Raw genomic sequence first — 133,539 nt, 5'->3', positions numbered from 1 at the left:
AAGTTTCAAAAATTGAACAGTTTCCCTCTCTTCCCTAGGAGTGGCAGCTTCCTGCATGATATCTCAGTGTTTTCCTTTTGCCTCATTTAGTTCTTCCATACCCACTTAACAATTCATAGTATTTAATTTTCTTTGTTAAAATAAGGGTGACTTTTAATCTCCTGACTAGATTTTAACTGTTACCAACATCCTAAAGCAATAATATCTGAAATCATGGGTTTGCTAAGCTTAAAATGCTTATTTTTCTAATCTGCATTCAAGTATATAATGATTAAAGTTGAAATGTTTATCTGTCTACAACTTCCTGGAAGTTATCTCACGAATCCAGGAATTAGTATGCACTTTTTAAAAAACACTGCCTCGATATTTTAATGCCCTTTGACTCAGTTGGCAAGTCATCCTGTTCATCCCCTTAGTTGCCAAGTTACTGTCCTCTAGGGTAGGGCCCGTATCTTGTTTCATTTGACCCGTGCCTAGCAAGGAATATGGCCTATATTGAAGCTTTCAGTAAACATTTCTTCTGTAAGTGAATAAATGGCAGAATGATTTAGAAACCAACTGGCTCACAAAGACTATTTAAACCATAGTACTGAACAAAGACCAAAGGAGAAAAGCAAAGGCTATCGATTCTGAGCTTGCTATAGCAAAGGAGTCCGCCACCATCACTAGCATTTGCGCAGAGACTCAAAGGCAAGCAGAGGAATGCAAAAGATTTAAGACCCGCGAAGAGAAGGCTCAGGTGTGCTCTGATTGGACGGTTGGCATGAAGACGCTAGAGATAAGGTATCTACATGCGGGGCACCCTGTGTGATAGGTAAGAGGTACATGTTTGACTTTCTCTAGTTAGTCCTAAGTTGAAAGCAAGGGCAAAATTAGGGAAGCTGTCAGTTAATTAAGTCCTGGCCATCTGGGGCCAATTATTACAGAAATTATTTACCTTCCAAGGTAGCAATCCGGCTTCCCGCAAGTGTGGTTTGTATAGCAATCTGGCTTCCTGCAAGTGTGGTTTGTATAGCAATCCGGCTTCCCACAAGTGTGGTTTGTATAGCAATCTGGCTTCCTGCAAGTGTGATTTGTATAGCAATCCGGCTTCCCGCAAGTGTGGTTTATGTAGCAGGCTGGATTCCTGGGTTGCTTACTGTAAATAGGAGTTGGTTTCTTGGGCAGGTTGCTACAGGTTATGGGTCAACATTCTATTTTTATATATGGTCCGGTCATTGTATATTCAGTTTCTCAGTCCTCAGGTTTATTTCTAATCATAATATGCAATGTTTGATCGTGTCTATGAAAATGTGCACCCAACTTAATAGGAAAACGCCACCAATGGGATCAGGAATGTTTGTGGCTCTAGCCACGAGCAGAAGTGCCTATTCTGGAGGCAAGCACTGCAGCCGTTAGCACCACAGAGACAAAGCCCACAAATCAAGGGAACTTTCACTATCCCAGATCTTGGGGGGAAAAACTGAATAACACATGGATATAAAATCCAGTTTAACAGATAACCATTGTTTCACGCCAATATACTTATCCAGTCACTGACATTCCCATTGGTTGATGAACTTAGAATCTAAGTGGGCTTTTGGGGGGAAAGAGAGATGATGTAGCTATAATGGTAGTTTCAAGAAAATCCCTAGAGAACTCTCGCTTTTTAATATGTCTTTTATAAAGGTATCAGTTTCCTCCCCTTGCCTGCTGAGACACATTTTCCCAGTCTTGGCCTCAGAGAATACACAGATGCCTTATCATCTGAGTCCAGGGTGTCTTGGCAGCCTCTTAAAGAGAGACTGGAGTCTGACCTCCCTATAGAAATATCCTTGCATAAGCAGTTTATTAAAATTATTTGATGATTCTGTAAGTTCCCGTAGAGCTATAAGCTCTACTACACCAGGTTTACATTTTAATTTTAATCGTTATGAAAGCCAGAATCTTACCTTGTTCAGCTCTGTTTGGAAAAAAAATCATTTGCACAGAGAGGTCACTGCTTTTCAAACCAACAGCTCAATATTATATACCAGAGTTTCCTTCTAATATATTTTGCTTGTTTTTTGGGGTGGCTGTGTGTTTTCATTTTCCCCAGGGAAAAGATGCGCTGGGTTTCAGGATACTCATGATGTAAGAGTTCCTGGACTCATTCATGAAAGTTGCACTGATCTCTGTAAGATATGTTTGATCTGGATGGTATCTCTTGCTAATATCTCTTTCATCAGCATTGTCTGGATGGAAGAAAACTCTGCCTGCACATGAGAGCAGGGGTGACCCTACATAACTGCAAAATTGTGGCAGGATCTAACAGGACCATTGAGGTCATGGAGATGACAATCTGCCAAATATTAGCAGACTGCATGTTCCTGTGACATCCCTCCCTCCTCTCCCGATCATGGCAGGTTCTCACCTCCACCACTCTGACCTCCGCTCTGATCCCTGTACCTGGTGGATAGTTCATCATGTGTAACACCTGTGTCAAACAAACACTCTCCCTGAACCGAATCCTTCCTGCTTTCACCTCAGAGTCTCATTTAACCTCACGGGGATGGCCACAAGTCAAACATAGAGAATGACGCAGGAACAGGTCTGCAGTTCAAACCCTAGAGCAGTTGGTAGAGTCCATGAGAACAGAAAACGAGCTATGTCAGGAGGGTGAGGCACAAAGCCACACTTGGCTATCTGAGCTCCTATCAGGCATTCGGTCAACAAGTTAGCAGATAATGACGGGAACAGGACATTACCTGCAGGAAAATAAAGCAAGGTGGAAGCAGCTGCTCCGATGGATGCTCCCCAAAAGAGTAACCATTGTGACGGCCATGCAGTAGAGACCTGTCTTTAAATGCCAAGAACATTTGGGACATCATTCACTGTAATGATGACAATAATAACAACTCAATAATAAATATTGAGTTTTGACACTGGGCCAGGCACTGAATTATGGGTGAGGGATGTAAAGTATTACCCTCATTTTACCCGTGAAGAAACAGAGGCACAGAGACATTTGGTACACCCAATGTCACACAGCTTTTAAGTAATAGAATCAGGATTTGAACCCAGATCGGCTGACTACAAAGCCTGTGCTCTCTCTGCCATGCTGTTCCCGGACCAAACCAAGGGTCGGGCTACTTATTCTCGCAGCCCTATAACGACATGCAGATGAACTGGGAGAGAATCGAGTTTTTATTTCTGTAACCAGTTACAGGGAGAAGGCCTGGAAATTATCCCCAGACCAACTCAAAACTGCAAAGTTTTCCAGAGCTTATATACCTTCTAAGCTATATGTCTACATGTAAGTGTTCATTCATCTAAAGATGTAAGTGATTAACTTCTTTTAATCTATAACTAAGATCTGAGTCCTAAAGCTTTACCTCTGGAACCTCAGTAAATTTACTTAATCCACATGGGTCCAGGTGCTGGGGTGAATACCCTTGTCTTGCCTCCTGCTAAATCATGGAGGTTTGGGGAGTTTCTTTAGTCCCCAATAAAGCTTGTTTGTGGAGGCCTGGAGAGTTTCTTTGGACCCCCCAATAAAACTTACTTACACTTAAACGGGTCCCGTTGGCCGGGCGCGGTGGCTCAAGCCTGTAATCCCAGCCCTTTGGGAGGCCGAGACGGGTGGATCACGAGGTCAGGAGATCGAGACCATCCCAACATGGGCTAACATGGTGAAACCCCGTCTCCACTAAAAAATACAGAAAACTAGCTGGGCGAGGTGGCGGGCACCCGTAGTCCCAGCTACTCGGGAGGCTGAGGCAGGAGAATGGCATAAACCCGGGAGGCAGAGCTTGCAGTGAGCTGAGATCCGGCCACTGCACTCCAGCCTGGGCGACAGAGCGAGACTCCCTCTCAAAAAAAAAAAAAAAAAAAAAGAATTCCTTCATTATCCTGTCATGCTTCAAGGCCCAGGAAAGGCCCAGGCAAAGCTCTTGATGGGCTTTTGTGACAGTCCAGCCTTTGCAGAAGGGCACGGGCTCTCTCAGCTTTTAATATTTAATGGAACCACTCGGTCAGTGCTGAAACCGTTGTTATGGAGGCCTGCGTTAGTAAGACCTGGCCTGCCACAATGTGGTGAAGAAAGCAAAAGAAAATAACTGGAAAACAGGTATAAAACCTGGCCCCGTAAAACTGTTTTGTTTTTGTTTGTTTGTTTGTTTGTTGTTTGTTTTCTCCAAACAGAATCTTTCAGAATCCTATTGTTCTGGCAGGTATTTTTTAATATTTCCTTCTTATAAATTTCCTTTTTATAGATGATATGCATTAAATTGACATTAACAATCAATCTTAGACACAAGAGATTGTTTTTATAAATAGGATCTCCTCAATATTAGTGATCCCATATTAAGGAAGATTGCACACATGAACCAACGGTAACCAAAAATAATTTGAAAAGCAATTATTTAGTGAGAGCTCACTTGGAATATAACTGTATGTCATCATGTATTTATTTAAGTCATATTCTATGAAATATCCTATTTGAAAGCAAGGACACCCTTTGGTTCCAACCCCAAGTTACTCATGCAGTACTTTGTAAAAAGGAGGTGTTGGCTGGGCGCGGCGCCTGTAATCCCAACACTTTGGGAGGCCAAGGTGGGCAGATCACTTGAGGTCAGGAGTTCAAGATCAGCCTGGCCAACATGGCAAAACCCCGTCTCTACTAAAAGTACAAAAGTTAGCCAGAGCAAGATTCCATCACACACAGACACACACAAAGTATGTGTTTGATAGATAATAGTGAATTGAATGAAAATATCTTTCTATTTACCCAACCTCACATAAATGTTTTCAGTGAGTCTTTTCTGTGAATTCATTTAACAAATATTGAACTCCTCAGAAGTTTTTCATGTTTCACTGTTTTCCAAGGTAATCCTGTCTGACAGCATATATCCACAAACTCAACCTCTTTAGTTGTTCAAGGCTCAAGAGTAATGGAGTAGAATTTCAGTATTTCCCCCAGAGACCAGCTTTATGAAATTCGTAGTTTGGTATGTACTGCTCCCCTCTGGTTGAATCCTGGCACCAGACTCGATTCCCTTCTGTCACACAGAAGGTGCGAGGCAGTTGAGGTGGTTTCTTCCCAGAAATTAACTCTAGAGTTCATTTCATCTGGTAAGGTCTAGCTAGGGAGATTTCCAGGCAGAATGTTAAACATGACAGATAGCTTTCTCTGGCTTCCTATGGTAAAATGCAAGATAGAAAGGAACTATTTCATTTTTCAGCAGAATTTCAAGAAATGTTGAGGCCCCAAGGTGGTCTTTCTATACTAGCAATCAGAAAGTTTTCAAAGTCAGAAAATTCCAAGACCGAATCCAGCATATTGTCAGCAAAATTTGGTCTAAGGATAAATATTGAGGTAAATCCTCAAATGAAGATGCAACTGTTAAACCATTTTTTGAGATGTCAGAGAGATTTAAGAATGTGCTTCCTAGACCCTTCTTGCTAAAAGAGATTTCATGAATCTTAAGGGCATTGTCATTAATTTGGGGGATAGTTTGTTATGCAGCGATACATAACTAAAACACCAACTTTTAAATGTTTGCCAATCTTACGTGTACAACGTGTAGCATCTCAGTGTTACTTCATTTGCATTTATCTGACACTAATACGCTTGAGAAGCTTTACATTAATCCCTGTGAATTCCCCCCACACCCAGCATTGAATGACAAAGTTTGAAGGGGAAAAAAAGTTTCTCTGAATTAGCCAGGATAATTCAGAGAAATAATAATAAATCAACAACAGGAGATAAACTATAGTGCAGATACTGCTGGAGAGAAATTTCAAGGGAAGAAAATAATTCCAGAATGTTAGGTTGCCCGCCTGGCACTGGTGCACCTTATAGAAGATAGTGGCAACATTGTACCTGCTTTCAAGAGAACCCTTGTTCAACGGATTATGGCCTCTATGCCCTTGATTCTAGGAAAATTGGTCTCTGGATTGTTTGAAAGTACAGCTCAAAATGGCCAAATGCACAAGTCTGAGGTTGCTTCTCTCACCACCAGCAAAAGTGGCAGCAGTACCTGAGAGGCTCCAACAGAAATCTAACAGGAAACCACAGGATCTTAAGTTTCACTGGTGAAAGGAAGTGAGGTTGAAATCTAGCCTTATGATGAGAGAGGGGTATTAAGGCTGGGGATGGCAGAGGGCCTAAAACACCTGGGCAACATGGTGAAACCCCATCTCTACAAAAAATACCAAAAAGTTAGCTAGGCATAGTGGTGCGCACCTGTAGTCCCAGCTACCCAGGAGGCTGAGGTGAGCCTGGGGAGGTCGAGGCTACAGTGAGCCATGATTGAGCCACTGCACTCCAACCTGGGCCAGAGTAAGACCCTGTCTCAAAACAAAAAAAACAAAAAACCAAAAAAAAACATAATATAACAAACAAACAAATAAAAAACATCCTCCAGCACTCATGGATTAACAGCCAATCATTTTTAAATCTGAAATTGGATATTTCCAATATTTATGCCTTGGAGCAGTAGAGCTAAACTAAGAAATGCCTGTGCTTACTTCGCTTCACAGATAAACAGATTACAAAGAAAAAAGAGAAAGCCACTACATATATACCAATAATTTCAAATGTAGGAGGAAGTAATAATTATGAAACTAGTAAGAGCTCTCTCTCAAATATGAATTATGCATTTTGGAAACTCATTGGTTTTAATACATAAAGTGCTAGAATTAGTAGTCTTATTCCAAAAATTCTAATTCATGTTAAATTAATTCTTAGAATAAAAATTCAAATACAAACTAACTCATTTTCCATTTCCTTGATGAAGAGTATTTTTATTCTTATAAAGAAAAAAGAGAAGAAGAGAAAGAAAAGGAAGAGACGAGGAAGGATGGAAAGTTTTTTCTTCATTGAAAAGGAGCCAAGGAAGAGATGGGCTTCAAGTTGAAGATTTTAACAGTAACACTTTTAAAATATCGGAAGCCGGGCGCAGTGGCTCACGCCTGTAATCCCAGCACTTTGGGAGGCCGAGGCAGGTGGATTGCCTGAGGTTGGGAGTTTGAGACCAGCCTGACCAACATGGAGAAACCCCATCTCTACTAAAAATACAAAATTAGCCAGGCGTGGTGGTGCATGCCTGTAATCCCAGCTACTTGGGAAGCTGAGGCAGGAGAATCGCTTGAACCTGGGAGGCAGAGATTGTGGGGAACTGAGATTGCGCCATTGCACTATAGCCTGGGCAACAAGAGTGAAACTCCATCTCAAAAAAGAAATAAAAATAAATAATAAATAATAAAATAAAAATATCAGGACCAAATCTTTACCTTATAGGTCTCTTTTATGTTAAAGCTCTGTCAACTGGCAAAACAAATTAATGTTGTTTTTTGTCAGCATTTAAGTATTTATTTGCATGCCATAAGATACACCCATTTTAAGTCCAAGGTTTAATGAGTTTTGACAAATGCATTCACCTGTGTAGCTATTCCCATAATCAAGACATAGAATGTTCCCATAATCCCTGGATTTCCCTCTTGCCTCTCTGTTGCCAATTGCAGACCCTCTATCCTAGGCACCCACTGATCTGCTTCTATCATATTATATTAGCTTTGCCTATTCTAAAATTTCATATAAATGAAATCTTACAGTATATTGTTTTTCTAACTGACTTCTTTTACTCAGCACGATGTTTTCCTATTTATCTATGTTGTTGCATATTTCCGGAGTTTTACTCCTTTTATTGCTGATGAGTGTTCTATACCACCATTGTACAAAATGTATTTTGTCCATTTATCAGTTGATAGTAATTTGGTTGTTTCCAGTTTCCCTCTATTAAAAATAAAATGGTATAGACATCTGTATATAAGTGCTTATGAAAACCTATTTTCATTTATCTTGGATTAGTATCTAGAAGTGCAATTGTTGGATCTTACGATGTGTACTTATTTGTATAAGAAACAAACTTTTCCAAAGCGAGTATGCCCTCCTAGACTCCCATCCTCAACATATGAGAGTTCTGCTTGCTCCTCATCCTCGTCAGCATTTGGTGTTGTCAGTTATAATTGATGCTAGCTATTGCAGTTTTACTTCATAGTGGTTTAATTTGCATTTCCCTTTTGAACAATACTGTTGAATGAACATCTTATCCTACACTTGTTGGCTATTCTGTATCTTCTATTGTAAAGGGTTCGTTCAAATATTTGCCAATTTAAAAAAATCCAATTGTCTGCCTTCTTGTTAATTTTCAAGTATTATTTAAATATTTTGGACAGTTAAGTTTTGTCAGACATGTATTTCCAAAAATTTTTTCCCTAGATCATAGCTTGCCTTTTCGTAATCTCAATGTTATCTCTCCAAAGGCAGAAAGTTTTAATTTGATGAAGCCTGATTTGTCAGGATTTTTTATGATGTATATTTTGTTTCTTAACTTTGCCCACCTCAAGGTTATGACAGTTTTCTTCTAAAAAGTGTGTAGGTTTAACTTTTACGTTTATGTCTATAATTTATTTAGAGTTTATTTATGTTTATGGTATAAGTAAAGGGCTGAGATTCCTGGTTTGGTTTTGTTTTGTTTTCATACAAATGTTCCGTTGCTCTAGTGCTACTGGTTAAAACACCATACTTTTCCCTACTGATTATCCTTGGTACTGATTATACTGCTGTGGATTTATTTCTGGACACTCTATTCTGCTCTATTTATCTGTATGTCCATTCTTACACTAATATTTACCTATCTTGATGACTGCAGCTTTATATTAAGTCTTGAACTACAGTAGTGTATTTATCCAACTTTGTCCTTTCCTTTCAAATTTGTTTTGAGTGCTCTAGGTAATTTACAATTTCGTGTGTGTGTGTATACACACACATATATATACACAGCTGTATATATACACACATACATACACAGAGTGATAACTTCTCATTATCACAAGGACAGCACCAAGCTATTCTTGACAGAATCCACCTCCATGACCCAAACACCCCCCACCAGGCCCAATCTCAAACATAGGAAATTACATGTCAACATGAGATTTGGAGGGACAAACATCCAAACTGTGTCAGTGGCTGGCATCTAGAAAAGCGTTAATCAATGCAGTATGGCTTTTTCCCCTTGATTCAGGGAAATTGACACCTAGATTTTTAGAAATTATGAAATTTACAAGGTTACTTCTATCTAATGTGACCCTGGCACCTGAGAATCTTTGGCACTGAAATCACAAGTATTGTTGGTTAGAAGTGAGGTTGAAATCTTCTGCTGTGATGGTGGAGGCCACAGGGATCAATAACAAGAATGGTATCAGTCTGGGATTGGATAGGCAATTGCTGGGCAGATGTCCTCACAGAAGTATTTTTGTGTAAGATTGTGATGGCCTCTGTGCAAGGTCGTGGTTTTTGCAGAGTGTTTGTGATAGTTTTGTTTTGTTTTGTTTTAATCAGGCAAGAGTGTTTGTGATAGTTTTTTCAGGGCACTTAGTCAATAAAAACCCTCCCTTCTTGACCTTTCCCAGTTCTGTCAGGATTTTCTTTTTTTTTTTTTTATTTTTTGAGACAGAGTCTTGCTCTGTTGCCCAGACTGGAGTGTAGTGGCACAATCTCGGCTCACTGCAACCTCCGCCTCCTGGGTTCAAGCAATTCTCCTGCCTCAGCCTCCGGAGCAGCTGGGATTACAGGTGCACGCCACCAGGCCCGGCTAATTTTTGTATTTTTAGTAGAGAGGGAGTTTCACCATATTGGTCAGGCTGGGCTTGAACTCCTGACCTCCTGAGCCGCCTGCCTAGGCCTCCCAAAATGCTGGGAATACAGCGTGAGCCACCACACCCGGCAGGATTTTCTTAACTGAAGTGACTCCAATGATTCTGACAACTTTCACATTCCGCCCTTTTTATCAAGATACTTCTTTAAAAGCATCACTGATCAATCATGTGTAGTTAGATTTTGATTGTCTCTTGGTGCTGGGATGGACCTCTCCTGGGTTGTTGGTATGGTTCCCCATTGGAAGGAGTGATTGGCAGTTAGGGGTCAGTGTCAAAACCCTTCAGCCACATTTGAGCAACAGGAAAGGTTTGAAGGAAGTAATTCTCAGACTAAGTCTATCTGGAGCCCACTATTAAGTTTAATGTTCTCTGTACCATAGTCTTTTGCTATCACCTCAAAGTGCTGGGCCAGCAGTATTTTTTAAAGGAGGTGTACTTCTGCAAAAGTTTAACACGTAACAAATGCAAAGTTTAAAAAGAGAAAATGCAAAATTAATAGTAATATGAACATGTTGGAGTGCAGTGGCATGATCACAGCTCACTGCAGCCTCCACCTTTCCGGTCTCACCTCAGCCTCCCAGGTAGTTGGGACTACAGGTGAACACCACCACACCCAGTTAACTTTTTTGTATTTTTTGTAGAGACAGGGTTTCACCATGTTGTTCAGGCTAGAGAAGGGTGTTTTTAAGTGCTCTGCCACCCCCAGCCTTAATACCCCAGCTTTCTCTGCCTCATCATGAGGCTAGAAGATTTCAACCTCACTTTCTTTCACCAGTAAGACTTAAGATCCAGTGGTTTCCTGTTAGATTCCTGCTGGATACTCTCAGGTACTGCTGCCACTTTTGCTGGTGGTGACAGAAGCAATCTCAGACTTGTGCATTTGGCCATTCTGAGCTGTACTTTCAAAAAATCCAGAGGCCAAGTTTTCTAGAATTAAGGGGATAGAGGCCATAATCCGTTAAACAAGTCTTCTCGTGAAAGCAAGTACAATGTTGCCACTATCTTCTATAAGGTGCACCAGTGCCAGCAGGCAACCTAACATTCTGGGATTATTTTTTTCCCTTGAAATTTCTTTCCAGCAGTATCTGCACTATAGTTTATCCCCTGTTGCTGATTTCCTATTATTTCCCTGAATTATCCTAGCTAATTCAGAGAAACATTCCCCTCCAAACTTTGTCATTCAATTATGGGAGGTGGGGAAAATTCACAGGGATTCATGTAAAGCTTCTCAAATTCATTAGTAGTCAGATAAAAGGAATGAAGGAACACTGAGATCCTATACCTCATACACATAAAATTGGCAAACATTTAGAAATTGGTATTTTAGTTATGTATTGCTGCATAACAAACTATCCCCCAAATTAATGACAACATCAGGTATTCACCTAAGTAAATACTTTAAAATTAAATATATGGGTATTTTATCAATAACTCAGAAGACTTATTCAGCCAAAAATATTAAATTAGCCCTATGTATAAGTTACACAAATAAATACCATTCTATCTTTCAGAGGGGCTTATAGTTTTATTTTATTTTATTTTTATTATTTTATTTTATTTTTTGAGATGGAGTCTCTCTCTGTCACCCAGGCTGGAGTGCAGTGACTTGACCTTGGCTCACTGCAGCCTCTGCCTCCTGGGTTTAAGTGATTCTCCTGCCTCAGCCTCCTGAATAACTGGGATTACAGGCATACACTACCACACCCGGCTAATTTTTGTATTTTGGGGAGGGACGGGGTTTCACCATGTTGGCCAGGCTGGTTTCAAACTCCTGACCTCAGGTGATCTGCCCACCTTGGCCTCCCAAAGTGCTGGGATTACAGGCATGAGCCACTGCATCCAGCCAGGGGCTTATAGTTTTATAATCTTAAGACAGCCAGCAGAGACAAATATAAAACTATCTGACCAGCAAATCCAGGCAAAAATGTATGTGGACAATTTTAAAGACATTTCTATTTTTTTAATCAATAATTTAAAAACCAGCTTATTCATTAAAGATTTACTTCAGCCACATGAACTGAAAGCTATGTGGGTTAATTGCTATATATTTTTAAAATTTTTAGGAAGACTCGTTTATTTGAACCTATCTGAATAGAATTCCTTAAGGGATTTCTGGCCAACTACACCAAATTTTACCGTGTAGACACACATACAGCATAATAAATGTACATATGCATAAACATACCTAAGTGTATGTAGGTACACACACACACACACAAGGATCTTAGAGCTCTTTAATTTTAGAATTTTAGTCATGAAATAGTAATATAAACTCACTAGTTTGTAAAAGATAATTGAATCAAAATTTATTTCTGACAAAATGGGACAAGTTCATATGGCCAAATTTTAATTGCCCTGATAGGTAATCTAATGAAGACTGTGAATCAAATTTTTGATTAAAGCAGCTTCCATAGCAGTTTGACCTCTTAAAAAGACATTTTTTTACCCTTTTATTCCTTCTCAGTTTCAAATGAGTTTATAGTTAAATTATTAATGTTTGTATTAATATTTTAACTAGGACTGCCTGAATTCTATAAAAAATAAAATTTCCCTGTGGCCTTGAATTTTTAGTAACAAATCTATCTTGTTAGCGCCTCTGGTTTTTTTGATCAGTCAGTGCAGGTGGGGATGCAATTAAGCAGCAGGATTTTTTGCTTTTTCTGGCTCCTGTACAGCACCCAAAGTAACTTTTATATCGAACAGCAGTGCCATGTATTATTACTCTGAGCTCAAGCTTTTGACCAGTCAGATCTGAGAGCCTTTTATGAGCATTTATCCGGTTCTTTTTCTCTTAGACTATCAATCCTTCAATTAACAGTTCCATCACCCTAAGCAATTGTTAGTGAGGCAAACCCACATTTACATTTCCAAAAGGTATCTAGGTTGTTGGTTGCCATGGAGCTGTTAGAATTTGCAAAGACATTAATTTGGAATCCCTTTAAGACTTTTTAACAAAAATCGTGGCTGAAGTGAAATAAGCAGTGAGTTTTATCTCAACACCAGCAGAAAAGTCAACAGTTTCAAAGTAGGAGTGGGGAAAAAAAGAAAGAACTTGGGAGGCTGAGGCAAGTAGATGGTTTGAGCTCAGGAGTTCGAGACAAGACAGGGAATATGGTGAAATCCCATCTCCACAAAAAAATACGAAAATTAGCCAGGCATGGCTGCACACACCTGCAGTCCCATCTACTGAGGAGACTGAGGTGGGAGGATTGCCTGAGCCTGGGAGGTCAAGGCTGCAGTGATGTATGTTCATCACACCACTGTACTCCAATCTGGGTGACAAAGTGAGACCTTGTCTCAAAAAAACAAACAAACAAACAAACAAAAACTTAGAAGGTTCTACATGTTAAATGTGTAGTCAGTTTCTTTTTCCTCAGAGTTTCCGATTTGTGTGTGAGGGGGGTAACATAATAGGCATATATATTTATAGGCTACATAAGATATTTTGATACAGACATACAATGCATGGTAATCACATCAGGGTAGATAGAGTATCCAACACCTCAAATATTTATCCTTTCTTTGTGTTACAAACAATCCAATTACATTCTTTTAGTTATTTTTAAATGTATAATAAATTATTCTTGACTGTAGATTGTCCTGTTCTTTTCTTGACTATAGATTATTCTTGGCTACAGATTGCCCTGTTCATTGCCCTGAGTCTTTTGTGGTTCCATATACATTTTAGGATTTTTTTTTGTTTCTGTGAAGAATGTCATTGCCCTGTTGTACCATCAAATACTAGATCTCATTCATTCAAACCATATTCTTGCAGGCATTGACTATCCCCCTCCCACCGCCACATTAAACTTACCAGACTCTGATAACCATCTTTGTATTCTCTATCTCCATGGGTTCGATTGTTTTAATTTGTTTAGCAGTCACCAATAAGTGAGAACATGTGAAGTCTGCTTTTCTGTGCCTGGCTTATTTCACCTAACATAATGACCTTCCAATTCCATCCATGTTGTTGCAAATGACAGAATCTGATTCTTTTCTATGGCTGAATATTACTCCATTGTGTACATGTATCATATTTTCTTTACCCATTTGCCTGTTGATGGACACTTAGGTTGCTTCCAAATCTTAGCTATTCTGACTAGTGCTTTAATAGATATGGGAGTGCAGATACCTTTTTGATATACTGATTTCATTTCTTTTGCATATATACCTGGAAGTGGGATTGGTGAATCATATAGTAGCTCTATTTTTAGTTTTTTTTGAGGAATCTCCAAACTGTTCTCCATAGCAGTTGTATTAATTTACATTCCCACCAACAGTGTATGATGATTCCCTTTTCTCCGTATCCTCACCAACATTTGTTATTGCCTGTCTTTCGGATAAAAATAATTTTAACTGGGATGAAATGATACCTCAATGTAGTTTTTATTTGCATTTCTCTGATGATCAATGAGGTTGAGTGCCTTTTATATGCCTGGTTGCCATTTCTATAACTTCTTTTGAGAAATTTCTATTCAGATATTTTCCCCATTTTAATCAAATTATCAGATTTTTTTCTACTGAGTTGTTTGAGCTCCTTATAAATTCTGGTTGTTAATTCCTTGTCAAATGCATAGTTTGCAAATATTTTTTTCATTCTGTGGGTTGTCTTTTCACTTGTTGATTGTATTCTTTGCTATGCAGAAGCTTTTTCAATTAACGTGATTTGTCCATTTTTCTTTGATTTCCTGTGCTTATGGGATGTTGCTCAAGAAATCTTTGCACAGTCCAATGTCTTGAAGGGTTTTTGTAAAGTTTTCTTGTAGTAGTTTTATAGTTTGAAGTCATGGTTTTAAGTCTTTAATCCATTTTTATTTGATTTTTGTATATGTGGGAGACAGGAGACTAGTTTCATTCTTTTGCGTATAGATATCCAGCTTTCCTGGCACCGTTTATTGAAGAGATTGTTTTTTCCCCAATGTATATTCTTGGCATCATTGTCAAAAATGAGCTCACTGTAAATGTACAGATTTATTTCTGGTTTCTCTAACCTGTTCCACTGGTCTGTGTGTCTGTTTTTATGCCAGTACCATGTTGTTTTGTTTACTGTAGCTCTGTAGTATAATTTGAAGTGAGATAATATGATTACTCCAGTTTGGTTCTTTTTGCTCAGGATAACTTTGGCTATTCTGAGTCTTTTGTAGTTCCATATACATTTTAGGATTTTTTTTCTGTTTCTGTGAAGAATGTCACTGGTATTTTGAGAGATATTGCATTGAATCTGTAGATTGCTCTGAGTAGTATGGACTTTTTAACAATATTTATTCTTGCACGCCGTGAACATGGAATAACTTTCTTTTTTAATCCTCTTCAATTTCTTTCATCAATGTTTTATAATTTTAATTGTAGATATTTTTCACTTCTTTGATTAAGTTTTTTCCTATTTAATTTTATTTGTAGCTATTGTAAATGAGATTACTTTCTTGATTTGCTTTTCAGATTATTTGCTTTTCACATGTAGAAATACTACTAATTTTTTATGTGAATTTTGCATCCCGTACTTCTACTGAATTTATCACTTCCAATAGTTTTTTTGTGAAATATTTAGGTTTTTCCAAACACAAAATCATATCATCTGTAAACAAGAATTTTTTTTCCAATTTGGATCCCGTTTATTTCTTTCTCCTGTCTGATTGCTGCAGCTGAAACTTCCAGTATTATGGTGAACAACAGTGATGAACATAGGCATCCTTGCCTTGTTCCAGATCCTAGAGGAAAAGCTTTCAGTTTTTCCCCATTCAGTATGATACTAGCTGTGGGTCTATGGTATATGGTTTTTATTGAGCTGAGGTATGTTTCTTCTGTACCCAGTTTTTTTGAGGGTTTTTATCAGAAAGAATGTTGAATTTTATCAAGTACTTTTTCAGTATGAATTGTAATAGTCATATGGTTTTTGTCCTTCATTCTGTTGACATAATGTATCATATTGATTGATTTGCATATGTTGAACAATCCTTGCTTCCCTGAGAAAAATCCCACTTGGTCATGATGAATGATCTTTTTAATGTGTTGTTGAATTTGGTTTGCTAATAGTTAGTTTAGAATCTTTGCATCAATATTCATCAGGAATATATTAGCCTGTAGTTTCTTTCTTTCTTTCTTTCTTTCTTTCTTTCTTTCTTTCTTTCTTTCTTTCTTTCTTTCTTTTTCTTTCTTTCTTTCTTTCCTTCTTTCTTTTTTTTTTTTTTTTGATATGTCTTTGTCTGGTTTTGGTATTACGGTAATACTGGCCTCACAGAAGGAGTTTGGAAGCATTCCCTGCTCCTCTATTTTTCACAATAATTTGCGTGAGATTGGTAATCGTTCTTCTTTACATATTTGGTAAAATTCAGCAGTGAAGCCATCGGTTTCTGGGCTTTTTTTTGCTGAGAGGCTTTGTATTACATCTTCAATCTCATTACTTGTTATTGGTTTGTTCAGATTAAGGATTTATTCATGGTTCAATCTCAGTAGGTCGTATGTGTCTAGGAATTTATCCATCTCTTCTAGGTTTTCTAATTTATTGACATACAATTGCTCACAGTAGCCTTTAATGTTGCTTTGAATTTCTGTGGTATCAGTTATAACATCTCCATTTTCATCTCTGATTTTATTTATTTGGGTCTTCTCTCTTTTTCCTTAGGTAATCTGGATAAAGTTTCATCTATTTTGTTTATCTTTTCCAAAAACCAACTTTTTGTTTCATTGATATTTTGTAGTTTTTTTTTTCCTGTTTCAATTTTGTTTATTTCTACTCTGATCTTTATTATTTCTTTTCTTCTACCAATTTTGGGTTTAATTTGCTCTTGCTTTTCTAATTTTTTAAGAGGTGGTTTATTTGAAGTTTTTCTACTTTTTTGATGTAGGCACTTATCAAAAGAAGCTATCACCTTCCCACTTAGTACTGCTTTCGCTGTATCTGATAGGTTTTGGCATGTTGTGTTTCTGTTTTAATTTGTTTCACCTTAGGCCTCTTACTAGCAATGGCACTCAACCTTAAAACCAATAACCTTAAACTAAAGTACCCATTACAGACATTCAACTTCTCCAATATACTAGGTTTTTATTCAATCACAATTCACCATACAATTCACCTACTCAAGCCTATTCACAAGCCAAAATATGACCTCACTTCTAGACCTAATTTGACAGAAAAGTCTATACCAAAGACCCTTTCACAAACCCAAGTTTCAGCCTCCATTACTGTATCTACTCAAAAAGGCCTAATTAAACTCTTTCTCTCTTTTTTATCCCATCCCTTTTAACCTACTCTTAATCTATTACCCCAAGTAATTTCAATTGCAACATAAACACTAACAAATATTGATCAACCAGCAACTTCCACCAATGAGCATCCATAACTGTACAAGGCAGCCATACCCACAGAATCCTCATGCAACAACCCCGCTCCCTCACCCTCAAAAATCATTCAACTCTCTATACTATTGAAATCTATCATAATTACCACCCCATCGTACTCAACTATTCACCAAACCAATACCAACTCTATTAATAACACTAATAATAAAGTCCCTCAAATGTCAATATTTAACTCTCATGTTTCAGGTTATTCTTCAATAGCCATCATCACAGTACAACCAAAAACAACCATCATACTGCCCAAATAAATAATTTAAAAAAAAACTATTAACCCCACGAAAGCTCTGCCAAAATTCAACACAATACCACAACCCACAGCACCACTAATAATTAACCCTAGACCTCCATAAATAGGAGAAGGTTTTAAAGAAAAACCTACAAACCGTGTAACCAAAACCACACTCAATAAAAATCATGCATATGCCATTATTCCCACATGGACTATAACTATGACTAATGATATGAATAATCATCATTGTACTTCAACTACAAGAACACTAATGACCAATACCAGCAAAACACACCTGCTAACAAAAATTATTAATTACTCATTTATTGATCTTCCCACACCATCTAACATTTCTCCATGATGAAACTTTGGCTCACTTCTTGGTGCCTGCCTAATTCTCTAGATCATCACGGGATTATTTTTGGCCATGCATTATACATCAGATACCTCAACTGCCTTCTCTTCAGTTGCCGATATCAGCCCAGATGTAAACTACGGCTGAATGGTCCGCTATTTTCATGCTAACGGCTCTTCGATATTTTTATCTGCCTCTTCTTAACACATTGGCCGAGGCCAATTCCTAGAATTATATTGGCCGAGGCCAATTCCTAGGTTTATATTCCTAGAAACCTGAAATATTGGCATTATCTTCCTATTCACAACTAGAGCAACAGCATATATGGGCTATGTGCTCCCATGAGGCCAAATATTATTCTGAGGCACTGCAGTAATTACAAATCTACCATCAGCCATCCCATATATTGGAACTGACCTTATACAATGAATCTGAGGTGGATTCTCAGTTGATGAAGCCATGCTTACACGATTTTTTGCCTTCCATTTCATCTTACCCTTCATCATTATAGCTCTAGCAACTATTCGCCTTTTATTTTTACGTAAAACAGGATCTAATAATCCTTCGGGGTATCATCAGACCCCGACAAAATCACTTTCCATCCCTACTATACAACCAAAAATATTCTAGGTTTCATTTTTCTCCTCCTCCTTCTAATAACTCTAGTACTATTTTCGCCTGACCTTCTGAGCGTCCAGATATTTACACTTTAGCCAACCCCCTCAACACCCCACCCCACATTAAGCCAGAGTGATACTTGGTGTTTGCCTATGCAATCTTATGATCCATCCCTAACAAACTAGGAGATGCACTGGCCCTTGTATTCTCCATTCTCATTCTAGCAGTTATTCCCATACTTCACATGTCTAAACAACCAAGCATAATATTCCGGCCAGTAAGTCAATGCCAATTCTGAATGTTACTGGCTGACCTGTTTACACTCACATGAATCGGAGGGCAGCCAGTCAAATGCCCTTTTATTGCCATCGGAAACACAGCATCTGTTATGTACTTCTCAACCATCCTCACCTTCATACCACTAATTGAAAATAAACTACTTAAATGAAAATGCCCTTGTAGTATAATTCAACACTCTGGTCTTGTAAACCAGAAGTGGAGAATTCCCTCCCCAGGACAACTCAGGGAAAAAGCATTCCCGCTTCACTGTCCACACCCAAAGCTGAAATTCTAATTAAACTATTCCCTGAATTTTCTCAGCACACACTTCAACTACCATTCCAGTGCTAATTAACTAGCACTAATACATTAGTGCTTTTACGTACTTCGTGCATTGCTGTTAGTCCCCATGGATAATATATAGTACTATAATGGCTTATTCATACGTAGTACATTCATATATGAGAGTACATTATAATCTAGTGCACATACATATAAGCACATATTAACAATCCCTTAGCCAATTATTGCACATCTACTGTTTTGAACCATACCTAAAACCTCACCCATCTGAATACTGACCCGTACTAAAAATCCTTAATATTACATAGTACATACATTTGTTCATCAGACATAGCACAACTCAGTCAAGAAATCCCACACCAACATGGATATCCCTTACCAAATTTTGGTCTTTTAATCTACCAACCTCTGAGAAATCATCATCTTGCTCAGCAATACTACCCTCCTCGCTCCAGGCCCGTAACACTTGGGGGTGACTATCCTGAAACTACACCTGGCATCTGGTTCTTACTTCAGAGCCATAACATTAAGATTGCCCACGTGTTCCCCTTAAATAAGACAGCTCGATGGACTAGTGACTACCACCCTCTTAACCAGTCACAGGAGCACTGTCATGCATTTGGTATTTTTAACTTTGGGGGATGCTCTCACTCACCATCGCGGAAGGCCTGGTCCCTTCTGAATCCACTGTAGATGAACCAGATTTGATTCCTGCTGAATCATTGTAGAAGCTGTTCCCCTAGTCCTGGGTGGGTCCAGAAATTCTGTGCAAGAGTCAGGGCCTGGAGTCAAGAACCTTAGCAATCTACCTGGTGCTCTATTCTAGTGTAGCTGAGCTGTCACCCAAGCTTCAAGACAAAGCCCTTCCCACTCTTCCCTCCCCTTTCCTTAAGCAGAGGGAGTGCCTCCCCATTGCCAGCACTACCCCAGGCCTGCAGCAAGTACTTACTGGCTATGGCTGATGTTCACTCAAGGCCCAAGCACTCTTCAGAAACATAAAAGAACCAAAAGTAAATTTGCCAGAGAAGACATGCCTTGCAGACAGACATAAATTCTATAGAAATGAGAGTACTCAAACCAGAAAGACACTTATCTTTATGCCAGAAAAGACAAAAAGTCTTTTATTATCCCAGGAGTGTTGTGAGGTCCTTTATTAAGACAGCCTTATAACCAAAGCAAATCCAAAATGAAGCCAAACACCTCTACCAAAAAGAGGGTGGCTTGGCATGAAAGAAGACTCACCAGGGCAGAAAAGGCCAGCTATGAAAGGCAAACCATGGAAGTGGAGCTCCAAGGACTCAAGTGACTACTGAACACTAACTCCACGAAATGCCAGTTCCTCCTGATAGTGATATTTCTTCAGGTCCCCCTTCCAACACCATTTATGTCAAACTAAATCACTAACAGAGACAACCTCTCTAAAAGAAAATTGTATTTATTTGGAAACAGGGCATTGCAATGGGAATATGTATGCCATAGTAAACTATTAAGTTGGTGCAAAACTAATTAAAAGTAGTGGCAAAAACCACGAATACTTTTGCACCAATGTGCACTATTATGTGCATATTCAGGGAGGAAAAGAAAGACAGACGTTTTTAAAGGAAAAATCAAGAGGATTACATAATTCTTTTGAGATAATTATCCTTGGCTAAAAGGATCAATAATGAGGGTAGTGCCAGTTCAGGACTGGACAGGCAGTTGCTGGGCAGATGTCCTCACAGCAGGTTTTGTTTGTTTGTTTTGTTTTGTTGTTTGTTGTTGTTGTAAGGTTGCAATGGCCTTTGTGCAAGATTGTGGCTTTTGCAAAGTGTTTTGTGATTGTTTTTATCAGGCATTTATCCATGAGAACCTCCCTTCGTGGCCTTTTAAGACTCCATTTGTCAGTTTTTTTGTTTTTTAACACAAATGACTTTATATTTATCAATTTATTTTGTTTTGTTTTATTTTTCGAGACAGAGTCTTGCTCTGTTGCCCAGGCTGGAGTTCAGTGTTGCCATCTCAACTCACTGCAACCTCCACCTCCCCAGTTCAAGTGATTCTCCTGCCTTAGCCTCCAGAGTAGCTAGGATTACAGGCACGTGCCACCACGCCCAGATAAGTTTTGTATTTTTAGTAGAGATAGGGTTTCGCCATATTGACCAGGCTGGTCTGGAACTCCTGAGCTCAAGCGATCCTCCCACCTCACCCTCCCAAAGTGCTAGGATTCCAGGTGTTAGCGTCAGCACCTGGCCATGTGACTTTATTTTTATACAGACAACTTTAACATTACTATCTTTATTGTAAAATTCTAATTTATCTATCCTCAATTACTCTTAAAGAATCCATTGTTACCTAGTTTACTCTTTATTTTCTTGCTGAAGACCAAACAGAAAAATAAAGAAATGAATGGAAAGGGAAGAAGACAGGAAGAAAGAAAAGAAGAAAGGGAGGGGGAGAGAGGTAATAAGAGAAATAAACAGAAAGAAAGAAAGAAGGAAGGAGTCATCAGAAGGAACAAAGAGGTTCTCATCCCTATCGTACCCTCTCTAAATATCTCTTAGGTGGCCAGAGACTTAACTTTTTCTGGGCATAACCCTCAAGCAATTACCAACCCAACTGATATCAAGACATCCCATCAGGTAGAGAAATTCAGAGATGTGTGTTTAACACCATTTCATAGGACTTTCCTAGCAATTAAGCTGCAATTGCTCTCAATGCCAGCCTGCTTGATAAGGCAGCTCATCAGATTGCTTTCTCTTCTCTTTACTCCCCTCCAAACTTTTCCTTCACCTCCAAATGAACTGCTGGCACATGAATCCTCATCTCAAGGTCTGCTTCTGGGGGATCTCAAATCAAGACAGCAACTCTGAACCAGACGTTTGAATAATAGCTATTGGTAATGTACGAATGACAGACAGATTAACAGATAGATAAAAGCTTGGACAGATGGATGAAATAAATGGATGGATAGATATACACATCCATTGTGATGGGGTGTGTGTATAGATGGGGATGGATGATTAATATATGAAATCAAGAAGAGAATCATTGGAAAGGAGAAATATTACAGACATTTTTATCTGGAAGTTCATATTAATTAAATTCAAGTTTTCTTACTGAATGCATTAAAATTGCTTTGCATTTTTTTAAAATTATCATTGAAAATTTTAACCCTATACAATAGTAGAAAAACTACTAGTATCATAAATTTCCATATATCCATCTTTTAGGTTTCAAAAATTATCTACTCATAGTCATCTTGTTATATTTCTACCTCCACCCACATATCCCACTCTATATTATTTTAAATAAAATCCCAGATGTCATACAGTTTTATCTGAAAATATTTCACTATATATGTATAAAAGATAAGGACCCTTAAATAATAATCACAGTATTATTATCACATCTAAAGTAATTAACAATTTCTTAATATCATAAAATATCCAATAAGGCTTCAATTTTCAAATTGTCTAATTTATTTATCTAATTTTTTTACAGTTTTTAAAAGTCATGATCCAAACAAGGTCTCTACATTGTGACTGGTTGATGTTTCTTTTAATCCTCTTTTAATCTGTGTATCTCTGCTCCATCTCTCTTTTTTTTCTTCTCATGCATTTCTTGAATAATTACTTGATACATTTTAATTTAACAAAAACTTGGCCAAATCGAATGCAAATTACATTTTTGCTTCCTATGAGTCATGCAATTTATAACTCAGGGTGAAGCCAGTGCTTTGACTTTATTTCTTACTGTCTGAAGACTAATAGTGGAAACTGTTATTTATATTGTGAAAAGCATTCTTGAAACGTAAGTGCTTGGAGGCTGTGGAAACAGACATATGTATATGAAAGTAAAATTAGGAATTCTCAGAAGTTGGATAATTAAAGTGAATGAGAAAGCCAGCAGTAAACGCCAAATTACTGTGCTTTATAAATCTGGAAATTGATCATGCCATTTCCCTGCTTAAAATATTTCTATGCATTTCCATTACACAGAGAAGACACTCCAAACTCCTTATCCCGACCCTGTGTGATCCTGGCCTGTCTCCCCAACTATAAGCTCTCCCTCTCCCTCACTACACTACAATCATATGGCCTTCTCTCTAAACCTTTGATCGCGTTATGCACTTGTTGTATTCTCAGTCTGGATAGCATTGTTTCTCATTCTAAAAATGCCTGCTCACAATGGAGAACTAAGAAAGTGCTGAGTACTTCTCCAGTTTAAAAACGGATAGCCAAATCTGAAAGCAACAGACAAGCGGCCATGGGGGATTTTAGCCATAGTAGTAAGCAGAAATAAAAATCTTGTGGCCCATGTGGGTATCTAGACAAGCAAATTCTTTAGGAACTGGACCTTGAACCCATGCTTTGAAATGGAATGACCCTTGGTGATGGTTCATTTGGGTATAGAATTCTGGGTTGAAATTTGTTTTCACAAACACATAGACCAAGACCTATGACTCCTCGCAGACCTTTTCTGTAAGCAGTATTAAAGAATGAGCTTAGGAAAACAAAGACAGTTGTGTCGTGCAAGAAGCATTAGTGAGGACAGAAATCAGCAAGTATTAGTTGGAAAATCTAAATATACAACTATTGTAAATTGTATAATTATTTGGTTTTAAAAATAATACCAGACAAAAATAACATGGAAGACAGGAGGGGAGCATTTTAAGGGGTTAAACTGTGCTTACGTCCTCGATTTATTTAAAAGGAGACCTAAAATACAAGTTTATGTAGATACGATTTTTAAAAATATAACATTTAAGTGTACATGTTAAAGTTCTGAGTAAGCACTAAAGGAACTGAAATAGATTATGGTTAAGTTAAAAATAGAAGGTCAAAGAAAACTTAATTCATCGAATACAAGACAGAAAAAGAGGAAAAATATATAAACAACAGCATATAGCATGGCATAGAATAGACAAATAAATGAATGGAATATAAGAAGTACAGAAATACACCCACATCTATATGGTCAGTAATATATTTTTTTAAAGGCATCACAGCAATTTGGTGGCTAAGTCTTTTTAACAAATGGGGCAGGAACAACTGAATATCCTTATTTTTAAAAAAAAGTGAACCTTGACCCCCCTATTCTCTCTTGTGTGGGCCAAGCAGGTGTAAGAATTTCTCAAAACTCGTGGAGCTATATACTTAAGATGTGTGTGTGTGTGTGTGTGTGTATTGTATCTAAAATATTACTTAATTTTCAAAATCTTTATTAGAAATGATTACATCTGATTGCTTATCAACCTTTGTTCTCAGCCTAGATGTCACTTCCTCAAAGAGGTCCTCCATAACCATTCATTGTAGGTTAAATTTAATCCTCAGTTCTTTACCTGCTCCCTGCCTCCACACCCTTTCTATGGGTGGAACTTACTTTCCCATCTCTGGATTGGGGATTGGCCATGTGACATGCTTTGGCTAATGGAATCTAGGTGGAAGTGACAGTATGTAGGTTCTGACTTTAAGTCTTAGGAGGCATCACGTGTTTTCACTTTCCTTTTGTACTTACGCTCTTCCCATGAGAAGAGCTTCTGCTGGGTAGCCACTATGCCTTCAGCCTACTCCCCAGAAGGAATCCAAGTTGAGGGAAGCCATCCTAAACCAACTGAGCCCAATCCACAGCTTAAAGCAGAACTGCCAGGCTGCACGCATCCTCAACAACAGACCCCCGGTTGATGTGAGAATAAATGGTTGTTGTTGAAGCTATTAAATTTTGGAATGGTTTGTTACACAGCATTTTAAAGGTCGTAGCTACTCAACACTCTACTCTACACAAGTAAGCCTTTTTTGATTCTCAAGTTTCCTGGTTTATTTCTTTGCCAGCAATTACTGAAATGGGTATATACATATTAGTGTATTTGTTTGCTGTTTCATTGATTATTTCCCCACTAGCTTGTGGGCTCAAAAAGGGCAGAGACCTAATCATTTTTATTCATTGTTTTATCATTCATGTAGAGCCTAGGTCCTGGCATATAGTAGTTTCTCAGTGAACATTTATTAAGCTGAATTGAACACTGCTCTTTCTAGGCTGGTGGAGGGAATGGCATCAAAGGAAGTTTGTTTTAGAGGGGGAGACCTGATCCTGTTTCGAGGTTGAGAGACAGAATCCTATGATAAGGGAAAGACTGAAAAGTTAGTGAGAGCTAAAGATAGAGATAGAGATGGAGATAGAGATGAAAACAGAGACACAGAGCTAGAAAGAGATAGAGATAGATAGGGAGAGAGATACAGTCATGTACAGCATAATAATATTTTTGGTGAATAATGAACCACATATATGAGAGTGGTCCCATAAGATCATAATGGAGCTGAAAAATTCCTACTGCCTAATGATGTCATAGCCCTCATAAAGTCATAGCATATTACCTTTTCTATGTTTAGATGCACAAATACTGACCATTGTATTACAATCGCCCACAGTATTCAGTATAGTAACATGCTATACAGGTTTGTAGCCTAGCAGCAATCAGCTATAACACACAGCCTAGGGATATAGTTGGCTGTCTCACCAAGGCTTTGGTAAGGGCACTCTGTAATGTTTGCACAACAAAATTCCCTAACGATGCATTTTTCAGAACATATCCCTGTCATTAAGGGACACAAGACTGTATGTCAATAGCTGGCTGAATATTATCTCAGTGTCAGGAATTTCCTCTCCTTTTTCTGGGTGTTCCATGACACTGTGTTCCTTCCTACAGCTTCAATATTCAAAGCTGTCAGGGTTAAGCCTAACTCCCTAACATGGGTTTCAAGCCTTTCATGGTATGACCCTTGCCAATCTCACAGTTACATTCCAAGTTCCGCCAAGCAATGTGTGGCTTACAACACACCAAAGTTTGTATCTGAGGCTTTGCACAAATGCTGTCCCCTCTGCTTCCCTCTTCACTTGCCCAGTAGCCTTCTTGTAGCTGTCACCTGTTCTTGCTTCAAGTGTCCCTCTATACGTCACCTCCAGGAAGCCATCTCTGACTCACTGGTTGGATTAGATGGCCTATCACTCGCCACACCTTGGCACTGATTGCATTCTTAATAATAACTGCCATGTACACGAGGCAGGCTCTAAAAATTTTATATGCACGCACTCATTTCAGATTTATAACAGCTCTCACTATAAGGCAGGTATATTGTTGTTCAGTTCTTCAGATAAGAACAATGAAGCACAGAGAGAAAGAGTAACTTGTCTGAGATCCCACAGCCAGCAAGCGGTGCAACCGAGACTTAAAGCTTGTTTCTGAGGCAGTCTGGATTCAGAGCGTGGGCTTTTCACTGCTACACTTAACTGCCATACTACGTTGTAGAAGGTGTAGTACATTGCTATTCACTAGACATATACTGTGAGCCACGTATGTCATTTTAAATTTTCTAGCAGCCACAGATTTAAAAAGTAAAAAGGAACAAGTGAAATTAATTTTGATAATATGTTTTGTTTAGCCCAATATATCCAAAATGCTAGCATTTCAATGTACATGTGACAATAATTGGCATGACTATCGTTATACTGAATTTTCAGTAAAAAAGTTATTGAGCATTTTACATTCTTCTTTATTTTTGTACTAAGGCAACAAAATCTAGGGTATATTTTACACTTTACAGCATATCTCATTCGGCACCAGCCACATTTGAAGTGCCTCACAGCTACACGCAGCTGAGTGTTACTTTATAATCCCTGAGAGTACTCTATAATCCCTGATTATAATGCTACAATCCCTGAAAGCAAGGGCTACATCTAGTTAATTGTTGTAACCATCCCCCCCCACCTTCCCAGCATAGTAACCAGCACATAGTGGGTTCTTTAAAATTTCAAAACAAATAAGTCGTTGTATGAAAAAGATACTTGCACACGCATGTTTATAGTAGCACAAATTCACAATTACAAAAATATGGAACCAGCCCGGAAGAAAATGTGGTGTGTGTGTGTGTGTGTGTATAGTGTGTATATATGTACGTATGTGTATATATATGCACATTATGTGATATATACACACTATATATATACACACACACACACACACATATATATACACCCACACGATAGAATACTACTCAGCCATAAAAAGAAACAAAGTAATGGCATTCACAGCAACCTGGATGTAGCTGGAGACCATTATTCTAAGTGAAGTAACTCAGGAATGGAAAACCAAACATCGTTATGTTCTCACTTACAAGTGGGAGCTAAGCTTTGAGGACACAAAGGCATAAGAATGATACACCCATTACCCAATGTGTAATATTTTATTCCTCACCCTCCTCCCATCTTTCCCCCAACTTTGGGGACTCAAGGGGGAAGGTGGGAGAGGGATTAGAAAGAGAATATTACACGTTGGGTAATGGGTGCACCACAATCTCAGAAATCAGCACTGGAGAACTTATCCGTGTAACCAAACACCACCTGTTCCCCAAAAACTATTAAAATGAAAAATAAAATAAAATTTCAAATCAACTTATTGGTCACGTGGGCCTCCTCATTGGCAGATGCTTGGACTACTAACTAATTTCCACACCTTCAACTCTACAATACCATCAAGTCTTCACTTTCCTTTATTTCATTCTCATTCAGGCCCAGTAAACTTAGCCTGGGGCCACATGTAGGATGACCTCCCATACTAACTGGGTCTTGGGAAACATGGAAGGGCTTACAGAAAGAGCCCTTGATTCCCTAAACCTAGGTACTATCTCCAAGGAGGTTACTGTCATAATGTCAAGAACCTATGGGATGATGTGGTCACTCACTTGGCAAACTGTCCATTCAGAAATTTCATCCTCTAAGCCATAGGAATGTCAACCCACTAAAGAATCTGCAGGCATGGTAGACTGCATTAGTGGCCCCAGTTATTCATCTTTCCCTGCATACATGCCTTTTGCCATGTGACTTTGCAGCACCTGTCACTGAAGAGGCAGAGTGTCTCTTGACTTGCTTTGGACAATAGAATATGATCATAGCGGAGTGCCAACTCTATGCCTAGACCCGAAGGGGCTTTGCATGCATCCCACTTGTTCTCCCTCATGCCTCTGCCATTGCTATGACATAATGGCCAGGCTGGACCTCTGGAGAATAAGAGCTATGAGAAGCAGAGCTGAGTCATCCCAGTTGTTCCTGCTGGGGCCAAGCTGCCTCAGCCAACAACCTGTCTATCCCAGATATGCAAGTGAGCCCAGTCAAGATCAACAGAGCCCCCTGGCCACCTAACCCCACAGACCTGTGAGGAGACAAGGCTTATTGTCGTGTGTTTGTTAGGAAGTAATAGTGTGTCAATTGACAACCTAGTCAGCAGCAGAAGAAAATAACATTAATTAAGTGCCTGTTATGTACTAGGCACTCTGAATGGGTGCTTTCAATATATTTTCTCACTCAGTCCTCTGTCTTTTGTAGATGAAGAGGTTTTGCAAACATTATTTGCCCCCAACCCACAGTAAGTTAATAAGTAGCCTAATACATAGTGATCTGAACCTAAATCTATCACCAAAGCCCAGACTTGTTTCTCTGTTTAGGAAGATCTGCTGAGCACTGATCAGAAGTACTCTCTTAAGATGAAGTTGTTTGGTGTTTGAGGAAGTGTCCCCACACAAATGCACATGGACCCAGATACTGTGGGTGTGACCTTATTTGGAAATAGAGTTTTTGCCGATATAATTAAGTTAAAACGAGGGCATACTGGAGTAGGGTGGGTAGTGATCCAGTGACTGGACACAGAAAGGGGAAATCTGGACATGAAGACACACAGACACAGAGGGAAGGATAGGATGTGAAAGCAGAGGTGGAGGCCTGGTGCAGAGGCTCACTCCTGTGATCCCGGGACTTTGGGAGGCTGAGGCCAGTGGATCACCTGAGGCCAGGAGTTGAAGACCAGCCTGGCCAACACAACAAAACTCCATCTCTACTAAAAGTACAAAAATTAGCTGAGCGTCGTGGCACATGCTTGTAACCCCAGCTACTCGGGAGTCTGAGGCAGAGAATCACTTGAACCCGGGAGGCGGAGGCTGCAGAGGGCTGAGATTGTGCCACTGCACTCCAGCCTGGGAGACAGAGTGAGACTCCATCAGAAAGAAAGAAGAGAGAAAAAAGAAAGAGAGAAAGGAAGGAAGGAAGAAAGGAAGGAAGAAGGGAGGGAGGGAGGGAGGGAGGAAGGAAGGAAGGAAGGAAGGAAGGAAGGAAGGAAGGAAGGAAGGAAGGAAGGAAGGAAGGAAGGAAGGAAGGGCAGGTGGAGATTGGAGTGAAGCCACCACAAGTCCGGGAACGTCAAGGATGGCTGGCATCCACTGCAGCTGGATGGCAAGGAAGGATCCCGCCGTAGAGACTTTAGATGACATGGCCCTACAGACACCTTGATTTCAGATTTCTAACCTCCAGAAATAAATTTCTGTTGTTTTAAACCACCAAGTTTGTGGTGCTTTATTACAGCAGCCCCAGGACATTAACAGAGTGTTTTCAAAACTGGTAGCTTTAACACTTCTTTTGTTTTTGCGTTTCTTTTTCTGACAGTTACCAATAGGAAGACATATAAACCGTTGCAAAGAAGCAGAATAACAGAGTTGCTAAGAGCATAATTCAGGCTCCAGAGATCTCTTAGGCTCAAATTTCAACTTCCGCACTTGCTAATTATGTGATCTAAGGCAAGATACACAATCTCTTTGTGCCTCGATTTTCCTCTCCATAAAACGGGACTGATGCAACAAATTAGATGCATCTCTAAGGAATCATGCTGAGTGAAAAATGCCAGTCCCATAAGCTCACATGCTCAATCGATTCTATTAAAATCATGTTCCAAAATTGACACAATTCGAAAACTGAAGGACAGATTAGTGGTTGCCAGGGCTAGGGACACAGAAATGTGGTTGATGTGACTATAAAAGGGCACGGTGAGGGATCCCTGTGGTGATGGAAAGGTTCTGCACCTTGAATATCAGTGGCAATTTCCTGGATGTGAGACTGTGCTAGAGTTTTGCAAGATACATCAGGGGAAACTGCATCATGGGCTCAAGGGATCTCTCTGTATTACATTTCATAACTGCATGCGATCTGCACTGATTTCAAAATAAATACTTTAACTTTTAGAAATGGAGCTAATAAGAGTATCCACTTTATAATTTGTGTTAGTTTGTATCCCGATGAGTGAATGAGTGAATACATGAAAAACAGGTTGGACAGGGCCCAGCAGAAGTGCTCATGAGTCTTTATCATGATCAGTTATTGCTCAGTGCTACATCCTGTTTCAGAACCGTTTTCAGTCTTGCATCTTGAAAGGTACCTGTACATGTGACACCCGGGCTCAGTCTCTACTTTCTCATTGCCATGAGGCAATCTGAGTAGATGGCCATTCATACAGGTGAGTCAGACGTTATGACAATTTTCTACAGTGCACAGAGCCTTTCCAGTATCACTTCATCCATGCAACTCTGGAAAGAAGGCGCTTTCACATAGTGAGGGATCCAGCAGCCGTGAGTGGATGCTTGCAGCAACCAGTCCGGGGCATGTCAGCATGGGTTTGAGCACACTTGGTTCTCTTGGTGTGAGAGGCAGTCCTTTACTCTCAGGGATTATAGCATTATAATCAGGGATTATAGAGTACTCTCAGGGATTATAAAGTAACCATCAGCTGCATGTAGCCATGAGGCACTTCAAATGTGGCTGGTGCTGAATGACATATGCTGTAAAGTGTATAAAATATACCCTAGGTTTGGTTGACTTAGTACAAAAATAAAGAGGAATGTAAAATGGTCAATAACTTTTTGGAAGACACTGCCTACCTCCCAGAGCAGCCCATGGGACTACTGAGCCCAGAGCTTTGCAGGCAGCACATGGCTGCGCCCTGTAAATGGTATTAGGAGTACTTAAGAAAATCTTCCAAAGATGGAAACACAGTTGTAGTTTGAGACGTTCCTTTTCTGTATTCACACAACCGTGTACACCCTTCTCTCTTCCCTTCCCCATTCCCAACCCCAGTGTCTGAGAAGTCTTTATAATTTAGGAGTACCCACGTTACTGGCTGGCCAAACCCGAGGGGGTTGATGTTATCTGAACTCAGCACTTGTTTATAATAGAGAACTAAGTAAAAATCTCCATTGGAGACACAGACCTTATAATATTACTATCATGTCAGCACAGAGACCTGGAAGTTTTAAATTCCATGAAATTCTATGCTCAATGATTCCCTCCTTTATAAACTTTTTATTGAAGCACAAATCATAGTGTAAGCCTCAATGAATTTTCACAAAGCGAGGGTGCTTGTGTAACCAATGTTTGTACTTAAAACAAAAACAGAACATAGCCAGCCTTCCTGAGGCCCCCTCATGTCTGCTTCTAGTGAAGAGCCCCCTCCACCCAAAGTAACTACCATCCTGACATGTATTTATTTATTTATTTATTTATTTATTTATTTATTTGAGATAGAGTCTTGCTCTGTCGCCCAGGCTGGAGTTCAGTGGCACAGTCTCGGCTCACTGCAACGTCCACCTCCTGAGTTCAAGCAATTCTCCTGCCTCAGCATCCCATGTAGCTGGGATTACAGGCGCCTGCCACCACGCCCAGCTAATTTTAGTATTTTTAGTAGAGACGGGGTTTCGCCATGTTCGTCAGGCTGGCCTCAAACTCCTGGCCCCAAGTGATCCACCCACCTCGGCCTCCCAAAGTGGTGGGATTACAGGTATGAACATGAATTAGGTTTTTCTTTTTTTGAAATGTATATAAATGCTTGGGGTTGAAGCAGAATCCCTTCTTTTATGTAACAGTGTGGGCCAAGTGGGCAGAGGGGACCACTAGGATTTGGTTTGGCCTTTGTGTCCCAGATCACATCAGAGAAGGCCGAGCAGCCAGGAGTCACAGGGCAGAAACACTGGAGCTCTTGCTCCAGTAGGTGGGATGTATCACATACGAAATAGTGAAGTTATGAAATGCTTCATCCCTTAGCGTCTATTTTGGCTGGTATGAGTCTAGCTACACCAACTTTAAAAAAAAATAGTCTTAGCATGGTATATCTTTTTAAAAATCTTTTTACCTTCAGTCTTGGGATGTTTCTCTTGTGGACACTCACTTGTTTTCACTGTCGTGGTGGACATTAACCCTCAGGAGTTTGAGGAAAGTGTATTACTGTTCACTACAAAGTGAGTTTGGGGAAGGAAAGTGGTGTTGTGTCTGTTCTGAACCCACTCTGACCTTCTCCAGCTTCTCACCCAGTGCTGCTGCTTTATGATTTACCAAAGTGGGGCTGTCTCCCATCTTTCATCAAGCCAGGAATCTCACTCTCAATTACAATGAAGCAGAAGTCACAGGATACAATGATATAGAGATAGGTCAGGATGTTGCACTCTCCTTTTACTTCACAGCAATTATGGTGCCAGGTGTTACTGGCTCTGCCTCCTTGTGCTTTTCTTGTGCTTTTCTTCAACCACCCATTCACAGCTGTCCTGAGAGGGAGAATGTTCTGTCCCTTTTATCATTTCATTCAGGTTAGAAAGAAAAGATTCATGATGACACTGAATTAGTGTGCTTTTACTTTATTTGAAACACTAATGAGGCATCTTTTCTCCAATTTTTCAAAAACATATAAATGCTGACAGTAATTTTCAAACAGGAAAATTTGACAATTTCAGCATTGCATTATTATAAGAAATAACACCTCAACAAAAGGCATTTACACACCACTTACGTCTTCTACCTTCCTGCAGATGAACATGCCATTATTGGAAGGGGCACACAGACTTTGGAAATTTAAGAAATTTCCTGACTTAGGAAATTTGTTACACATAGCACCAGGAGGTGTCATGATCCTTCTCAGGAGGAAAGACTTTCTGACACTTCCCAATAGATTTCAGTAAAGCTTGGCACATAGTAGTTGCCAAGGGATGCCTTGGAATGAATGGAGGATTATTTCCTCGCCTCCTGAGTCCTAATCTTCCCATTTTTCTTGAATAACAGTCCCATTTACTAGGTGAACAGACCATACATCTCTACAAGGTCACTAGCAGCACCCAATGTAACTAAGAATAAATCTGGCATCGCCTGATATGGTTTGGCTGTGTCCCCACCCAAATCTCATCTTGAATTGTAGCTCCCATAATTCCCACATGTTGTGGGAAGGACCCAGTGGGGCATAATTGAGTCATAGTGGTAGTTTCCCTCATACTGTTCTCATGGTAGTGAATAAGCTTCATGAGATCTGATGGTTTTATCAGGGGTTTCCCTTTTTGCTTGGATTTCATTCTCTCTTCTTGCCCGTTGCCTTGTAAGACGTCCCTTTGCTCTTCCTTCATCTTCTGCCATGATTGTGAGGCCTCCCCAGCCATGTGGAACTGTGAGTTCATTAACCCTTTTTACTTTATAAATTACTCAGTCTCGGGTACGTTTTTATTAACAGCATGACTAATACACCTTCCCAGCTCCTCACCCATTTAACATCAACCCTTACACCTTAATTAAAATAACCCATCAGCATGTGAGATAAAAGGCTCTGAAATCATGCAGTTTATATATGAAATCCTGACTTAGAAAGAGAAGGTGAACTTCCATCTAGGAAAGGAAAGAGAGAGCTTCCTTTGACCTTTCGCCACTCTTCAATGAGAACTGATGCTTCTCTTGGTCTTTCCTGATAGCTAAGTTGGAGCTCTGACCGAGTCATCAGAAATAGCCTCAGCCAGCCATGGAAGAAGCTGTCTGGAACATCTAAACCACTGCCCTGTTGTCATCAAGAGTTGAATGGCAAATCAGTTTCCTTTCTCACACAAACTGTCATCAACTGGGGGTGGCTGTGTGCTGCACAATGCTGAAAGAGAGTCTGAGGCCATATCTAGCCTTAGTGGAAAAGAGTTTCCTGGTCGCTTAGCAATCTCTGCCCTGGTAATTGTTACCAAAAAAATCAACCAAAATTTGGAACCAAGACAAAAAATACGTGTGTAGTGTTTTTAGTATCATGTAAACAATGCCAGAACATCGTCTAAAAGCCCACGCAAGGACAACCTGACTTTTTGAGGAAATGTGACTTTGTTCGCTGTACAACTTGTATATTGTCCCAGTTCGGTAAAGGTAGATATTAAATTGGAGAAAACGAATAGAGTGCCAATTACTTTTCAGTGTTTTTTAATTTTTATTTTTTTTAAATAAAATTATTTTTAAAAAATAATACATGTGCAGGATGCATGTGCAGGATGTGCAGGTTTGTTACATAGGTAAACGTGTGCCATGGTGGTTTGCTGCACCTATCAACCCATCACCTAGGTATTAAGCCCAGCATGCATTAACTCTTTTTCCTATTCCTCTCCCTCCCCCAACCCTGCCTCCCGACAGGCCCCAGTGTGTGTTGTTACCTCCCTGTGTCCATGTGTTCTCATTGTTCAGCTCCCACTCATAAGTGAAAACATGTAGTGTTTGGTTATCTGTTTCTTTTAGTTTGCTGAGGGTAATGGAGTGCCTGTTACTTTTATACCATAGTGATGCAAATAATTTCTGACCAGGATAGAGCCTAACCCCAGATGATGAGTACATTGCTCCAAAGAACCTTAATCTGTTCTGTAGTTTTATATGTAATTTAGCAATCTAATTCTACCACCATTTTTTAAAGGACACTGTATGTTGTATACCAGCTTCTTATCTCCTCTCATCTCCTCTCTGAGATTATTTATCTCATTAGTGAGTTAAATAAAACTTTGTTGTATGCTCATTGTATATTTGTATGAGATTTTAACATTTTCTGAAAATTATTTCTTGACCCTGTGGAAAGAGGAAGGAGGTAGCATGAAAACCATGAGTTTTCCCTTCCTGGCCTGGGGTCTGGTGGAGGAGAGGGGCCTGAGGATGTGGCCAACACAGGCTTGCACTGTGCACCTCATCCCAGGCCCTCCATGCCAGGGAGCCAACCATGTAGAATGAAATGCACATGCATGATCAGTGCCTGATTGGTAGATCTGATTGATCTACCAATCAGAAAGATCATGTTGCCTTTCAAAATCATTTAGTGACCTGATGAAACCCTACCACCATTGTATAAGGAAATGATGTATTGCTTCAAGCCAGCTCAAAGAAGTAAGCTTAAATAAAACTTTACATAGCCCAAAGCCTTCTCTGCATTGCAGCATCTTTCCTAATGCGCTCATGTTTTAGTTTTTCTCCTATCATCACTATAGCACCCTATAATTAGCCATGTGAATAACAACTTATTGTATGCCTTCTAGAGCCAAGTAAGTTCTAAGTACTTATTACAAGTTAACTTATTTAATATTGTAACGGCTCCATTAGACAGCTACTATTAATCATCATCCTCTTGGCCAGGTGAGGTGGCTCATACCTGTAAACCCAGCACTTTGGGATGCCAAGGTGGGCAGATCCCTTGAGGTCAGGAGTTCGAGACCACCCTGGCCAACACAGTGAAACTCCATCTCTATTAAAAATACCAAAATTAGCCAGGAGTGGTGGCAGGCACCTGTAATCCCAGCTACTCAGGAGGCTGAGGTGGGAGAATCGCTTGAACCTGGGAGGAGAAGACTGCAGTGAGCCGAGATCATGCCACTGCACTCCAGCCTGGGTGACAGAGCAAGACTCCATCTCACAAAAAAAAAAAAAAAAAAAAACATCATTATCATCATCATCATCATTTTCCTCTCCACTTTACAAATGACAGTTCTAAGGCACTAGGAAAAAATCAAGTAAGATCCCCAAGATCTCATAGCTCGTCAGTGGCAGAACTGTGACTTGAACCCAGGAAGCTGACCTCAAAAAGAAATTAACCACTGCATAATTGCTACTTTTTAAAAATTGGAGTAGAACAAGTTCAGATTAAAAATTTTGCTCAGCTCCACTATGTCCTAGGTGTGTGACTTTGGACAAGTTAACATTCTAAGTCTGTTGTGTTATCTAAAAATTGTGATGAGAATAGTACCTACTTCATGGAGTGGTTATAAGGATTGGGTTGGTATATCCAAGTACAAGTTGCCCCCATTATTCACAGTTTCACTTTCTGTGGTTTCAGGTACCTGAGGACTACCAGGGTCTGAAAATATTAAATGGAACATTCCAGAAGTAAACTATTTATAAGTTTTAAATTTCACTCTGTTCTGAGGAGCGTAATAAAATCTCACTCCATCCTGCTCCCTTCCACCCTGCCCTGCATAGGGGGGATTCATCCCTCTGTCTAGTGCTTTCACCCTGCTGACACTCCCCACCCATTAGTCACTTAGGAGGCATCTCAGTGATCAGATCAACACTTGCTGTATTGTAGAGCTTGTGTTCAAACAACCCTTATTTTATTAATAATGGCCCCAACATGCAAGAGTAGTGCTGCTGGCAATTTGGACATGCCACCGAGAAGCTGTAAAGTGCTTCCTTCATGTAAAAAAAAAAGTGAAAGTTCTCAGCTTAATAAGGAAAGAAAAAAATGCTACACCAAGGTTGCTAAAAGCTACAGTAAGAACAAATCTTCTGTTTGTGAAATGGTGAAGAAGGCAAAAGAAACTCATGCTAGTTTTGCTGTTGCACCTCAAACTTGAAAAAGTATATATAGGTCTGTACTACCCCTGTTTCAGGCATTCACTGGGGGTCTTGGAACATATCCCCTGTGGATAAGGGGGAATGACTGTGAAATTGCTCAACAGAGTCCCTGGCATGTAGAAAGTCATCAATGATGATTGTTACCTTAAAAAAAATAAATAAAACAGGCAGTAGGGATTTTTATCAGGAGGAATAGGAGGTGTAAGCCCATAATTTGTTCATATTAGGTTTTTGAAAAAGTAATTGTGGTTTTTGCCATTTAAAAAAAAAATGTAATGGCTAAAACCACAATCACTTTTGCACCAACCTAATAGAAGATTCTCCTGTGACCTAGTGGGAGGGAGAAGCATTAGCCAACCCACAGTGAGAGGCCCCATTTGGAGGAGGCTGTTCCTGAAGTCCTGGGTACAGATTCAGAGTCATGTTGACCTTCTCACTATCTGGCCTCAAGCTAGAAAGGACACTCCAAAGTGACCTCTTGGCCTCGTCTTCATTCAGCTACAAGGAAGAAAAGTGTGACTATTACTACCACATTCATGGAGCCCTCATTAAATGCCAGGCACTGGCTGAACCCTTTGCATTATCATCATAGTTAATCCTCACAAGCACTTTGTGAGATGATCATTACCACTGCCCCTGTGTTCAGAGTAAAAAGCAAAAAAGAAACCTTAAGATGCAGAGAAGTTGAGCAGCTTGCTTAAGGTCACCCAGCTGTTGAACAGCAAGCCCGAGATTTGAACCCAAATCTTTGTGTCTTATTCAGTTCGCGCTTCTGTAATAAATTACCATAGACTGAGTGGTTTGAATGGCAAACGTTTATTTCTTACAGTTCTGGAACTTGGAAGTCTGAGATCAAGGTGCCGGCACACCAGGAGTGTGTTGAGCGCCCACTTCTTGGTTTGCGGATGGCCGTCTTCTTGTCATGTCCTCACACGGTGAAGGGAGAAAAGCAAGCTCTCCCTTGTCTCCTCTTGTGACAGCACTAACCTCATCACAAGGACTGCATCCTCACAACCTAATCACCTCCCAAAGGCCCAAAATCACCTCCCAAAGGCCCCACCTCCAAATATCATCCCATTGAGGCTGAGATTTTGACACATGGATTTAGGGGGTACACATTCAGACCATAACACCAGGTGACTCCAAAATGCCCATGACATACTGCCTTGTTGATCTGCCACCAAGTATGTGACATTTGGAACAATATTAACCAGGATTCAAACCACAAAAACAAAACCAAAATGCATCTGCTATGCTGGTGGCTTAGGGAAGGGTGAGCAGTTCTTTGACCTGAAAATAAGGAGAGCCACCTTGTGTTCCCACAAGTTGTTTGCACATCGCCCCATCCCACTTCATCCCAGCAGGTAGGGTAGAGTCCTTGCCAGAGAGAGGGAAGGGACAGGAACCTAGAACGATACACAAGGGGAAGTGCACATCCCATCGTTCTCACATGTAGGGCCTTTTAGAGAGTGAGTTCTTCTTGGAGTCATTCATCCTGAGGACACATGAAGATGTGGGCCTGAGTGTTAGCCATAAGCCTTTGAAAACACTGTGGCGATGACGATGATGGTAATGATGATGCTGGTATGAATTAGAATGTTGTGCTTGCAAGTAACGTAAACTGAATTCTGACCGTCTTTTACCAAAAGGAGAGTATTTTTGAATGTATATATGATTCACACAATCAAGGCAAGCTTGGAGGACTCGGCTTAAAATGTTGGATTGGGGGCAGACAAATGTCTATAAAGGACCAAGAAATGTGAGATACACCTTCCATTTGTGGGAGACTGTCAGCCTCACCCTTCATGTTGACATTCCATTCCCTAAGAGGGTCATATGTTTGTTCTTACATCCAAGTCCTGGAGCTAAAATGCTGGCAGAGGCAGGATGTAGGCCTTGTGCCTTCTACGGTTGGAAGAAAATTGCTGCTTCCCATCAACATCTCACATCTGGGCAATGACCCCCAAGTAGGAAACTAAATGGATGCTGCATAGCCACACCCCCTCCAAAATATCCAGCATTGCAATAGCAGTGGCATGTACTGGCCTAGCTGTCATATAATTTTCAGACCTATGTTGCAACTCATCTTCTATATTCAACATGGAAGTGTGTGCTTTATGTTTGTCAATGAACATTTCTTGCCTGAGCGTTTAAGCCTTACCAAAAAACCCTACCCAGACCAAAGAACAACACGTTTCTATTCAGAACCTTCTCTATGTGGAATTAGTTCGCCTCTGACAGTCAGGAGAGAGAGCGCAGGGCAATGCCAAAGAGAGGCGTGATGTGTCCAGCAATGAATCATTACCTGTAATCAAAATAGGAGAAAGAACAGAAAATGGAGCTAAACAAAAATCTCTCTATAATAAAATTCTCCGGGAAATTACCTGGTGGGAGAACATCTTCACACAGATGGAATTACCTGAGAGGAACAAATAATTTACAACAAATGCTTTGAGTTTACTTGTTGATCTTCCTGATTCCCATGGTAGGTTGGGAGTCTCACTTTAGTCATCTCTATAGTTTGCAATATGGTAAATAGTTTTACTGTCTTACTGTGCTAGACACAATGTACATTATACTGTTATCCTAGCTAAGCATAACTCCAGTAATCTAGGATTGCCAGTGGTCAGCTAAAATCTTTGATTTCCACATCGAGGCTCAGTAAGGATTTTGTTTTATCTTGTTCCAGAGGGACTGTGCTCATAGACTTTAGGGATGAGATCCCAAAATAAATTTTAACAGAAAAGTTGCTTTTCTATGGGAGAGGGCCACTAAATGGTAATATCACCCAACCTAAGCACTTTCTCTCTTTTCATGTTTACTCTCATCACTTTCTTTCTCCCCTAGGACATTGAAACATTACCCATTTTCTCTGTTAAGTATTCTTTTATTCCCCATTCTTTACGAAATCTATTTCGAGAGTGTATATTTGTCAGAAATTAATTTTGTTGCCAAAAAATAGAAGTTCATCTTGAAATAGTTCAAAGAAAATGTATTGGTTCACACAATTTGGAAATCAATCCAAAGGGTAGGTCTGCAGGTATGGCTACATCAAGGCGCCCAAACTATGTCATTAGACCTGAGTTTTTCTTCATGGTTCTGCTCCATTTTCCTCTATCCTGTCTTCATTCTCTAACAGCCTCTCTCTTCTTGGTGGGCTCTAGAAGCTTCTGTTGTTACCATGGAAAGTACAGTTCAGCAGCTGCTCATTTCTCCTAGTGCCCATTAATAATCTTCCCACCAAAAATCTTTGATTGGCCCTTCCCAGGTCATGTGCCCACCATGAACTAATCACTGGAGCCAAGGATATAGGTTGGTAGGTCAGCCTGGGTTACACCCTGTGGTAGTGGGGGTGGGGGTCCCTTGAATGACAGTGTCACTGAGATCCCAAAAAGAAGGAAGGCAGGGCAGGCAAGAGAGTAAGCAATTTTACCCTACAAACATATTGAGATCTCCCTATCTTGAGCCTTCACATCTGTCTCCAATTTCTCTCTTCCTTTTGTTTCTATTTCTTGATGTGGAATTCTGAGCTGGGTATTGTACTGGGACTCAGAAACACCCATCTAGTTCTGTCATGTGCACCAATGATCTTGGAGACCTCAGAGGGAGATATGGGCCTACAAGACCAATCAGTAGAGAAACAGTTTATTTTGAGTCCCACCAGAGCAGGTGTGTTCAGGAGTCCTAAACCCCTGCATGGAGCATTATATGTAGGCTGGACTAGAGACTTTTACTGGGCAGGAGTTACAACCACCCCATCAGAGCCTTTTGCATGGAATTTCTCTTTCTCTGAATTACACCATCCAGACATCCAGAATGGCATTCCAGAACATGGTCTTTATCACTAGTATAATGAAACTGATGAAATTTAATGTTCTATTCCAATAATATAATAGAATTTGTTTGTAGGCCTTTTATCGACTCCCTGTGTAATAAAAGAAATTATATTTTCACTGGATGCTTTTCCTGACTTATCCTGGGTCTGCTGTGAGGATGGTCCATTTTCCTGCTGGCAGCACTGGGAAAACAGAGAAAGGTAAAAGAAAAAGAGGGTGGGTGGGTTTTGCAGGTGATGCTGTATAGCCAGGTAGTAAAGGCACCTTGTATCCTACCCTTGAGCAGGACAGCAGGACTAGGAAAGGGGAAATTCTTTCAGCCAGGAGTCCTGTTGTTGAACCACCGTTTCGTCATGCCTTCCCCCAGGAATACAGTGAATTGTGGATGTGTGGAGGGCTTCACTCTGCCCTTGGCTCTTACTGGTTTCTTACAGTAAATCAGGGACATCAATTACTGTGTAGACATGGTCAACGCATGAAGGTATTTTGTATGTAACACTCGTCTCTTTTGTTTTCTGAGAAACTGTATGTATTGCTCTAAAGTGAAATATATTTGAACCTTTATTAGTGCGTTCGGGCAACCTTGTCTCTTCTGCTTTAAAACAGATACATTTGAAGCTAAATTCAAGATTCTCTTCCCTCCTCCTTCTCTTTTCCTTGCTCTTTTCCTCAGGATCTAGATCTGTAGGGACTGGTGTATTCTCCTGGCATTGGGGAAAGAGCATTTGTCTTATCTTCCAGTTGGGATTTCTCATCGTCACTTTGGCCCAGGCTCAAGGCTGCCCACACCCAGTGGCCTCCGCTACAGTGTTTCCCGACCCACATACCAGCACCCTGATTCTTCCAAGCTCTGGTCCCTACTCTCCTGAGGAGCTCCAGCTGACTTTTCCCAGATCTCCTCACTCCCACTCAAAGCCAAAGGAGTCATGATGGAGGCTAAGGTCTGAATGTTTGTGTCCCAACAACCAGCACTATTCACAATAGCAAAGACTTGGAACCAACCCAAATGTCCATCAATGATAGACTGGATTAAGAAAATGTGGCACATATATACCATGGAATACTATGCAACCATTAAAAAGGAAGAGTTCATGTCCTTTGTAGGGACGTGGGTGAAGCTTGAAACCATCATTCTCAGCAAACTATCACAAGAACAGAAAACCAAACACCGCATGTTCTCACTCACAGGTGGGAATTGAACAATGAGAACACTTGGACACAGGAAGGGGAACATCACACACCAGGGCCTGTCATGGGGTCGGAGGAGGGGGAAGGGATAGCATTAGGAGATATACCTAATGTAAACGTCGAGTTAATGGGTGCAGCACACCAACATGGCACATGTATACATATGTAACAAACCTGCACGTTGTGTACATGTACCTTAGAAGTTAAAGTATAATAAATAAATAAATAAATAAATACTAATCCCCTTAAGAGGTGGGCCCTTTGGGAGGTTCTGCCTTCATGAATGGGATTAGTGCCTTTATCAAAGAGATCCCAGAGAGATCCTTCACCTGTTCCACCATCTGAGGATACAAGAAGATGAAAGTCTATGAACCAGGAAGCAGGCCCTTACCAGACACCAAATCTGCCAGCATCTTGATCTTGGACTCCCTGAGAATGATGAGAAATAACTCTCTGTTGTGTAGAAGCTGTCCTGTCTATGGTATTTTTTTACAGCAGCCCAAATAGATTCTGACTGTGGGGGTGGCATGAGAGGTTGTCAATCTTTCTCTGGCTAAATAGAACATCTTGTGGTTTATTTTGCTCCCAGGTAACCCCAAAATCATGTGGAAGCCCTTCTTCAGGGAACCCAATATGAGCTTCTCTGATCTGGGGTTCTCAGACCCATGGGGGTGTCTATTCAGCACCTTCTCCTGATGGCTCACAGAGTTTTCAACCCTTGGGAAGCTGCAGAAGAGAATAGATCCCACGCTGTCATCTCAGCTCTCTTGATGTCTCTCACCGTCTTCAAAGAGTCTTCCCCACTTCTTCTGTAGCCTGAGCACATACCCCACAGCCTGCTCACTCCACGACTTGGAGGAGTGGTTCTCAAATGGGGGTGTGTGTCACCTGGAGAGCTCCTTGCAACACAGGTTGCTGGCTCCAACCCTGTTTCTGATTCAGTAGCTGTGGTCAGTAGGACAATGGTCTTTGATATGATTGGGGCCTATGTCCCCACCCAAATTTTATGTCAAATTGTAATCTCCAATGTTGGAGGTGGGGCCTGGTGGAAGGTGATTGGATTATGGGGGTGGATGTCCCCTTTGGTGCTGTTCTAGTGATAGTGAGTGAGTTATTGTGAAATCTGGTTGTTTAAAAGTGTGTAGTACCTCCCCGCCACTCTCTCTTCCTCCTGCTCTGGCCATGTGAAGATGTGCCTGCTTCTCCTTCACCGTCTGCCATAATTGTACGTTTCCTGAGGCCTCCCTATCCATGCTTCCTGTACAGCCTGTGGAACTGTGAGCCAATTAAACTTCTTTTCTTTATAAGTTACCTGGTCTCAGGTATTTCTTTATAGCAGTGCAAAAATGGACTAATACAGTTCTTAACAATGATAATGTTGCACAAATCCTCAAAGCCTGTGAATACATTATCTTACGTGGCAAAAAGGACTTTGCAGTTGTGATTAAATTGAAGATCTTGACTTTGGGAGATTCCATTGGACTATCTGGGTAGGCCCAATATAATCAGGAGGGCCTTATGAGCAGAAGGCAGGAGGGTCTATCAGAAAAGATGTGACAATGGAAGAGGAGATTGGAGTGGTGCTGCCATAAGCAAAGGAATGCAGGCCTTTGGATGCTGGAAAAGGCAACAGATGGAGTCTTCCCTGGAGTCTCCAGAATGAACACAGGTCTGCTGAACACTTGATTTTAACTACTGCATAATTGCTACTTTTTAAAAATTGAAGATGAACAAGTTCAGATTAAAAATTTTGCTCAACTCCGCTATGTCCTAGGTGTGTGACTTTGGACAAGTTAACTTTCTAAGTCTGTTGTGTTATCTAAAAATTGTGATGAGAATAGCACCTACTTCATGGAGGTAATAGGGCTAGTAGGGTGTTAGTTGCTAAGGCTAGTAACAGGTTAATTATTCTTTTTCGAATGTTATCGAAACTAGTTGATTGGAAGTCAACTGTACTGATTATACTAAAAGAATAGGATCCTCATCAGTAGATAGAAATATATAGGAACAATCAGACTACATCTACAAAGTGTCAATATCAGGCGGCGACTTCAAAGCCGAAATGGTGGTTGGATGTAAAGTGATGTAATAATTGGTGGATAAGGCAGATAATGAGGAATGTTGATCCAATAATGACATGGAGTCCATGGAAGCCTATGGCAATAAAAAATGTTGAACCGTAGACACCATCAGAAATAGTAAAAGATGTAAGACCCATTTCAGAATTCTGACCTCCAAAACTGTAAGGTCATGCCTTTATGCTGTATTAAACTGCTACATACATGGTAATTTGGTCTAGCAGCCATAGGAATATAATTCAGAATTGGGGTGGCTCCTGAGAATCTGCATTTCTAATAGTCTCAGGTGATGCTAATGATTCAGGTCCAGGGATCACTCTTTGAGGACTGTTGGCTTTCAGGGAAGCACGCCATCCCCAGTGCTCTTCCAAACTTTGGACTATAAGCTAAACATATCACTTGTTCTCTCAACAGTGCTGGAAGCATGCAAATAGAAGTGTTGGCTTCAACAACACTTATCCCCAGAAAGTGCCTATTAGGGAAATCAGCATTTAGACTGATCTTTTTTTTCTTTCCATTCTGCTCTGAAAGAATGGTGGAGAGCCACTGGGCTGTCACTGTGACTAGCCATTAAAAACATATCGTGTTAGTATTTTATAAGTATTTATCTTGCTATATGGCTATTTATTATTTTCTCTCAGGGAAAATTGAAGAGCAGTGTCATGGTATATACTCTCATGAAATCACCAAGGAAAACAGAAAAAGAGTCTCCACATTCTAGAAAGGAAATGGAACAGAGAGGTTTGCAATGAGCAAGGTATTCTGGTTCCCTTTATGCACCCTCTGCTCACCAGCTCCTCCCCTTTTGCCACACCCAACTGACTTTGGCCATACCTCTATAATTATCTGACATTACTCCCTTCCACTAAGCTCTTCCAGGTAATGATATTGACTTTTCCATCCCAGTATGCTCAGATGGGAATAACAGAGTAACAGTGATGGTTACTATGGGCCCTAAACCAGTCAGCCACATTCCCTAGATCTGCCAAGAGGTCTCCTGGGTTCTATTTGAGATGGGAGACCTTATCCTATTGTCTCCAGAGCTCCTGGTAGAGGAAAAAAAGAGGAAGGAAGAGAACGAAGCCCTGATGATTTACTGTGAATCTAATACCTTGGGTGTAGTAGTTACAGAATATCAATGCGCAGTGAGGAAGACTTGAAGGATCCATTAGACTGTTGCCCTTGCCATTTCTGGCTCCTCCTTCCCTTCCCTCTCTCTTTCTCCTCATCTCTCTCTTTCTCTTCTTCTTCTCTTGGCAGGCAGTGGAGTTCAACCCAGGATTTGAATTCTGGCCCTGCCTTTTGCTAGCGTGTGACAAGAAATCTGTCCGATTATATTAAATAGGGGCAAAGATACCCACCTCAATTTTCTGATGTGAACTAGATGAAAGAATATCTGCAAAGTATCTGGTGCATAGTAGGAGCTCAATTAACATTCTCCATGAGGCTGTTGCTACTCTGCAGCCTTCTCATTACAAAGTACTATTCAATCAATGAATTTCACAGAGAATGAAGAGTAGGAAACAACTTTAATGAGAAACCCAGTTTCCCTTTCATTTCAAGACTATGACATTCCCACTTCTTTGAGGTCTTCCATTGCCTAAGTGGCCTTCCTCTTATAGTTAGGCATGCTTAGAGCTCTGGGCATGGGCTCGTCTTTGCCAAAATTTCTTTCAGCAAAGTAATTATATATGCCAATAGGCAAATAGAAAGCAAGACAGAGCCACAAGTAAGCACCTTTCCCTGGCGTGTAATAGGCAAAGGGGCTCTTCGCCGAGATAGCATGCTGGATGTCCCGCAGCACCGGAGAGAAGTCCGTACTGGCCTTCGAGTTGATCAATAGGAGGAAATTCCTCTGCGATAAGATGTAGTCCTGGCCGTAGTCTTCCTGAACCTCAGCGGGTAGGTGGTCCAGAATGTCCTTCTCCAACTTTTCCCACTTGTCACTCGTGCCTGCGATACCTGGGGCGAAAGGAAAGGAAGAGTCAGATCCTGGGAAGGCCAAAGAAGTCAGGGAGCAGGCGCTCGTCTCTGTTGGGAAGGATGGGCCTTTGCAAATGCCATTTATTTGTTTATTTATTTTTGTGACACAGAGTCTTGCTCTGTCACTCAGGCTGGAGTGCAGTGGTGTGATCTCAACCCACTGCAACCTCTACCTCCAGAGCTGAAGTGATTCTCCTGCCTCAGCCTCTCGAGTAGCTGGGATTACAGGCATCCACCACCATACCTGGCTAATTTTTGTATTTTTAGTAGAGATGGGGTTTCGCCATGTTGTCCAGGCTGGTCTTGAACTCCTGACCTCAAGTGATCTGCCCACCTCGGTCTCTCAAAGTGCTGAAACTTCAGGTGTGAGCCACCATGCCCGGCCTGCAAATGCCTTTTAAAATGTGTGCTTTATAATAGCATTTATTATCACTTCTAAACCTACGTACAGAAAAGTGCACACATGATTGGATTTTTCCAAACTGGTAGCCCATGTGACCAGCAAACAGATCAAGAACAAAACAGGGCTGGGCACAGTGACTCATATCTGTAATCTCAGCACTTTGGGAGGCCCAGGAAGGGGAATCACTTGAGCCTAGTAATTCAAGATCAGCCTGGGCAACAGCGAGATCCCATCTCTAAAATATATATATATATACACACACACACACACAGGTATACATAGACATGGACATATGGACATATACACAGAAATTTAGCTGGGCACAATGGTGCTCACCTGTAGTCCCAGCTATTCGAGAGACTGAGGCAGGAGGACCCTTGAGCCTACAAGTTGGAGGATGCAGTGAGCCATTATATGACTGCACCTCTGCACTCCAGCCTGGGCAACAGAGCTACACTCCAATTTTAAGAAAAGAAAAAGGGGGAAAAAAAAACAGAACAGGACCAGCCTTGAAAGTCTCTCCTCTCAGCCCACTTCTCAGTAACCATTTTCCTGATTAACAGGTTAGATTCATTTTGGCTGATTTTGAACATTATGTAAATTGAATCATATGAATAGTACTCATTGTTCAGCATCAGCTTCTTTATTCAACATTATGTTATGTGTGTTGATTCTCCTTTCAGCATAGTATTCCATTGCATCAAAATGCCACGAATTATTTATCCATTATACTGTGGTGGGCACTGTGCTTGTTTTCAACTGCGCCTTTACAAATGCTGCTGCCACAAACACTCATGTCTTTTGGTGACTATTACATGTATAATATATCATGTAATGTCTACAATATAATATATACTGTATATAATATAGTATATATACACTCATATAAACATATACACATATAATTTTTTTTAATATAGAAGTAATGTCTACCTCCATATTTAAAATTAAATGCAAGATTTTAGGCTGGGCACGGTGGCTCATGCCTGCAATCCCAGCACTTTGGGAGGCCCAGGTAGGTAGATCACCTGAGGTCAGGAATTCAAGACCAACCTAGCCAACACGGTGAAACCCTGTCTCTACTAAAAAATACAAAAATTAGCTGGGTATGGTGGTGGGTACCTGGAATCCCAGCTACTTGGGAGGCTGAAGCAGGGAGAATTGCTTGAATCCAGGAGGCAGAGGTTACAGTGAGCTGAGATCGCACCACTGCACTCCAGCCGGGGTGACAGAATGAGACTCCGTCTCAAAATAAATAAATAAATAAATAAATAAATAAATAAATAAAATACAGGATTTTAAAAATTTAATCTATTTAATAGATATACTTTTCATTGATATTTTTAAAAATATATGAAATGTAATTTTAATATAATTTACACATATATTTAAATTTTAATATATAAATTACATACGATTAAGTATAAATATATATTTTAAATAAAGGCAATACCTGCTTATTATATAAAATTAAATAACTTATTTACTTCAAAATGTAGCAGCTCTGCCTCCTCATTATACAAAGTGAATAATAAGGAGATGTGCGTATTTTTAAAATTTATCTCCTCTACGGTAACTAACAGTTTTGTGTACCCTTCTACATTCCTTCCTTGTTCATACAAACATACACACACATAGAAGAATTTGATTTATTTTTTTAAACCAAGAAATAACAATAACAAAAAGGATCATACTATAGTATTTATATTTTCCATGAATTTGTTTTGACTTAGTAATAAATCACAGATCTCCCTTCTCATCAATGTCTATAGATTAAACCAGAGCAACAGAATTTCCCATTGAACAGTTTTTAGCCAACCACTTCCCTATCCAACGACCTCCCAGTTGTTCCTTTAGGTTTCAGCATTGCAAGCGCTGCTACGGTAAATAGACTTTCACAACCTATTCATTTGTACTTTGGCTTTACTTCTGTAGGCAAGAGTCCTCAAAGTACAGCCTGGTCAAAGGCACATTCATTTTGAATTTTAATAGCTACTGCCAGATTACTTTCCAAAAAGGTTGCAGTCTCCCACACTCGCTCCTGCAAAGTGCTTGGTTGCTCAGATAGCTGTGGGGATGAGCCCTTGCTAGCTTGGGTGACTCCTGGATATCAGGACTGCGGAGAAGGAGGGGTGCTTACTTGGAAATGTGGGCCAGTAAAATCCAATTATACTCATGGAAATGCAAACGAAGTTTCAATTGCTCCTTTCTTTTCAGGAAGGCACACGCTGTGCTTAAAGAAATGATTATCCTGACAATTACTCTGGAGGCTTTTAGGTCCTGAAAAACATGTTTTCGTGAGCTAGTATTCCTCCTGCTACCTCTCCCTGTCCCTGTCTTCATAGGCTGGGGTTCTTTTTCCTTTCCACCTCCTCCTTCTTTAAACACCTCATGGACTTTCTGGCCACTTTTGTGGATACCCTATCCAGAGTCCCCAAAGCTCTCTTTGTGAGTGACAAAGCCATTAGTCTTTTGCCATCAGTCCATCATCATCTCCCACTTTTGACACACTCGCCCTACCCATCCATCCTATGCCACTTTGGTGCTACACACAACGAAGTTACTGATATGACCTGTATCAAAATCCCATCTCTGCCTCCCATCAGCTCTATGGCTTTGGAACTTCCTTAACTTCTCTGAGTCTCCATTTTCTCACTGCAAGATGGGGATATTATGACGCCTACTTCATAGGTGAGGATTAAGGGAGATAATGCACATAAAGCACTTAAAATCTGCTAATCTAGCATGCAGTATGAGTTTGCTATCTTATTTCAGGGCACCAAAAAAATCTGGAATGTCTTTTAGAATGTCTTCAGAAGCTCCTTGTCTGTGTCCCTAAAGATTCCTTTTCTTGCCCCCACCTTCAGATAAGTATAAGTATGAAGTGTCATTCTCCAAACATGAGTTCTCTGCCTTCTGCTCTTGGGCTTGCCTTCAGAGAGCTCATCAAATAGCTTTAAACTGGGGGCAGCCTGATATAAAAGGAAGAACCCAGGCACTGCATCTCAGGATCTGATCTCAAATTTCCCACCATCACGGTGTACGTGGGGTACCAGATCCCCACCCTAGGGCATGTTATCCACCCCAGCTCAGCACCATCACCAGGAGAATAATGTCAATGAAACCAGCTCCTCAAAGTTGTGGTGATTGAAGTATACATAGAAAGGGTGGAGGTATAAATTGGAGCAATATTTTAGAAAACAGGTTGGTATGATTCAGTAAAGCTGAAGCCAGGAAAACTATGATCTAGTCATTCTTTCAGAGGCGTTTGAACCAGAGTAACTCCATCTTGAATAGGGGCTGGGTAAGATGAGAATGAGACCCTCTGGGCTGCATTCCCTGGAAGTTAGGCATTCTTAATCACAGGATTTGATAGGAGGTTGGCAGGATTGGTATCACAAGATACAAGTCATAATAAACCTGCTGATAAAACAGGATGTGGTAAAGCAGCCAACCAAAACCCACCAAAATCAAGATGGTGACAAAAGTGACCTCTGGTCACCCTCACTGCTCATTATATGCTACTTATAATGCATTACCATGCTAAAAGACACTCCCACCAGCGCCATGACAGTTTATAAATGCCATGGCAATGTCCAGAAGTTGCTCTGCATGGTCTAAAAGGGGGAGGAACCCACAGTTCCTGGTCATCCCTCCCACTTTCCCAGAAAACACACGAATAATTCACCCCTTGTCTAGAATATAATCAAGAAATAACTATAAGTATACTCAGTCAAGCAGTCAGTGCTGCTGCTGTACCTAAGAAGTAGGCATTCTTTTATTCCTTTACTTTCTTGATAAACTTGCTTTCACTTTACTCTATGAACTCACCCCAAATTCTTTCTCATGCAAGATCCAAAAACCCTCTCTTGGGATCTGGATCAGGAGCCCTTTCCGGTAACAATTTCACTCTGGTACATGTGTCATAGGAAAAGCTCAAGCACACAAAAAACAAAGTACATGTACCAGAAAGCTCTTAGCTGCATTGTTCATACTTGTTCAAACTAGAAGAGACACAAACATGCCATCAACAGTAGAAAATCGTGGCATGTTCACAGAATACTACACAGCAATGAAATGAGTGGACTACGGCTACACACAGTGGAGATGAATTGTCAAATAAGAGGGTTTAGTGAAGGAAGCCAGACACAAAAGGATACACACATATTGATTCCATTCAAAGTGCAAAAGCAGTTAAAGTCAAATGCTATTGATTGGGATGGATATAACTCTACAAAGAAAAGCAAATCAATGATCATTACAAAAAGTAAGAGGCGATTACCTATTGGGTAGCTGGAGAGGGCTGTGATGGTAGAGGATCATGTAGGGGCGTCTGGGTGTTGGTAATGTTTTATTTTTTTTTTATCTGGGTGTTAAGTACAAGAGTGTTTATAATAATTTGTTGAACCATGTGCGTATAATGCTTTTTTCTGTTTATGTATTTCTCGATTTTAAAAAATAAGATCAACATCAGTAAAGAGTGTATGATAAGTGGGTATCCCAGTGCCTGGTCAGAAGAGTTCTCCAGAACTACTATACATAGCAATTATATTGAATCTCCAAAATCATAACTTAACTGCAGGATTGCTCTCTCGTCTAAATGGAATTTTACATCTGTGTGTTGGAATTCTCTTTGGGCTGTGTCACCAAACCCTCAATCCTCCTGCCCGATTCAAAATCAAATTCACCATTTCCCTCTTCCACCCGTTGTCAACCAGCTTTCCTCTCTCTGTAACCCAGTCTCTCGGTTCAACCAGCACATTTGGCTTCACCTCTGACCCATATCTCTTCTCTATCACCTCTCCTCAATTCTCCTCCCCACCCAGGGAGTCCCCAAGTGGGAAACCCCTCTCAAGACTTCATCTTCTCTGCATTTTTATCGCTCCAGTCCTGCCTCTCATCCTGGTGACCCATTTCCCTTTCTCTGGGTCTCTGTCCCTTTCTCTGAGTCTTGTACCCCCTCTACAACCTTAGGAAGTTCTCAGCTACCAAGTGTTTCAAGCCAAAATTTCAATATTTCTGTATAGATTTTATCTTTTGGATTTGGGATAACATTCAAACCTTTAGGGTTTGTTCTTTAGTGCGTTTAGCAATACCTCCCAGTCTGTGGTCTTTTATTAGACATACTTTTTATATCTTCACTTGAATCATCAATGAAATGTTTGATGGCCCGTAACTAAAGACTGAGCCTTGGGGTAGGCTGCCTCTGCCCAGAGTTCAGATATGCAGGGAGGGGAGTGGAGAGAATGGCCATCTCTGCTTGGAGTGGAGGGGAGGTGGGTCATATTCTTTAGACGGAAGGAGAAAAATATTGTTTCTGAAATATAAAGAAGCTGGGGAAGGAAACCTTCTTGGCCAATGGAAACAAAAGACTAATAAATGTTACTCCAGGTATCTGCTCAAACTTTTAGATGAAAATAAGCGCTCAAGCTAAATAAAGAAATCTGATATGAAACTAATGGATTATATATTGTTAAACAAGTTTGGGTGGGGCAATGAAAATAATCAAAATTGGTGAGAGTCAGTTAGGGACCATTTTTGAGCTGCATTCCCAAAGACCAAATACAACTCTACCATCGAGGGAGGGAGTGTGTGTCCTAGAAAGGACCTGCTCAGAGCAGGCACCAGGGGACCAGGGTTCTAACCCAGTGTGGCCTCTGCTTGCTGATGACTTATGAGCCAGTGCATTTCCTTTGTGAAAGGAAGCAGGGGTGAAGCCATACATGGAGAGCCTGACACTTAGAAGAGGCCCAACTATCCCAAGTCCTGCTGGGTGAACCCTGAGAGCTGGAGAACTGTGTACGCATGACAACCCCATCCCAACCCCTTGCACTAAGAGACTTAACCAAACTCCAGCACGGTTTCTAACAGTGTAAGGCCCTGTCCCTTGGATGACACCAGCCCCTCACTAAAATGCCTGCCTAAGAAGGCTCAGCCTTGCCAGAAACTTTTATTATTTGTTCTAGCCAACACATCCCTGAGAGGTCCCTGACTTCCCTTTCCTGAAATACTTACTAAAAAAAGAACTTTAAATTGTAAATATATAGTTCTTGCAATGCAGAAGCATTTCTCTCCAGGATCTGAGAGCCATTCCTTTGGAATTGAATCATGCAGAAGGATCAGACCTCTGTTTCTCAGTCTCTGTGGGAAGACAGAATCTGGACTTCTTTTATTGCCAAGCTGGCCCCTCTGCATGGACACTGATGGACCCTTGTACTTTTTCACTAATCTGACTTAATGAGTCCCACTTTCCCCTCTCCCTCATTCTCCTTTTAAAATGTTTAAAACACCTTTGCACAAATCAAAATGGAGCTTAGCTCTTTCCCCTATAGTCAGCAGTTACTGAATCAAACCTGTTTTCACCACTTTAACTGATGTCTGGCTGTGCTCATCTTTGACAACACTGAGGGGTTCAATGTGTGCTCTGTCAGACCAAGAGGACCTTCAGGGTTCCTTCCAGGATGAACATCACAGGTTCTTGGGCTCAGAAACCTACTTGTTCGGAAGCCTCCAGGTTGGATGGAAACAACTTTAATTCCCCACTTGGAAAGCTCGATTCTCATAACTGATGAGAACATGGTCACAGCCGCCTTTGATGAGCCATAAGATGCCAGCCTTGCCATTGGGGCCCCTCCTATGGGAATAATGGGAAAAAAAGAAGTAAAGTTAGATATGTTCATTTGTTCATCCAATAAATATTTAATCACCATCTACTGTATGCCAGGAACTGGTATCAGTGACTTGGGCAGACAAAGGCAGACAAGGGCCCCTGAGCCCAGGTAAGCAATGTTCTTGCTCATTTCCACAGAGTAGCTTCATTTGCTTCTGCCCTCCTTGGCTCCCCTATTGTAGCTGGTGCGATGACAAACCAAGTTGAAGGCTCAATCTTGCCCAACTCCTAAGCAAAATGTAATTTAGGGCTGGCTGCGGTGGATCACACCTGTAATCCCAACACTGTGGGAAGCCGAGGTGGGTGGATCCCCTGAGGTCAGGAGTTCGAGACCAACCTGGCCAACATGGTGAAGCTCCGTCTCTACTAAAAATACAAAAATTTGCCGGGCGTGGTGGTGCATACCTGTAATCCCAGCTACTCACGAGACTGAAACCTAAGAATCACTGGACCCCAGGGGGCAGAGGTTACAGTGAGCTGGGATCATGCCACTGCACTCCAGCCTGGTGACAGAGTGAAACTCCGTCTCAGAAAAAAAAAAAAAAAAAAGTAATTTAGGTAAGATGAAGAGCATCTACTGACCAGGCCCTGATCTTCTAGCCTGACCAAACTACCTTCTGAGGTTCCTGGTAAACGTATTTTTTTCAGGGGAGAAGGGTCCACTATTCAACCCACTACAATACCTATAATTGAACCGATTGGGCTCAATACTTGTTGCAATGAGGAATAATGTACATCATGGGAAATGGTGGGGCATCTCTGTAAGAAGGTGTGAGAAAGGACTTATTCTAGGGCTAGAGCAGATGCTCTGTATCCCACCTAAATCATATTTAGCTCAGAAGCTGGTGAGATTGAGCCTTAAACTGAGTTTGTCACTGGACCAGCTGTAAGGAAGTAATGGAAGGCAAGATCAAAGGAAGCCAGGAAAGGGAGTGATCTACTTGGAATAAGAGTCTCTGCAGATGTCACTGAGGCAAGGATCTCTACAAAAGACCATCCTGGATTACGACGGGCCCTAAATCTCATTAATGATGCATGTCCTTATCAGAGACAGAAAAAGAGAAGACACAAAGGAGAAGGTCATGTGAAGATGGAAGCAGAGATTGGGGTTGTGTTGCACAAGCCAAGGCACACCTAGGGCCACCAGTAGCTGAAATAGGCAAGGATAGATTCTTTCCCAGACTCTCAAGAAGGAGCACAGCCCTGCTAACACTTGGTTTAGACATCTGGCCTCCAGAACTACGAAAGAATAAATTTCTGATGTTTTAAGCCACTCCGTTTGTGATGATTTGTGACAGCAGCCCTAGACTATGAATTGAGGTGCATTCCTGGTGGTCTTCAGCAGGAAGACACTGAGGTTATGAAGTAGCAAAGACAGTGAGAGCTCACAGTGCCTCATGAAGTCTCATAGGAAGACTAGACCCATAACAACAGGGCTCCCAGTCTTGGCAAAGATTTCCCAAGTCAAAGAAGCATCCACTGGGTGAATGGACAAGCAAACTGTGGTCCAGCCATATAATGGAACACCACTTAGCCATCAAAGGGAATGAGCTTGATGCATGTAACAACATGGATGTCTCAAAACAATTATGGGCAGTCAGAGAGCCAAACAAAAAGGGTCTGTACTCTTTGATATAATCCCCTTCATGTAAAGTTCTAGGAAATGCAAGTTAACCTCTAGTAAAACAGATCTAGTAAAAAAAGTGGTGACCTGAAAGGTGGGGGTGCTATGAACGTTGTGCCACCCCCATCAAAACTCATAGTTTAAAGCCCAAACTCCTAGTGTGATGGTATTTGGAGATGGGGCCTTTGGAAGGTAATTAAGTCCTGAGAGTGGAGCCCTCGTGATGAAAGGAATTAGTGCCCTTTTAAGAAGAGACACCATTGAGCTTATTTATTCTCTCTCTCAGACAATTGGCTAGCTAGTAAATTCCTCTTCCATTTTTGGTTTAAGCTAAGTTGGAGTTTGGCCCTGTCACTTAAAACAAAAGGTCCCAAGGCTTAACTGATATAATTTTAACACAATGTCTGGCATCAAGCAGGGTCTCTTTAAACTGGTTAATCTTGCCGCAGATGGCCAGTGGATTTTTATGTAAGTGATTTATAGCTTCATGAAATCTTAGTGTTTGAAATCCAACTCCTTTCTATTACTAGTAAGAGAGGCCAAAGAAGTTAAAGAAACTTGTTCAAAGTCACAGTGTGGGCTGTGTGGCAACCCCAGTTTATGGGGTTAGACAGAGTTCTCACTTCTCCACGACCTTTACAGATGATGAAGGTTGGTCAGATAGAAGGCAAACAGGTGAGCAGAGGAGCCAACACTGACTGCATTCAAATCCTAGCTCAACCATTGATTAGCCACCTGTTATCAGGAGAGTCGTTTTATATTTGGCCTCTGCCTTTTTATTTGCAAATTAAGAATAGTGATAGTACAAGCATCATAGGATCGTTATGAAAGTTAAATTAATAATATATTAGAATAGTGCCTGGCACAAAGTAAGCTCCATATAAGGGCTTCCTAGTATTAGTGCTACTCAGGCTTTTCAAAATAATATCTTAATAGCCCAAAAGGCTCCATATGTTCACGGTTTCTTAGAGTAATAAGTGCACCTGCTTCAGAATCTCCAGCAGCTGTTGTTTATTATGTAGACTACTAAGAGCCACCCTGGACGCACTGAATCAGAATCTACACTTAATACTTATTCAAGTAATCTTTTGAATATTAAATCTTGAACTATTACATTCGGGTTTTGTCACATATTTGTGCACATGAGCTTTTGTGATAATGCACTGCCTTATGGATAAGTGCTGTGGTTTGAATGTGTCCCTCCAAAAGCATACGTTGAAACTTAATCCCCAATGCAACACCTCCCCAGTGTTAGGAGGTGGGGTGTACCAAGAGGTGATTAGGCCTTGAGGATGGGGTGAATGGATTAATGCCATTATCTTGAGAGTGGGTTCATCATAAAAGGGGGAGTTTGGCCCCCTTTCACTCTCTTTCTCTTTCTCATTCTCTCTTGCCCTTCTACCTTCTGCTGTGGAACAACATAGCAAAAGACCCTCACGAGATGCCACCCCTTTGATCTTGGACTTCCCAGCCTCTAGAACCAAGAGCCAATTTCTGTTCATTATAAATTACCCAGTCTGTGGTATCCTGTTATAGCAACAGAAGACAGACTAAGAAAATGAGTATGACATATGAAGTTTGTTGAGAGTAGATCATATACCACATTAACAATCTAAACAAAAAGCGTGCTTTGAATCAAACATTTCAGACTCATTTGTCTTTTGCATTATTTTGAACACTGCAAGAACTGCCAATATTAGACCATGTCTTACCTGTGAAATGACAGTATTATATGGTTCAACCTCATAGATCCAATCTTGCTGTTAATGCTTAAGATGACGTAAGATGAGATAAATATAGGTGTCCAAGGTTGCTGATTAAGAGCCACTGTCTCAAGGCTTTCTGACCTTACGTACCCCTTCATTGTCTGTCCAGTTACAGCCTTTAATTTTTTAATTTAACTTTTAATTTTATAAAGGTAAAAACACTTAATATGAGTTCTACCTTCGTAACAATTTTTTTAAGTGTGCAATACAGCATTGTTAACTATTGGCACAATGTTGTATAGCAGATCTATGTAACTTATTCCTCTTGTATTACTCAGACACTTTGAATAACCTAATATTAGGTAACTTAAGAGAACACCCCTTGTTATTCACTTAATGTTTGTGTTTCCAAAAAATTCCTATCTCAAAGCCCTAATCCTCAGGATAGCTGTATTTGGAAATGCAGACTCTAAAAAAGTAAAGTTAAATGAGATCAGAAAGGTGAGGCCCCTGATCCAAGAGAATTAGTGTCCTTATAAGAAGAGACACCAGACACTTCACACTCTCTCCTTGAACATGCATCAAGGAAGGGTTATGTGAGGACACAGCAAGAAGGTAGCTGTCTGTAAACCAGGAATAGAGCCCTCACCAGAAAACCAACCATGCTGGCATTTTGATCTGGGACTTCTAAACTGCATAACTGTGAGAAAATACATTTATGTTGTTTAGGCCACACGATTCATGATATTTTATTGTGGCAGTCTGAGCAGACTAACATACGTAGTCAACAACAGGACCTGTCTTAACCAATAAGGTACAGAACTATGGACTCTTTCCACTCTTCCTAGACCTAGACTGCACACTTTCTATCCTTACTTAGCATAGGCACGAAATCATCCCCCCTCTTCTAAGTCATATTCCACCACATGCCTCTGTGAACTATTCAGTCAACTTGTTCCCTGGGCTGTGTTCCCTTACCTGGCAAGGGAATAAATTCATCATTCATTTTGTTGATTATTCTGGTGGTCATTTTCTTTCCTTTACATTGTGGTATATTGTTGACAGTGGGCTACAAATAAGGGATTTGAAGTTACCATTCTGAAGCTTACAAAAGAATTGTGGAGACCCTGTCTCTCCCCACCATATGTGTACTTAGCATCATGTTTTCCAGGTTCATTCATGTTGTAGCATGTATCAGTACTTCACTCTTTGTAAAGCTGAAAACTATTCCTTTATATGGATATGCCACATTTTATTTATCCAGTGACCCATTTATGTATACTTGAATTGTTTATACCTTTGGCTAGTATGAATAATGTTGCTATGCCCATCTATGTACAAGTTTTTGTTTGAACACCTGTTTCCTATCTCTTACATATACACCTAGGAGTAGAATTGCTAAGGTCACACAGTAATTCTAAGTTTAACTTATTGAGGAACTGCCAAATGTTTTCCACATCCGCTGAACCATTTTATATTTCTACAAGTAGTATAAGAGGGTTCCAGTTTCTCCACATTCTCACCAACATGTGTTTTTTTCTGTGTTTTATTATTATTATAGCCATCTTAGGGTGTATGTTATATTTTGGTGGTTTTTCATTACGGCCATCTTAGGAGGTATGTTATCTTATTGAGGTTTGATTTCCAGCCATTGTGTATTTAGAAGGCCTCTGGTGATTCTGATGCAGCTAAAGCTTGAAAATGTGGTCCGGGGATTAGTACCACCAACATCGCTCAGGAACTAGTCATAGATTTGCGGAATGTTAGGCCCCACCCAGACCAATCCAGTCAGATTCTGCCTTTTAGCAAGATCTCCAAGTGATGCCCACGTATGTCAGTGTTGAGAAGCAATGGAGTAAGAGATAGCCCTAAATTGCCAACACTTCCCAATTACCATTTAAACAGACCAGAGTTAGGGTTTGTATCTTATGCCCCTACTTATCTTACATGTTCTTGCTTAACAGCCTGGAAAAGTAGAAAGCACGTAGTACTTGGAGTAAAACAGACCCTGGTTCGAATCCTGAGTTTATCACTTACCAACTATACAAACTTGGGTTACAGAGTGCTTGATCTAGAAAATTAATTAATATCTGCATTCTGTGGATGTTAGAATGGACATCTTGGACACCTATATTTATCTCATCTTATGTCATCTTAAACATTAATGGCAAGATTGGATCTTTGAGGTTGAACCATCCAATACTGCCATTTCATAGGTAAGACATGGTCTGATATTGGCAGTTCTTGCAGGGTTCAATTTACATGTCGGCATGTAAATCTCTCACACAACCCAGCACGAGAAAGTTCACTCAGTCTTGCTCTACCCACCTTCCCCCTTGTCCAACAAGCGCCCTGCAGAGTGTCAGGGAAGAAAATCTGAGCCTTGGCTTCCCGTTTTGCCACTGAGCAACCGAGGGACTGGCTGAATGACTTGCCAAATGATTCTTTTAAGGCAGCTGGCTCAGCAAGGAAAAGTCCAGGAATGATCCCACAGTCTGGACTGAGACAGAACTCAAGGCTGAAACTGTGAACTCTACTAGATCCTTTAATTTGTAGACTTGTAAGAATCTCTAAGATTGCTTGCTTTGGTGTAAAGTAATTTTGATGTATTTTAAACAGCTTGGGCTGGACTCAGTAGCTCATGCCTATGATCCCAACACATTGGGAGGCCAAGACAAGAGGATTGTTTGAAGCCAGGAGTTCAAGACCATCCTAGGCAACACAGTGAGACCCCATGGCAAAATAAATAAGCAGATGTGATGGCATATGCCTGTATTCCCAGCTACTCAGGAAAGTGAAGTGGGATTATTGCTTGAGCCCAAGAGTTCAAGGTTATATAAGCTACAATTGTGCCACTGCACTCCAACCTGGGCAACAGAGGGAGATCTGTTTTAGAGGGCTTTATTTTCAACTCTTCTTATTCAAGCATAGCATGAGGGCCTGAAAAAGGTTTTGGGCCTCAGACAGAACAATTTTCCAACTGTCCTTTGTACCATTAGAGTTGTTTCCCACTTCCTCTAATCCTAGGTTAAAAAAATAAAAATACGAAAACTAAAATCAACAACAAAAAAAAGCAGCTTGATGTGGCAGACAACTGTGATTACTATCTCTCAGTAGAGAGGTCCCTTTGACTCGGGGACTTCCTATATACCAGTGACTGTGCTAAGCACTCAGAACCCGCGGTGCATTTAAATCTGCAGCCAAGATCAGAAGTTTTCAACTGGGGGTGATTTTGCACCCCAGTGATCATGGGAAATATCTGAAGATGTGTCACAACTAGGGGTGGGTGCTACTATTGTCTAATGGGTCAGGGACGCATATGCCGTTAACACTCCATAATGCACAGGACAGTCCCCCTACAGTAAGAATTCTCCCCACCAAAATGCCAGTAGTGCCAAGGTTGAGAAATATTGCCCTGGACTCAGGTGCTACATGACCATCATTTGAAGATAGAGACAGACATGTAAGGTGACGTGACCCAGGTCACCCAGCTAGTAACCGAAGAGCAAGATTTAAGCCAAAATGACACAAAATCTCTGAGGCCTGGGTCATTTTAGAAGGGCTTGTTTTCAAGCATAGCATGCAATTGCACACGAGTGTTTACGCGAACATTTCTGAAGAGGAAAACTGGCGCTTTTAGGCCTCTCAAACAAAAGTTTTTCCAACTGCCCTTTGTACCGTCAGAGTTGCCTCCCATGCCTCTGATCCTTGGTTAAATATTTATCCAACTGCCTTGCTGGGATTTGTGTTAAAGAGCTATGCTATTTGTGTGGGAGGGATAATCAACATGTTATTACAATGGGGACAAGTCTCCTGTAGTAGACATGGTCAAATCTGGAAGGAATGACCTGTTGGGGTCACCTCCTCAGGAGCTAGTAAGTGATGGGGCAGAGGATGAAGGGTCATTCGGTGTCACAGTCAGAGGCAGTTATACCAGCAGCTGGCAGATTAAGAAGCTACAAGCACACAGACTGTCAGGTGCTGCCCCAGATCCTCGTGGTTGATGGTTTTGGGGTTGCCAATGCTACTGGGCCATTCACTGCAAGCTCAAGGCTGATGCTTAAACATGCATTATTTCATCTCATCTCTCCATGGTCCCCAGAAGAAGCAATAACTATTATCCTCATCTTAAAATGAGGAGGCTGCAACTCAGAGGTTCAGAACTGTTCCCAAGGTCATGCAGTTGTCTTTGGTAAAGACAGGATTAAAACCCGGGCAGTCTGTCTTCATTCTGCTTGCCTGGCGTCCTAGAAGATTCTTACCTGCATTCCTACATGATGTATCTTACTCTTTCCCTTTCGTGTTCCTTTCTTTAGGGATGGAATATGTAGGAGGGAAGGACATTGGAGGGAAGGACGTGGTTGACTCTAGATTGCATTTCTTAGAGAAGAACTTAAAGAAGTAATGTTTCTCCCCATCCCACTCCTGGAACTTCCCACCTGTAGGAGTGTATTGAGAAGACATGGGTTATGTTGACTTTATTTCCACACAAGAATGGGAGTTAGACTGGAACAAGCATCTAACAGTGGAGCTAGTAGAAAGCAAAAAATGGTCAATAAGGTACCACTGGGAAGAGCATCTGAGACCCTTTGGCCTTGTGTTTGATGTGGTGGTAACATATGGTTACACTGAGTCACCAGGGAAGGAGGTGGCTTAGTGAGTCAGAATATGAAACTCAAGTTCAAGTTCAAGTTCTAGCTTACAGACCAGTCACTGAATCCTTCTGACTTTGGTTTTTATAACTGCAAAATGAGGATAGCAACATTACAGAGGTTATTGGGGTCATATACCTGAGAGCATTCAACAAATGCGTGAAATGTAGTGGATCCTTCATAATAACTCTTAATATTTATTAGATATCTACTATATGCCAAGCACTGTTCTGAGTGTTTTAACATCAGCTCTAAATGTATTTAATGGTCACAACTGTCACAGGAGGTAGATTCTAGTATTATCCTCAGGAACCTCATTTTAAAAAATGAAAACACTGAAGTGTAGAGAGTTTAAGTGACTTTCCCAAGGACACAGAAAGTGATAGAAATAATAGCTAACCCTTACATAAAATTTACAGTGTCCACACAAAAACTTGCACAAAAAATATTCAGAGAAGCATTATTCATAATAGCCCAAAATTGGAAAGAACCTAAATGTCCATCAACTGATGTATGGATTTTTAAAATGTGGTTATACTCATATGCATATTCAAAAAGCTGCAAAGAATCCTATTGAGGAGAATGTTTTGGGAGTTTCAACTTTCAGACAAGCATCCTTTTAAGCAATATGTACGTTCCAACTCTGGCTGCCTCTGCCCAAATGAGAGGCACATGGAACTTCTCACTGAGGTTGGACAACCAGGTAGAAGGTCAGGAGAGGGCGTGGAAATTCTGCCTGATAGAGACAGCAAGGAGGGTAAGAAGTGGCCAGTGGGCACAGGGAACTGAGCAGTCTTTAACAGAAAACAAAGAAGCCAAACTTTAATGGGTTAATGAGGTTGTCGAGAAGGTAGAGGCTGCAAGTCACCTAGCTTTTGAAGGAGCTCAGGGGAAAAGGGTAAAAGAAGCTCTCACTGTTCAGCTCCGACTTACAAGTGAGGACATGCGGTATTTGGTTTTCTGTTCCTGCATTAGGTTGCTAAGGATAATGGATTCCAGCTCCATCCATGTCCCTGCAAAGGACATGATCTCATTCCTTTTTATGCCTGCATAATATTCCATGCTGTATATGTACCACATTTTCTTTAATCTATCATCGATGGGCATTTGGGTTGATTCCATGTCTTTGCTATTGTGAATAGGGCTGCATTGGAAAATACATGTACCTCAGAATTTAAAATTAAACTTAAAATTAAAAAACACATGCGGGGCAGTGTCCATTAATAAAAATAATAATAACTCATAGGCTTCAGGGAAGACATACTACACATGAGCATCTATGCTAAGAACTTTATGAGAATTATTTTATTTAAGCCTCAGAACACCCCATGTGGTCTTATTTCCTCCGCTTATTCATCCACTCTTATTGCCTTTATGGGGACAAAAGTGGAGCTTAGAGAGGCTATAGGACCTCGGGTTTTTCGGGAGTGTCACCCAACCAGAAGTGAAGAGGAGAGCCCTGCCCTCCTGGCTCCCAGCCCAGCTCCAGGAGAAAAGGACTGAGAGTCTGGGAAGGAATCATTCTTAGAGCGTAGCCGGGGGGTAGAATGAAAGGCCCAGGGAGAGAGAAGGAGTTAGTCAGGAGGAGGAAGGAGGAAAGGCTGAAGAGGAGAATGAGTGACAACAGAAGGAGCGAGGAGAAGTTAGGGAAGTTCATGCGGGACAGCTTCAGTTTGTTTGTGAGAGTTCCAGAGAGGAGGGGAATAGAGCAGAGAAATAAACAGCAAACACGATTTGCAATAATTTTTTCTTCTATTCTGCACACCTCTTGCCTTCCAAGGAGGCCAGATCCAATGGAAGTGTTTAGTTTATTGAGCAGCTAAGAGTAGGTGGATGTGATATGAATGTATGGTTATGGGGGAAGGAAGGAGAGGGAAAGATAAGGAAAGAAACTGGGGAGATTTGGGAGCCAGGAAGGACTGGGAGGGGGAAGTAACCAGGGTGAGGTGGCTAGCAACTGAACACCTTCGGAAGGAGGAAAAAAAAAATCTAAAGGGAATTTGCATTAAATGGTGCTTTGCGGTATATGGAATCTCCAGTAAAATCTGCATTTTCTGGAGTTGGCTCTGCCTTTTTGGAACGTGATAAAGTGTTAAGCGTTCCTTCAACATGGTGTAAAGAATGAGGAGAAAGTGTTCATGGAGACCTGAATTACATAAGATTGGGAGGAATGAAGTTTAAATTTGAGGAAAAAAAAGAAAAATGTTTGGAATCAGTAATTAGGTGCATGTGATTTGTTGTAAATCAGAGCTCGTTGAAAGTCAAACGAGACACATTATTTTCCCACAGCTGCTATAACAAATTACTACAAACCTAGCAGTTTAAACATTACAGATTTATTATCTTATGATAAAATCAAGGAGTCAGCAGGGTCCTGCTCCTTCTGGAGGCTCTAGGGGAGAACTAGTTCCCTTAACTTTTCCAGCTTCTAGAAGCCACCTGCATTCCTTGGTTTCTGGCCCCTTCCTCCATCTTCAAAGCCAGCTGGGTACCATCTTCCAGTTTCTCTCTGACTCTGACCCTCATGCCTCTTTCTTATAAGGACCCTTGTGATTGCATCAGATCCATCCAGAATATCCAGGATAACCTCCTCATCTCAAGATCCTTCACTCAATCACGCGTGCACAGTCCCATTTGCCATGTGAGGTAACAGGCTCACAGGTTGCAGACACTGAGACGTGTATGTCTCTGAGGACCCATTATTCTGCCTCCCAGACCAGCTGCCTACTCACAGCAGCCTGAGATAGTTTCTTCACCATTATTTATTCTGCAGCAATGAATAACTGGAACAGAGTCATCAATTCCAGCTCAGTTTTTCCTGGCTGGTGCAAAGTTCCATGATAAATCTATGCCACCAAAATTCTTGTCATTCAGAAGGTGACAGAGGTGCCAGACTCAAGACAATCTGGTGGGTCAGGGCAACCACGTGCTTCTTCTGGAACGCTTATTAGTGACTGACTGCCTCTCTGCCTCCATGCACCTTGCTTCAAAGTGAAAATAACAGCAATGAACTCCCAAATAAGCACGTTTTCCAAAACTGCTATTACATTAATTTTGCCAAAGATATATCAACAAGTCAGCATCACATTAGATGTTAATTTCTGTGGATTTGTTGGTTATATATTGCCTTTTACACATACTTTGACTTTTCTAATCCTTGTGTTACATTCTGGTTTTTTCTTTTCCAGTTCAAAATCTTTTCTATTGTTTCACAAAACTCTCCAGTAAGTGCTAGAGAGTCCCTTACTGTGTTCTCTGCTGAATTCCCCTGTTCCTTATCAATTACGGTGTTATGGACTGAATTGTTCGCCCCACCACACAGAAAAGTTTATATGTTGCAGTCCTAACCTCCAGTGTCTTGGAACATGACTGTATTAGAACATAGAACCTTTAAAAAGATGATTATAGTTAAATGGGATCATAGGAGTGGGGCCCTAATTCAGTATGACTGCCATTCTTATAAGAAGAGGAAGAGACACCAGGGATGCATCAGACAGAGAGATGACCATGTGAGGACACAGCAAAAAGGTGGTCATCTGAAAGCCGAGAAGAGAGAGCTCAGGAGAAACCAACCCTGCCGACAACTTGGTCTTGGACTTCCAGCCTCCAGAACTGTGAGAAAAAAAATTTCTGTTTTTTTAAGACACCCTGTCTGTCGTATTTTCTTATGGTAGCCCTAGCAAACTAACACAGAGGAAAACTGATCGTTTCTGAGCTTTGTTTCCTTAATTTTTAATATCTTGTGGGTACATAGTCAGTGTATATATTTATGGGCTACATGAGATGTTTTGATGCAAGCATGCAATGCATAACAATCACATCAGGGCAAATGGGGTCTCCATCACCTTAAGCGTTTATCCTTTGTGTTACACACAATCCAGTTATACTCTTTTAGTTATTTTTAAATGTACATTAAATTATTATTGACTATTGTCACTCTGTTGTGCTCTCAAATACTAGATCTTACTCATTCTTTATAACTATTTTTTGTACCCATTAACCATTCCTACTGCCCCCTCCTTAGTTCTCTCCACTACTCTTCCCAGCCTCTGGTAACCATCATTCTACTCTATCTCCATGAGTTCAATTTAGCTTCCACAAATAAGTGAGAACATGTGAAGTTTGTCTTTATGCTCATTATGTTATTTCACTTAATATAATGACTTCCAGTTCCATCCACGTTATTGCAAATGACAATATCTCATTCTTTTATATGGCTGAATAGGACTCCATTGTGTGTATATGTACCACATTTTCTTTATCCACTCATCTGTTGATGGCCACTTAGGTTACTTTCAAATGTTGGCTACAGTGAACAGTGCTGCAACACACAGAGGAGTGCAGATATCTTTTTGATATATTGATTTCCTTTCTTGTGGGTACATACCTAGCAGTGGAATTGCTGGATAACATGGCAGTTCTATTTTTAGAGCTGTTCTCCATAGCAGTTGTACTAATTTACACCCCCACCAACAGTGTACAAGGGTTCTCTTTCTCCACATCCTTACCCGCATTTGCTATTGCCTCACTTTTGGATGAAAGCCATTTCTCCTGGGGTGAGATCATATCTCATTGTAGTTTTGACTTGCATTTCTCTGATGATCAATGATATTGAGCACCTTTTCATATGCTTGTTTGCTATTTGTATGTCTCGTCTTCTTTTGAGAAATGCCTGTTCAGATCTTTTGTACATTTTAAGTGAGATTATTTGATTTTTTTCCCTGTAGAGTTGTTTGAGCTCCTTATATTTTCTGGTTATTAAGTCCTTGTCAAATGAGTAGTTTGCAATATTTTCTCCAATTATGTGGGTTGTCTCTTCACTTTGTTGATTGTATCCTTTGCTGTGCAGAAGCTTTTTAACTTGATGTGATCTCATTTGCCTGTGCTCGTTGGGTGTTACTCAAGAAACTTTGCCAATTCCAATGTCCTGGAGAGTTTCCCTAATGTTTTCTTATAGTGCAATAGTTTCATAGTTTGAGGTCTTAGATTTAAGTATCGAATCCATTTTGATTTAATTTTTTTATATGGTGAGAGACAGGGATCTAGTTTCATTCTTTTGCATATGGATACCCAGTTTCCTTCCTTCCTTCCTTCCTTCCTTCCTTCCTTCCTTCCTTCCTTCCTTCCTTCCTTCCTTCCTTTCTTTCTTTCTTCTCTTTCTTTTATTTATTTATTTTTTTTTGACAGGGTCTCACTCTGTCACCCAGGCTGGAGTGCAATGGAGTGACCACAGCTCACTGCAGCCTCTACCTCCCTGAGCTCAAGTGATCCACCCACCTCAGCCTCCCAAGTAGCTGGGACTATAGGCACATGCCACCATGCCTGGCTAATTTTTTGTAGAGACAGGGTTTTGCCATGTTGCCCAGGCTGGTTTTGAACTTCTGGGCTCAAGCAATCCACCTGGCCTCCCTATGTCCTGGGAATACAGGCATGAATACACCTGGTCAAGTTTTCTCAGCGCCATTTATTGAATAGACTGTCCTTTCCCCAGTGTATGTTATTGCATTTGTTGAAAATGAGTTCACCATAGATGTGTAGATTTACTTCTGGGTTCTCTATACTGTTCTGTTGGTCTGTATGTCTGTTTTTATGCCAGTACCATGCTGTTTTGGTTACTGCAGCTCTGTAGTATAATTTGAAGTCAGGTAATGTGATTCCTGCAGTTTTGTTCTTTCTGGTCAGGATATCTTTGGCTCTTCTGAGTCTTCTGTGGTTCCATAAAAATTTTGGGATTGCTTTTTCTATTTCTGTGAAGATTGTCATTGGTATTTGGATAAGGATTGCATTGAATCTATAGATTTCTTTGAATAGTATGGACATTTTAAAAATATTGATTTTTCCAACTTATGGACATGGAATATCTTTCAATTTTTTGTGTCCTCTTCAATTTCTCTCATCAGTATTAGATAATTTTCATTGTAAAGATCTTTCACTTCTCTGGTTAGGTTAACTCCCAGGTGTTTCATTTTATTTGTAGCTATTGTAAATGGAACTACTTTCTTGACTTTTCTTTCTGATTGTTTGCTATTGGCATACTCACGCCTGTAATCCCAGCACTTTGGGAGGCAGAGGCAGGCAGATCACAAAGTCAAGAGATTGAGACCATCCTGGCCAACATTATGAAACCCTGTCTCTACTAAAAATACAAAAAAAAAAAAAAATAGCTAGGCATGGTGGCGCACACCTGTAGTCCCAGCTACTCAGGAGGCTGAGGCAGGAGAATCACCTGAACCCAGGAGGTGGAGGCTGCAGTGAGCCGAGATCACTTCACTGTACTCCAGCTTGGCAACAGAGCGAGACTCTGCCTTAAAAAAAAAAAAAAAAAAAAAAAAAAAAAAAGTATGCCACTGATTTTTGTAGTTGATTTTGTATGCTGCAACTTTACTGAATTTGTTTATCAGTTTTAATTGTTTTTGGTGGAGTCTTTAGTTTTTTCCAAATATAAGATCATATCATCTGCAAACAAGGATAATTCAACTTATGCCTTTCCAACTTGGATGCTTTTTATTTCTTTCTTTTGTCTGCTTGCACTAGCCAGGACTTCCAGTATTATGTAGAATAACAGTGGTGAAAGTGGGCATCCTTGTCATGTTCTGGATCTTAGAGGAAAGGATTTCAGTTTGTTCCCATTCAGTATGACACTAGCTATAGGTCTATTGTATATGGCTTTTGTTAGGTTGAGGTGTGTTCCTTCTATACACAGTTTTTTTTAAATTGAAGGTTTTTATCATGCAGGGATGTTGAATTTTATCAGATGCTTTTCTTAGCATCAACTGAAATGATCTTATGGTTTTGTCCTTCATTCTGTTGAGATTATGTATCAGTCTGATTGATTTGTGTAAATGTTGAACCATCTCTGCATCCCTAGGATAAATCCCACTTAGTCACAATGAATGATCTTTTTAATGTGCTGTTGAATTCAGTTTGCTAGTATTTTGTTAAGGATTTTTACATCAACGTTCATGAGGTATCTTGGCCTGTAGTTTTTTTTGTTGTAGTTGTTGTTGTTTTTCTTAACATGTATTTTCTGGTTTTGCTATCAGAACAATATAGGTCTCGTAGGATGAGTTTGGAAGTATTCCCTCCACCACTATTTTTCAGAATACTTGAGTACAATTGATATTAGTTCTTCTTTAAAAGTTTTGTAAAATTCAGCAGTGAAGCCATGAGGTCCCAGCCTTTTCTTTGCTTGCAGACTTTTTACTACAGCTTTGAACTCATTACTTGTTATTTGTCCATTCAGGTTTTGGATTCCTTCATGGTTCAATCTTGGTAGGCTCTCTGTAAGAATTTATCCATCTCTTCTAGGTTCTCCAATTTATTGGCATATAGTTAGTTACTCATAGTAGCCTCTAATGATCCTTCAAGTTTCTGTGGTATTGGTTGTAATGTCTCCTTTGTCATCTCTGATTTTATTGGGTCTTCTCTCTTTTATTCTTACTCTCATTAAACGTTTGTCAATTTTGTTTATCTTTTCCAGAAACCAACTTTTCATTTTGTTGACCTTTTGTATTGTTTTCATTTCAATTTTATGTATTTGTTCTCTGATATTTATGATTTCTTTTCTTCTACTAATTTTGAGGTTGGTTTGCTCTTGCTTTTCTAGTTTTTTGAGATGCATCACTAGGTTGTTTACTTGAAGCGTTTCTACTTTTTTAATGTAGGCACTTATAGCTACCAGCTTCCCTCTTAGTACTACTTTCATCACATCCCATGGGTTTTGGGATGTTTGATTTCCATTATCATTTATTTTAAGAAGTTTTTAAATTTTCTTCTTAATTTTTTCATTGACCTACTGGTCACTCAGAAACATATTGTTTAATTTCCGTGTTCTTGTATAGTTTCCAAAATTCCTCTTATTTTTTATTTCTAGTTTTGGTCCATTGTGGTCAGAGAAGATGCTTGATATTATTTCATTTTTTAAAATGTTTTAAGACTTATTTTGTGGCCTAACATATGGTCTATCCTTGAGAACAATCCATGAGCTCAGGAGAAGAATGCGTATTCTGCAGCCTTTGGATAAAATGTTCTGTAAATAACAATTAGGTCTATTTGGTCTATAGTGCAGGTTAAGTTTGATGTTTCTTTGTTAATTTTCTGCCTGGGTGATCTATCCAAAGCTGAAAGTGGAGTATTGAAGTCTCCAGCTATTAATGTATTGAAGTCTATCTCTCTGTTTAGCTCTAATAATATTTCCTTTATACATCTGGGTGCTCTGGTGTTGGGTGCATGTATATTTACAATGGTTATATCCCCATGCTGAATGAACACCTTTATGACTATATAATGACATTCTTTGTCTCTTTTTATGGTTTTGGTCTTGAAATCTATTTTTCCTGATATAAGTATGGCTACTCCTGATCTTTTTGGTTTCCATTTGCATGAAATATCTTTTTCCTCTCTGGACAGTGCTTTGTTTCTGTCTTTACACAAACTCCCGGCCCTGTTGAGTACGTACGCCTCCCATCTCTTCTGATTTCTTGCTACTGTTTTAACAGCTTTATAAAGTACATTGGGTGGTTTCTGAGTCCTACAAATAAACTCATTTCTAGAGTGTCTCTGGGACATGAAGTTTCAAAGCTGGTTGTGGTGAAGGAAAACTTCATATACCTTGGTGAGTGGGTGGGAGAAAGAAGAGAGAGGCATGGGGAAAAACAAATCCAAGATGACTCAAAGCTCTGAAACTCAAAAGACCAGGACAGAAAGAAGTCAGGGTCCAGTTTCAATGTTCTGCCTATGGCTAGCCAGTTACCCGAGCATCATTTATTGAATAGGAAATCCTTACCCCCATTGCTTGTTTTTGTCAGGTTTGTTGAAGGTCAGATAGTCGTAGGTGTATTGCTTTATTTCTGGGTACTCTATTCTGTTCCATTGATCTTTGTATCTGCTTTTGTACCAGGACCATGCTGTTTTGCTTACAGGTAGCCCTGTAGTGTAGTTTGAAGTCAGGTAGTGTGATGCCTGCAGCTTTGTTCTTTTTAATTAGTGGTGCCTTGGCTATTCATGCTCTTTTTTGGTTCCATATGAATTTTTAAATCTTTTTTTCTCGTTCTGTGAAGAACCTCAATGGTAGTTTAATAGGAATAGCATTGAATCTATAAACTGCTTTGGGCACAGTGGCCATTTTAACTATATTGATTCTTCTTATCCATGAACATGAGATGTTTTTCCATTTGTTTGTGTCACCTCCAACTTCTTTGAGAAGCATTTTGTAGTTTTCCTTGTAGAGATCTTTCACCTCCCTAGTTAGCTGTATTTCTAGGCATTCTGGAGGGCTGACAGCAAGTTTTGTTTCAGATAGGTTAACTTGGTGATGATCTTAAGAAAATAGATGGACACAGCTAGGTGTAATGAATTTGCACAACCAGAGGGTGAGAATAAGAGTGAGATACATTATTTATTTTGGCATTCAGTGTTTCCCTTCAATAAAAATACATGACAATAGAGTAAGGAGTTCTGGCTTGGAAAGAGCTTTAGAGGCCAAGTCGAAGATATGTGGAAGGGTATGCTCTGTACTATAAGTTATTTTTTGAGAGAGGGTCTCACTCTGTCACCCAGGCATGAACAGTGGCATGAACACAGCTCACTGTAGCCTCAACCTCCCAGGCTCAACTGATTCATCTCAGCCTTCTGAGTAGCTGAGACTACAGGCACATGCCACCATGCCTGGTTTTTTTGGTTTGTTTTTTTGTACAGACGAGATCTCACTATGTTGCCCAGGCTGGTATCAAACTCCTGGGCTCAACTAATCCTCCTGCCTTGGCCTTCCAAAGTGCTGGAGTTATATCCTTGAGCCACCACACCTAGCCTTGTATTTTAAGCTCTTTGCTTACCCATTCATTAATCCATTTTCCATTTTTCACTTGTTCACACACTTGCCTTTCTTCATTGATTAACTGAGTTGCTGATGCATGCCAGACACTGGGCCTACAGCACATACTCCACATTTTGGCAATAACTAAAGTGATCTCATATGCATGAAGGCGTTGCTCAAAGTTGAGAACAGAGAAAAAAAGAGAAACCTCCTTGTCAACGTGCCAAGGAGGAGGCAGTACTCTGTTATTTCAGTAAATATTTATTATATAAGTGAGGCATAGAGTCTGTGAGACTTTCCCAGAAGTACCAGACTGTTCCCGGGAAACGAGAAAGGTGAGGCTTCCACACAGGCCAAAATTGTAAAGGCTTTCAGAACAAAGATTAGGAAAATATTGCTGTGTGTTTTCTCAGGATTCATTTGCTTCGGCAAGGTAGCAGGAAATTGGAAATACTTTAGTGTTCTCACACAGCTAAAATATAATACTCATGGCTCCTAACCATCCTGGAGATACCTTTGTCTCCCCCAACTCTCTCTTTCTCTTTCTCTCTCTCTCTCTCTCTCTCTCTCCCCCTCTCTCTCTCCCTACCTTCTTCTTTGCTTATGCCTCAGGCCAACCAACACTCTAGTCAAAGACAATAGCAGTTAGTTTTAAGAAAATTACTGAGTTAAAGCCAGGAAATAGAATGTGATGGACAATAATATTTGTCTAGGAAATACGAAGAACACCCTCCCCCACCAAATCATTCTAGAACTGATATTCACATTACCAAAAAAAAAAAAAAGCACAAAACACAAAAATCAAGCAAACAAACAAAAACAGCCTAGTCGTATCCTTTATTTGAAGAAATTTTACTGAGAATTAATTGATCCAACAGTGAAGAGTGGTACTTCTCTACTTGAAGGCAGGGTCCTAGAGTCCAGAGCCCATCCCTTTGGCTTCCCTCTCACCTCTGCAGTGACCCAGTGACCCAAAAGTCAGGTCAATGGATCTTCCCCAGACTGAATAAAAGCCCGAGGAACCCCGGTTTGAAAATGTCCATCCCAGCAAAGAGGGTACGCTATGACACACATGGGCATTGTTTACGAAAAGGCAAGACTGTTCAGTCCTTGACTCAAGTTGTGTACTATTTGTTCTTGGAAACAGAGAGAGACAAACCACCCAGTGTCATCACATCCTGACCCAGCTGGGTTGAGGCTGCTCAACACTGGGGATAATCTTCGGGTTAACAATAGCAGGCAGCTTGTGTTTGACGGCATGAACAGAGGGAAAGTATGGCCTACTCAGCTTACAGGGAACTGAACACAGTGTGTTAAATTGACGAAGTGTTGAAAACAGATTGCCTGAAATGCTGACATTATTTGTAATGTGAGATTTCCTGTGCAAATCTAGCAACCTTGTGTGTTGGCAGTCACATTATGAAGATATATATGAACCCTAAATCCCCAGTAATAAATAGATGAGTTAGAAGGCAGATGAGAGTTTGTACATCAAAGAATTTGGAAGAGGAGAAAGGTTTTATTGTGTCAAAGTCAACAGGGGATAAACAATTTGACTAATCCTGACCCAGCCCTGCCTTTGCATGCCCTGCTTTTTTATTCAGCCCACAAAGAATGCCGTGAGCCATGTCTTGTGATGGGCACCCCATGAACACGTGTGAAAATGCTGACTCACCTCCCATGCTGCTGACATTCACCAGCCTTCCTTTGGATTTCCTAAGAAGAGGCAAAAATGTCTTTGTGACCTCCACAGTTCCAAAGAAGTTCACGGCCATGCATTGTTTGTAGTCAGTCATAGGAAGAAGCTCCCCATCAGATGGAAAGCCAAGCACCCCAGCATTGTTGACCACAGCCCACAGTCCTGGAGACAGAAAACCATAGTGAGTGAGTGTCTGGAAGAGTAAGTGAATAACACAACCTGTGACACCTGGAAGACCATGCAAGAGGTGTTACATGTGAGCCAGGTCTCCCATGGGATTAGAGTCTGCCACTGGACAAAGGCAAGAGTCTTAGGGAAAAGGAGTGGGAGTGGGAGGGGAATTCCTGTAACAGGAAGCCAGATGTGCAGAGATGTAAAGTAGAACATTCTGTTCCAGAAACTCTTCAGAATTTACTAAGTGAACCAGCAGGTATTGCAGATCAAGGGTTTGGAAGGAGCCATTATCCTGAAAGGACCTCTAATCCTTGTTAAGGTGTTTAGATAGGGAACCACTGATAGGGAACCAACAAACTACTGATAAAACAAATTCCCCACCACAGGCATGCCACATGGGAAGACCCCTGTGCATGGAGGCTCTGTATGTCTAAAGGATTTTAGGAGATGGATGGCATTGTAAAATGTGAATGCTGTGAAGATTAGTCTCTGGAAAGTAATGGGGAAGGAAATATGGGTTGCCATTGGGATAGCCAATTGGGATATCCAAGGAGGCCATTGGGATAGCCCAGGTGGAAGAAGGTGAGGGTCCAGTGCATGCAGTGCTAAGTCATAGCGCTATGCAATGGTAGGAAGGGGCTGGAAGGTAACTACCCGGGAGGTAGACTTGACAGGACTAGGATCAGTAGGATACAGGGATTGAGGATAAGCTGAGGGTCTCAGTGACCCACAGGTTTCCGGCTTGAATGACTGGGTAGGTGGTAGTGCCAGTGTCTGAGCTGTGGGATGCAGGAGAGCAAAACAATTTGCAGAATGGCAGCAGGGAATAAAAAAACAATGAGCAGTTTTTGACATGTTGAAGTTGAAGCCTCTGGAGTATAAGGGAAGATGTCTGGTAGATAACTTTGTATACATGGAGAAGAAGGGTTAAGTTGGTAATATATTAGTATATTTGGGAGTTATTGGTATAAACCAGTGTTTTTTGGCCCTGCCCTAACATAAGCATCACATTGGGAGCTTTAAAAACTAATGATACCTGGGGTCCCATCCTAGGGACAGATTTAATTGGGTTTGGGGGATCTGTTCAGTCACACAGGGCCTGGTGCTTCAGAAGGGTCCTGTATGTGGTTTCAGTCTCTGCTGTCACCATCTTACATTCCTAATAATTTTCCAAACTCAAACTAGGGGCCCCATATTTTCATATTGCTTTGGGTCTGCCAAGTTACATAGCCCATCCTGGACCCCAGCATGGGTAATTTTCAAATGATTCTAATGTGCAGCTGGATTGAGAACTCTCAGTATAGGAAGCAAATGGTATGGCCCCAGACACATGGAGTGGGAAGTCTGGGGATGCAACCCTCAGAAGCATTTGTATTTGTGGGGAGACAGAGGCAAAGTTTCATCCAGAAGAAGTGGAAAGAAAGATTGGAGAACTAGGAGAGCAATGGGGGCTGGGGACCCCAAAGCCATGGAGGACAGTATAAACAACATGCTTAAATACCACAGGGAAGTTAAAACCTGGGTCTTCCAGCAATCCCATTACTGGGTGTACATCCAAAGGAATACAAACCATTCTATTATAAAGATGATTCACACGTAGGTTCGTTGCAGCCCTATTCACAATAGCGAAGACATGGAATCAACCCAAATGCCCATCAATGATAGACTGGATAAAGAAGATGTGGTACATATACACCATGGAATACTATGCAGCCATTAAAAAGAATGAGATCATATCCTTTGCAGGGACATAGATGGAGCTGAAAGCCATTATCCTCAGCAAACTAAAGCAGGAACAGAAAATCAACCACCACATGTTCTCACTTGTAAGTGGGGGCTGAACAATGAGAACACAAGGACGCATGGTGGGGAACAACCCACACTGGGGCCTGTTGTAGGGAGGGAAGGTAGAGCTTCAGGAATAATAGCTAATGAATCCTGGGCTCAATACCTACAGGGTGGGTGGATCTGTGCAGCAAACCACCATGGCACATGTTTACCTATGTAACAAACCAGCACATCCTGCACGTGTAACCCAGAATTTAAAATAAAAGTTGAAAAAAAAAAAAAAAACCAACTAGGTCTTCAGGCTAATACTGATTAGCTTTGCCAGATTAGTTAGGGAGGCAGAGTGAGAACCAACATCAAATTGAAGGTGAGAAAGAGAATCAGAGAGCTACAAGGTTCCATGGAGCTTGGCCATGAAGGAAAGAGAAGAGGAGGGGTAATGGGTAAAGGAGGACAGTGACCATGAAGGTATTTTTCTTCTAAGCTGGGGACTCTAATGCATGTTGCTATTGTGGACAGGAAAGCAATGAGCTGGGGCTGGTGGAGTTGTTCGTGGGAGAGTGACTGAGAAGTTGGTGAGAATGAGATAGAGGTTTCTGTAAGTTCTGTGTGGATAGGCCCATGTCTGAGTTACTCCAAAGGTCTTCATGTTGATAGAGCCCCCCACACATGGTAGGGGTTCAGCACAGGTGTGCTCCAGTGCAAGCAGTGGCCAGAGTGGAGTGGGGGGCATGATCAACCCAAGCTGGAACAAGAACTGGGTATTCAGGAGGAGGGTAAAGGCACCGAGGGTGCTGGCGGCAGTACCTCTGTCCTGAAGCATTGCCGCAACCTTGCTGTAAGCATCTTTTATCTGCACTGGCTTCGTGACGTCCATTTGGAGCACCGAGAGGCGCGGGGAGCAGGTTCTTCGCAATTCCTCAGCTCCTGGCCCATTTTCATTCAAAACTCCGGCGAATACTGTGAAGCCCAGCTCATCCAGATACTTGCACAAAGCGTGACCAAGCCCGCAATCACCACCTGCATAGGGTCAGGGGAGTAGGGAGTGAGTTCAAACCACAGTGACAGGAGAAAATATTTAATAAGGAAAACATATTACGTTGTTTAGGATTCTCCATGCTCTCTGAAGAGAGGGATTCCTGAGGAAGTTTCTTTATGTGCTAAGTGGGGAGGTGGGAGGAGAAGCCAAGCCACACAGATACATTTCTCCATATAAATACAGGGACATAATGTATAACTGAGGGGTGGGGGGTGGGCATAGGTGGAAAGAGAAAGGTTTTGGGGGAAGGGTAGTCCAGGAGTGGCTGCTGGCCAAAGAAATTGGGAAGGAAAACCAAGACATCTAATGGAAGTAGTTTTAGTAATCTACAATGTGTAGTGTTTGATGTAACCTCACTCACTCTGTAGAACCTTCAGTCAAACATTCACTGCAAACTCATACTTTGGACTCGGTTTTGCCTTATGGAGACACAGGGCAATAACAGAGGCTGCCCACGGGGGCCAGTTCATTCTGGATTATAAAAGTTAAAAGTTCATGGCCACCTGTGTTTCTCACCCTCCTGGGCCTTTTTCCCTGTCTGTGACTGACCCTGAGCTATGAAATAGACGTCAAGCCTAGAAAGAAAGTTACAACAGAAACCAAATAGAAAGCCCTAATTGCATTGCTCTGTGAAAATGGAGAGTAATGTAATACACAGAGTATGACTTAAGCTTCTCAGAATTTGAGATAGGAGTGTACCCACCCAGCCAAGAGGGTATTAGGGACCCCAGAAAGAGTGTTTTCTGCCCACAAGTGCAAAATGTAGATGTCTGAAATTCCCAAGTTGAAGATAACATGAACATTAAATCACCCTTTGAACTACATACACCATAATAAACAAATAACAGTTAATGTCTCTCTCCTTTTAATGAGAAAGTATTTCACATTGCCTGTGTCATGTGATCTTCCTTGGACTCCTGCAGGGATCTCTTTTGTCAGTAGTCAGACTTCCCCGCCAAGAATTGGGAAATAAGGAAAATTACAGTACATGCAGAGAATCAACTCAAAGATCAGTATGTGAGTGGGCAGAAAAGAGATCTCACTTCCAAGTTAACAACAGGGGCCTGAAATCTACTGTCCCCAAAGAGAGGACAGGTGTTCACATACACTGTTGATAAACATGTGCAGGACTAAAATCAACCAATGTGAATTTGCCAATCTTTTGACCCCAAAAGTCTCAGTATTCATCCTAGAGAAATACTTGCAGGTACATAAATGATGTTCTTTATAGCACTGTGTAAGAGCAAAAGAAGGAATTAACTTAAATGTCCATGAATAGGAGAATGGTTACATAAATTATGGTACATAAAATAGAATACAACAAAGCAGTTTTAAAGATGGAATAGAACTATCCAAAATGACATGGATATTGCTCCAAGATGTTTTGTTAAGTGAAATAAAATAACTTACGGTATAATAATAATTAATAAAATCCAATTTAATGCAAAAAAGGAGGAGAGTTGATTCTATACATACCAAGGTGTGGAAATGTAAAAGCAAACAAACAAAAAAGAATTTGGAAGGAGAGATCCCTAAGTTCCCCTTAGGAAGAGAGGCAGAATGGTGGGGGACCTTATCTTGTAATGTTTACCATTTTTGCTACAAGAAAGTACTTTTTTCTTTTTTTAAAGGCTATGCTAATTAGAATGGAGATTGACCAGCCCTCCAAGTGTAGAAAAGGGTGGAAAAGAGAGAGAAAGTCTAGCATGGTTGGCATCTGCAAACACTGCCAGAGATAGAATGATAGTCATGACAAAAGGTGTGCATGCTCCTGTCCTTCTGACACCACCATTAAGAGATGAATGCCTCTGGTTGCCATCACTGATTGCGTTTAACGTTTGCTCCATCTCCTTCCTTCTTATGTCTCCATGTGTGCCGGTGCTCAGCAAATAGCCCTCGAGTGTAAGTGATTTCCTCCCTGGTGCTGGCCAGAGAAGGAGATGGTACCAACTGAGACAGATGCAAGTGTCTGGACCATGTGATAGACACCTGCCTTAGTGTAAATTAATGCATTAGAATTCTGGTACAAATACATAATAATATGTGTATATAACCATTTTGTGAGCCCAGTTCCTGAAGAAATGGACCTGTTGCTGGACAAATCCAGATTCTGGATCCACAGTGCTGAGGCCAGATGCTGAGCACTGGCAAGTTCACCAGCCAGCAGACCAATGCTGTGTGGGACTCCCTGGAATCCCCTAAATACCACTGGTGGTCAAGTCTATCCTATAAAATTCTTCCCGAAATGTCTACAGTAGAAATTATCCTTCCTATCTTACAGATGAGGAAACTGAAAACAAGAGATGCCAAGATCACACAGATGGTAGGGATCAACCTGGACTCTTTATTGGATCCTAAATCCAAGTTCACCAGTCACTGTTATACTGGACCAGCCACCTTCTCCTTCATCTGTGTGAGCAGGGAAGGGAGGTTTGGGCAAGCTAATCCCAGGATGATCCTCTTGTGGTCTGTAAGAAAGGATATGTATTAACCTGAAAATAACTAACTTTGAACCAGGTTGAAGTGAAAAGTACCTAGAGCCTGGTATACACACCCTGCTGGGTGAGGCCAAGAGTTTCATGGACAGCCTCTCCCATTTTGTGATGTACCATACCTTATGCTTCTGCCTTATTATTGGCACAGCTAGATATATGGGAGCCATGGATTTTAAAGCACCCAGTTCCGCTTAGAGGCTTGTGTGATATCAGGATGCCCAGCATATTCCTTCTGCACAGAGAAGAAAACTGCTCTGCAGTGCAGAGATGAAGACCATGGCCTTGACTCTACAGGGCATATAAACACCCAACCAGGGTGTCTGCTGCTCTCTAGAGACCTAAGACAGGAGGAAAAGGGTCATCCAGCCAATTAGAGCTGCTGACCATGAAGGCACGCAAACTGTCACCTGTATCCAAACCTGAAGTCCATCATCTGCTCCCCAAATCCACATGAGAATCATGAACTTTGTACTTTCCAGTCCTTCCTTTGGCCTTGCATCCCACAAACACTTTGATGTGTTCAACACTGTGTACCTCCACACATGATGCTGAGAGCTTCCCCTTCCCCACAGGGGGTCCGTCCATAAGATTGTTATTGTCCTGTGTAACTCCACCGCTTGTCTGAGGCTGATTGGACCAGAGTCAATCAGCTTTTCTCTTTCAGAAATGTGGGATTGTGGCTGCAAGATCCAAAGCAGTGTCCGATATTGTCTGACCCAAAAGCACATTAAACTCAATAGCAAATGGGGGCCCTGGGGGGCTGTCTTCCTTCATGCACATAGAGATATGGGCTAAGTCCTCTTGAAGAGTAACAAGAGGCAAAGCTACAAATAAGAGCAGAGTCTGGGGTCAGATGTTGTCCACAGACATAGACGAGCATCTTCTTGGCTCATGATAGCTTTCCAGTCTCTGGTAAACCTCAAGTGACCTCTTCCCCATGTGTGCCTTAAGAAATATCCTCATAATAATCCCTCTTCTTTCTCAAGTTAGTTTCAGTATCTTTCCTAAACTCCATCTTTTTCACTTACTGCAGACACTAAAACTAGTTATCTCTGCTTTGGAAAACAGTCCTCAAAAGGTTAAATGTAATGTTACCAGACGACCTAGCAATTCTGCTCCTAGGTGTGTACCCAAGAGAAATGAAAATATATATTTCCACAAAAACCTGTACACGAATGTTCACAGAAGCATTATTCATAATAACAGAAAAAAGGAAACTAACCAAACATCCATCAGCTAATGAATGGATAAAAAATATGGTGTATCCAACAGTGGGATATTATTAAGCCATAGAAAGGAATGAAGTTTCTAGGCTTGCTACAGCATGAACATTGAAAACATTATACTGAGTGTAACAAGCCAGTGCGGTAGGTAAAGGGATGAGAGAAAGGAGGAGACACTGTGATCTTGACTCCTTTTCCTCTGAGCAGAGGATAATTTGTCACATTTTGGAAGGCAGTGCCTTTGAGCAGCTTCATGAGCCTAGGATCTGACTCTCTTAGGAAAGTTTCTTGGAAGAGCCTACAGGTGATGACAGTGTTGAACTTTAGGCAAGCCCTGTAATCCTGGAAAACTGCAAAGGTTAAGAAATGTCCCCACCCTTTTGTGTTCTGGGAAGCAGCTCACTGCAAATAACTCCCTTCCCCATATGACTTAGATGAGACTCACAGGTGCTCCCACTTGTTTACCTATGACAAGGCCAGACCCAGAGCCTCCAAACTCCCTTTCTTTGTTTTTGTGATTAGTTGAACTGCCTGTTTCCACTGGTCGGTCAGAACAAAGTGTTTGTTAACCTAACTTTGGTGTAGATTCTCTCCTTTCCCGAGGTGCTGGGCCACCCTCAGCCTGAGCCAGCAGACAAGTCCTCTTTACAGACCTTCCTGATCAGCCCTCAACGTCTGTCTGATTGTGTCACTCTGATCATCCCAGCCCCCAACACCCACTTCTTTCTAGCCTTGTTTATGCCTCTTTAGCAACACAAAACATTCACTGCCTCATCTTGAGACACTTGGAGATTATGTGGTCAGAACATTCCCTCTACTGCAATAATCCTTTTGAATAAAATCTTTCCTAACTAAATCTGAGTTTGCTTTTATTTGGCAGTGAATTAATGAAGCCAGAGATCACAGGAGACCATCTGCTTGTGTTTACCTAGGAGGCAGTGTGGCATAGGGGCATGGGTGCGAATCTAGCCCTGCTATTCCTGCCTGTCTAACCCTAGAGAACCTTTCTAATTGCTCTGTGCCTCTGCTTCCTTAGCTGTAAAGTGGGCTTAATAATGGTACCCGTGTCAGTTAATATTTGTGAAGTGCCTAATAGAGCCTATTCCAAATAATTACTACATCGGTCTTTTTAAAAAACAATACCGTGTCTTTAATTTTCAGGTGTTTCCACTCACATTATTGGTAAATGTAGAGTTTGCCTCTACAGATTGTCAGCTGAACATCTTGGTTAAGACTCAAACTGCCTGATTCTCCTATTCCACTTACGGGCCTCGGGAAAGTCACATATAACCATGTGGAACCTCCACTTCCTCACGTGGAATGTAGGGTCATCATAATACCCCCTCCTAGGCTGGCATGGGAAGTCAGCAAGACAGGATTTTGCGCTGGCCCAGCGTGTTGTGAATGGCTGTCATTAGTATCATGGCTCTAACCCTGGCGTCATTTCTGACTTATGATGTTAGAGATCAGGCTGTGCTACCCCCTGGTGTCTATGAAGTCTCGAGGCAGTTCAGGGGTCAGAGGGCCTTGAAAAAATCTGTGGCTGAGGAATCGCTCCTTGAGGAGAGGGAAAAACAATTGTGTACTCCGGAAACCTAGCGACAAAGCCAGGGCTTTTGTGAGAAAGTGGAAGGGTTTCATAAGAGTTACCCAACAGTGGTGTTTGACAATAAGCACACCGAGTATGGATTGCCTGTTTACCAAGTTCCAGCTAGTTCACACGCATTTACTCATTGAATCCTCTCAATCATCGTGGGAAGTAAGTAATGTTACCATCACCCATTTACAGAGGAGGAAACTGAGACATGGAAGGACTAAGTCATTCAGCTAAGACATAGCAAAGGTAGTTTGGAGCCAGGCACAGAATGGGATATAAACAACTCGGATATAAAATATTCAAATCCTCCAAAGCACAAGGCTTAGCCCATAATGGATGTTCAATAAAAAAGCACATGTTGGATGAATAAGCATTGAAAAGGGCACTACAAAATGAGTGCCTTACAAACCAAGAGAGGGTCCTTTGTCGCTAGAGCTGAGGGCACCTGACTCATAGTAAGTGCTCAACGGGGTAGAGAAAATGCTGAGGTTGGTGTTAAACTATGTCATTTGGGATCATTCTATCTCTAGCAGCCTGGAAACCCATCAATCTGGAACAGGCAATGAGTACTAGAGACCCATTTGTACAAGATTGGAGTGAATTTGAAATAGCAGTTAATTCTAAAAATAGTAATAAAGTCTCAGTTTATGTGCAAATTGGAAATAATGTGAATCACCTTGCATTTTAGAGTGTTAGGAATTGTATATTGTAGTTGCAAAGTGTATTTATGCTACTGCCACATGGGGGCACCATATTAGCTGGTGAACGGAAACACCCCATCATTTGTTGGTTCAAGTCTTAAACTGGGCAAATTGTGAATAACGCATGTTTGGGAGTTCCTCAGGCCAGGCCCCTTGAATGAAAAGCATCCTCCCTGTAAATACAGGACTGAGTGATAGGGTGCATGTGCTCTGGAACACGAGCACTGTCCTTTGGAAGCCACAGTTAGAGAGAAGGAAGAGGGGAAAGAATTTACAAACCTGTAAATGGTTTTTAGTCATTAATAAAACATCATACAAGAAATAAAACCTCACAGTCAATACTGAGATCAAAATAAAAGAAGACCTTCTCCATAATCTCACCAATACTGCATAACTCTCATAATGTTCATATTCTTTTTCTTCTAGTCTCTTTCCTACATATCGTTCTTTAACAGTTATAGCACACATACAATTCGACAGCTGATTTTTAAATTACTATTATATAGACCAGTTTTACATATTTCTACATAGTCTTCAAAACCATAATTTTTCATTACTGTAGATAAAATTGTCCTTATTAAAATGCAGCCAAGAAAAATGATGAGAACCTGGATTCTGGAGCTGGGAGACCTGGGTTCAAATCCCAGCTCTGTCACTTAACAGCTGTGTGACTTTGATTGTCACTTAACCTCTCTGTGCCCCAGTTTCCCCATCTTTAAAATGCAGTGACACTAGGACCCGGCTCATAGAGTTGTCAGGAGAATTAAATAATTTCATATATTAAAGGAATTGGAACAAGGTCTGGCACAAAGCCACTGCTCTCCAGGTGTTTATTAAATAAATGGTAACTTTTTTTTTTTTTTTGAGACAGAGTCTCACTCTGTCACCAGGCTTGAGTGCAGTGACACAATCTTGGCTCACTGCAACCTCCACCTCCCGAGTTCAAGCAATTATTTTCCTCAGCCTCCCGAGTAACTGGGATTACAGGTGCCCACCACCACGCCCAGCTAATTTTTGTATTTTCAGTAGAGACGGGGTTTCATCTTGGCCAGGCTGGTCTTGAACCCCTGACCTCGTGATCCACCCGCTTTGGTCTCCCAAAGTGCTGGGATTACAGGCGTGAGCCACCGCGCCCGGCCCATAAATGGTAACTTTTTTTAAAAACCCACACTACACTACTCCTTTCACTGGCTCCTTCTAGTTTCTGGAACCAAAAGGGTTTTCAGTTCAGTTCTCCTCTCAGAAGGTCATCACCGCTATTCTAGCCACAGTGATGAATCAGCCAAAGATCACAGCTCTGCTTTCTGAGTCCTTACCCCTAAAGCTCCTCGGAGCACCCCCTTTGCCAGTGTTATCTTCAACCACCAGCAGCTTAAGGTGGAGGTGCTAACGGGGTTGGTATCTTCAGAGGCACCAAGACCCTTTCTCATAGTGGAACCCCACTTCTAATAGTAGAATGGACAAACACAAATCGAAGATCTACTAGGTATCAGTAAAAGGATGTGATCTGAACAGGCATTTCATTTGTCCCACACAATTAATTTTGTAAAAATTTGAACAAAGACTCAGAATCGAGAGATGTACCTGGAAACCCAGAGCAATGATTTCTCTTGATTAACCAGGAGATGAGCCAGCATTCCCACAAGGGACCCATCAGCTGAGGCTGAGGACCTCCGGGGCTCCCCCTCTGATAGGGTATGCACTCCAAGGAACAAGGTTCACTCATCAAGAGCTCACACACACATTCCCATCACCAGCTTCCCTCAGTAATGTGGCCTGCCCTGAGCCTACCATCACCAGCTTCCCTCAGTAATGCGGCCTGCCCTGAGCCCATAGCCTTTTGAGCTGGAGACCCCTGACATACAGTTTCCCACTTACGAAGGTCATCTGAATCAAAGCTGTTTATCTGGTTGAAAGCCTGTGGGAAACTAGTGGGAAATGGACTTTCCCCACCCTTTTGTTTAAGACTTAGGCAATCCATCAGATTGCCACCCTCATGTTGACATTGCCTGTTCCCCATAAAATAGATTAAGGTATAATAAAATGTTAGATAAATACAACAAAACTCTAGCATACTTAGGATTGCCCTGAGGTCAAAATAAAGCCCAACTCTTAATGCAGGAAGAGCAACTGCTTGACATCCCACCTCCTTTGCCCTCAACATTCTTAAAAGATAACAGTTGTCGGGTGAGGAGGCCTTGGGAAATAGCTAGATTTTTCATGTCGATTTTTTTAATGGAAACAAATGCTTTTTTCTTGGAACACAACCTTGATGAAGAATTCTCCCATATTCCCATCATTCCTGTGTTAAGACGAGCAACTGAAATGCCTGGGAAATTAAACACTCGCCCAAAGTTACACAACGGGAATGTGGTAGAGTCGGCTCTGAAACCCAGGTTTGCTCTTTGCAAAGCACATTCCTTTACTGTCCCGGTACCACTTTTAACTTCTGACACTTCTTTCTACCTGCCTTCACCTCCATTCTTTTGCTCACTTATTCATTCAGGGAGATCACTGTGTTAGGTCCTAGCAACCCCCACCCATAAGAAACAAATGCTCCCTGGCTTCACGAAGCATACTGCTTAGGAAAGAGGGTTTCACTCCTGAGTCCCACTACAGTCTAAAAAAAAGTCAACGCCCAGGTCCCATCCCCATAGAGTCTCATTTAATTGGCCTGGATGGGATCAGTACCCACTAGCAACAGTTTCTGAGATCTCTCCAGGAGATTCCAAAGTTCAGCCAGGATTGAGAGCCACCAATGCAGGACAGTGATTTTCAACCACGGACAATTTTGTCTCCTGGGGAATATCTGGCAATGTCTGGAAACATTTTTAGTTGTCACAACACAGAGTACTATTGAGGCCAGGGATGCTTCTCAACATCTGCCAGCCAACATGCAGCCTCAAATGTCAACAGTGTCAAGGCTGAGAAATCCTGGTCTAGAGAGAAGGTGCACATTGGATAAATAATTACAATATTGGTGAACGTTATTAATAGGAAAGACTTAGGAATATAAGTCATCATCTACTTTGACAGAGAACTCCAGGTTCCTCCTTAAGGGAACCCTCATCGGAAAAAAATATGGGCAGGAAAGAGAAGAAACTAGGTGATCTCCCTCAGGGTATGGACTCTCTTGGGCTGTCTGGTTCACTGGTCTAGACCCCACACCTACTGAGCGACTGTAGTAAATATTTACCGAATGACAGAATGAGCAACTGAGTAAATGAAGAAGTATCACAGTCCAGGCACCACCCATCACCTTCTCACAGTTTCATGTGCTTGCCCTGTACTCGTTCCCTGGACCCACTCATCCTGAGCCCTGCCATCTGTCCACAGTGCCTAAAAATCAGATTCTTTCTTTTAAATTACCTTCATTTTTTAATAGGAACATAACTTGTGAAACATTTCTCAAATTCTGTATTCACAAAGGAAACTGAACTATACAGATGACTAATTCAGCATTCAGCTAAGACCTGGTCACCATGAAAATTCGCATTACCCTTAGGGCACAGGTGAACCAACACAAAGCTGATGTGGGAATGGGTGGGGTAGGCGGGCCCTAATGACTTTTGCCTATGAAAGGGGACTACGTCCAAAAAGTTTGAGAGCCTTATGTTTATATATGTTATCTCGCTTTATGCCTGCAACCTAAGGTAAGGTGCTGATTTTTTAGAAAAACAGATTTTATTTTTTAGAGCAAATTTAGATTTACAAAAAAATCAGAAAGCTAGTACTGAGAGTTTCCAAATACTTCGTGTACAATTTCCCTGTTATTAACATCTTATGGCTGGATGCGGTAGCTCACACCTGTAATTCCAGAACTTTGGGAGGCTGAGGCAGGAGAATCGCTTGAGCCCAAGAGTTTGAGATCAGCCTGGGTAACAAAGGGAGACCCTGCCTCTACAAATAATTTAAAAATTAGCCAAGTGTGCTGGCACACGCCCCTGGCCCCAGCTACTCAGGAGGCTGAGGTGGGAGAATCACCTGAGCCCAGGAGGTTGAGCCTGCAGTGAGCATGATCACATTGCTGCACTCCAGCCTGGGTGACAGAGCAAGACCTTGTCTCAAAAAAAAAAAAAATTAACAGCAGCAAAAATCTTACATTAATATGATGTAATTACACCTTCTACAATTAATGACCCAATATTGATACATTATTATTAACTAAATTCTATGCTTTATTCAGATTGCATTACTTTTAATGTCCTTTTTCTGCTGTAGGATCCTGTTCGGGACATTGTTACATTTAGTCATCCTGTCTGCTTAGACTCCTCTGGGCTATGACAGGTTCTCAGACCTGACATAGTTGACATAGTTGATGGTTTGAAGGAGTGCTCATCAGGGATTTTGTAGAATGACTCTCTATTTGAATTTGTCTGATGCTTTTCTTCTGATTAGACTGGGATTATAGGTTTGGGGGAAGAAGATCACAGAGGTAAAATGTCATTTCACATCACATCACACACATCAAGGGTACATAGCACCCATGTGACGTAAGACTGCTGCTGATGTTGACCTGGAAGATGTTGACCTGGATGAAGTAGTGTTCATCAGTTTTCTCCACTGCACAGTTGCTTTTTCCCCTTCCCAAGCAGTATGCTTTGAAAGAAAGCTGTTATGCACAGACCACACTTAAAAACTGGGGAGTCAGGCTGGGCGCGGTGGCTCACGCCTGTAATCCCAACACTTTGCAAGGCCGAGGCGTGTGGATCATGAGGTCAGGAGATCGAGACCATCCTGGCCAACGTGGTGAAATCTCTACTGAAAATACAAAAATTAGCTGGGCGTGGTGGCGGGCGCCTGTAGTCCCAGCTACTCAGGAGGCTGAGGCAGGAGAATCACTTGAACCAGGGAGGTGGAACTTGCAGTGAGCTGAGATTGCGCCACTGCATTCCAGCCTGGTGACAGAGTGAGACACCATCTCAAAAATAAATAAATAAATAAAAAGAAAAGAAAAAGAAAGAAAAAGTGGGGAGTCATGCTCCTTCTTTAGGGTGGAATAGCTCCATAAATTATTTGGACTTCTGCAGAGAAGATTTATCTCTTCTCCCTCACTTATTAATTTGTTCAATTACTTATTTATATCAGTTTGGACTCATGAATATTGATTTTATACTTTGGGTTATAGCTTACTACTTTATTTATTGTGTTGCTCTAATTCTTCCAGCTTTGGCTATTTAGAGCTTCCAGCTGGCTCCCATAAAAGTGTATGTTTTTTCCCATTTTACAGATGAGGAAACCAAGCTTCAGAAAGAATATAAAAAGTTTCCAGCCTCACCTAAGTGAAAAAGCAGAGGTGCAATTTGAACCCTACGTCCATAAGATTCTAAGGCACCTGTTTGGTTGGTTGGTTGGTTGTTTATGTTTGTTTATATTTCCTGTCTAACACATTCTCTCTGAATACAGTCAACTTCCGTGAATCAATGACTGGTGTATATTTCACCTATCATTGTGAACAAGCAATAGCATTTTTGAGGTTACCAATCTGCTATGTATTATACATTATAGAGAAACTTAATCAGCACCCAGGTTAAGACATGGAACATCACCAGCTCACCTGTAATCTCCCTTGTATCTCCTTTCAGTTGTCCCCACCCCTTATAGGTTACCACGATCCTGACTCATAACAGCATAGATCTGTTTTACCTGATTTTTGTTTTAAACAAATGGAATTAGGTATCAGTCCTCTTTGTGGCTGGCTTCTTTTGTTCATTCTCCTATGTTTTCCTGCGGTATGGTTAATAGAAGTTTTTTGTAAATGTTCCAACCATATATTTCACAAGAATGGCTACAAGTAAAGTAACACTTGTAAAAACACGTTAAGCAACTACATAAAAAGTAAATTTACTTAAGATTAGCATGACACAAAAAAGAGAAAACGAAGCAGAGATACAACTAAATTGCCCCACTATCCCAGGGTCCTTTTTATAATTGTCTGAGGTTTTATCTAAGTAGGGCAGCCTTACTAATGTTTCTTTTTTTCATGGGAAAGATGCTTCCTGACTGACAGGACGTCATTCTTGCCAACACATGACCAAAAACTCACTCAGCTGCTTCTAAAATATAATGGTACAAGATGCAACTTGCCAAACTTGAATAAAATCCAAGATGTCTGTGATTTACAGTTTTCTATCTTCTGTTTCATTACTAATTACCACCATTGACCTAGTTCTTTACAACAGAGATGTACCCAGGCAAGCTTACCCTTCTCATGCGACCGTGGACACTGTTCAATCAAATCACCTCTCCCTTAGAATCTACTCACCCCAATACTCCTCACCAACCACAGAGGAAACCAATTTTCCACCCTCACTCACACCAGAGCACTGTGTTATTTTCTAGTTGGATCCACGTTTTCATTGCATGGTTTTCCAGTTGAATCCAGGCTTCTCATTTCTGCTCCATTCTTACCACATCTCTCCCCAACTCACGAACTTGCTCTGACACCCACTTGCCTGATAGGTAATGGATACAGTATACTATCTGGATATTAATAACTCCTACCATTTGCCCACTCCAGGGAAGTTTTCTACATTTCCCAACCTTAGGACCTACCTTCTATTCTAGTTGGGCTGATTTCTTCATCATCTCACATATGTCCTGCTTACTCCATCTTGTGTGTTCCTGGCTATTCATTATCTCATTCTTTCAATAGTTCTTTGTTAAGCATGTGTCATGTACTCTTCTACATCATGGGGACACAGCAACATGTGAAACCATCCAAGTCCCCATTCCATGGAGCTTAGCTTGTAGGGGGAGATGGGAGACATTCAATAAGCAAACGTATTGATGTCAGGTGGGAATGGATGTTTGCAACAGAATAGTGACTGGGTGCCAGGATGCCATGTTCGGGGACAGCAACTCTGAGTGGGTAGCAGCTGAATAGCTGTCCCGGGGAAGGGTGCACCAGGCACAGGGCAGAGCAGGTGCAAAGGCTCTCAGACAGGAACATAATTCTCAGTCGAAGAGTAGAGAGGCCATTTTAACTAGAGGAAAACAAGCAAAGAAGAGAATAAAAGGAGGTAAATTATAGCAGTAGCTCAAGGCCAGTCCATGTGGCCTTTAAGTCAGTGATTTTCAGTCCCCCCAACCCCCCCACCAGGGAACATTTGACAATGTCTGGAGATGTTTTTGGTTGTAAAAACAGGGATGGGCTACTGATATCTGGTGAGGCCAGGGAGCTGCTAAACATCCCAAAATGCATAGAACAGACTCCACCACAAAGAACCATCTGGCCTCAAATGTTGAGAGAGCCGAGGTTGAGAGACTCTGCTTTCAGCCATGGGGAAGACCATGAGTTTCATTGTAAAGTGTGATGAGAGAGATCATCAGAAAGTTTTTTTTTTTTTTTTTTTTGTTTTTTTTTTTTTTAATTTATTTATTATTATTAAACTTCAAGTTGTAGGGTACATGTGCACAATGTGCAGGTTTGCTACATATGTATACTTGTGCCATGTTGGTGTGCTGCACCCATCAACTCGTCATTTACATCAGGTATAACTCCCAAAGCAATCCCTCCCCCCTCCCCCCTCCCCATGATAGGCCCCGGTGTGTGATGTTCCCCTTCCCGAGTCCAAGTGATCTTATTGTTCAGTTCCCACCTACGAGTGAGAACATGCGGTGTTTGGTTTTCTGTTCTTGTGATAGTTTGCTAAGAATGATGGTTTCCAGCTGCATCCATGTCCCTACAAAGGACACAAACTCATCCTTTTTTATGGCTGCATAGTATTCCATGGTGTATATGTGCCACATTTTCTTAATCCAATCTGTCACTGATGGACATTTGGGTTGATTCCAAGTCTTTGCTATTGTGAATAGTGCTGCAATAAACATACGTGTGCATGTGTCCTTATAGCAGCATAATTTATAATCCTTTGGGTATATACCCAGTAATGGGATGGCTGGGTCATATGGTACATCTAGTTCTAGATCCTTGAGGAATCGCCATACTGTTTTCCATAATGGTTGAACTAGTTTACACTCCCACCAACAGTGTAAAAGTGTTCCTATTTCTCCACATCCTCTCCAGCACCTGTTGTTTCCTGACTTTTGAATGATCGCCATTCTAACTGGTGTGAGATGGTATCTCATTGTGGTTTTGATTTGCATTTCTCTGATGGCCAGTGATGATGAGCATTTTTTCATGTGTCTGTTGGCTGTATGAATGTCTTCTTTTGAGAAATGTCTGTTCATATCCTTTGCCCACTTTTGGATGGGGTTGTTTGTTTTTTTCTTGTAAATTTGTTTGAGTTCTTTGTAGGTTCTGGATATTAGCCCTTTGTCAGATGAGTAGATTGCAAAAATTTTCTCCCATTCTGTAGGTTGCCTGCTCACTCTGATGGTAGTTTCTTTTGCTGTGCAGAAGCTCTTTAGTTTGATGAGATCCCATTTGTCAATTTTGGCTTTTGTTGCCGTTGCTTTTGGTGTTTTAGACATGAAGTCTTTGCCCATGCCTATGTCCTGAATGGTACTACCTAGGTTTTCCTCTAGGATTTTTATGGTATTAGGTCTAACATTTAAGTCTCTAATCCATCTTGAATTAATTTTCGTATAAGGAGTAAGGAAAGGATCCAGTTTCAGCTTTCTACTTATGGCTAGCCAGTTTTCCCAGCACCATTTATTAAATAGGGAATCCTTTCCCCATTTCTTGTTTCTCTCAGGTTTGTCAAAGATCAGATGGCTGTAGATATGTGGTATTATTTCTGAGGACTCTGTTCTGTTCCATTGGTCTATATCTCTGTTTTGGTACCAGTACCATGCTGTTTTGGTTACTGTAGCCTTGTAGTATAGTTTGAAGTCAGGTAGCGTGATGCCTCCAGCTTTGTTCTTTTGACTTAGGATTGTCTTGGAGATGCGGGCTCTTTTTTGGTTCCATATGAACTTTAAAGCAGTTTTTTCCAATTCTGTGAAGAAGCTCATTGGTAGCTTGATGGGGATGGCATTGAATCTATAAATTACCTTGGGCAGTATGGCCATTTTCACGATATTGATTCTTCCTATCCATGAGCATGGTATGTTCTTCCATTTGTTTGTGTCCTCTTTGATTTCACTGAGCAGTGGTTTGTAGTTCTCCTTGAAGAGGTCCTTTACATCCCTTGTAAGTTGGATTCCTAGGTATTTTATTCTCTTTGAAGCAATTGTGAATGGAAGTTCATTCCTGATTTGGCTCTCTGTTTGACTGTCACTGGTGTATAAGAATGCTTGTGATTTTTGCACATTAATTTTGTATCCTGAGACTTTGCTGAAGTTGCTGATCAGCTTAAGGAGATTTTGGGCTGAGACAATGGGGTTTTCTAAATATAAAATCATGTCGTCTGCAAACAGGGACAATTTGACTTCTTCTTTTCCTAACTGAATCCCCTTGATTTCTTTCTCTTGCCTGATTGCCCTAGCCAGAACTTCCAACACTATGTTGAATAGGAGTGGTGAGAGAGGGCATCCCTGTCTTGTGCCAGTTTTCAAAGGGAATTTTTCCAGTTTTTGCCCATTCAGTATGATATTGGCTGTGGGTTTGTCATAAATAGCTCTTATTATTTTGAGGTACGTTCCATCAATACCGAATTTATTGAGCGTTTTTAGCATGAAGGGCTGTTGAATTTTGTCAAAAGCCTTTTCTGCATCTATTGAGATAATGATGTGGTTCTTGTCTTTGGTTCTGTTTATATGCTGGATTATGTTTATTGATTTGCGAATGTTGAACCAGCCTTGCATCCCAGGGATGAAGCCCACTTGATCATGGTGGATAAGCTTTTTGATGTGCTGCTGAATCCGGTTTGCCAGTATTTTATTGAGGATTTTTGCATCGATGTTCATCAGGGATATTGGTCTAAAATTCTCTTTTTTTGTTGTGTCTCTGCCAGGCTTTGGTATCAGGATGATGTTGGCCTCATAAAATGAGTTAGGGAGGATTCCCTCTTTTTCTATTGATTGGAATAGTTTCAGAAGGAATGGTACCAGCTCCTCCTTGTACCTCTGGTAGAATTCAGCTGTGAATCCATCTGGTCCTGGACTTTTTTTGGTTGGTAGGCTATTAATTATTGCCTCAATTTCAGAGCCTACTATTGGTCTATTCAGGGATTCAACTTCTTCCTGGTTTAGTCTTGGAAGAGTGTAAGTGTCCAGGAAATTATCCATTTCTTCTAGATTTTCCAGTTTATTTGCGTAGAGGTGTTTATAGTATTCTCTGATGGTAGTTTGTATTTCTGTGGGGTCGGTGGTGATATCCCCTTTATCATTTTTAATTGCATCGATTTGATTCTTCTCTCTTTTCTTCTTTATTAGTCTTGCTAGTGGTCTGTCAATTTTGTTGATCTTTTCAAAAAACCAACTCCTGGATTCATTGATTTTTTGGAGGGTTTTTTGTGTCTCTATCTCCTTCAGTTCTGCTCTGATCTTAGTTATTTCTTGCCTTCTGCTAGCTTTCGAATGTGTTTGCTCTTGCTTCTCTAGTTCTTTTAATTGCGATGTTAGAGTGTCAATTTTAGATCTTTCCTGCTTTCTCTTGTGGGCATTTAGTGCTATAAATTTCCCTCTACACACTGCTTTAAATGTGTCCCAGAGATTCTGGTATGTTGTATCTTTGTTCTCATTGGTTTCAAAGAACATCTTTATTTCTGCCTTCATTTCGTTATGTACCCAGTAGTCATTCAGGAGCAGGTTGTTCAGTTTCCATGTAGTTGAGCGGTTTTGATTGAGTTTCTTAGTCCTGAGTTCTAATTTGATTGCACTGTGGTCTGAGAGACAGTTTGTTATAATTTCTGTTCTTGTACATTTGCTGAGGAGTGCTTTACTTCCAATTACGTGGTCAATTTTGGAGTAAGTACGATGTGGTGCTGAGAAGAATGTATATTCTGTTGATTTGGGGTGGAGAGTTCTATAGATGTCTATTAGGTCTGCTTGCTGCAGAGATGAGTTCAATTCCTGGATATCCTTGTTAACTTTCTGTCTCGTTGATCTGTCTAATGTTGACAGTGGAGTGTTGAAGTCTCCCATTATTATTGTATGGGAGTCTAAGTCTCTTTGTAAGTCTCTAAGGACTTGCTTTATGAATCTGGGTGCTCCTGTATTGGGTGCATATATATTTAGGATAGTTAGCTCTTCCTGTTGAATTGATCCCTTTACCATTATGTAATGGCCTTCTTTGTCTCTTTTGATCTTTGATGGTTTAAAGTCTGTTTTATCAGAGACTAGTATTGCAACCCCCGCTTTTTTGTGTTCTCCATTTGCTTGGTAAATGTTCCTCCATCCCTTTATTTTGAGCCTATGTATGTCTCTGCGTGTGAGATGGGTCTCCTGAATACAGCAGACTGATGGGTCTTGACTCTTTATCCAGTTTGCCAGTCTGTGTCTTTTAATTGGAGCATTTAGTCCATTTACATTTAAGGTTAAGATTGTTATGTGTGAACTTGATCCTGCCATTATGATATTAACTGGTTATTTTGCTCGTTAGTTGATGCAGTTTCTTCCTAGCCTTGATGGTCTTTACATTTTGGCATGTTTTTGCAATGGCTGGTACCGGTTGTTCCTTTCCATGTTTAGTGCTTCCTTCAGGGTCTCTTGTAAGGCAGGCCTAGTGGTGACAAAATCTCTAAGCATTTGCTTATCTGTAAAGGATTTTATTTCTCCTTCACTTATGAAACTTAGTTTGGCTGGATATAAAATTCTGGGTTTAAAATTCTTTTCTTTAAGAATGTTGAATATTGGCCCCCACTCTCTTCTGGCTTGAAGAGTTTCTGCCGAGAGATCTGCTGTTAGTCTGATGGGCTTCCCTTTGTGGGTAACCCGACCTTTCTCTCTGGCTGCCCTTAAGATTTTTTCCTTCATTTCAACTTTGGTGAATCTGGCAATTATGTGTCTTGGAGTTGCTCTTCTCGAGGAATATCTTTGTGGCGTTCTCTGTATTTCCTGGATTTGAATGTTGGCCTGCCCTACTAGGTTGGGGAAGTTCTCCTGGATGATATCCTGAAGAGTGTTTTCCAACTTGGTTCCATTTTCCCCCTCACTTTCAGGCACCCCAATCAGACGTAGATTTGGTCTTTTTACATAATCCCATACTTCTTGCAGGCTTTGTTCATTTCTTTTTCTTCTTTTTTCTTTTGGTTTCTCTTCTCGCTTCATTTCATTCATTTGATCCTCCATCGCTGACATTCTTTCTTCCAGTTGATCGAGACGGTTACTGAAGCTTGTGCATTTGTCACGTATTTCTCGTGCCATGGTTTTCGTCTCTTTCATTTCGTTTGTGAGCTTCTCTGCATTAATTACTCTAGCCATCAATTCTTCCACTTTTTTTTCAAGATTTTTGGTTTCTTTGCGCTGGGTACGTAATTCCTCCTTTAGCTCTGAGAAATTTGATGGACTGAAGCCTTCTTCTCTCATCTCGTCGAAGTCATTCTCCGTCCAGCTTTGATCCGTTGCTGGCGATGAGCTGCGCTCCTTTGCCGGGGGAGATGCGCTCTTATTTTTTGAATTTCCAGCTTTTCTGCCCTGCTTTTTCCCCATCTTTGTGGTTTTATCTGCCTCTGGTCTTTGATGATGGTGATGTACTGATGGGGTTTTGGTGTAGGTGTCCTTCCTGTTTGATAGCTTTCCTTCTAACAGTCAGGATCCTCAGCTGTAGGTTGTAGCTGTAGGAGATTGCTTGAGGTACACTCCAGACCCTGTTTGCCTGGGTATCAGCAGCAGAGGCTGCAGAAGATAGAATATTTCTGAACAGCGAGTGTACCTGTCTGATTCTTGCTTTGGAATCTTCCTCTCAGGGGTGTACTCCACCCTGTGAGGTGTGGTGTGTCAGACTGCCCCTAGTGGGGGATGTCTCCCAGTTAGGCTACTCAGGGGTCAGGGACCCACTTGAGCAGGGAGTCTGTCCCTTCTCAGATCTCAACCTCCGTGTTGGGAGATCCACTGCTCTCTTCAAAGCTGTCAGAGTCGTTTGCCTCTGCAGAGGTTTCTGCTGCTTTTATTTATCTGTGCCCTGTCCCCAGAGGTGGAGTCTACAGAGACAGGCAGGTTTCCTTGAGCTGCTGTGAGCTCCACCCAGTTGGAGCTTCCCAGCAGCTTTGTTTACCTACTTAAGCCTCAGCAATGGCGGGCGCCCCTCCCCCAGCCTCGCTGCTGCCTTGCCGGTAGATCACAGACTGCTGTGCTAGCAATGAGGGAGGCTCCGTGGGTGTGGGACACTCCCGGCCAGGTGTGGGATATGATCTCCTGGTGTGCCTGTCTGCTTAAAGCGCAGTATTGGGGTGGGAGTTACCCGATTTTCCAGGTGTTGTGTGTCTCAGTTCCCCTGGCTAGGAAAAGGGATTCCCTTCCCCCTTGCGCTTTCCAGGTGAGGCAATGCCTCGCCCTGCTTCAGCTCTCGCTGGTCGGGCTGCAGCAGCTGACCAGCACCGATCGTCTGGCACTCCCCAGTGAGATGAACCCAGTACCTCAGTTGAAAATGCAGAAATCGCTGGTCTTCTGTGTCGCTCGCGCTGGGAGTTGGAGACTGGAGCTGTTCCTATTCGGCCATCTTGCTCCGCCCCCCCCCCCCCCCCATCAGAAAGTTTTGAACCAAGGTGTGACTTGAGTTGACTTAGGTTTAAAAAAAAAAAAAAAAAAGAAATATTTCTATTGGACAGCACCCTTCCTTTTCTGCTAAAGACACTAGTGGGGAAAGAGGAAAAAAATGACACCCCAAAGAGATGAAGTGGGAGTGGGGACAGAAAGTAACATTTCTGGAGGCTGGGAAATTAAGTTGGCAGAAATGGCTAAGTGATATGTTAAGAACAGGGCAGGGCTGGGCACAGTGGCTCATGCCTGTAATCTCAGCATTTTGGGAGACTGAAGCAGGCGGATAACTTGAGGTCAGGAGTTCGAGGCCAGTCTGAGCAACATGGTGAAACCCCATCTCTGCTAAAAATGCAAAAATTAGCCAGCTGTGGTGGCACACACCTGTAGTCCCAGCTACTTTGGAGGCTGAAGCAGGAGAATCGCTTGAACCTGGGAGGCGGAGGTTGCAGTGAGCAAAGATCGCACCACTGTACTCCAGCCTGGACGACAGAGTGAGACTCTGTCTCAAAAATAAATAAATAAATAAATAAATAAAAGAATAGGGCAGTCTGTTAATGGCTATGAGGTTTTTGGGAGGGTGATAAAACTGTGGAATAAGTGGTGATGGTTGCATAACCTTGTAAATACAGTGAAAACCACTGAAATGTATACCTTAAAGAGTACATTTTATGGCATGTCAATTATATGTCAATAAAAAGTTATATTAGGCCATGCACAGTGGCTCATGTCTGTAATCCCAGCACTTTGAGGGGCCGAGGCTGGAGGATCACTTGAGGCCAGGAGTTTGAGCCCAGCTTGGGCAATACGGTGAAACCCCGTGTCTACTTAAAACACAAAAATTAGCTGGGCATGCTGGTGCACGTCTGTAATCCCAGCTACTCAGGAGGCTGAGACATGAAAATCACTTGAACCCAGGAGTCGGAGGTTGCAGTGAGCCAAGATCACACCAATACACTCCAGCCTGGCTGACAGAGTGAGACTCTGTCTCAAAAAAAAAAAAAAAAAGTTAGATTTAAAAAAGAATGGAGCAGTCTAATATTTACAATGTCTGTGATGACAGAGGAACCCTGAATTTTCTGGAAAGCATATTACTTTCATCTGATCTATGTGCATGGCTTTTCTTTCTTTTTTTTTTTTTTTTTTCTTTTTTCAATATGTGGGTTAAGGTAAGTGATTAAGGAGAAAGGGCTCATGAAATGTTTGGGCTGATAGCAGAGTAAAGTACGAGAGATGAGAGTTCATCTTCACTGGAAATCACAGCCAGAGGTAACTTGGAGAAAGACAAGCTTGGGAACTTGTAAACATGCTGTGGAAGGCATGGATAGACCTCCCTTAGGTCATCATGTAAGGACTCACGCATATGATCTCTTTTTTGTTTGTTTTGTTTTGTTTTCACACGGAGTCTAACTCTGTCGCCCAGGCTGGAGTGTAGTGGCACGATCTCAGTTCACTGCAAGCTCCGCCTCCTGGGTTCACGCTATTCTCCTGCCTCAGCCTCCCGAGTAGCTGGGACGACAGGCGCCCGCCACAATGCCTGGCTAATTTTTTGTGTTTTTAGCAGAGATGGGGTTTCACTGAAGCACATGATCTCTTGACTTCATGAGCATGGTGACCTTAACTGATATCTGAATCACTTTGATTATCAGGAACAACTGCTTATTAAATAAAAATGATAATGAACTTCTATCTATGGTCATGCATTCTATGTTAGAACTTCTTTACATAATACAAGGGGAGGATGCTCTACCAGTCCCGTACCATCCATGTTCAGTGTTGTATGAGCTCCCCAGTAGCAACACAAGATGAAACTTTCTTTCCACGGGCAGCAGCCCACGAAGTCTTCTCTGTGCACAGTCTCAGAGTTGATAGAACATCTTCAGAGGTCAACCACAACCAAAGAGTCTAATCGGTTCACTCAGCTTCCCTCTGCCCCCCATACTGGACTGGGTGCTACAGGTACAATGGTGACCAAGATGGACAGAGTTCTTGGCCTCAAGGTCTTACAGTCTAGTGGAGAACTCAGAGTCCGTGGCTAGTGCTGTGAACTTTCCCCAGTCCTGCTAAACTTATCATTGGTTATGTTGGTGTTTTTTATCTTAGTTTTCAATCCCTGCTACTTAAATAAATAAATAAATAAATAAATAAACTTGGGAGAATGAAAAATGGAGATATTTCAATTTTCTCTTTTCATCTCTGTAGACTGCAGGGGTGTATCAAGTGTAGTTTGCTTGGGATGTGCGCCTCTTCCAAATCTTCTCTACCTGTAAGACTTTTGGTTTGACTTTTTCCCCTGCAGTCCAGGTGACTCTGATCACTAATTCCCTGATGTACATGGGCTCCTTCTGTTGACCTCTGCATTTGCCATGCAGCCGAAGCCTGTGCTACCAGAAAAAAAACCTCTTAGCAACTTTTAGCTAATAAGTGCTATAGTTGGAATGTGTTCCCCAAATTTCGTATATAGTAAACTTAATCCTCAAATTCATATATTGATAGCATTGAGAGGTGGAGCCTTTGGGAGGTAGTTAGGGCTAGATACAGCCATCAATGGGGCCCCCGAGAGGAGACTCGTGGCTTTATAAGAAGAGGAAGAGAGACCTAAGCTGGCATGCTCTTGCCTTCTTGCCATATGATGCCCTCCACCATGTTATGATGAGAAAAGGAGGTCCTCACCCAATGCCAGTGCCTTGCTCTTGGGTTTTTCAGCCTCCAGAACTGTGAGTGAATAAATATCTGTTGTTTTAAGGCAACTAGTTTGTTATACTTTGTTACAGCAGCTCCAGGAGACCAACAAAGTGAACTACCTGTCTCCTACCACATGTGATCTTCAGTAGACTTCCTAACCCTGCCCAAGCTAAGACAAAGGATGCTTTTTCCCTGGATTGTAAGTTTTGAGCATAAAAAATAGAGAGATGGGCAAGAGCTAGATTCAGGGCCTAGCTTTGTCGGTTACTCTCCTAGTGGGACTAGGAAAAGCTAGTCTGAGGGAAATGCATGCCCAGGGTCTAGCCTTCTGTAGATAGTTTCTGAGCAGGTAGAAGACCTCAACGGATGCTCCCTGCTATGAGCAAACTAGAACTCACTGACAATTCCATTCACAAGAACCTCTCACTAGAACCATTTGGATACAGGACAGTTCCCTTGCTCTGACCAAGGAGGAACAGCTGCCCACACTCAGTTCCCTGGGTCTAAGAGACAGTCAGACAATATCTTTGTTAAATTCATTATTTGCAAAGGCCTGGGGCAGAACACCAAAACAGAAAAAGAGGTAAGAGGATGCAGGCGTAGCTTCTCAATTTTTGGCAAACCAGAATGCCCACCCGAATAACAGAGAGGGGCACAGTCTCCCCAGTCCCACAGCCCACCAAGGAGGGACCTGGGATTGCTCATTTTTTCAGGAACCAACCCCCTATAATAGTCTCAGCAAGCTACCTGCAAGACTGTCATCAAATCTCGGATACAACTTGATCCCTGGTTATATACCACACAGACGTTATTTCTTGAGCACCTATGATGTGGTTGGCTCTGCATAAGGCACCCAGGGCACAGTGTGATCCTATCCTTGGTGATGGTGAGCCCTTGATAGAGACCTGCACCAGGTGCCAAGGGAACATGAAGAAGCATCCAAAGTCCATGGGGCCTGGGAGAGAGCAGGGAAGATTACACAGCTAAGCAAACTCTCAAAAGTAGTATCCCCATTTTACAGATTAGTAATCTGAGGCTCTGAGATGTTCATTATCTGTCCCAGGTGACACACCAAGCAGCTGGAAGAGCTGAGAAGCTGCAACTAACTGATTCCAAAGTCCATGCTCTTTTTTTTTTTTTTTTTAAGTTCCGGGATACATGTGCCGAACATACAGGTTTGTTACATAGGTATACATGTGCCATGGTAGTTTGCTGCACCTATCAACATGTCACCCTGGTGTTAAACCCTGCCTGCATTAGCTATTTGTCCTGAGGCTTCCCTCCCCTCACCCCCACTCCAACAGGCCCCAATGTGTGTCATTTCCCTCTCTGTGTCCATATGTTCTCATAGTTAAGTTCTCACTTATGTGTGAGAACATGCGGTGTTTGGTTTTCGGTTCCTGTGTTAGTTTGCTGAGGATGATGGCTTCCGGCTTCATCCATGTCCCTGCAAAGGGCATTATCTCATTCCTTTTTAGTCCATGCTCTTTTTGCGCTGCTAGATAATCTCTCTCACCCTGGGGGAAGGCACTTGCCTGCCTAGCAGTCACAGTCTTCGTTGGCTTATGCATTCATTCATGCATGCACACATTTCTTCAGTACATGTTTCTTAAGCATCCACTGCATACTAGGAGCTGTATGAAATGCTGTTATTACAGAACTGAATGAAATAATCAAGATAGTCTAGTGGGACTATGACACAGATATTTACTCGATAAATACTCAATTTCAAGGTGAGAAAAGTACTATGAAGGTAACAAATAGGTTATGAAGATTGAGAAATACACCTGGAGACTTAAAGCCTGGAGAACAGAGAATACCTGTTCAAGAAGTTAATATTTAAGCTAGTAGTTATCAACTGGCAGGGATTTTGTCCTCATGGGGCATTTGGCATTGTCTAGAGACATTTCTTCTTATCACGACTGGGGAGCAGATTACTGTGTCATCCAGTGAGTAGAGACTAAACATCCTATAATGTACAGAAAAGCCCCAACGACAAAGAAATTTTCCAGCCCCAAACGTCAATAGTGCCAAGACTTAAAAACAAAAAAACAGAAACCATGACTACAAGCAGTTAATTGTCATGTCTTCGACTAAGACATGAAGGTGAAGAAGTAAGCCAACCTGTAAAGCAAGGAGGAAAAAACATTCCAGGTGAAAAGAAGAGTACATGGAAAGGCTTAAGAGCTTGGTGCTTCCAGCTAACCTGCAGGGGAGAGAGGTGTGGGATCTGGGGGCTCAAAATCCACAGGGCCCTCTGGTCTTGGGCAAAAGTTTGGGTTAGAATTCTCTATAGCAGAACGCCTTTGATGGGTGTTAAGCCAGAAGAAGACCTTCAGGCTACTCTGCAGAGAACAGGTTAAAGAGACAAAAGAGGAATCCCAGAAGTGAGCAAGTAGCCCAAAAGAAATGACGGTAGCTTTGACTGCATCAGAAGCAGAGGAGGTGACGAGCCGTGGACATATCTAGGTGCACTTTGAAAGTAATAGCCTCAGCACAGAGAACAAATTGTATACGGGTGGGCGGTGGAGGAGATGGGCAAACAAATGAGAATGGAGGGGAGCTCGTGGGATTCTGGTGTCTACAGAGTGCTGGGTAGTGCAGCTCACCAAGATGGGGAACACTGAGCAAGGGCCAGGAAGGGAAGGGTCCCAAGTCAAGAACTCAGTTTCAAGCATGTAACGCCTGAGACACCCAATGGAACTGGGTATGTAAGGGTTGGAGAGGGAAACTGTTTATAAGAGATTTTGAGCTGTGGTCCATTCGTAAAGTAGGGCTGGCTGTCCACTAACTTCACCTGAGATGAAGGCTCTCTAAAGAAACACCAATGCCCAGGCACATGCCTTAGATCAGGTGAACTTGAGCTCTGGGAGTGGGTGCCCAAACATCATTATTTTTTAAAAGTCCCAAGGTGATTCTAACACACAGTGATGGTTGACATCCACTAGATTCGAGAAGCTGTCCCAAGGTGGAGACCTTCTCTGTACGCATGCAGCCCCACTGCAGGACTGAGAAGCCTCTCCTTTGTGCCTTACCAAAGGAACTGTGTCTAGTTTGTGTCTATTGAAAAATTCCATCTCTGCTGCATCAGCGGTTGGCTGAAGTCTATCTGTCAAAACAATGAACTGCTTGTAGTCTCCAGCATTCTTGTGTTACCTGCAGTTCCAGACCTTTTGTTCCAAGACTCTCTTGTTTATGGCAATGTCAATCTCCTGGTAAGGCCCCAGGGCTGTTTCCTCTCTTTCATTCTTTGGGGGACAGAATGTTTGCAATCCCTTTGGTGAACTTTCTTTCCAAAATGCTCACAGCATCTTCTGACACTGTGTACTCAAAGCAGGAGATATATTCAGACCTGGCCTATTCTTCAAGGTCCAGTTAAATCTCCATTTCCCTTTAATATTATGGGGCACCCATCATGTGACTTGCTTTGTACCTGGCATTTGGGGACACCATGATCCACATGAATGGCATGACCCCTGATCTAGGACAAAGTGTCTCAACCTGAGAGCTATTGACATTTGAGGTCAGGTAATTTCTTTGTGGTGGGGGCTGTGCTTTGCATTATAGAATGTTTAGTGGCATCCTGGCTTCAACACTCAATACCTAATACCTATAGCATGTTGTCGTTCCCCCCTACCCTATAGATTTTGACAACCAAAAACATCTCCAGAATTGCCAAATAATTCCCCTAGGTAGCCAAATTGCTCCCAGTCAAGAACAACTGCTTGAGAGGGAAGAGTATATTAAATAAATAGTCACAGAGAATGCTGATAAAGAATATGAAAGGGTCATAAACAGGAGAGATATAATTGAACAGAGAGATATAAGCTCAACCTGGGACTACCTGTTCTAGCCCAGAAAGTAGCCAGGATTATTTTCATCATAATGCATTCTCTTATTACTTTATTGTCCTTTGTCTTCTTTGATTTCCTACAACAGCATTCACTGTTGTGTACTATGCAGCCAGGCACAGCACTAAGCATTTGGCATGCTCATTTCATTTTATTCTCATAGCTATTCTACTGACTACAAGCAGTTCATTGTCATGTCTTATACAACTACTGTATAACTAATATTGGCACCACAAACAATTGAAGATTTCCTATATAAGCAAATTGCCTTTCTAACCAATAGCATGGCATATTAGTCTTGCAAACTAGAACAAAAGCTCAGACATCTATAGTGTCCACTTTTCCTTATCTCTTAAAGAACAGCCTCCTAGTTCATCAGTTATCACAATCCTTTTTGTACTATTAATGTGTCTTTTTCAAGTCCTTCCTTCTGGATCTCCAAATCACTCCCCAAATTTCTCTCTTCCACCAAATTTTTTCTTTTGATCTTCATGTTCCCTGGAGCTAATTCCCCATCTGCTCTTTCCCTTTTCCACCAAAATTCTCAAATTTTCAGAGTTGCCCACTAACATCATCTCCTTGCTGCCTTTGCACTGGGACTCCTTCCTGTACCCTTTCCTGAAAGAATCTCTGTAATCGGTATCCCCAAGGCAGTGAAATGCAGAGCTATCATCTCATCTCATTCACTCGCTCCTCCATATTGGATGTTGTTCGTATTTTCCTTGGAACCCTACACCACCTAGGTCTCCCTCCCACCTCCTATCCTATAGATATGAGTGGACCCAACCGCCCAGTGCCCTGTCCTAATCTCTGTCTATGCACTTCTCTCAGATATCTTTTTAGCTTTCAGAGCTTCATTTGTCCTACATATGTGGAAGATTAACCTAATTTTATCTTCCATCTTGGGCTGTTTCTTGGATTTTAGCCTCATTTCTCCAATTTAATTTGGACACCACCACCTGAATACAACCTTGCCATTTCAAATTCAACATGTCTCAAACGAAAGATACTACGTTTTTCACAAAGTCAGCTCCTTTTCCTCAGTCTTGCAAGACCTACAGTTTCTCTTCATTGTAAAATCACCCTCAGACCCTCAGAATCATACTCTATGTTTCTTTGTCTATGAGTTCATTCCTTGAGCCTGTTGTGGGTGCCGTGTTTTTCACTGGGGCCATCGTGCCTCCCTGCATGGAGCTCATAGTCCATCTGGAAATACAGGCAGTCAAAAGAGCAATCAGAAGACAGCCATGATAGGGAGAGTCCAATGTGTAATGGGTCTCTCCTTTTCTTCTCTGCTTAGGTCCAATGAGACAGCAAGTTCTATAGGGCTTTCTTCATAAAGTCCCTCCAGTTGGCTGCTTGCTCTTCCAACTCGTGGCCTCTACCCCAGCCTGCTACATGCTCTTGCTTCTTCTCACTTCTGCCCACTTCTCTGAACTCTCACACGTTACACTGTCTTTTAATATCCTGGCTTTTTGCCTACCTACTCCTCTATACTACAAGTTGATTCATTGTCATGAATGCATGCTATTTGCCACTGTATTCCCAGTACCAGGCACAGAGGTGCTCAATAAATGTTGGTGAAATAATGAATGAATGGATTCTAATCCCCTTTCCACACTACTAATCAGAGTTCTTTTTTAAAACCCTCCTACGTCATTGTCTTCTTCTCTAGCTCTTCCCTAAACTTCATGCTTTAACAGCATACCAGGTAGGTTCTGAAGTAGTAATCTAGAGGTGGCCAGATAACAACCCCCAGGCACGACTGGGAATATTTGGAAAACAGTGACGAGCTTCATGAGCAGAAGGCACTCATGATTGCTCACTGGAAAAGTACCACCCCTGCTAATGGAGGGAGATCAGGAAGTTCCTGGCTGTTCAGTCTTCAGTGTTCTCTGGTGCTATGGGGTAAGGAGCTCTCTTTCTTAAGGAATGAAAGTGAGCTTTGCCATAAGATTCTGTGCCTGAATGTGGAAGGTGCTTCGGTCAACCAAGCAGGTCTGAAAAAGTTGGCGGCCATCGCTCCTTTCCCTCAAGGGGGCACACTCGCCATCTACCTGTCTGCACTGCGTGTATTATCTCCTTGAGCTAAAAGACCTGCATTTGAATTCCAGCACTGCCAATTACTTATTTGTCACGTGGCCTTAATTATATAAACTTGAAAACCCCAATTTTGTCATCGTTGAGCTGGGTTAATAATGAAAACCATTTCATCAATATCTGGACCATGATCACTCTAGAATATGGGTATTGGGTATATTTTGTATATTTGCTCCTCTTGTGTACACTTAAAGATTTATATACTTTTTTTTTTTTTTTTTTTTTTTGCCATCTTGGCTCACTGCAACATCTGACTCCCATGTTCAAGCGATCCTTCTGTCTCAGCCTCCCAAGTTGCTGGGATTACAGATGCCCACCACCATACCTGGCTAATTTTTGTATTTTTGGTAGATATGGGGTTTCACCATGTTGCTCAGGCTGGTGTTGAACTCCTGGGCTTAAGTGATCCGCCCGTGTTGGCCTCCCAAAGTGCTTGGATTGCAGGTGTGAGCCACCATGCCTGGCCCGTAATAATTTTTAAATATCTTGTATAAGATATATCCTGGCTGGGCGCGGTGGCTCACGCCTGTAATCCCAGCACTTTGGGAGGCCGAGACGGGCGGATCATGAGGTCAGGAGATCGAGACCATCCTGATTAACACGGTGAAACCCCATCTCTACTAAAAAATACAAAAAACTAGCCGGGCGAGGTGGCGCATGCCTGTAGTCCCAGCTACTCGGGAGGCTGAGGCAGGAGAATGGCGTAAACCCAGGAGGCAGAGCTTGCAGTGAGCTGAGATTCGGCCACTGAACTCCAGCCTGGGCAACAGAGTGAGACTCCATCTCAAAAAAAAAAAAAAAAAAAAAAAAAAAAAAAAAAAACCCAGATATCCTATAAGGTGTTTGTGAGAATTAAATGAAATTAGGCATAGAAAGGGCTCCTTACAATGCCTGACACATAGGAAGCCTCTGATACAAGGTGGCTCTCAATAGCACAGTCACACCACTATTCTAGCCATGAGGGTCTTGCGGCACTGAGATCATCTTATCCATTCATTGGTTTGTTTGCATTATGTCTTCCTCCACTAGAATTAAGCTTCATAAGGGCAAGGCCTTATTCTGTTTTTGTTTCACACTGTATCTCGAGTGTGCATAGTAAGCAATTGGTACTGAAAACATTAGCCGTTAAAACAAGCAGTTTCAGCCCCAGACACAGCTCACATCAATCACTCATCCTGCTTCCAGTCAGCACCCTTCGCTCCCCACCTAAGAGGTAATGCCCTGTCTCATAGAGATGATGACTCAGGAGGAAATGCAACAGGTGAACAGTTTGCCTAGAGCAAATGTCTTCACAATCCAGCACCTCCCAAAGACTCTCTGTAACAGAAGAACCAAAAAGACAGTTCAGGGTAAATTATCAGGAGAAAAAGCTCAAGAGGCTAGAGTGGTCCCAGCAGAAGCTCTCAGTGAGGTCAGAGCTTAAAAGGGCAAGAACCAAAGGTAGACAGCACAGAGCCAAAAGTCTCCACACTAGAGAAGCATTTTCAGTGAAAAAACTGGATTAAGCTGAGACCTGCAAAAACAAGTCTGCTACAAAAAGAGGGCTTGCCAGCCAAGGAACAGTCAGAATGCAAAGAACAAAGGAGCAGGGCACCATTGTATGAGGCAGATGAGGCAAATTAATGAATGGCCCAGAAGACAGAACTCTCATCGCCTATTTTCCTTTCATCTCCTTTGCCAAGGGGATTACTGGACTAGAAAAGATAGGAAATAGGTAAAAATCATTATATTTTATGAAGCAGCTACTATGTGTCAGGCAACAACATATATTCACAATCTTGCTTAATACTTAGAAGAGAGATCAATCATGATTCCACTTTATATGTGAGAAAAATTAACCTCAGAGAGGTGAAGCAGCTTGCTCATGAGTGCAGAGCTAGTGAGTAGCCTAATACCTTCCTTTAGATACTGTATATCTTAAGAGGGAAGCTTAAGATGGATGGGGGGCTTCCTGGGGGTAAATAGACCAGTGCTGACCCCATTTAAGTTCACAGTCAAACCTCCTTGGACCATTTTCATACCAGCTGCAGTTTAGACACAGCATCTGCTATTTAGAGAGTTGGTTTTCTTTTGTTTTTTCTCTCTCTTTTTTTTTTTTTTTTTTTTTTTTTACAGAGTCTCACTCTGTCACCCAGGCTGGAGTGCGGTGGTATGATCTCGGCTCACTGCAACCTCTGCCTCCCACATTCAAGCGACTCTCCTGCCTCAGCCTCCTTAGTAGAGTAACTGGGATTACAGGTGCACACCACCACACCCTGCTAATTTTTGTATTTTTAGTAGAGATGGGGTTTCGCCCTGTTGGACAAGCTGGTCTCGAACTCCTGACCTCAGGTGATCTGCCTGCCTTGGCCTCCCAAACTGCTGAGATTACAGGTGTGCGCAACCATGCCCGGCCAGAAGAGTTGGTTTTCTGAACCTAGTGTGACAGGGGAACACTTCTTCCCCACTTCCTATGCTCTTTGAAATATGGAGGGATATCTTTCAGTGTGACATTCCTGGCCACTCTGGCTCCCCTACCCTCCTTCCCCCCAGGGAGGTAGAGCAAAGTATCTGATTGGTGAGTTTGGCGGAAAGAACTGGACATGAACATTTTACCTGGTGCAAAGGTCTTTTTTCTCTCTAGCAGGAGAACCAAATGACAACTCAGAGAAAATGATCAGGACTGAGAAGAAGAGGAGAAAACCCAAGAGGCCAGACCATCCTGTGGACACTGTCGTCTCTTCCTTCCAACCTCCCAGCCTATAAAACACCTGTGCTAAGCCCAGCTGCCCAGTCCAGGCCCCATCTGTGGGTGAGGCCTGAGACTTTTCCACCTTGCCTTGGCTGAGCCCCGTTATTACCACATGCCAGACCTGTGCTCCAATATGCATCTATCAGGAATAAAGCTGATGTCTTAAGCTCCCTGTCTTGTGTCTCCATTGGTTCAGAATTCGGGGGGAAATGGGGTTTATTGACTGACCCCACGAAACAAAGCAACAGCATCTGGTGAAGAACCCTGCATTTGTTCTGATTTAATTTCACCTCATTCAGCTCCAGTTGGGTTTGCATTGCTCATACCATGATGGTATGTGATATTAACTCTGAGTCAACAGCTCGGAGGAATGTCAAGAAAGAAACTGGAAATGCTTCAGAGGAGGCTAAAGAGAATGATGAACGTTCTGGAAACTAGGCCATGGGAGGAATGGTAAAAAGAATGAGAAGATTTAGTTCAAAGAAGATTTGGCTCTGATATGATGCAGTCCACATGTTTCAAGGGCAATCATGCAAAATAATACTTTAATTAGGTTATGTGACTTCCAAGAGCAGAGTTAACTTCAAGGGAAGAATATTTTGCTCATTATAGGGAAGATATTTACAACTATTAGCATTGTATAAAAATGAAATAATTTCCACCAATAGAGGGTCAACTCCCTGTCACTGGGATTATTCAAAACCCCAGTGGATGAAATGGGATGATCCTGAACAGGGTGTTCCGGTGTTGGGAAATGGTTGGGTCTGAAATAAAGTTTATCTATATGATTTTTATAAACCTTAAAGTGGCTGAATGAACTGTCTTGGCTCATCACCCCTTTTGCCCCAATATCACAAATGACCTAAAACAAGGAGGGCAGGCCAGGGGAGAGCCCTTGCATGTGGCCAGATCCTGGCTGGGGAGCCCCAGTCCCCACACAGCACTTGCTAATGGGAAGGAACATGGAAGGCTCAGAGCTCTACGTGCTCCACTAGGGAAAAGCTTGGCCCAAGAGGAACTTCTCTTTCCCTTCATCTTTCCTTGAAGGAGTCTGTGATAGCCCAAGTAAGAAGACAGAGGCCCTGATAGCAACTAACCCGCAAAAATGATGTCAAGAGATGCAACTCCATAAGCAAGAGAAAAGTTTCTTCTCTGCCTGCTTCTCTCTGCAGGAACCAAAGCAGAAGTTGAAAGCTAACATTTGGCCACAAGAATATGTTGTTTGATCTATGGGATTGTTTAAAATATAAGAAAGAGGCCAGATGCAGTGGCTTACGCCCATAATCCCAGCACTTTGGGAGGCCGAGGCAGGTAGACTAGCTGAGGTCAGGAGTTCGATACCAGCCTGACCAACATGGTGAAAGCCTGTCTCTACTAAAAATACAAAGTGTAAAGTTAGCTGGGCATGGTGGCGGGTGTCTGTAAACCCAGCTACTTGGGGGGCTGAGGCAGGAGAATTGCTTGAACCCAGGAGGAGGAGGTTACAGTGAGCCGAGATCGTGTCAGTGCACTCCAGCCTGGGTAACAAGACCAAAACTCCTTCTCAAAAAATAATAAATAAAATAAAATAAAATATAAGAAAGAAGTCATTGCCAACTTGTTTTAAATAGGAGATTTCACACACAAAGATCCACAATTTTCATTTTGCCCTGAAATACCACAAAAGTGGCAAAGTGGCAATAATTGACTAGAAGTAGGAAGCAGCTGCCTTCTCTAGTCAGGGGGTATGTGCTCCAGTTTGTATGGGACTTACCACCCTCCACCAAGTTCTAGACACTGAAGCTAAGTGCAATAGTTCCGGCTCACACCTGTAATCCCAGCACTTTGGGAGGCCGAGGCGGGAAGATCACCGGACATCAGGGGTTCAAGCCCAGCCTGGTCAACATGGTGAAACCCCATCTCTACTAAAAAATACAAAAATTAGCTGGGTATGGTGGCGGGCCCCTGTAATCCCAGCTACTCGGGAGGATGAGGCAAGGAGAATTGCTTGAACCTGGGAGGCAGAGATTGCAGTGAACCAAGATTGCATTACTGCACTCCAGCCTGGGCGACAGAGCGAGACTCTGTGCAAAAAAATTTTTTAAAAAAGAAAAGAAAAGAAAGGGGAAAGGTTCAGGACAGGAGATAATAAATTTGTTTTAAAACATGCCAAATTTAAAGTTTCAGGCTAAAATTCTGGAAATATGAGTCAGGAGCTCATCAGAATGTCAGGTATACAAAACCACGATTTGCCAATCCTCTCACAGAGGAGACAATTGATACCACAGGAGCAGGTATGACTTTGCTAGTGGGTAGGGAATGTAGCCAAATAAGAAGGTGAAGTAAAGACAGAGTCAGAGGTTACCTTGGAGGAAGTGTAGGAAGAAGAACCTGGAAGAGTCAAAGGACAAAGAAATGGGGGCGAAGCATGGAAATGCAGTTCTTGCAAGGCTAACGAGGCCAAGAAAAGAAGGAAAATATGGTCAGCGGTGCTGGAGCAGAAGTCAAGCTCTGGTGATTAGAGGACACCAGTGACCCTCAGAGAGCAGTTTCAGCAGCCTGGGGGGAGCCAGTGTATGTTCTATTTGTGCCACTTCCTGGGTAAGCAGGAGCACGCTTAGAACCAAATCAGCACAAAGCCTTGTCCAGGGCAAGCCAACAATTAAGTCACTAGGGAACAATGGAGCTTCCAACAGCTCAGCCTTGTCACTCTGCCCTTTTTATGCAAATGACCCCAGCAAAAAGAAGAGCAAAGGTAAGTACTTCAGTGAGTGGGCAGATTGGGACAATCTTATTGTGTCCAACTAACGACCATGAAAAGGAGAGGACATTTCACCCACATGGGTGGTTCATTCACGGTGCATTCACTCATTAACACTGTGTTAGGCCTAACATGCCCAGAGACTGAGAAGAGGCACATGGTCATAAAAAGAGACCTGGTTCCTGCCTTCAAGCAGCTTGCAGTATAGTTGGGATGGATTTCCATGCCATCCGAATACTCCCCAATCAAAACACTCCATCTATAATGCCTGATACAATCATTGTTCAAACTTTCACAAAATCACCTGGGTTAACCACACCTTTTTATGCTTCCCTGTAGTAGGAAAAGGTAAAACTTAAACCTCATGATAAGTGGGGACATTTGTTCACGTAAAAAGCATCTGGTAGACTGGATTACAGACTCACTGAGGACCATCCTTTCAACATCCACCATCACTTTATCGCTCATGCTTTGCCAGCATCTATCTACAAATCTAACCAAGTTCTATTTCATTATTTCCAACTTCCAGTGATATTTCATTTGAACTATGCTTCACTGCTCTCAGACTCAGTTCTGAAGTCAAGCTTAGCACACGGCATTTCTCAAGTCATCACCCTCTGCAAACATCCCTAGCCCTGTCTGTGGTAACCTTATTTCATCATCTTTCATAAGTATCTTCTACACCCAATCAATTGCCAAGCTCTGTGTTAGGCAGAGTCATGGGCACATAATAGATGTTCAATATTTACTTTTTGGTTGAGTGGACATATTTTATATTCTGGGTAACCTTTGTAGGCTAATACCAACTATGGATCTAACACTTCTAATGACAGTGGTTAAGAGGATGGCTTTTGGTAAGCGTTGGATCTGATCTGGGTTTAGTCCAATCTCTGCTACTTAGTAGCTCAGTGACTTTGGACATATTCCCTTGTTTACAAATGTAAATTATTAGGGTTGTGAGAATCAAATATAAAATGCATGTAAAGCTCAGAGCACAGAGATGTTATTTCTCTTAGTCTCTTAGTCCACTGTCAATGTTTATCCATCAAAATAATCTAACGTGCAATCCAAAGGAGTCCAAACCCCAAGATGATACCAATGGTATTCAACTTGAGAACCTTAGTTGGATTATTCAATAATTGCAAGAAGGGATCTTCACTGACCTGAGACCCTTTCTTATGAGCATAAAATATTTTCACTGAAAACAGATCTTACTTCTCCTCCCGGATCCATTCTCCAATATATCCAGTTTTGAAATTTTCAATTAAAAATTATCTAATGCAGGCTGGGCGCGGTGGCTCAAACCTGTAATCCCAGCACTTTGGGAGGCCGAGACGGGCGGATCACGAGGTCAGGAGATCGAGACCATCCTGGCTAACACGGTGAAACCCTGTCTCTACTAAAAATACAAAAGAATTAGCCAGGCGTGGTGGCGGGCGCCTGTAGTCCCAGCTACTCAGGAGGCTGAGGCAGGAGAATGGCGTGAACCCGGGAGGCGGAACTTGCAGTGAGCCGAGATTGCGAGCCGAGATTGCGCCACTGCACTCCAGCCTGGGCGACAGAGTGAGACTCCGTCTCAAAAAAAAAAAAAAAAAAAAAAAAAAAAAATTATCTAATGCAGCAAGCTTTATTGAGTGCTAGCTATATTCATTCCAGCTACTTAACCAATTAGGCTGGAATACCTTCCCACTTTCCCTCGGGAAAACTACTTTTATATTCTTAACAAGGTCCCTCTTTCTTTGTCAAGCTTTCACCAGCCCCACACACAAGACCTGTGTCTGCCTGGGATCCACTTTGGGAATTAACCTGGAGGTTTCTTATATGCCCCATCACACAGCCACAGTTGGATGTGGCCATGTCTTTCCCAGTGGTCCATGAAGCCCTGAGGTGTCTGCCCTGTACCCAGTAGATGGTGAATCAATACTCAATATTTGAGATGTTTGAGAAAGACTGGAGGGGGCAGGATTAAAAGCCAGAGGATAGAAAATTAAAGTTAACCTGTGCATCTCCTGCCAAGCTTAGAGGGTAGGCTGAGAAGGACAGTGCATAACCTCAGAGGAGGGGGCAGGAACTCCAGTGAATGTGTGTCCAAGATGAAGGAAAAGTAGGAATTTTGATACCATCACTTGAGAGTAATTACATGGTCTTAAAATTTCCTTCTCCCTTTGCTTCTGGAAAATGCATGGCACATACTGGGCTCTCAGTGAATATTTATTGAATGAATACATGAATGCTTCTGTTTGTCAACCTTTTCTTTTGTTCTTTTTGCTCCTTCGTGTCGTTCCTAACTACTCAAGCTTTCCCCCTCACCACCCCAATACAGTCATTCTTCCTCTCCTTCTCTCTCTCTCTCTCTTTCTCTCTCTCTCTCTCTCTCATTTGCTAACTCCATCTATAGTAGTATAAGATATGTAGGGGTGTGTGTGTTTGTGTGTGTGTGTGTGTGTGTGTATTATTTTCCATTTACAGAAGAGAAAACAGAAGTCCCAAAGTCCAAAACTGAGCACCAAAGTTTACACAGCTGTCCACACAGCTAGTAATAAAGATGCAGCAAATAAAGTCCTATTCCCCCAGAACCCTCCCACTTTTATGTGCATCAATCCAGGGTGCACTTTCACTCCCAGCAACCAGCACCTGTGACTCTTTCCCCAAAGGGCCAGAACCCACTTTGCCAGCCAGTGTCCACATGGTGCCAGAAGTGCACGGAATTAAATCTCCCCTCCTCCCCACATCCAAGGGGGAAGAGGGGTGACTGCCCTTAACTAATGATTGACAGCTGTGAAGGTATAAAGACGACAGCTCTCCAGCCCCCAGTTGGCACAGCTCTGATGTGTGATCCACACTACCCCACGTCCGCCCAGGGTGATTAAGCCCAAGTGATCTTCAGAGGACTTCTCAATGTCACACCCTTGCCTGGCTTCTTCCTTTTCCCTGCCCTTCTCTGGAAACCCTCCTAATAAATCTTTCGCACAAATCCTCACAGAAAGCGCTGCTTCTGGGGACCTAGCCTAAGGCAGGGTAGATGCAAGATTCAAACTCAAGCCTGTCTGTCTTCAGAGTTTTCTCCCACTATGTTGTGGTTGAGATGTTGTTACAATCATGCCGTCTATTCTTTGCTCATTTTACAGTTATACATTGAAAATGCATCATACAACCCCGTTTCTACGGAAAATACAAAAATTAGCCGGTGTGATAGCACATGCCTGTAATCCCAGCTACTTGGGAGGCTGAGGCAGAAGAATCACTTGAACCCGGGAGGCGGAGGTTGCAGTGAGCTGAGACCATGCCACTGCACTCCAGCCTAGGCAACAGAGTGAGACCCCATCTCAAAAAATAAAATAAAATAAAATAAAATAAAATAAAATAAAATAAAATAAAATAAAATAAAATAAAATAAAATATAAAATAAAATAAAATGCATCACACATACATTTTAAAAATTTGAATGGCCGCTGTGGCTTCAGGCAGCTTGAAGACAAATATGTATTCAAACACCCTATGCTTGCTTACTTTTTCTTACTACATTTATATTGTCTCTAAGGCAACAAACTTTTGAACATATTAGCAAAATGAAATCAAGGGCTTAAAGGGGAGGAAAAAAGGTTACTTTTTTGACTTGTCTTTGTAATTGCCCCTCGCCTGGGTCCATAATTAAATACAAACTAAAAGAAGCTTTAGCTGTTTAGTGCTCTCTTTTAAGTATTTTTATTATATGAGTAATGTAATCACATTAGAGAATTTTGAAATCCAGGGGAGAAAAAAAAACACGCAAATACTCTAATCCAACCATTAACCAACTATTTCCTTTATAAACTATTTCCTTTCATTTACATGCTCTTTCCAGTACACTAATCCAACCATATACAAACTATTTTCTTCCAGCTGTTATCACAGCTTTTCTCCCAGCCCAGGGATCTATGCATTTGACATGGTCGCAGACTTGTTCCAAAGCTGGGGTTTCCTGTGAGTTTTCCTTTGGCCCAGGCAGTTTTCCATTTAACACAGTTCTTGGGGCTGTCATATTAAATGGTCGCACATTGTCATACCCAGAGGATGTACCATATATTATCACCCTTTTGGTTGCTTTTGATATTGAATATTAATCTTATTCAACAATAAGATTGTGTTGAATGTGCCATATTGGTTTTGCTTCTACTCTTTTGTTTTCATGTTTCAGATTATGTCTTTAAAATAAATTTCCAAGACTTGAATTATCAGATAAAGGAACAATATGTATGGCTTTTGATGTACACTGCCACATTTTTTGCCGGTCCTGCCCCACCAAAACGCATACTAATCTGTGTTATCATAAGCCAATGTGAAACAAAGGTCATTCCAAACTCAGCATGGCTTCTCGTTCTTTAAAGAGTTCTAGTCTAACAAAAAGAATTCATTTTAAATTTCTCGATTTCATACAAAGGTTTTGAAACCTTGTCTAGAATTATATGAGCATATAGCATTCCTCATTAAAATGACAGAGAATTTGAAAATAACAAAGAACGTGAAAGTCACATTTCAGTCATCCTTAAATATATGTAGTACTCATCTTAATCCTAAACTTTCATAATTGCTATAAGCATTTCATGTAGGGATTAGTCCTTAAGCTTGAGTTGCCTAATTAATTCAATCATCCTTACTCAACACTAAACACGGCACCTTTCAGTGGCTGATGTGGGCTCACTGAGTTGGGTGCCTATTTTGTGAGCGTTAATTCATGCCTGCATCTTGAAATGCAGAAGATAAAGAATGTTGACAAAATAAACAAGCAAGAAGGAATTCCCATTTTTCTCAGCTACCCTGTTGTTTGCCTGAGTTCATCCTAAGCTTTCCTAATAGAACAGGACACAGAATAGGAAAATTGAGACTCTCTTACAAATTTCACCGATAAGCCCTTTGAGAATTCTAGTGAAAATGTGGAAAACCCAGCCAGACTCCCAGATACATGATTCCAGGTGAGGTCAGACGTTCTTACAGATAAACATCCCATTGACTGAATTTTCTCCCGTTAAACTTTCAAAAATTAATTTAAATAAGCTTGTTTTCTCTGACACATCAAACCCCCAACAAGCACCACTTGAATTTTGTTTCAAGAAAGCGTTTTACTTTAACACATTAGCAAAATCTGTTTCTCTGTAAATTGCCAAGCCCCAGATTTTCTCCCAACCACATCCCCATCCCATTCTTGCCTTCACCCTGAGGCCCATGGTCAGAGGGGTGATGATCTCCCACAAATGATTCCACAGCTGATTTTTTTTAAATTTGGCAGGGCTTTCTGGGTTAGGATAACGTTGGGTAATCCTAATTACAGCCATATCCAAGCTTAAACTCCATAACCAAACAAACCAGTTTTACAACTCAAAGAAATTTAATTTGGCCTCACACTTGCGGTGGGGAAACACACACACACACTCACACACACATAAAGAAGGGAAAAACTGGCAGCTCAGCTAACAGGCAACCGAATGTTGGACACGCTGCCAGCTTGGTCCAATTAAGAAACATTAGAGGTCTAATGAGGAACAGTTCAGACAGGACGCAAGGTTCTTGACAGCAGCCAAGCAAACTGCAAAGTCTCCAGCCCAGGTGAGTGAATCCCTTCAACCTTTCAAAACAGCAAGGGGCCAGTAGAACTTGGCTTGTAAGCTTTCTTGCATACCTAGGGAAGAAGGGTCCAGGTGGAGAACCTGACCAAACAATGATCTCAGAACAAAAGTCCATTTAAGCCTAAAAAACAATCTATGGGACATTCCTGGGTACAACAGAACACACGAAATATTGTTATTTTGCCTATTAATATTTATTCCTGGGAAATTAACAAACTCATTGTCTGGGTGCACTTCATCCTCTCCTTCCCTCCTGCTACCAGCCCCTTCAAATGCACCTCCTGGAAAAAACTGAACCAAGCAATGAAAAATACTTGGGCGAGGGCTTTCATTTACTCCATGCCAAGTATTTTATTTTTAAGCCAGATTTGACAAAGTCCTGCTAAGGCAAAGCAAGTTTCAGATCGTGCCCTCAGTGAAAATTGCAGCGCCGTTCTGCTTACCTGTCACCAGGACTGCCTTCTGATCCACAGGTAACAACTCTTGGCCAGATAAGTAAGTATACATGAGGAAACATGACAGAGAGAAGAGGATCAAGCCCCAAAACGGGGACAGGATGAGTAGGCAGACTGCACAGAGGCCTGCCAGGCAGACCATCCAGTTCCACAGCTGCCCCGAGCTCTTCTTATATTTGCAAAATACTGTCCCGCACAGTACTGTGGGGACAGCCAGGCAGATCCATGTTGTGTCCGAGAAGAAAGTGCTCATTCTCAGTGACTCGCTGCACCTTCAGGTGCTCAGGGCCAGTGAGTCTAGTGGGCAAAGGCTGACTGGAGGCAGCCTGAGTTATGTGAACAGAGAGTCAAGAAGGGAGGGGAGAAAGCAGCCCCAGCCCCTTTCGACTGAGCAGAGATTAAGCATAATCATATTCCCAGTGGGTAATTTAAACCAGTGTGCCCTTCAACATAAATACCAAGGCACTTCCTATTTGACCACTCTCCCCCTCCCTGCCCCCTGCATACATAACACATGCACATACTTACCCACAAACACACACCTTCTATTTTTTTAATGACAGTCCACCTCTGGAGAGATGACTAATTGGATAATAATTGACAGAATTCGAACTGCACGGAGAATAACAGGAAAATCCTCTAGCTCCCGGGAAAATACTGTCTTCTTCAAGAGCCTGCAGTGTGTCTGGGTGCTGAGTCCTTTTTCTGACTCAGGAGTGAGTGAGAGAGAGACAGAGAGTGTGTGTGTGTGTGTGTGTGCATGCATATAAATTCAGGCAATCAATGAAGTTTGGAAAATAGATTCTGGAAGGGAAGGCACCTCTGATCTGTTCCATAGCTTCAGGACTCCTACAAATCCCAGCTGAGACAGGCTGAAGGGTTGGATGGAGAGGGATATGAAAGTAGAGGAAGATATTCCTTGGCAGAGGAAAGTGCTTTGGTCTTTCCTGAGGGGAAACATGCCAGGGAGAGATAATAATGACAATTAACTAATAGTGGCTAACATCTATTGGTACTTTTTTGTGACAGAGGCTGTGTATAGCTGCTTATTTGTTCATTCGCTTTATTGCAAGCCTGTTCTATGCCAGCCTCCATTCACTGGCACTCGGCTCATTCTCCTTGAATACAATATCCTTATGAAGTTGGTTCTAGTATTATAGTAATTTTACAGGTGAGGAAACCAGGGCACAGAGAGGATAAGAGACTTAGTCAAGATCACACAGCAGTGCAGTCTTGCAGCCTGATCTCAGAGCTTTATGCTCCTAAGCATTCTATTCCATTGCCTGCTTTAGGCAAAAAATAAAAATAAAAAAATAAAAATTAATACATTATGTGCTAGATCTTTCCTATTTTCACCCCATTTCAACCTTGTAAAATGCTTTGAGGTGGATATTATTATTATGGTCAATTTACAGAGAGAAAAACTGAGGCTGGGAAAAAATAAATCCCTTACTCACAATTGGCTTGAAAGCCAGCACTCTGCCGCTACAGCACCACCTAAGGGTGCTGAGCCAGAGAGGGGCCACTGCACCTGGGCTCCCGGCGTGCCCCACGTGGGCCACGTGCCCGGCTGGAGGGAGGCGAGGTTCTAATCGAGGCTGGGCTTTGGCAAAGCTAGAGAGAACCTTTCTCTATTTCAGGTCGGTTTCCCTGTATTCAGATCTAATCTGAGCTCCACCACTGATTAATTACATAGTCTTGGGTGGGTCACTTTACCTCTCTAGACCTTCATCCCTTCAGCTATAAAATCATATCATATCCTGCCTGGAACAGTAGAAGGAACCTCATAAATGCTAGTGATTCGTGTTTTTTAAACAGGAGGATAATGAAGAATAAGAGGAAGTCGTGTAAAACAAAGCGTCCAATGGAACATAGACTTGTCCCAAAACACGTGCTGGAGTTAAATGAGGGGCAGGAGGAAGAGGGGAGAGGATGCCTTTTGTGGATGATGCTGGGGAGGCAGGACTTGGGAAGGAAGGGACCCAGCAGTATACGCCCTGTAAAGGGAGGCAAGCAGAGCCCACCTGGGCTGAGAGCCAACTCAAGACCCAAGGGACAAGGGGTGGGAAGCAGTGTCTTGTGAACCATTACTGTGAGGTGGGACTGTGGGGTTGGACAACAAGGCAATTATGAGGGTCTACGTGCAGTGATGGCAACTCTTGTCTGCCCTCCCAGCCACACGGACATTTGAGTCAGGGAGATGTTACCGGCTGCAGGCTGGGAAGCTTAGGGGCAGGGATCTGGAGTTATCTTTGGCTAGCCCTGAACTCTCCCTCACTCCACAGACCCCAATTCCTTCCTGGGTGTCCTCTGAGCCACGGGGCACCTCTCACAATCCTTGTGGCCTCACCAGCCCAGAGCATCCTGGCAGTTAGCTCCGGTCGAAAAACAGCTTCCAGGTGAGGAGACAGGACTAGTTATGGCTCTTTGCTGAGAGTCTTGGAATTTGGTCAGTGGCTCCCACATTTGGGCTGGGCCAAACACCTGTGCAGGTTTCCTGCCAAGTGCATGTCCACGTGAGAGGAGTGACTTTTCTCCTGGAGGCAGCCCCTGTGACTTCCCAGACCTGCTCTGTCCTGGGGCTTCCAAGGGGAGGGCAAAATCTGTGAGCAAAAGCCACCCTCAGGCCACACAGAAGTCCCAGAAAGGATACTCCATGAGCCCTGATGGTGAAGGGGATGTACAGTATTAAGAACATGAGCTTTCAGGTCTCACAGACTTTTTAATTGAGTTCGAATCCTGGCTTAGCTGTGAGTCTCTGGGCAAGTTACCTGCCCTTCCTAAGCCTCAGGTTCCTCTTCTGTAAAATGAGGGTAGGAGGAGTCCTGCTTCCAAGGGCTGTTTTGAAAAGTGAATGACATCATTCTGGCATTGTCCCTGGCACTGACATGTACTGATGGATGGTAGGCACTGTTCTCATTTTTGGGGGTACCAACTGCCTCTTAGCCTTTTTCCTCTGGGCAGAGAGAGAGAGGTTCTTGCCAGCTACCTCCTCATTCATTTATTTCTTCTTTCAGTTCAGCACCCAGGTGTTTCCCTTGTCATCCTTCAGATATCTGTTTAAACGTCACCTCCTGTCACCCAATCTGAGTATCTCCTATCAGCACGCCTTATTCATTGCCTTTGTTGCACTTAGCTCAAGACACAATTATATATTTACTTTGATCATTTTAACACCATTTTCTGTCTCCCATACTAGACCACAAACTTCATGAGGGCAGGAACCTTATCTGTTTATTGTTTTACCTTTACTGTTCACCAAATGCCCAGTCCAGTGTCTGACACATCATGTATACATAATTAATGTTTGTTGGATGAATATAGGAAGGAGCACATTTCTATTGAGAGCCTTCTACGTGGCCAGTTCTGCACCAGCTATGAAGGAATTCAGCAGTGAATAACATAGACCTAGTTCCTGGCCTTGCAGAGTTGAGGACCCAGTGCTTCCAGGAGGCCTGCTGCAGGAGCAGGGACTAGTGGAGGGGGGGTGTGCATGGTGGTGGAAAGGAAGGCTATTTACCAGTTGGGGAATATATGGAATTGTAGAATCCCCAGGTGAGAACTAGCCCAACCCTTTCTGAGCCCTGAACGTCCTCATCCTGACGTCAGGGTCGGTCCATCTGAGAGCTACCACTGAATGAAGATTTCCCCCAATCTATTGAGCTAAATCGTGTTTCTTGTTTGTCCCCACCATTTTGTCCTGAAGCTATTCTCGAGGCCATCATGGCTTGGCCAGTGTCCCTTTTCTGGCAAGCTTGCTCTCAGCCTTCCAGGGAAAAGGAGCCAATTGGACCAACTCATTCTTGCTAATGATGCCAGTGGGTCAATGTGCCATTTCCTCCTGCCAGCAGAGGGGCCTTTTGGAAAATGCCTTCTGAAAACAAAACATCTTACTCAAAAGAAAGGATTGCCTTCCCACCAAAAAAAAAAAAAAAAAAAAAAATGCTGGACAAAGCAATGCTGGGGGAAAAATGCTGCGAATCCTCCAATGTATACTTTCTTAGAATTGGTGGATGGTGAGTTTAGAAGAGAACTTGAGGAAGGAACTGCCCATCTGAATGGGGATTCTCTCTGTAACATCCCCACCAAGTGGTCATCTTGTCTATTGCCAGAACATCTCTGAGAACAGGCACTTCACTGCCTCTAAATGCTGATTTTCCCATTCAAGACGACGGCTCGGGATAGTAGAACCTTCTCCTCTAGGCCAAATTCATCTTGACATTTGTCTTCCCTCTCCACATGGAGTCGGAGGATGTCTTGTTCTATTTCTTTCAAATATTTGAAAGATATTTCAGAGCTCAAACATTTTTAAAATCACGTTGTTACAATAACTGAAGAACATGTTGCTATGACGAGGGTAACATAATGATGGCATGATTTGCCAAGCAGAGAATGACTGTGTGTTGACGTTATAGTGACCCAAAGTTCAGGATATGGACAGGGTGGTACAAGCCATAACAGATCATCTCAGGGACATCACAGAGATCTTGTTGGTAATACGGGGTTTTTGTTTGTTTGTTTGTTTCTTGCTTTTTGAGCATTAGGGTAATAACTAATGTTTTAAGTGTTTGTGATTGTACAAATATCATGTATTACATATTTATCTATTTCATACAGTGGGCAGGGGTGAGGAGACTAGGAGAAGATGGCCAGTAGTTGGGGCTGGACCATGCCTTTTTTCTGTCTTTGAAATAATGTGTGGTAAAGATGTCTAAACTCCTCAATTATAAATTCCAAGTAAGTCAGATCCCATTTTTTATAGGGTTTCAGGGATCTTCAGCCACTTCTCAGAATAGCATCCAATTTCTTACATCTCCCCTGAAAGATTAGGCCCGGGACTGGGCACAACAATTTCAGTACAGTGCAAAGAACATAGACTAGAATAAGATTATCACCTCCCCTATCCTTGAAGCTATATTTTTGCTTATGTGTCCAAAGACTTATTTGCTCTTTTAACAAAAGTGCCCTATTCTTGACTACCACGGTGTTTGTTATCAAGCAAAATTCCAGTTTTTATAGTTTCTGTGTCACTTTTAACTTTTTTTGTAAAATATCGTACTCATGTGGAGAAATTATCCAAAATATAAATAAATATCCATTCATCCATAGTGATATAAGTTATCAGTTAAGTGAATGAGAAGAGACAAATCTCACTTGCTGAAGAATTATAAATAATGGACATAAATACTCCTTGCCTCAAGGACTTGGAGTGTAACTCTCCATTAAGTGTGAGCTACACAGGGTAACTTTCTTCCAGAGTGCAGTATGAAAACAGAGAAACAGAGCAACTTTACCGTGAAGAAACCTGACAAACACTACCTCAGCCAGGTAGTGAAGGGCAGCACCAACAATGGCAAATCATGTTGATAGTATGATGTGATTAAAAACAAAAATGGCAACTTTATCATTGCAGAACATTCTACAAAATACCCAACAGGTATTGGGTCAAGGTCATCAAAAAACAAGGACATTCTGAGAAACAGTCTCAGCCAAAAGGAGCCCAAGGAGACGTGACGACTAAATGTAATGTGGAAACCTGAGACAGAAAAGAGACATCAGGTAAAAACCAAGGAAATCTGAATACAGTATAGACTTTAGTTAATAATAATATAGCAGTATTGGTTCATGAATTGTGACAAATGTGAGGTCAGATGGAAATTAGCATCAGAACTTGGTATGTAACCAGGGCTTTTGCAGAGTGGTGTGTGTGTGTGTGTGTGTGTGTGTGTGTGTGTATCTGTCTGGGGGCATGTATATGTGTGTATACCTGCATGGGTGTGCTTGTGTACAGGTGTATAGGTGTGTAGGTGTACCTGAATGTGTCTGTGTGTGTGTAAGTGTATGTATGTGTATACATATGTAGGTATGTGGATATTCGTGTGTGTGTACATGCGTACACATATGTTTATGTACTCATGTGTGTAGAGGTGTGTGTCTGTGTCTGTGGGTGTATGTGCGGCATATGGGGAGGATGTAGGGAGTGTGTGGGAGTGTCTCCATTCATATGTGTGTATATGTGTGTGTGCACATGCATGTGTAGATATGTGTAAGGGTATTGTACATGTGCACACATGCATAGGTGTGTGGATGTACATGTACACAGGCATATCTATATATTCGTGTGTGTCTTTGAGTGAATATTTGTGTATGTATGTGCACGTGTGTATGTATATGTAGATGTGTCTATCTCTGTATCTGCATCAGTATATGTATATGTGTGCATATGTATACTTATGCAGATGTGTATTTCTCTATCTGTGTGTAGGTGTATATGTGTATGTGTATATACATGTAGATGTGTACATGTATCTCTCTGTATCTGTGTGTAGGTATATGTGTGTATGTGCATGTGTGTGTGTATATATAGAGAGAGAGAGAGATGGGTACATCTCTGTATCTGTGTGTAGGTAATGTGTGTATGTGCATGTGTGTATATATATAGATGTGTACATCTCTGTATCTGTGTGTAGGTATATGTGTGTATGTGCATGTGTATATACATAGATGTGAATGTATATATATATATCGGTATCTGTGTGTAGGTATATATGTGTGCATGCATGTGTGTATATACATAAACGTGTATCTCTCTGTATCTGTCTGTAGGTATGTGTGTGCATGTGTGTATATATTTAGCTGTGTACATGTATCTCTTTGTATCTGTGGGTAGGTATATGTGTGTATGTGCATGTGTGTATATACGTAGATGTGTATGTGTATCTCTATCTGTGTGTAGGTAGGTATGTATGTGCTTGTGTGTATATATGTAGAGGTATACATGTATCTCTGTATCTGTGTAGGTACGTGTGTGTGTTTGCATATGTGTATATATGTAGACGTATATGTGTATCTCTCTGTATCTGTGTGTAGGTGTCTGTGTGTGTACGTGTGTATGTGTTTGGATGTGTTTGTGCACGTGCACTGCCAGTGAGTCAACCAGTCAGTCCACTTCCAACAAGGAGGCCTGCTCACAGCTGCTGGACCAGAGGAAGGCTGTTGAAGGTGGGTGTGGGTTCCTTCCTTGCTCCATATAGCTCTCAAGCCCAGCTGCTAAGCATCTCCTTGGGCTCTGCAGTCTGTAAACTGGGGATAACATTAATAGTCTCTCCCTCAAGTGTTCTTAGGAAAGTTATGTGAGATAAATGCTGGTTAAATGTCAAGTACAATGTCTGGTCCAGATTTCTCATTCAATAACACTTGACTTCAGGAACCTCCTCCTGACTGATGGGTCAGAAATTACCCTGACTTGCGTGTTCTTTACTTATCCTGTGACTTTCTATTTGTGGAGACCACTCCCAAGCCAACTTTGCCTTTGTCTGCCACTTATGACTATAAATCCAAGAATGAAGCAATAAGGGTAGGGAGAGGCAATCCACTGAAATTAAACAATAATAGATTACCCGATGATTAGCTTTAGTCCACTCCCTGATTCATCAATTATTTGCTAAATGTTTATTCCAGACCAATAATTAGAGATACAGACCCCTCCTTGCCCTTGAGGCTTGGGTGTGCGTGAGGAGTAAGGCGCGCTCCTGCATGCCTTGCGTTCCATACACAGTGAATCAGCAAATTCTGTTAGGAAAAGACAGATTGAAAGATCCCTGAGCTCTGTTTCGATTTTTTCTCTTGGATACTGACAAGGATTCTCTGTCTATACAACTGTAATTCTCCTAAATACATTAAGAGATCAACATGTATAAAAATGTTTCTCCCCATGTGTCCCAGTATTTCTCTCTCTCTCTCTCTCTTTCTCTCTCGCTCACTCTTTCTCTCTCTCTCTCCCCCCTCTTCTTATTCTCCCTCCTAAATTTCTTGAATTTTACATCCACCATCTCCCTTTCCTTTCCTCACTCTTGGAAAGGAACAGAGTGTGAGAATTCTACCCTGAACAGGGGGAGGTGATAGAATGGATGCCCCTCTATCACTAGGCTGAATGTTTTTTCAGCCCCTTCCAACAGCAGAGAGGAGGCCTTGCATCCCCTTCCGTGTTGACCAGCCAAGCCAGAGCAACCCTCTGTCAGGGCAGTGATGACAGCGTGACCTCCTGAAGTACTTCTTAGATGGCGTCTGGAGAGAGTGCCCACTTTCCCTGGTCCATGGCGAGATGCTGACCACCAGCAAGGACAACATATTGAATTTCCATAAGATCTAATTCACCTCATTGAAGGGACTGTCTTCAGAGATGATAGCTTTCCTCCTCTTTCAGGCATTAAAATAGCTTTTTGTATATGAGACCACTGTGGTAGGTGATCACACTTAGTGGTTGTTGCTGTTTGATATCCTTACTTGGCAAAAGTAAAAGTTGGCAAGCCTACACGACTTCCACAATTTTGGTGAGAAATCTTAACCAGCATTCAAAGTTCAAAGATATGGGAGCCCCACTGACGTACAACATGGTGGCTTTGAGTTAGACTGACCTGGGTTAGAATTCCAACTCTGCTACTTAATTGACAGTGAGACCTGCTCTCTCTGCTCTGAGCCTGCTCACCTGCTCACCAGTACTGCAGATAATAATACCTAACTTCTATTGGTTATAAGGACAGTCTATGTAGATGGTCTGGCATGTCACCGTTTTCCATGGCAGCCATTATCACAAGAGTCTTCTTGGCCCCAACAAAAATTCCTGCAGTCTAATTCTTTCTGGCTTCTGTCCTTTCTTCTTGGGTCCTACAACCTGAGAAATAGAAGCTGAAGGCAACTAATATACAACTTTGGCATGAATAGTCATGGCCAAGTTTCACAGAAGGAAACACACTTGTATCTGTATCTCCAGAAGGGATATTAAACCTAGGTTGAGACTATTAGAAAGAAGATACTTAAATATTTGGGAGCACAGCTGAATACCAAAAGTAAATTACATCATAAACCAGATGTTCCAGGAACTTCGTTTCCTTTTTTTTTTTTTTTTTTTTGCCGGAAGGAAAAGTTTTAATTCATAAAGGAAACGATGAGCAGAAATTGCTAACACAAAATAACAATTCATGGTTCATGGTTATTTAAAATGAGCCCATTTGAAAATAATCAAAGATGTTCACAGTGATTTATAAAGAGAGTTGTTCATTTCAGTGTTATTTATCATATGCAAAATGTAGAAACATCCTAAATGGCTTACCATAAAGTATTTGTTATATAAATTACGGTACTTTAGTTTGATGGACTGCTATACAGCCATTAAAAATTGTGTTGTTGAGAAATATTTAATGATTTGAGAAAATGATTGCAATATTTTCTAAGCAAGGAGAGCAGGTTACAAAGTAGAATGTATAGTATGATCATATTTTATGCCATTATAGCACTGATATCAGCTGAACGCTTCTAAACTTTAGGATCCAGATAAGATTGGCTCAAATGCCCAATCCTACGGTCTTGGGAAGCCTTGCCAAGACTTCTTCAGTTTCTCAGGGAACTACTTTCTTACAGGTCCTTCTGCCTCTTGTCAGCCACTGCTTCGCTATGTCATTCTGACTTCAGGGTGAAACTCAACCTCTCTTATCTGCTTGCAAAACAAAATTTATAGCAGTAAAGCTATTTTTGGTGGCATTGATGTTGGAGTAAGAAAGATGGATGGGTCAGAGGTATTCATACTCTGTGGTGGTATGAGTAGTGGCCCCTCAAAAGATATGTCCATATTCTAACTCCGGGAACCTGTGAATATGATCCTTGGAGAAAGAGGGTCTTTATAGTTGTAACAAAGTAAAGGATGTGGAGATCAGATCATCTTGGATTAGCATAGGCTCTAAATCCAGTGACACATATCTTTATAAGAGAAGAGAAGATGACAGAGGTAGATACAGGACAAAGGCCATGTGAAGACAGGGCGGAGATTACAGCTACAGTGCCACAGCAGGGGATGCCTGGAGCCACCAGAAGCTGAAAGAGGCAGTGAGTAGCCTCCCTTGGAGCCTCTAGAGGGACTGTGGCCCTACCAACACCTAGGTTTTAGAAGTCTGTCCTCCAGAACTGTGAGCAAATAGATTTAGATTCCTTTTATTTAAGCCGGGGATCCCCATCCACTGGGCCATAGACTGGTACCAGTCCGTGGCCTGTTACAAACCAACCTGCACAGCAGGAGGTGAGCAGTGGGCAAGCTAGTGAAGCTACACCTGTATACACAGCCTCTCCCCATTGTTCACATTACCTCTTGAGCTCTGCGTCCTGTCAGATCGGTGGTGGCATTAGATTCTTATAGAAGCACAAACCCTACTGTGAACTGCGCGTGTGAGGGATCTAGGTTGTGTGCTCCTTATGAGAATCTAACACTTGGTGATCTGTCACTGTCTCCCATCACGCCCAGATGGGACTGTGTAATTGTAGGAAAACAAGCTCAGGGCTCCCACTGACTCTACATTACGGTGAGTTGTATAATTATTTCATTATATATTACAATGTAATAGTAATAGAAATAAAGTGCCCAATAAATGTAATGTACTTGAATCATCCCAAAACCATCTCCCCTACCCCCACAAAGACTTGTGGAAAAATTGTCTTCCATGAAACCAGTTGCTGGTACCAATAAAAGTTGTGGGCTGCTGATTCAAGCCACCAAGGTCATGGTCATCCGTTAAGGCAGCCCTAGGAAACTACCACAATCACCAAAGGAAATACAACAGTGATGATAACTCTAATTACTAAAGGATGCTTTGTCTCCTCTCACCACCACCAGGGAGTTTCACTCACCTCCTAGACACTTCCTTGAGCTTCTCTTAATTTTCTCACTCTCTCTTTAACCTCCTCCTCTTCCTCCCACCCATATTGTTCCACAGACTCAACCTCTCCCTGTTTCCTACAGGGTTGTCAACTCACTTGTGATCTCACAGCCCACTCTAACTCTTACTCCCAAAGTTACATGTGCTAAATTCACTTTATTCATAGCCTTCCCTGTCTCAGTGAGGGCAACTTCATCCTTTCAGCAGCACAGCATGCAAGCACTGGACTCCCCTTGACTCTGTTCTTGGAATCAATACACATCCAATGCACCAAGAAATGCTGCTGGCTCTACCTTCAGAACGTATCCACTACCTGACCACTTCTGACTCCCTCCACTGCTGCTAACCTAGCCCTAGGCGTCATCACCCGCTGCCAGCATTGCAGCTGCCTCCAGTAGATCCCTCTGGTTCCACGTTTGTCTCCCAACAGTCCATTTTCAACCCAGCACCAGAAAAAAATTCCTTTCGTAACTTTAGTCCGATCTTATCACTCATCTACTGAAAACCTGGCAAAGGCTCCCTTCTCACCTAGAGAAAAGCCAAAATCCTTAAATGGCTAAAAGGATGATCTGGCCCTTGTAGTTCTTAGACCACAGCTGACTTCTACCCCCTCATTTACTCCATTCTAGTCCCAAGGACCTACTTACTTCTTATCAAACACATGGGACACCCTCCTTGATCTAGCAGTTTCCTCTGCCTAGAATGTTCTTGTCCAGTTGCCTAATTCCCTCGTTTCCTGTGATTCCTTTCTCATATGTCTCTGGCTCAATGCAACTGGCCACCTCAACATGCTCTGAATTTTCCCACGGAAATGATCTAAATAATAAAACCATGGCAATGACAACAAACAACAAACTTCCTGCTCTATCTGTCTGCTGACAATGGACTGAATGTTTGTGTCACCTCAACCCCCAAGTTCATATGCTGAAATCCTAACCCCCAATGTGATGGTATTTGGAGGTAGAGTCTTTGGGAGGTAATTAGACTATGGCAGTAGAGCCCTCAGGAATGAGATTAGTGCCCTTACAACCTGGAGAGCTCTCTTGCCCTCTTTTGGCCCCAGGAGGATAAAGGAAGCCAGCAACCTGCAGAGCCAGCAGTTCTGCAGTCTCACCAGAACCCAATCATGCTGGCACCCTGATCTCAGACTTGCCTCCTCCAGAACTGTGAAAAACAATTATGTTGTTGATAAGCCTCCTGTTGCTGATAAGCCACCTCTGGTACTTTGGAAAAGCAGCCCAAACTCAGCAAAACACTGTCTATCTGTTAAAAACAAAATAAAACAAAATGATTGTCATGAGTACACTGTTAATGTGTTTATTTGAACGGAAATATGAAGTCAATTATTTTTTCTAACAGCTGATCATTAAATATAATGTGGCCATAAAACTCAAAAATAATTTAAATACTTTGATTTAGCTGTTTGACTTGACAGCGTGAAATGGCTTTGCCAATTACATGATGAACATATTCCAGAAGTTGAATGAGTTAAATCTTCAGTTACAAAGTTGTCCTAAAATATATTTAACAAACAAAAGATAAAAGCATTTTATCAAAAATATTTCATTCACAATATTGTATTATATTGAGATTAACATTAACGCTGTTGTGATTTACCCAACTCTGAGTATACTTAGGTAACGTAATGCCTCGGAGAAAAAAAAAAAACTAGTATAATTAGTATTCATTTGATAAGGGTTTAAACCCATTTTGGTTTAATTTCTGGACACTAAAATTGAATAATAAATTATTTTGCCAGCAATCTTGTTTCCAATTCTCAGCTTCCAGCAAAAGTGAAGAAGAACCTAACCTAGTTGTCAGTTGATCTTAAAATGTAATTTGGGATGTATAATTCAAAAGGAGGTTTAAAAATTGAGTGTCCCATCTATTCCTAACTCGCTGAGAATTTTATCATAACAGGATGTTGAATTTTGTCAGATGTTTGTTCTTCATCTATGGATATGATCATATGATTAAGCTTATTTAATATGCTAATATTGAGAAATATATTGATGGATTTTTAAATTGAGTAAACCTGCTCTTCAAATCTAGTTCCATCCCCACCTACTCACTTCTGTGAATGAAAATTCTCAGTGATACACATATAAAAAATTTTAAAATAGCAATATAATTCATGCTGAAACCTGTATTTTTCTATTAATAAGTAGCATTCATATTAAGATACCTGAAAAATTGGAAAAAAGCCACATCCATCAAATTAATACTTTATTTTTTATATTTAATAATTTAAAAATTTTATAGTAATATTTTGTTATCTATGACTAATAATTAAAATGTTAACTCAATCTAGAAGGTGGTTGATACAGAAGTCTATGGTAACTATATGACCACATATATGTAATATTTATATGTTTAGCTTTTATCTTCATATGCATATTCATATATTTTTATTCCATATATGTTTATATTTATATATATGAATGTACATTCATTACAGAGAAATGGGAGGAGAAATCAATAAGAAACATTTAAGTATAAAATATATTATAGTGAATAAAATTCAGTGAAGGAAGTAAAATAGAACTGCAGATACAAGAAGAAAAAAATACATAAAATTTCCAACTGCTAACAAGAGAACATGTTTATCTGTTTTGAAAATGTTGTAACATGTTGGAAGTATTGAACTGCCAAGATATTTTGATTGTTCTGGATATATTTAAAAGAATCATATCATAGTTTAACTCAAAATGTCAATATAATAAATGTTAGGTATCTACTATTTACAACCATTTAGACATAAGACGAAAATTTTAGGTATCCACTTTAAAATGTGCTAGGAAGAGAATAATTAAAAAAAAAAAAATCCTTTAGGGGCAATAAGCAAAAATGTCTGAAGACCTCTGATTTCAAATACCTTATGGCAAGACATCCCCTTTATTAGTGAGAAATTCAATACCATTCTCTTTTAAGTAAGCAGCTAGAGTTTTCCTGGCCAACAGTGGACTGGCCCAGCATTCAAGTTCCCTTCCTGGGAGATTACAGGGAATATTGAACTTACCCCATGTGCCAAATAAATGTGGTAATGGCCATGTCAGTCGGGTTCTCCCAATTTCCTTCTGGATTAGGTCCCTATTTACCTGCCCCATCTCCTCTGTTGCTCCAAGTCACACTCCTCTGTGCCCCAACTTCATAGAAACACTCATGGGCCCCCGACACCCCAGCTCCATCGTGTTTCATGGCGCACTGCTCCCTCTAGCTTTCCTGTCTTCCGCTACTGCCCCTCGTACTCCAAGACTCAACTCAGATACCACCTCCAAAAGCAAGCCTTCTCTGATCCCTCCACAGTCTCCAGGTTGGGATAGGGGTCCCGTTTTAGTTCCCATAGTCCCCTGGGTTCTCTCCATCATGGCACACTAAACTTACGGGACTGCAATTCCAAAAATGTAATGGGAAAGCAGCTCTCCCGGGGTGTCTGTTAGGAATGCTCATTCCTGGCACCACTGCAGGAAAGTCTATTTGAACATTTGGGAAGTGGAGTCCAGGAAGCTGCACATTTAACACACATCCCAGGTGATCTGTTGCAAATGGTGTAACGAACACATTTTGAGAAATTCTGTTATCGTGCAATTGCTCACTTACTTGACTGAACCACACTAGCCTCGGAACTTTCTGAAGGCAGAGAATGTTTTATTCACCATCATCTCTGCCTATAGTGGCCAGAACACTGCCTGGCATGTAAACGGCACTCCATAAATATTTGTTGAATGCAGGAACAGGTGCATTAATTCATTAGCCAATACTCCCATTTTCACTATCTCCTACATCAAGTCTTGCATTAACGTGTGTCAGCTAAGTCATCACATTCCTTGGTTGGAGTTGATCTTTATAACCATTCGGTGGGGTTACTTGGGTTTTCTCATATTAATCAGAAGTTACATTTATCTCTGATAATATAAAATATGAATAATTCTAACTTCATCAGCAATTATGTTTAGTTGGCACACACTTTCAAGGTTCAGAGTCTTGGTGTGCCATAAAGAGTTTAGAGTTCTTGCCCTAAATAGCCTGCTGCAGCTTATAAACTCCACTTATCTGCCGTAGTTCATGTGGCCACCTCCCTCAGTCCAAGAATAAGTGCAATGCAACCCCTTTTACCTTATTGTGGCAGGGGGAGGCACAGTCTGTAATCCCAATAATACAATAAACTGACCGACATTTGTATGGAATCAAAAGAATATTTAACGAGTCTGTGTCGGGTGCCATGCACCAAGCCTTAGCATCCACAGAAGCCATTCTGGAACAACTTCCTCCCCTCCTCGGCTCATTCCTCCCCTGTGTCTCCCCTGGCTGCGGCATCCTGGTTGTCGTCAACCATTCCAGGCAGGAAATGGATAGGCAGGAAACCTTTCCGCTGGTATTTTTTTCTCTCTCTCTCTCCTTCCACATCCCCAAGGCCCTGTGGTCCATGCTGTGTTTGGTCCCCATGTCCTCCCCTGCATTGCCCCATTTCTTATCCTGCTCTCTTACCCAAGGCTTGCTCTTAGCATCATCACACCCCACAGGCCTTTGGGGAGTAGTGCAGGGAAGAGGTGGTTCTGGACCCTGGGAAAAGATAGAGGGAGTGAGAAGGCAGCACTGAGGTCTGTCCTCAGGATGATTCCCTGAGAGATTCTCAAACCTTGTAGACTGTCCAGATTAACATGCTGACCCTCTGGGATGTCACTCTAGTCAGGAGGCCATCAGGAAAATGGAAGGGTCAAAAGGAATGGAAAGAGGGAGCGGGTCCAAGAGATTTTGCAAAGGGAAATTAAACCCACCTTGGAATGAAGGGAAAGAGAGGGCATGTCAAAATGGTACCACCATTGCCAAGTGTTCCCAGAGATAAGGAATTCACTTTTGGACATTAGGACAAAATAAATTGGGCCATCCCCATTAAAAACTTTCCAGCGTCAAGTTCACATTTATTGCAGAGTCCTCAGCCCAAGATTCAGAGTTGAAACCAAGAGAATTGAAGTGAAATGATGTAGCTGTTAAAAGAAAGGCTGAAGGCTGAATCTTGGGTTTTACCCAGTTGCGAGCTAGGAAGAAAATACAAAGGGGTCAATAAAAAGAAAACAGAGAAGGAGGGAGAGGAGAATGAAGTAGAAGTGAGAGGAGGAGATGGCCTGCCGAGAGTAAGTGAGAGAGTGTTAGTTAAAGGAGAAAGAATCCCAGCACTTCGGGAGGCCAAGGCGGGCAGATCACTTGAGGTCAGGAGTTTGAGACCACCCTGGCCAACATGGTGAAACCCTGTCTCTACTAAAAATGCAACAGTTAGCCAGATGTAGTGGTGTGCACCTGTAGTCCCAGCTACTCAGGAAGCTGAGGAAGGAGAATTGTTTGAACCTGGGAGGTGGAGGCTGCAGTGAGCTGAGATCATGCCCCTGCACTCCAGCCTGGGTGATAGAGTGAGACTCCATCTCAAGAACAAAATAAAATAACTAAAGGGGAAAGCGTCTACAGGAAAAGGGGAGAAGAAACACTGTCAGCGACAGAAAAATTCAAACACATGACAGACAGCAAAGGTGTTTTGCAAAAAGGAAATTCTAAAGAAATGATAAATTTTAATTTGTCTTACATAACTGAATCCCTAATGAAACATCGGTGGTAGAATTGCATTTAGTATCAGATAATGAACCCATAGCATCCACAGTACTGCTTTTAGTTTTGTAGGTGCATCTGAATAACATTTAAGTTGCTTTCCAAGAAACACCACCTGAATGTTCCTTACAAACAAGGACGAGAAATAAAGGGAACCTCATCTCCATACCACGCACCACCTATTAATATTATGTTGCACTACCATGGTCTCTGGGGGAGCAAAAACATTTGGGTGTGCTGTGGGTTAGGTAAACACCCACTAAATATTGATGCATGCACAATTAGAATGACTAAAATAATTCTGGCATAAAATTACCCTAGCAGTCAGGGAAGAAACAAAATGAAGTAATTTGATCGTGAAAATTAATACAAGTCGACTCTCAGTTTTCAATGCAGCTAATTGAAAGCCACTTATTATTCAAACCTCATTTTCCCTCCTGGTTTGTACTTTTTTTTGCGTTGCCCTGAGAGAAATGAAGGCAAGAGGAGGGTCCCAGGGGCAAAGCTGTCATATTGAGTTAGTGAAACAAGAGATTAATGTTTATTTTTCTAATGCAGTGGCGCCTCATCTTTTAGTCACATTGATGTTGCCCCCTATGACACACATCCATGGACATGTCCAAGGGGATAGGCCATCCTCTCCCATTCAAACAGCATTGAAATTAGAATGAGACTGACGTTATTGTAGGTGTAATCTTTTTTGTGATAGCTTTATTAATATCTAATTCACATATCGTACAATTTACCAATTTAAAGTGTACAAATCAGGCCAGGTGCAGTGGTTCACGCCTGTAATCCCAGCACTTTGGGAGGCCGAGTCAGGCGGGTCACCTAAGGTTAGGAGGTCACAACAAGCCTGACCAACATGGTGAAACCTTGTCTCTACTAAAAATACAAAAATTAGCCAGGCATGGTGGTGGGTGCCTGTAATCCCAGCAACTTGGGAGGCTGAAGGAGGAGAATCACTTGAGCCTGGAAGCGAAGGTTGCAGTGAGCTGAGATGGTGCCACTGCACCCCAGCCTGGGTGACAAGAGTGAGACTCTATCTCAAAAAAAAAAAAAAAAGAGTGTACAAATCGATGGTTTTTCAGACTTGTGCAACCATCATTATGTTTCACCTTAAAAAGTAACCCATTAGCAGTCACTCGCCATTGGACCCCAAACCCCCTAGTTTTCAGGAGCCACCAGCTTTCTGTCTCTGAGGGTTAGCCTATTCTGGACATTGTCTACAAGTAAAATCACACAATATGTGGCCTTTTATGAGTTGTTTCTGCAACTGGCTAAGGAAAACATGAGTGAAATGTTTTCATGGTTCATCCATGTTGTAGCATGCATCAGGATTTCATTGCCTTTTCTGGCTGAATCATATTTTATTGCATGAACATGTCATATTTTATTTATCCATTCAACAGTTGATGGATATTTGGGTTGTTTCCACTTTGGGGCTATTATGAATAATGTTGCTTTGAACATTCCTGTACAAGTTTTGCACATGTAATCTTGAATGTGAGCTATAACAAGAACATCTAACATTGTCCAATAAGTGTCTGTAGGGAATATAGGCACCATCTCATTTCATCTGCTCAGTACTCCAACATGCAGAGCCAGGGTTCAAATCTCCATCACTCTGACTCTAAAGTCTGTGCTTCTAGTCTCCTTGTTTCATTTCCTCTAAATCTAAAGATTAGAAAAGGGAAGTCATTCATTATTTCAAGTGAATTATTTTCCTATAAGTAAGACATTAGTTATAACATTAGTTATTCCAGTGGTGCCCCACTTCCTTTCCCCTACACTTATCTGTGCATGCCTGCTGGACTTCCAAATGTTAGAACCTTCATGGTTTTATGTTGCTTTGTTATGGAGAAACTGGAAGTGATGGTGAAGAAATCCACTCCATGCATACTTTCAACCAATAAGCAATGAGTGTTAGTGAATAAATAGTGAACAACCTCAGCCAGCAGATAGAATAACACTGAGAAAGGTGTTTACTGCATTTCAGAGTTTCTCCAGAAGGATTCAGTTTATGGAAAGATTTTTTTTTTTTTGGAAGGAGGGTCTCGCTGTGTCGCGCAGGCTGGAGTGCAGTACAGTGGTGCAATCTTAGCTCACTGCAACCTCTGCCTCCCGGGTTCAAGCAATTATCTGCCTCAGCCTCCCGAGTAGCTGGGATTACAGGTGCCCGCCGCCATGCCCAGCTAATTTTCATATTTTTAGTAGAGATGGGATTTCACCATCTTGGCCAGGCTGGTCTTGAACTCCTGACCTCCTGATCCACCCGCCTCGGCCTCCCAAAGTGCTAGGATTACAGGCGTGAGCCATCGCGTCGGGCCAGTTTATGGAAGGATTAAGCCCCCAGCAGGATTAAGCTTGGTTGTCCTCAGTGATACCTGATTTCCTTCCCTTCCCTGTCTCACATCTCCACCCCCCTACAGGTAGTTTCTGGGATGACCTCCAAAATAAACTACTTGCCCTTGAATCCTCATCTAAAGGTCTGTTTCTGGGAGAACTGAAACTAAGACATGGTGGTTATTTCTCCCAGTTGAATCACACCAGAATTCCTTGCAGAGA

At 41.6% G+C, this 133,539-nt stretch overlaps 1 protein-coding gene across 1 annotated transcript; it reads right to left on the bottom strand.

Annotated features, from left to right (window-relative positions):
* Nucleotides 1-44,896: 44,896 nt before the first annotated feature.
* Nucleotides 44,897-115,128, bottom strand: HSD17B2 (hydroxysteroid 17-beta dehydrogenase 2). The gene is made up of 5 exons (XM_007994189.3): nt 114,653-115,128; nt 74,707-74,919; nt 71,914-72,099; nt 52,269-52,406; nt 44,897-45,348 (listed from the first exon to the last, which is right to left on the bottom strand). Exons 1-5 carry the CDS (start codon nt 114,915-114,917, stop codon nt 44,987-44,989), a joined length of 1,164 nt encoding a protein of 387 aa, XP_007992380.2. The 5' UTR covers nt 114,918-115,128; the 3' UTR covers nt 44,897-44,986.
* Between the last annotated feature and the right edge of the window lie 18,411 nt (nt 115,129-133,539).

Source organism: Chlorocebus sabaeus, chromosome 5, assembly GCF_047675955.1.
Source record: "Chlorocebus sabaeus isolate Y175 chromosome 5, mChlSab1.0.hap1, whole genome shotgun sequence".
NCBI lineage: Eukaryota > Metazoa > Chordata > Mammalia > Primates > Cercopithecidae > Chlorocebus > Chlorocebus sabaeus.
This window is presented reverse-complemented; position numbering and strand designations above follow the sequence as displayed.

Bases quoted from the DNA above. Each gene is read 5' to 3' on its own strand.
- HSD17B2 (XM_007994189.3), bottom strand. From the start codon at position 114,917: ATGAGCACTTTCTTCTCGGACACAACATGGATCTGCCTGGCTGTCCCC. The intron at 74,920-114,652 runs GTAAGCAGAACG...GACCCTATGCAG, and splicing joins GAAGGCAGTCCTGGTGACAG to GTGGTGATTGCGGGCTTGGT. The intron at 72,100-74,706 runs GTACTGCCGCCA...TTCTGTCTCCAG, and splicing joins GGCAATGCTTCAGGACAGAG to GACTGTGGGCTGTGGTCAAC.